The sequence below is a fragment of the Heloderma suspectum genome, chromosome 2 (genome assembly GCF_057233095.1).
Source record: "Heloderma suspectum isolate Gila_16-S chromosome 2, 16-S_ref, whole genome shotgun sequence".
In the NCBI taxonomy this organism is placed as follows: Eukaryota; Metazoa; Chordata; class Lepidosauria; order Squamata; family Helodermatidae; genus Heloderma; species Heloderma suspectum.
The window spans coordinates 150,444,392-150,585,962 of record NC_139459.1 but is presented as its reverse complement, the minus strand read 5'-3'; positions in this window follow the sequence as shown (position 1 = coordinate 150,585,962).

Here is a 141,571-nt window from a genome sequence, read left to right as displayed (position 1 = left end):
CCCTACTCCGTTTTAGTACATCGTGTCCATGGGGGGATGTTTCCGTTGCAGAAGTACATTAGCCTTAAGACCCAAATTAGGGTTAGGGTTATGGAGGCTGGGCTTCCCAGGCAGGAACTACGTCCTCGATGAAGCCGAGCCTGGTGAAACAGACTGAGTGGGCCATCAGGATTGCTTGCCTACTGTCTTTTTGTACGCTGTATGGACGAGGGGATGTTTCAGTCGCACAGGAAAATTAGGATTAATACCCAAGTGAGGGCTGGGTTGGGGAGACTGTGGTTCCCAGGCAGCAACCAGGGCCTCTGTGAATGCTAGCTTGGTGGAACAGATTGAGTTGGCAATTGGGATGGCTTGCCTACTGACTTTTTCTAAACCGTATGGACGGGGGGATGTTTCACTTGCACAAGAAAATTAGGGTTAAGAAGACTCAAGTTAGGGTTAGGGTTGGTGAGACCGGGCTTCCCAGGCAGGAACCAGGGCCTCTGTGAAAGCTAGCTTGGTGGAACAGATTGAGTTGGCAATCGGGATGGCTTGCCTACTGACTTTTTCTAAACCGTATGGACGGGGGGATGTTTCACTTGCACAAGAAAATTAGGGTTAAGACTCAAGTTAGGGTTAGGGTTGGGGAGACTGGGCTTCCCAGGCGGGAATCTGGGCTTCGGTGTAGCCTAGCTTGGTGAAACAGACTGAGTGGGCCATCGGGATAGCTTTCCTTCTGGCTTTCTGTGCACTGTAAGGACAGGGTATCGTTTCAGTTGCACAAGAAAATTTGTGTAAAAACTCAAGTTAGGGTTAGGGTTGGGGAGACTGCGGATCCCAAGCGTGATCCTGGGCTTCGGTGCAGCCCAGCTTGGTGAAAAAGACTGAGTGGGCCATCGGGATAGCTTGCCTACTTTCTTTTTGTACACCGTTTGGACGGGGGAATGTTTCAGTTGCACAAGAAAATTAGGGCCAAGACTCTAGTTAGGGTTAAGGTTGGGGAGGCTAGGCTTCCCTGCAGGGAACCAGACCCTCTGTGAAGCCTAGCTTGGTGAAACAGACTTGAGTGGGCCACCAGGATGGCTTCCCTACTCCGTTTTAGTACATCGTGTCCATGGGGGGATGTTTCCGTTGCAGAAGTACATTAGCCTTAAGACCCAAATTAGGGTTAGGGTTATGGAGGCTGGGCTTCCCAGGCAGGAACTACGGCCTCGATGAAGCCGAGCCTGGTGAAACAAACTGAGTGGGCCATCAGGATTGCTTGCCTACTGTCTTTTTGTATGCTGTATGGACGAGGGGATGTTTCAGTTGCACAGGAAAATTAGGATTAATACCCAAGGTAGGTCTGGGTTGGGGAGACTGTGCTTCCCAGGCAGGAACCAGGGCCTCTGTGAAGGCTAGCTTGGTGGAACAGATTGAGTTGGCAATCGGGATGGCTTGCCTACTGACTTTTTCTAAACCGTATGGACGGGGGGAGGTTTCACTTGCACAAGAAAATTAGGGTTAAGAAGACTCAAGTTAGGGTTAGGGTTGGTGAGACCGGGCTTCCCAGGCAGGAACCAGGGCCTCTGTGAATGCTAGCTTGGTGGAACAGATGGAGTTGGCAATCGGGATGGCTTGCCTACTGACTTTTTCTAAACCGTATGGACGGGGGGATGTTTCACTTGCACAAGAAAATTAGGGTTAAGACTCAAGTTAGGGTTAGGGTTGGGGAGACTGGGCTTCCCAGGCGGGATTCTGGGGTTCGGTGTAGCCTAGCTTGGTGAAACAGACTGAGTGGGCCATCGGGATAGCTTTCCTACTGGCTTTCTGTGCACTGTAAGGACGGGGTATCGTTTCAGTTGCACAAGAAAATTTGTGTAAAAGCTCAAGTTAGGGTTAGGGTTGGGGAGACTGCGGATCCCAAGCGTGATCCTGGGCTTCGGTGCAGCCTAGCTTGGTGAAAAAGACTGAGTGGGCCATCGGGATAGCTTGCCTACTTTCTTTTTGTACACCGTTTGGACGGGGGAATGTTTCAGTTGCACAAGAAAATTAGGGCCAAGACTCTAGTTAGGGTTAAGGTTGTGGAGGCTAGGCTTCCCTGCAGGGAACCAGACCCTCTGTGAAGCCTAGCTTGGTGAAACAGACTTGAGTGGGCCACCAGGATGGCTTCCCTACTCCGTTTTAGTACATCGTGTCCATGGGGGGATGTTTCCGTTGCAGAAGTACATTAGCCTTAAGACCCAAATTAGGGTTAGTGTTATGGAGGCTGGGCTTCCCAGGCAGGAACTACGGCCTCGATGAAGCCGAGCCTGGTGAAACAAACTGAGTGGGCCATCAGGATTGCTTGCCTACTGTCTTTTTGTATGCTGTATGGACGAGGGGATGTTTCAGTTGCACAGGAAAATTAGGATTAATACCCAAGGTAGGTCTGGGTTGGGGAGACTGTGCTTCCCAGGCAGGAACCAGGGCCTCTGTGAAGGCTAGCTTGGTGGAACAGATTGAGTTGGCAATCGGGATGGCTTGCCTACTGACTTTTTCTAAACCGTATGGACGGGGGGAGGTTTCACTTGCACAAGAAAATTAGGGTTAAGAAGACTCAAGTTAGGGTTAGGGTTGGTGAGACCGGGCTTCCCAGGCAGGAACCAGGGCCTCTGTGAAGGCTAGCTTGGTGGAACAGATTGAGTTGGCAATCGGGATGGCTTGCCTACTGACTTTTTCTAAACCGTATGGACGGGGGGATGTTTCACTTGCACAAGAAAAGTAGGGTTAAGACTCAAGTTAGTGTTAGGGTTGGGGAGACTGGGCTTCCCAGGCGGGATCCTGGGCTTCGGTGTAGCCTAGCTTGGTGAAACAGACTGAGTGGGCCATCGGGATAGCTTTCCTTCTGGCTTTCTGTGCACTGTAATACGGACAGGGTATCGTTTCAGTTGCACAAGAAAATTTGTGTAAAAACTCAAGTTAGGGTTAGGGTTGGGGAGACTGCGGATCCCAAGCGTGATCCTGGGCTTCGGTGCAGGCCAGCTTGGTGAAAAAGACTGAGTGGGCCATCGGGATAGCTTGCCTACTTTCTTTTTGTACACCGTTTGGACGAGGGAATGTTTCAGTTGCACAAGAAAATTAGGGCCAAGACTCTAGTTAGGGTTAAGGTTGTGGAGGCTAGGCTTCCCTGCAGGGAACCAGACCCTCTGTGAAGCCTAGCTTGGTGAATCAGACTTGAGTGGGCCACCAGGATGGCTTCCCTACTCCGTTTTAGTACATCGTGTCCATGGGGGGATGTTTCCATTGCAGAAGAACATTAGCATTAAAACCCAAATTAGGGTTAGGGTTATGGAGGCAGGGCTTCCCAGGCAGGAACTACGGCCTCGATGAAGCCGAGCCTGGTGAAACAAACTGAGTGGGCCATCAGGATTGCTTGCCTACTGTCTTTTTGTACGCTGTATGGACGAGGGGATGTTTCAGTTGCACAGGAAAATTAGGATTAATACCCAAGTGAGGGCTGGGTTGGGGAGACTGTGCTTCCCAGGCAGGAACCAGGGCCTCTGTGAAGGCTAGCTTGGTGGAACAGATTGAGTTGGCAATCGGGATGGCTTGCCTACTGACTTTTTCTAAACCGTATGGATGGGGGGAGGTTTCACTTGCACAAGAAAATTAGGGTTAAGAAGACTGAAGTTAGGGTTAGGGTTGGTGAGACCGGGCTTCCCAGGCAGGAATCAGGGCCTCTGTGAAGGATAGCTTGGTGGAACAGATGGAGTTGGCAATCGGGATGGCTTGCCTACTGACTTTTTCTAAACCGTATGGACGGGGGGATGTTTCACTTGCACAAGAAAATTAGGGTTAAGACTCAAGTTAGGGTTAGGGTTGGGGAGACTGGGCTTCCCAGGCGGGAATCTGGGTTTCGGTGTAGCCTAGCTTGGTGAAACAGACTGAGTGGGCCATCGGGATAGCTTTCCTTCTGGCTTTCTGTGCACTGTAAGGACAGGGTATCGTTTCAGTTGCACAAGAAAATTTGTGTAAAAACTCAAGTTACGGTTAGGGTTGGGGAGACTGCGGATCCCAAGCGTGATCCTGGGCTTCGGTGCAGGCCAGCTTGGTGAAAAAGACTGAGTGGGCCATCGGGATAGCTTGCCTACTTTCTTTTTGTACACCGTTTGGACGGGGGAATGTTTCAGTTGCACAAGAAAATTAGGGCCAAGACTCTAGTTAGGGTTAAGGTTGTGGAGGCTAGGCTTCCCTGCAGGGAACCAGACCCTCTGTGAAGCCTAGCTTGGTGAAACAGACTTGAGTGGGCCACCAGGATGGCTTCCCTACTCCGTTTTAGTACATCGTGTCCATGGGGGGATGTTTCCGTTGCAGAAGTACATTAGCCTTAAGACACAAATTAGGGTTAGGGTTATGGAGGCTGGGCTTCCCAGGCAGGAACTACGGCCTCGATGAAGCCGAGCCTGGTGAAACAAACTGAGTGGGCCATCAGGATTGCTTGCCTACTGTCTTTTTGTATGCTGTATGGACGAGGGGATGTTTCAGTTGCACAGGAAAATTAGGATTAATACACAAGGTAGGTCTGGGTTGGGGAGACTGTGCTTCCCAGGCAGGAACCAGGGCCTCTGTGAAGGCTAGCTTGGTGGAACAGATTGAGTTGGCAATCGGGATGGCTTGCCTACTGACTTTTTCTAAACCGTATGGACGGGGGGAGGTTTCACTTGCACAAGAAAATTAGGGTTAAGAAGACTCAAGTTAGGGTTAGGGTTGGTGAGACCGGGCTTCCCAGGCAGGAACCAGGGCCTCTGTGAAGGCTAGCTTGGTGGAACAGATTGAGTTGGCAATCGGGATGGCTTGCCTACTGACTTTTTCTAAACCGTATGGACGGGGGGATGTTTCACTTGCACAAGAAAATTAGGGTTAAGAAGACTGAAGTTAGGGTTAGGGTTGGTGAGACCGGGCTTCCCAGGCAGGAACCAGGGCCTCTGTGAAGGCTAGCTTGGTGGAACAGATTGAGGTGGCTATCGGGATGGCTTGCCTACTGACTTTTTCTAAACCGTATGGACGGGGGGATGTTTCACTTGCACAAGAAAAGTAGGGTTAAGACTCAAGTTAGTGTTAGGGTTGGGGAGACTGGGCTTCCCAGGCGGGATCCTGGGCTTCGGTGTAGCCTAGCTTGGTGAAACAGACTGAGTGGGCCATCGGGATAGCTTTCCTTCTGGCTTTCTGTGCACTGTAAGGACAGGGTATCGTTTCAGTTGCACAAGAAAATTTGTGTAAAAACTCAAGTTAGGGTTAGGGTTGGGGAGACTGCGGATCCCAAGCGTGATCCTGGGCTTCGGTGCAGCCCAACTTGGTGAAAAAGACTGAGTGGGCCATCGGGATAGCTTGCCTACTTTCTTTTTGTACACCGTTTGGACGGGGGAATGTTTCAGTTGCACAAGAAAATTAGGGCCAAGACTCTAGTTAGGGTTAAGGTTGGGGAGGCTAGGCTTCCCTGCAGGGAACCAGACCCTCTGTGAAGCCTAGCTTGGTGAAACAGACTTGAGTGGGCCACCAGGATGGCTTCCCTACTCCGTTTTAGTACATCGTGTCCATGGGGGGATGTTTCCGTTGCAGAAGTACATTAGCCTTAAGACCCAAATTAGGGTTAGGGTTATGGAGGCTGGGCTTCCCAGGCAGGAACTACGGCCTCGATGAATCCGAGCCTGGTGAAACAGACTGAGTGGGCCATCAGGATTGCTTGCCTACTGTCTTTTTGTATGCTGTATGGACGAGGGGATGTTTCAGTTGCACAGGAAAATTAGGATTAATACCCAAGGTAGGTCTGGGTTGGGGAGACTGTGCTTCCCAGGCAGGAACCAGGGCCTCTGTGAAGGCTAGCTTGGTGGAACAGATTGAGTTGGCAATCGGGATGGCTTGCCTACTGACTTTTTCTAAACCGTATGGACGGGGGGAGGTTTCACTTGCACAAGAAAATTAGGGTTAAGAAGACTCAAGTTAGGGTTAGGGTTGGTGAGACCGGGCTTCCCAGGCAGGAACCAGGGCCTCTGTGAAGGCTAGCTTGGTGGAACAGATTGAGTTGGCAATCGGGATGGCTTGCCTACTGACTTTTTCTAAACCGTATGGACGGGGGGATGTTTCACTTGCACAAGAAAATTAGGGTTAAGAAGACTGAAGTTAGGGTTAGGGTTGGTGAGACCGGGCTTCCCAGGCAGGAACCAGGGCCTCTGTGAAGGCTAGCTTGGTGGAACAGATTGAGGTGGCAATCGGGATGGCTTGCCTACTGACTTTTTCTAAACCGTATGGACGGGGGGATGTTTCACTTGCACAAGAAAAGTAGGGTTAAGACTCAAGTTAGTGTTAGGGTTGGGGAGACTGGGCTTCCCAGGCGGGATCCTGGGCTTCGGTGTAGCCTAGCTTGGTGAAACAGACTGAGTGGGCCATCGGGATAGCTTTCCTTCTGGCTTTCTGTGCACTGTAAGGACAGGGTATCTTTTCAGTTGCACAAGAAAATTTGTGTAAAAACTCAAGTTAGGGTTAGGGTTGGGGAGACTGCGGATCCCAAGCGTGATCCTGGGCTTCGGTGCAGGCCAGCTTGGTGAAAAAGACTGAGTGGGCCATCGGGATAGCTTGCCTACTTTCTTTTTGTACACCGTTTGGACGGGGGAATGTTTCAGTTGCACAAGAAAATTAGGGCCAAGACTCTAGTTAGGGTTAAGGTTGGGGAGGCTAGGCTTCCGTGCAGGGAACCAGACCCTCTGTGAAGCCTAGCTTAGTGAAACAGACTTGAGTGGGCCACCAGGATGGCTTTCCTACTCCGTTTTAGTACACCGTATCCATGGGGGGATGTTTCCATTGCAGAAGAACATTAGCATTAAAACCCAAATTAGGGTTAGGGTTATGGAGGCAGGGCTTCCCAGGCAGGAACTACGGCCTCGATGAAGCCGAGCCTGGTGAAACAAACTGAGTGGGCCATCAGGATTGCTTGCCTACTGTCTTTTTGTACGCTGTATGGACGAGGGGATGTTTCAGTTGCACAGGAAAATTAGGATTAATACCCAAGTGAGGGCTGGGTTGGGGAGACTGTGCTTCCCAGGCAGGAACCAGGGCCTTTGTGATGGCTAGCTTGGTGGAACAGATTGAGTTGGCAATCGGGATGGCTTGCCTACTGACTTTTTCTAAACCGTATGGACGGGGGGAGGTTTCACTTGCACAAGAAAATTAGGGTTAAGAAGACTGAAGTTAGGGTTAGGGTTGGTGAGACCGGGCTTCCCAGGCAGGAACCAGGGCCTCTGTGAAGGATAGCTTGGTGGAACAGATGGAGTTGGCAATCGGGATGGCTTGCCTACTGACTTTTTCTAAACCGTATGGACGGGGGGATGTTTCACTTGCACAAGAAAATTAGGGTTAAGACTCAAGTTAGGGTTAGGGTTGGGGAGACTGGGCTTCCCAGGTGGGATCCTGGGCTTCGGTGTAGCCTAGCTTGGTGAAACAGACTGAGTGGGCCATCGGGATAGCTTTCCTTCTGGCTTTCTGTGCACTGTAAGGACAGGGTATCGTTTCAGTTGCACAAGAAAATTTGTGTAAAAACTCAAGTTAGGGTTAGGGTTGGGGAGACTGCGGATCCCAAGCGTGATCCTGGGCTTCGGTGCAGGCCAGCTTGGTGAAAAAGACTGAGTGGGCCATCGGGATAGCTTGCCTACTTTCTTTTTGTACACCGTTTGGACGAGGGAATGTTTCAGTTGCACAAGAAAATTAGGGCCAAGACTCTAGTTAGGGTTAAGGTTGTGGAGGCTAGGCTTCCCTGCAGGGAACCAGACCCTCTGTGAAGCCTAGCTTGGTGAATCAGACTTGAGTGGGCCACCAGGATGGCTTCCCTACTCCGATTTAGTACATCGTGTCCATGGGGGGATGTTTCCGTTGCAGAAGTACATTAGCCTTAAGACCCAAATTAGGGTTAGGGTTATGGAGGCTGGGCTTCCCAGGCAGGAACTACGGCCTCGATGAAGCCGAGCCTGGTGAAACAGACTGAGTGGGCCATCAGGATTGCTTGCCTAACTGTCTTTTTGTATGCTGTATGGACGAGGGGATGTTTCAGTCGCACAGGAAAATTAGGATTAATACCCAAGTTTGGGCTGGGTTGGGGAGACTGTGGTTCCCAGGCAGCAACCAGGGCCTCTGTGAATGCTAGCTTGGTGGAACAGATTGAGTTGGCAATCGGGATGGCTTGCCTACTGACTTTTTCTAAACCGTATGGACGGGGGGAGGTTTCACTTGACCAAGAAAATTAGGGTTAAGAAGACTGAAGTTAGGGTTAGGGTTGGTGAGACCGGGCTTCCCAGGCAGGAACCAGGGCCTCCGTGAATGCTAGCTTGGTGGAACAGATTGAGTTGGCAATCGGGATGGCTTGCCTACTGACTTTTTCTAAACCGTATGGACGGGGGGATGTTTCACTTGCACAAGAAAATTAGGGTTAAGACTCAAGTTAGGGTTAGGGTTGGGGAGACTGGGCTTCCCAGGCGGGATCCTGGGCTTCGGTGTAGCCTAGCTTGGTGAAACAGACTGAGTGGGCCATCGGGATAGCTTTCCTTCTGGCTTTCTGTGCACTGTAAGGACAGGGTATCTTTTCAGTTGCACAAGAAAATTTGTGTAAAAACTCAAGTTAGGGTTAGGGTTGGGGAGACTGCGGATCCCAAGCGTGATCCTGGGCTTCGGTGCAGGCCAGCTTGGTGAAAAAGACTGAGTGGGCCATCGGGATAGCTTGCCTACTTTCTTTTTGTACACCGTTTGGACGGGGGAATGTTTCAGTTGCACAAGAAAATTAGGGCCAAGACTCTAGTTAGGGTTAACGTTGTGGAGGCTAGGCTTCCCTGCAGGGAACCAGACCCTCTGTGAAGCCTAGCTTGGTGAAACAGACTTGAGTGGGCCACCAGGATGGCTTCCCTACTCCGTTTTAGTACATCGTGTCCATGGGGGGATGTTTCCGTTGCAGAAGTACATTAGCCTTAAGACACAAATTAGGGTTAGGGTTATGGAGGCTGGGCTTCCCAGGCAGGAACTACGGCCTCGATGAAGCCGAGCCTGGTGAAACAAACTGAGTGGGCCATCAGGATTGCTTGCCTACTGTCTTTTTGTATGCTGTATGGACGAGGGGATGTTTCAGTTGCACAGGAAAATTAGGATTAATACACAAGGTAGGTCTGGGTTGGGGAGACTGTGCTTCCCAGGCAGGAACCAGGGCCTCTGTGAAGGCTAGCTTGGTGGAACAGATTGAGTTGGCAATAGGGATGGCTTGCCTACTGACTTTTTCTAAACCGTATGGACGGGGGGAGGTTTCACTTGCACAAGAAAATTAGGGTTAAGAAGACTCAAGTTAGGGTTAGGGTTGGTGAGACCGGGCTTCCCAGGCAGGAACCAGGGCCTCTGTGAAGGCTAGCTTGGTGGAACAGATTGAGTTGGCAATCGGGATGGCTTGCCTACTGACTTTTTCTAAACCGTATGGACGGGGGGATGTTTCACTTGCACAAGAAAATTAGGGTTAAGAAGACTGAAGTTAGGGTTAGGGTTGGTGAGACCGGGCTTCCCAGGCAGGAACCAGGGCCTCTGTGAAGGCTAGCTTGGTGGAACAGATTGAGGTGGCAATCGGGATGGCTTGCCTACTGACTTTTTCTAAACCGTATGGACGGGGGGATGTTTCACTTGCACAAGAAAAGTAGGGTTAAGACTCAAGTTAGTGTTAGGGTTGGGGAGACTGGGCTTCCCAGGCGGGATCCTGGGCTTCGGTTTAGCCTAGCTTGGTGAAACAGACTGAGTGGGCCATCGGGATAGCTTTCCTTCTGGCTTTCTGTGCACTGTAAGGACAGGGTATCGTTTCAGTTGCACAAGAAAATTTGTGTAAAAACTCAAGTTAGGGTTAGGGTTGGGGAGACTGCGGATCCCAAGCGTGATCCTGGGCTTCGGTGCAGCCCAACTTGGTGAAAAAGACTGAGTGGGCCATCGGGATAGCTTGCCTACTTTCTTTTTGTACACCGTTTGGACGGGGGAATGTTTCAGTTGCACAAGAAAATTAGGGCCAAGACTCTAGTTAGGGTTAAGGTTGGGGAGGCTAGGCTTCCCTGCAGGGAACCAGACCCTCTGTGAAGCCTAGCTTGGTGAAACAGACTTGAGTGGGCCACCAGGATGGCTTCCCTACTCCGTTTTAGTACATCGTGTCCATGGGGGGATGTTTCCGTTGCAGAAGTACATTAGCCTTAAGACCCAAATTAGGGTTAGGGTTATGGAGGCTGGGCTTCCCAGGCAGGAACTACGGCCTCGATGAAGCCGAGCCTGGTGAAACAGACTGAGTGGGCCATCAGGATTGCTTGCCTACTGTCTTTTTGTATGCTGTATGGACGAGGGGATGTTTCAGTTGCACAGGAAAATTAGGATTAATACCCAAGGTAGGTCTGGGTTGGGGAGACTGTGCTTCCCAGGCAGGAACCAGGGCCTCTGTGAAGGCTAGCTTGGTGGAACAGATTGAGTTGGCAATCGGGATGGCTTGCCTACTGACTTTTTCTAAACCGTATGGACGGGGGGAGGTTTCACTTGCACAAGAAAATTAGGGTGAAGAAGACTCAAGTTAGGGTTAGGGTTGGTGAGACCGGGCTTCCCAGGCAGGAACCAGGGCCTCTGTGAAGGCTAGCTTGGTGGAACAGATTGAGTTGGCAATCGGGATGGCTTGCCTACTGACTTTTTCTAAACCGTATGGACGGGGGGATGTTTCACTTGCACAAGAAAATTAGGGTTAAGAAGACTGAAGTTAGGGTTAGGGTTGGTGAGACCGGGCTTCCCAGGCAGGAACCAGGGCCTCTGTGAAGGCTAGCTTGGTGGAACAGATTGAGGTGGCAATCGGGATGGCTTGCCTACTGACTTTTTCTAAACCGTATGGACGGGGGGATGTTTCACTTGCACAAGAAAAGTAGGGTTAAGACTCAAGTTAGTGTTAGGGTTGGGGAGACTGGGCTTCCCAGGCGGGATCCTGGGCTTCGGTGTAGCCTAGCTTGGTGAAACAGACTGAGTGGGCCATCGGGATAGCTTTCCTTCTGGCTTTCTGTGCACTGTAAGGACAGGGTATCTTTTCAGTTGCACAAGAAAATTTGTGTAAAAACTCAAGTTAGGGTTAGGGTTGGGGAGACTGCGGATCCCAAGCGTGATCCTGGGCTTCGGTGCAGGCCAGCTTGGTGAAAAAGACTGAGTGGGCCATCGGGATAGCTTGCCTACTTTCTTTTTGTACACCGTTTGGACGGGGGAATGTTTCAGTTGCACAAGAAAATTAGGGCCAAGACTCTAGTTAGGGTTAAGGTTGGGGAGGCTAGGCTTCCGTGCAGGGAACCAGACCCTCTGTGAAGCCTAGCTTAGTGAAACAGACTTGAGTGGGCCACCAGGATGGCTTTCCTACTCCGTTTTAGTACACCGTATCCATGGGGGGATGTTTCCATTGCAGAAGAACATTAGCATTAAAACCCAAATTAGGGTTAGGGTTATGGAGGCAGGGCTTCCCAGGCAGGAACTACGGCCTCGATGAAGCCGAGCCTGGTGAAACAAACTGAGTGGGCCATCAGGATTGCTTGCCTACTGTCTTTTTGTACGCTGTATGGACGAGGGGATGTTTCAGTTGCACAGGAAAATTAGGATTAATACCCAAGTGAGGGCTGGGTTGGGGAGACTGTGCTTCCCAGGCAGGAACCAGGGCCTTTGTGATGGCTAGCTTGGCGGAACAGATTGAGTTGGCAATCGGGATGGCTTGCCTACTGACTTTTTCTAAACCGTATGGACGGGGGGAGGTTTCACTTGCACAAGAAAATTAGGGTTAAGAAGACTGAAGTTAGGGTTAGGGTTGGTGAGACCGGGCTTCCCAGGCAGGAACCAGGGCCTCTGTGAAGGATAGCTTGGTGGAACAGATGGAGTTGGCAATCGGGATGGCTTGCCTACTGACTTTTTCTAAACCGTATGGACGGGGGGATGTTTCACTTGCACAAGAAAATTAGGGTTAAGACTCAAGTTAGGGTTAGGGTTGGGGAGACTGGGCTTCCCAGGTGGGATCCTGGGCTTCGGTGTAGCCTAGCTTGGTGAAACAGACTGAGTGGGCCATCGGGATAGCTTTCCTTCTGGCTTTCTGTGCACTGTAAGGACAGGGTATCGTTTCAGTTGCACAAGAAAATTTGTGTAAAAACTCAAGTTAGGGTTAGGGTTGGGGAGACTGCGGATCCCAAGCGTGATCCTGGGCTTCGGTGCAGGCCAGCTTGGTGAAAAAGACTGAGTGGGCCATCGGGATAGCTTGCCTACTTTCTTTTTGTACACCGTTTGGACGAGGGAATGTTTCAGTTGCACAAGAAAATTAGGGCCAAGACTCTAGTTAGGGTTAAGGTTGTGGAGGCTAGGCTTCCCTGCAGGGAACCAGACCCTCTGTGAAGCCTAGCTTGGTGAATCAGACTTGAGTGGGCCACCAGGATGGCTTCCCTACTCCGATTTAGTACATCGTGTCCATGGGGGGATGTTTCCGTTGCAGAAGTACATTAGCCTTAAGACCCAAATTAGGGTTAGGGTTATGGAGGCTGGGCTTCCCAGGCAGGAACTACGGCCTCGATGAAGCCGAGCCTGGTGAAACAGACTGAGTGGGCCATCAGGATTGCTTGCCTAACTGTCTTTTTGTATGCTGTATGGACGAGGGGATGTTTCAGTCGCACAGGAAAATTAGGATTAATACCCAAGTTTGGGCTGGGTTGGGGAGACTGTGGTTCCCAGGCAGCAACCAGGGCCTCTGTGAATGCTAGCTTGGTGGAACAGATTGAGTTGGCAATCGGGATGGCTTGCCTACTGACTTTTTCTAAACCGTATGGACGGGGGGAGGTTTCACTTGACCAAGAAAATTAGGGTTAAGAAGACTGAAGTTAGGGTTAGGGTTGGTGAGACCGGGCTTCCCAGGCAGGAACCAGGGCCTCCGTGAATGCTAGCTTGGTGGAACAGATTGAGTTGGCAATCGGGATGGCTTGCCTACTGACTTTTTCTAAACCGTATGGACGGGGGGATGTTTCACTTGCACAAGAAAATTAGGGTTAAGACTCAAGTTAGGGTTAGGGTTGGGGAGACTGGGCTTCCCAGGCGGGATCCTGGGCTTCGGTGTAGCCTAGCTTGGTGAAACAGACTGAGTGGGCCATCGGGATAGCTTTCCTTCTGGCTTTCTGTGCACTGTAAGGACAGGGTATCTTTTCAGTTGCACAAGAAAATTTGTGTAAAAACTCAAGTTAGGGTTAGGGTTGGGGAGACTGCGGATCCCAAGCGTGATCCTGGGCTTCGGTGCAGGCCAGCTTGGTGAAAAAGACTGAGTGGGCCATCGGGATAGCTTGCCTACTTTCTTTTTGTACACCGTTTGGACGGGGGAATGTTTCAGTTGCACAAGAAAATTAGGGCCAAGACTCTAGTTAGGGTTAACGTTGTGGAGGCTAGGCTTCCCTGCAGGGAACCAGACCCTCTGTGAAGCCTAGCTTGGTGAAACAGACTTGAGTGGGCCACCAGGATGGCTTCCCTACTCCGTTTTAGTACATCGTGTCCATGGGGGGATGTTTCCGTTGCAGAAGTACATTAGCCTTAAGACACAAATTAGGGTTAGGGTTATGGAGGCTGGGCTTCCCAGGCAGGAACTACGGCCTCGATGAAGCCGAGCCTGGTGAAACAAACTGAGTGGGCCATCAGGATTGCTTGCCTACTGTCTTTTTGTATGCTGTATGGACGAGGGGATGTTTCAGTTGCACAGGAAAATTAGGATTAATACACAAGGTAGGTCTGGGTTGGGGAGACTGTGCTTCCCAGGCAGGAACCAGGGCCTCTGTGAAGGCTAGCTTGGTGGAACAGATTGAGTTGGCAATAGGGATGGCTTGCCTACTGACTTTTTCTAAACCGTATGGACGGGGGGAGGTTTCACTTGCACAAGAAAATTAGGGTTAAGAAGACTCAAGTTAGGGTTAGGGTTGGTGAGACCGGGCTTCCCAGGCAGGAACCAGGGCCTCTGTGAAGGCTAGCTTGGTGGAACAGATTGAGGTGGCAATCGGGATGGCTTGCCTACTGACTTTTTCTAAACCGTATGGACGGGGGGATGTTTCACTTGCACAAGAAAAGTAGGGTTAAGACTCAAGTTAGTGTTAGGGTTGGGGAGACTGGGCTTCCCAGGCGGGATCCTGGGCTTCGGTTTAGCCTAGCTTGGTGAAACAGACTGAGTGGGCCATCGGGATAGCTTTCCTTCTGGCTTTCTGTGCACTGTAAGGACAGGGTATCGTTTCAGTTGCACAAGAAAATTTGTGTAAAAACTCAAGTTAGGGTTAGGGTTGGGGAGACTGCGGATCCCAAGCGTGATCCTGGGCTTCGGTGCAGCCCAACTTGGTGAAAAAGACTGAGTGGGCCATCGGGATAGCTTGCCTACTTTCTTTTTGTACACCGTTTGGACGGGGGAATGTTTCAGTTGCACAAGAAAATTAGGGCCAAGACTCTAGTTAGGGTTAAGGTTGGGGAGGCTAGGCTTCCCTGCAGGGAACCAGACCCTCTGTGAAGCCTAGCTTGGTGAAACAGACTTGAGTGGGCCACCAGGATGGCTTCCCTACTCCGTTTTAGTACATCGTGTCCATGGGGGGATGTTTCCGTTGCAGAAGTACATTAGCCTTAAGACCCAAATTAGGGTTAGGGTTATGGAGGCTGGGCTTCCCAGGCAGGAACTACGGCCTCGATGAATCCGAGCCTGGTGAAACAGACTGAGTGGGCCATCAGGATTGCTTGCCTACTGTCTTTTTGTATGCTGTATGGACGAGGGGATGTTTCAGTTGCACAGGAAAATTAGGATTAATACCCAAGGTAGGTCTGGGTTGGGGAGACTGTGCTTCCCAGGCAGGAACCAGGGCCTCTGTGAAGGCTAGCTTGGTGGAACAGATTGAGTTGGCAATCGGGATGGCTTGCCTACTGACTTTTTCTAAACCGTATGGACGGGGGGAGGTTTCACTTGCACAAGAAAATTAGGGTTAAGAAGACTCAAGTTAGGGTTAGGGTTGGTGAGACCGGGCTTCCCAGGCAGGAACCAGGGCCTCTGTGAAGGCTAGCTTGGTGGAACAGATTGAGTTGGCAATCGGGATGGCTTGCCTACTGACTTTTTCTAAACCGTATGGACGGGGGGATGTTTCACTTGCACAAGAAAATTAGGGTTAAGAAGACTGAAGTTAGGGTTAGGGTTGGTGAGACCGGGCTTCCCAGGCAGGAACCAGGGCCTCTGTGAAGGATAGCTTGGTGGAACAGATTGAGGTGGCAATCGGGATGGCTTGCCTACTGACTTTTTCTAAACCGTATGGACGGGGGGATGTTTCACTTGCACAAGAAAAGTAGGGTTAAGACTCAAGTTAGTGTTAGGGTTGGGGAGATTGGGCTTCCCAGGCGGGATCCTGGGCTTCGGTGTAGCCTAGCTTGGTGAAACAGACTGAGTGGGCCATCGGGATAGCTTTCCTTCTGGCTTTCTGTGCACTGTAAGGACAGGGTATCTTTTCAGTTGCACAAGAAAATTTGTGTAAAAACTCAAGTTAGGGTTAGGGTTGGGGAGACTGCGGATCCCAAGCGTGATCCTGGGCTTCGGTGCAGGCCAGCTTGGTGAAAAAGACTGAGTGGGCCATCGGGATAGCTTGCCTACTTTCTTTTTGTACACCGTTTGGACGGGGGAATGTTTCAGTTGCACAAGAAAATTAGGGCCAAGACTCTAGTTAGGGTTAAGGTTGGGGAGGCTAGGCTTCCGTGCAGGGAACCAGACCCTCTGTGAAGCCTAGCTTAGTGAAACAGACTTGAATGGGCCACCAGGATGGCTTTCCTACTCCGTTTTAGTACACCGTATCCATGGGGGGATGTTTCCATTGCAGAAGAACATTAGCATTAAAACCCAAATTAGGGTTAGGGTTATGGAGGCAGGGCTTCCCAGGCAGGAACTACGGCCTCGATGAAGCCGAGCCTGGTGAAACAAACTGAGTGGGCCATCAGGATTGCTTGCCTACTGTCTTTTTGTACGCTGTATGGACGAGGGGATGTTTCAGTTGCACAGGAAAATTAGGATTAATACCCAAGTGAGGGCTGGGTTGGGGAGACTGTGCTTCCCAGGCAGGAACCAGGGCCTTTGTGAAGGCTAGCTTGGTGGAACAGATTGAGTTGGCAATCGGGATGGCTTGCCTACTGACTTTTTCTAAACCGTATGGACGGGGGGAGGTTTCACTTGCACAAGAAAATTAGGGTTAAGAAGACTGAAGTTAGGGTTAGGGTTGGTGAGACCGGGCTTCCCAGGCAGGAACCAGGGCCTCTGTGAAGGATAGCTTGGTGGAACAGATGGAGTTGGCAATCGGGATGGCTTGCCTACTGACTTTTTCTAAACCGTATGGACGGGGGGATGTTTCACTTGCACAAGAAAATTAGGGTTAAGACTCAAGTTAGGGTTAGGGTTGGGGAGACTGGGCTTCCCAGGTGGGATCCTGGGCTTCGGTGTAGCCTAGCTTGGTGAAACAGACTGAGTGGGCCATCGGGATAGCTTTCCTTCTGGCTTTCTGTGCACTGTAAGGACAGGGTATCGTTTCAGTTGCACAAGAAAATTTGTGTAAAAACTCAAGTTAGGGTTAGGGTTGGGGAGACTGCGGATCCCAAGCGTGATCCTGGGCTTCGGTGCAGGCCAGCTTGGTGAAAAAGACTGAGTGGGCCATCGGGATAGCTTGCCTACTTTCTTTTTGTACACCGTTTGGACGAGGGAATGTTTCAGTTGCACAAGAAAATTAGGGCCAAGACTCTAGTTAGGGTTAAGGTTGTGGAGGCTAGGCTTCCCTGCAGGGAACCAGACCCTCTGTGAAGCCTAGCTTGGTGAATCAGACTTGAGTGGGCCACCAGGATGGCTTCCCTACTCCGATTTAGTACATCGTGTCCATGGGGGGATGTTTCCGTTGCAGAAGTACATTAGCCTTAAGACCCAAATTAGGGTTAGGGTTATGGAGGCTGGGCTTCCCAGGCAGGAACTACGGCCTCGATGAAGCCGAGCCTGGTGAAACAGACTGAGTGGGCCATCAGGATTGCTTGCCTAACTGTCTTTTTGTATGCTGTATGGACGAGGGGATGTTTCAGTCGCACAGGAAAATTAGGATTAATACCCAAGTTTGGGCTGGGTTGGGGAGACTGTGGTTCCCAGGCAGCAACCAGGGCCTCTGTGAATGCTAGCTTGGTGGAACAGATTGAGTTGGCAATCGGGATGGCTTGCCTACTGACTTTTTCTAAACCGTATGGACGGGGGGAGGTTTCACTTGACCAAGAAAATTAGGGTTAAGAAGACTGAAGTTAGGGTTAGGGTTGGTGAGACCGGGCTTCCCAGGCAGGAACCAGGGCCTCCGTGAATGCTAGCTTGGTGGAACAGATTGAGTTGGCAATCGGGATGGCTTGCCTACTGACTTTTTCTAAACCGTATGGACGGGGGGATGTTTCACTTGCACAAGAAAATTAGGGTTAAGACTCAAGTTAGGGTTAGGGTTGGGGAGACTGGGCTTCCCAGGCGGGATCCTGGGCTTCGGTGTAGCCTAGCTTGGTGAAACAGACTGAGTGGGCCATCGGGATAGCTTTCCTTCTGGCTTTCTGTGCACTGTAAGGACAGGGTATCTTTTCAGTTGCACAAGAAAATTTGTGTAAAAACTCAAGTTAGGGTTAGGGTTGGGGAGACTGCAGATCCCAAGCGTGATCCTGGGCTTCGGTGCAGGCCAGCTTGGTGAAAAAGACTGAGTGGGCCATCGGGATAGCTTGCCTACTTTCTTTTTGTACACCGTTTGGACGGGGGAATGTTTCAGTTGCACAAGAAAATTAGGGCCAAGACTCTAGTTAGGGTTAAGGTTGTGGAGGCTAGGCTTCCCTGCAGGGAACCAGACCCTCTGTGAAGCCTAGCTTGGTGAAACAGACTTGAGTGGGCCACCAGGATGGCTTCCCTACTTCGTTTTAGTACACCGTATCCATGGGGGGATGTTTCCATTGCAGAAGAACATTAGCATTAAAACCCAAATTAGGGTTAGGGTTATGGAGGCAGGGCTTCCCAGGCAGGAACTACGGCCTCGATGAAGCCGAGCCTGGTGAAACAGACTGAGTGGGCCATCAGGATTGCTTGCCTACTGTCTTTTTGTATGCTGTATGGACGAGGGGATGTTTCAGTCGCACAGGAAAATTAGGATTAATACCCAAGGTAGGGCTGGGTTGGGGAGACTGTGGTTCCCAGGCAGCAACCAGGGCCTCTGTGAATGCTAGCTTGGTGGAACAGATTGAGTTGGCAATCGGGATGGCTTGCCTACTGACTTTTTCTAAACCGTATGGACGGGGGGAGGTTTCACTTGCACAAGAAAATTAGGGTTAAGAAGACTCAAGTTAGGGTTAGGGTTGGTGAGACCGGGCTTCCCAGGCAGGAACCAGGGCCTCTGTGAAGTATAGCTTGGTGGAACAGATTGAGTTGGCAATCGGGATGGCTTGCCTACTGACTTTTTCTAAACCGTATGGACGGGGGGATGTTTCACTTGCACAAGAAAATTAGGGTTAAGACTCAAGTTAGGGTTAGGGTTGGGGAGACTGGGCTTCCCAGGTGGGATCCTGGGCTTCGGTGTAGCCTAGCTTGGTGAAACAGACTGAGTGGGCCATCGGGATAGCTTTCCTTCTGGCTTTCTGTGCACTGTAAGGACAGGGTATCGTTTCAGTTGCACATGAAAATTTGTGTAAAAACTCAAGTTAGGGTTAGGGTTGGGGAGACTGCGGATCCCAAGCGTGATCCTGGGCTTCGGTGCAGGCCAGCTTGGTGAAAAAGACTGAGTGGGCCATCGGGATAGCTTGCCTACTTTCTTTTTGTACACCGTTTGGACGGGGGAATGTTTCAGTTGCACAAGAAAATTAGGGCCAAGACTCTAGTTAGGGTTAAGGTTGGGGAGGCTAGGCTTCCCTGCAAACCAGACCCTCTGTGAAGCCTAGCTTGGTGAAACAGACTTGAGTGGGCCACCAGGATGGCTTCCCTACTCCGTTTTAGTACATCGTGTCCATGGGGGGATGTTTCCGTTGCAGAAGTACATTAGCCTTAAGACCCAAATTAGGGTTAGGGTTATGGAGGCTGGGCTTCCCAGGCAGGAACTACGTCCTCGATGAAGCCGAGCCTGGTGAAACAGACTGAGTGGGCCATCAGGATTGCTTGCCTACTGTCTTTTTGTACGCTGTATGGACGAGGGGATGTTTCAGTTGCACAGGAAAATTAGGATTAATACCCAAGGTAGGTCTGGGTTGGGGAGACTGTGCTTCCCAGGCAGGAACCAGGGCCTCTGTGAAGGCTAGCTTGGTGGAACAGATTGAGGTGGCAATCGGGATGGCTTGCCTACTGACTTTTTCTAAACCGTATGGACGGGGGGATGTTTCACTTGCACAAGAAAAGTAGGGTTAAGACTCAAGTTAGTGTTAGGGTTGGGGAGACTGGGCTTCCCAGGCGGGATCCTGGGCTTCGGTGTAGCCTAGCTTGGTGAAACAGACTGAGTGGGCCATCGGGATAGCTTTCCTTCTGGCTTTCTGTGCACTGTAATACGGACAGGGTATCGTTTCAGTTGCACAAGAAAATTTGTGTAAAAACTCAAGTTAGGGTTAGGGTTGGGGAGACTGCGGATCCCAAGCGTGATCCTGGGCTTCGGTGCAGGCCAGCTTGGTGAAAAAGACTGAGTGGGCCATCGGGATAGCTTGCCTACTTTCTTTTTGTACACCGTTTGGACGGGGGAATGTTTCAGTTGCACAAGAAAATTAGGGCCAAGACTCTAGTTAGGGTTAAGGTTGGGGAGGCTAGGCTTCCCTGCAGGGAACCAGACCCTCTGTGAAGCCTAGCTTGGTGAAACAGACTTGAGTGGGCCACCAGGATGGCTTCCCTACTCCGTTTTAGTACATCGTGTCCATGGGGGGATGTTTCCGTTGCAGAAGTACATTAGCCTTAAGACCCAAATTAGGGTTAGGGTTATGGAGGCTGGGCTTCCCAGGCAGGAACTACGGCCTCGATGAAGCCGAGCCTGGTGAAACAGACTGAGTGGGCCATCAGGATTGCTTGCCTACTGTCTTTTTGTATGCTGTATGGACGAGGGGATGTTTCAGTTGCACAGGAAAATTAGGATTAATACCCAAGGTAGGTCTGGGTTGGGGAGACTGTGCTTCCCAGGCAGGAACCAGGGCCTCTGTGAAGGCTAGCTTGGTGGAACAGATTGAGTTGGCAATCGGGATGGCTTGCCTACTGACTTTTTCTAAACCGTATGGACGGGGGGAGGTTTCACTTGCACAAGAAAATTAGGGTTAAGAAGACTCAAGTTAGGGTTAGGGTTGGTGAGACCGGGCTTCCCAGGCAGGAACCAGGGCCTCTGTGAAGGCTAGCTTGGTGGAACAGATTGAGTTGGCAATCGGGATGGCTTGCCTACTGACTTTTTCTAAACCGTATGGACGGGGGGATGTTTCACTTGCACAAGAAAAGTAGGGTTAAGACTCAAGTTAGTGTTAGGGTTGGGGAGACTGGGCTTCCCAGGCGGGATCCTGGGCTTCGGTGTAGCCTAGCTTGGTGAAACAGACTGAGTGGGCCATCGGGATAGCTTTCCTTCTGGCTTTCTGTGCACTGTAAGGACAGGGTATCTTTTCAGTTGCACAAGAAAATTTGTGTAAAAACTCAAGTTAGGGTTAGGGTTGGGGAGACTGCGGATCCCAAGCGTGATCCTGGGCTTCGGTGCAGGCCAGCTTGGTGAAAAAGACTGAGTGGGCCATCGGGATATCTTGCCTACTTTCTTTTTGTACACCGTTTGGACGGGGGAATGTTTCAGTTGCACAAGAAAATTAGGGCCAAGACTCTAGTTAGGGTTAAGGTTGGGGAGGCTAGGCTTCCGTGCAGGGAACCAGACCCTCTGTGAAGCCTAGCTTAGTGAAACAGACTTGAGTGGGCCACCAGGATGGCTTTCCTACTCCGTTTTAGTACACCGTATCCATGGGGGGATGTTTCCATTGCAGAAGAACATTAGCATTAAAACCCAAATTAGGGTTAGGGTTATGGAGGCAGGGCTTCCCAGGCAGGAACTACGGCCTCGATGAAGCCGAGCCTGGTGAAACAAACTGAGTGGGCCATCAGGATTGCTTGCCTACTGTCTTTTTGTACGCTGTATGGACGAGGGGATGTTTCAGTTGCACAGGAAAATTAGGATTAATACCCAAGTGAGGGCTGGGTTGGGGAGACTGTGCTTCCCAGGCAGGAACCAGGGCCTTTGTGAAGGCTAGCTTGGTGGAACAGATTGAGTTGGCAATCGGGATGGCTTGCCTACTGACTTTTTCTAAACCGTATGGACGGGGGGAGGTTTCACTTGCACAAGAAAATTAGGGTTAAGAAGACTGAAGTTAGGGTTAGGGTTGGTGAGACCGGGCTTCCCAGGCAGGAACCAGGGCCTCTGTGAAGGATAGCTTGGTGGAACAGATGGAGTTGGCAATCGGGATGGCTTGCCTACTGACTTTTTCTAAACCGTATGGACGGGGGGATGTTTCACTTGCACAAGAAAATTAGGGTTAAGACTCAAGTTAGGGTTAGGGTTGGGGAGACTGGGCTTCCCAGGTGGGATCCTGGGCTTCGGTGTAGCCTAGCTTGGTGAAACAGACTGAGTGGGCCATCGGGATAGCTTTCCTTCTGGCTTTCTGTGCACTGTAAGGACAGGGTATCGTTTCAGTTGCACAAGAAAATTTGTGTAAAAACTCAAGTTAGGGTTAGGGTTGGGGAGACTGGGCTTCCCTGCAGGGAACCAGACCCTCTGTGAAGCCTAGCTTGGTGAAACAGACTTGAGTGGGCCACCAGGATGGCTTCCCTACTCCGATTTAGTACATCGTGTCCATGGGGGGATGTTTCCGTTGCAGAAGTACATTAGCCTTAAGACCCAAATTAGGGTTAGGGTTATGGAGGCTGGGCTTCCCAGGCAGGAACTACGGCCTCGATGAAGCCGAGCCTGGTGAAACAGACTGAGTGGGCCATCAGGATTGCTTGCCTAACTGTCTTTTTGTATGCTGTATGGACGAGGGGATGTTTCAGTCGCACAGGAAAATTAGGATTAATACCCAAGTTTGGGCTGGGTTGGGGAGACTGTGGTTCCCAGGCAGCAACCAGGGCCTCTGTGAATGCTAGCTTGGTGGAACAGATTGAGTTGGCAATCGGGATGGCTTGCCTACTGACTTTTTCTAAACCGTATGGACGGGGGGATGTTTCACTTGACCAAGAAAATTAGGGTTAAGAAGACTCAAGTTAGGGTTAGGGTTGGTGAGACCGGGCTTCTCAGGCAGGAACCAGGGCCTCCGTGAATGCTTGCTTGGTGGAACAGATTGAGTTGGCAATCGGGATGGCTTGCCTACTGACTTTTTCTAAACCGTATGGACGGGGGGATGTTTCACTTGCACAAGAAAAGTAGGGTTAAGACTCAAGTTAGGGTTAGGGTTGGGGAGACTGGGCTTCCCAGGCGGGATCCTGGGCTTCGGTGTAGCCTAGCTTGGTGAAACAGACTGAGTGGGCCATCGGGATAGCTTTCCTTCTGGCTTTCTGTGCACTGTAAGGACAGGGTATCTTTTCAGTTGCACAAGAAAATTTGTGTAAAAACTCAAGTTAGGGTTAGGGTTGGGGAGACTGCGGATCCCAAGCGTGATCCTGGGCTTCGGTGCAGGCCAGCTTGGTGAAAAAGACTGAGTGGGCCATCGGGATAGCTTGCCTACTTTCTTTTTGTACACCGTTTGGACGGGGGAATGTTTCAGTTGCACAAGAAAATTAGGGCCAAGACTCTAGTTAGGGTTAAGGTTGGGGAGGCTAGGCTTCCCTGCAGGGAACCAGACCCTCTGTGAAGCCTAGCTTGGTGAAACAGACTTGAGTGGGCCACCAGGATGGCTTCCCTACTTCGTTTTAGTACACCGTATCCATGGGGGGATGTTTCCATTGCAGAAGAACATTAGCATTAAAACCCAAATTAGGGTTAGGGTTATGGAGGCAGGGCTTCCCAGGCAGGAACTACGGCCTCGATGAAGCCGAGCCTGGTGAAACAGACTGAGTGGGCCATCGGGATAGCTTGCCTACTTTCTTTTTGTACACCATTTGGACGGGGGAATGTTTCAGTTGCACAAGAAAATTAGGGCCAAGACTCTAGTTAGGGTTAAGGTTGGGGAGGCTAGGCTTCCGTGCAGGGAACCAGACCCTCTGTGAAGCCTAGCTTGGTGAAACAGACTTGAGTGGGCCACCAGGATGGCTTCCCTACTCCGTTTTAGTACATCGTGTCCATGGGGGGATGTTTCCGTTGCAGAAGTACATTAGCCTTAAGACCCAAATTAGGGTTAGGGTTATGGAGGCTGGGCTTCCCAGGCAGGAACTATGGCCTCGATGAAGCCGAGCCTGGTGAAACAGACTGAGTGGGCCATCAGGATTGCTTGCCTACTGTCTTTTTGTATGCTGTATGGACGAGGGGATGTTTCAGTCGCACAGGAAAATTAGGATTAATACCCAAGTGAGGGCTGGGTTGGGGAGACTGTGGTTCCCAGGCAGCAACCAGGGCCTCTGTGAATGCTAGCTTGGTGGAACAGATTGAGTTGGCAATCGGGATGGCTTGCCTACTGACTTTTTCTAAACCGTATGGACGGGGGGATGTTTCACTTGCACAAGAAAATTAGGGTTAAGAAGACTCAAGTTAGGGTTAGGGTTGGTGAGACCGGGCTTCCCAGGCAGGAACCAGGGCCTCTGTGAATGCTAGCTTGGTGGAACAGATTGAGTTGGCAATCGGGATGGCTTGCCTACTGACTTTTTCTAAACCGTATGGACGGGGGGATGTTTCACTTGCACAAGAAAATTAGGGTTAAGACTCAAGTTAGGGTTAGGGTTGGGGAGACTGGGCTTCCCAGGCGGGATCCTGGGCTTCGGTGTAGCCTAGCTTGGTGAAACAGACTGAGTGGGCCATCGGGATAGCTTTCCTACTGGCTTTCTGTGCACTGTAAGGACGGGGTATCGTTTCAGTTGCACAAGAAAATTTGTGTAAAAACTCAAGTTAGGGTTAGGGTTGGGGAGACTGCGGATCCCAAGCGTGATCCTGGGCTTCGGTGCAGCCTAGCTTGGTGAAAAAGACTGAGTGGGCCATCGGGATAGCTTGCCTACTTTCTTTTTGTACACCGTTTGGACGGGGGAATGTTTCAGTTGCACAAGAAAATTAGGGCCAAGACTCTAGTTAGGGGTAAGGTTGGGGAGGTTAGGCTTCCCTGGAGGGAACCAGACACTCTGTGAAGCCTAGCTTGGTGAAACAGACTTGAGTGGGACACCAGGATGGCTTTCCTACTCCGTTTTAGTACACCGTATCCATGGGGGGATGTTTCCATTGCAGAAGAACATTAGCATTAAAACACAAATTAGGGTTATGGTTATGGAGGCAGGGCTTCCCAGGCAGGAACTACGGCCTCGATGAAGCCGAGCCTGGTGAAACAAACTGAGTGGGCCATCAGGATTGCTTGCCTACTGTCTTTTTGTACGCTGTATGGACGAGGGGATGTTTCAGTTGCACAGGAAAATTAGGATTAATACCCAAGTGAGGGCTGGGTTGGGGAGACTGTGCTTCCCAGGCAGGAACCAGGGCCTCTGTAAAGGCTAGCTTGGTGGAACAGATTGAGTTGGCAATCGGGATGGCTTGCCTACTGACTTTTTCTAAACCGTATGGACGGGGGGAGGTTTCACTTGCACAAGAAAATTAGGGTTAAGAAGACTGAAGTTAGGGTTAGGGTTGGTGAGACCGGGCTTCCCAGGCAGGAACCAGGGCCTCTGTGAAGGCTAGCTTGGTGGAACAGATGGAGTTGGCAATCGGGATGGCTTGCCTACTGCCTTTTTCTAAACCGTATGGACGGGGGGATGTTTCACTTGCACAAGAAAATTAGGGTTAAGAAGACTCAAGTTAGGGTTAGGGTTGGTGAGACCGGGCTTCCCAGGCAGGAACCAGGGCCTCTGTGAATGCTAGCTTGGTGGAACAGATTGAGTTGGCAATCGGGATGGCTTGCCTACTGACTTTTTCTAAACCGTATGGACGGGGGGATGTTTCACTTGCACAAGAAAATTAGGGTTAAGACTCAAGTTAGGGTTAGGGTTGGGGAGACTGGGCTTCCCAGGCGGGATCCTGGGCTTCGGTGTAGCCTAGCTTGGTGAAACAGACTGAGTGGGCCATCGGGATAGCTTTCCTACTGGCTTTCTGTGCACTGTAAGGACGGGGTATCGTTTCAGTTGCACAAGAAAATTTGTGTAAAAACTCAAGTTAGGGTTAGGGTTGGGGAGACTGCGGATCCCAAGCGTGATCCTGGGCTTCGGTGCAGCCTAGCTTGGTGAAAAAGACTGAGTGGGCCATCGGGATAGCTTGCCTACTTTCTTTTTGTACACCGTTTGGACGGGGGAATGTTTCAGTTGCACAAGAAAATTAGGGCCAAGACTCTAGTTAGGGGTAAGGTTGGGGAGGTTAGGCTTCCCTGGAGGGAACCAGACACTCTGTGAAGCCTAGCTTGGTGAAACAGACTTGAGTGGGACACCAGGATGGCTTTCCTACTCCGTTTTAGTACACCGTATCCATGGGGGGATGTTTCCATTGCAGAAGAACATTAGCATTAAAACACAAATTAGGGTTATGGTTATGGAGGCAGGGCTTCCCAGGCAGGAACTACGGCCTCGATGAAGCCGAGCCTGGTGAAACAAACTGAGTGGGCCATCAGGATTGCTTGCCTACTGTCTTTTTGTACGCTGTATGGACGAGGGGATGTTTCAGTTGCACAGGAAAATTAGGATTAATACCCAAGTGAGGGCTGGGTTGGGGAGACTCTGGTTCCCAGGCAGCAACCAGGGCCTCTGTGAATGCTAGCTTGGTGGAACAGATTGAGTTGGCAATCGGGATGGCTTGCCTACTGACTTTTTCTAAACCGTATGGACGGGGGGAGGTTTCACTTGCACAAGAAAATTAGGGTTAAGAAGACTGAAGTTAGGGTTAGGGTTGGTGAGACCGGGCTTCCCAGGCAGGAACCAGGGCCTCTGTGAAGGATAGCTTGGTGGAACAGATGGAGTTGGCAATCGGGATGGCTTGCCTACTGCCTTTTTCTAAACCGTATGGACGGGGGGATGTTTCACTTGCACAAGAAAATTAGGGTTAAGACTCAAGTTAGGGTTAGGGTTGGGGAGACTGGGCTTCCCAGGCGGGAATCTGGGTTTCGGTGTAGCCTAGCTTGGTGAAACAGACTGAGTGGGCCATCGGGATAGCTTTCCTTCTGGCTTTCTGTGCACTGTAAGGACAGGGTATCGTTTCAGTTGCACAAGAAAATTTGTGTAAAAACTCAAGTTAGGGTTAGGGTTGGGGAGACTGCGGATCCCAAGCGTGATCCTGGGCTTCGGTGCAGGCCAGCTTGGTGAAAAAGACTGAGTGGGCCATCGGGATAGCTTGCCTACTTGCTTTTTGTACACCGTTTGGACGGGGGAATGTTTCAGTTGCACAAGAAAATTAGGGCCAAGACTCTAGTTAGGGTTAAGGTTGTGGAGGCTAGGCTTCCCTGCAGGGAACCAGACCCTCTGTGAAGCCTAGCTTGGTGAAACAGACTTGAGTGGGCCACCAGGATGGCTTCCCTACTCCGTTTTAGTACATCGTGTCCATGGGGGGATGTTTCCGTTGCAGAAGTACATTAGCCTTAAGACCCAAATTAGGGTTAGGGTTATGGAGGCTGGGCTTCCCAGGCAGGAACTACGTCCTCGATGAAGCCGAGCCTGGTGAAACAGACTGAGTGGGCCATCAGGATTGCTTGCCTACTGTCTTTTTGTATGCTGTATGGACGAGGGGATGTTTCAGTCGCACAGGAAAATTAGGATTAATACCCAAGTTTGGGCTGGGTTGGGGAGACTATGGTTCCCAGGCAGCAACCAGGGCCTCTGTGAATGCTAGCTTGGTGGAACAGATTGAGTTGGCAATCGGGATGGCTTGCCTACTGACTTTTTCTAAACCGTATGGACGGGGGGATGTTTCACTTGCACAAGAAAATTAGGGTTAAGAAGACTCAAGTTAGGGTTAGGGTTGGTGAGACCGGGCTTCCCAGGCAGGAACCAGGGCCTCTGTGAATGCTAGCTTGGTGGAACAGATTGAGTTGGCAATCGGGATGGCTTGCCTACTGACTTTTTCTAAACCGTATGGACGGGGGGATGTTTCACTTGCACAAGAAAATTAGGGTTAAGACTCAAGTTAGGGTTAGGGTTGGGGAGACTGGGCTTCCCAGGCGGGATCCTGGGCTTCGGTGTAGCCTAGCTTGGTGAAACAGACTGAGTGGGCCATCGGGATAGCTTTCCTTCTGGCTTTCTGTGCACTGTAAGGACAGGGTATCGTTTCAGTTGCACAAGAAAATTTGTGTAAAAACTCAAGTTAGGGTTAGGGTTGGGGAGACTGCGGATCCCAAGCGTGATCCTGGGCTTCGGTGCAGCCCAGCTTGGTGAAAAAGACTGAGTGGGCCATCGGGATAGCTTGCCTACTTTCTTTTTGTACACCGTTTGGACGGGGGAATGTTTCAGTTGCACAAGAAAATTAGGGCCAAGACTCTAGTTAGGGTTAAGGTTGGGGAGGCTAGGCTTCCCTGCAGGGAACCAGACCCTCTGTGAAGCCTAGCTTGGTGAAACAGACTTGAGTGGGCCACCAGGATGGCTTCCCTACTCCGTTTTAGTACATCGTGTCCATGGGGGGATGTTTCCGTTGCAGAAGTACATTAGCCTTAAGACCCAAATTAGGGTTAGGGTTATGGAGGCTGGGCTTCCCAGGCAGGAACTATGGCCTCGATGAAGCCGAGCCTGGTGAAACAGACTGAGTGGGCCATCAGGATTGCTTGCCTACTGTCTTTTTGTATGCTGTATGGACGAGGGGATGTTTCAGTCGCACAGGAAAATTAGGATTAATACCCAAGTGAGGGCTGGGTTGGGGAGACTGTGGTTCCCAGGCAGCAACCAGGGCCTCTGTGAATGCTAGCTTGGTGGAACAGATTGAGTTGGCAATCGGGATGGCTTGCCTACTGACTTTTTCTAAACCGTATGGACGGGGGGATGTTTCACTTGCACAAGAAAATTAGGGTTAAGAAGACTCAAGTTAGGGTTAGGGTTGGTGAGACCGGGCTTCCCAGGCAGGAACCAGGGCCTCTGTGAATGCTAGCTTGGTGGAACAGATTGAGTTGGCAATCGGGATGGCTTGCCTACTGACTTTTTCTAAACCGTATGGACGGGGGGATGTTTCACTTGCACAAGAAAATTAGGGTTAAGACTCAAGTTAGGGTTAGGGTTGGGGAGACTGGGCTTCCCAGGCGGGATCCTGGGCTTCGGTGTAGCCTAGCTTGGTGAAACAGACTGAGTGGGCCATCGGGATAGCTTTCCTACTGGCTTTCTGTGCACTGTAAGGACGGGGTATCGTTTCAGTTGCACAAGAAAATTTGTGTAAAAACTCAAGTTAGGGTTAGGGTTGGGGAGACTGCGGATCCCAAGCGTGATCCTGGGCTTCGGTGCAGCCTAGCTTGGTGAAAAAGACTGAGTGGGCCATCGGGATAGCTTGCCTACTTTCTTTTTGTACACCGTTTGGACGGGGGAATGTTTCAGTTGCACAAGAAAATTAGGGCCAAGACTCTAGTTAGGGGTAAGGTTGGGGAGGTTAGGCTTCCCTGGAGGGAACCAGACACTCTGTGAAGCCTAGCTTGGTGAAACAGACTTGAGTGGGACACCAGGATGGCTTTCCTACTCCGTTTTAGTACACCGTATCCATGGGGGGATGTTTCCATTGCAGAAGAACATTAGCATTAAAACACAAATTAGGGTTATGGTTATGGAGGCAGGGCTTCCCAGGCAGGAACTACGGCCTCGATGAAGCCGAGCCTGGTGAAACAAACTGAGTGGGCCATCAGGATTGCTTGCCTACTGTCTTTTTGTATGCTGTATGGACGAGGGGATGTTTCAGTTGCACAGGAAAATTAGGATTAATACCCAAGTGAGGGCTGGGTTGGGGAGACTGTGGTTCCCAGGCAGCAACCAGGGCCTCTGTGAATGCTAGCTTGGTGGAACAGATTGAGTTGGCAATCGGGATGGCTTGCCTACTGACTTTTTCTAAACCGTATGGACGGGGGGAGGTTTCACTTGCACAAGAAAATTAGGGTTAAGAAGACTGAAGTTAGGGTTAGGGTTGGTGAGACCGGGCTTCCCAGGCAGGAACCAGGGCCTCTGTGAAGGATAGCTTGGTGGAACAGATGGAGTTGGCAATCGGGATGGCTTGCCTACTGCCTTTTTCTAAACCGTATGGACGGGGGGATGTTTCACTTGCACAAGAAAATTAGGGTTAAGACTCAAGTTAGGGTTAGGGTTGGGGAGACTGGGCTTCCCAGGCGGGAATCTGGGTTTCGGTGTAGCCTAGCTTGGTGAAACAGACTGAGTGGGCCATCGGGATAGCTTTCCTTCTGGCTTTCTGTGCACTGTAAGGACAGGGTATCGTTTCAGTTGCACAAGAAAATTTGTGTAAAAACTCAAGTTAGGGTTAGGGTTGGGGAGACTGCGGATCCCAAGCGTGATCCTGGGCTTCGGTGCAGGCCAGCTTGGTGAAAAAGACTGAGTGGGCCATCGGGATAGCTTGCCTACTTTCTTTTTGTACACCGTTTGGACGGGGGAATGTTTCAGTTGCACAAGAAAATTAGGGCCAAGACTCTAGTTAGGGTTAAGGTTGTGGAGGCTAGGCTTCCCTGCAGGGAACCAGACCCTCTGTGAAGCCTAGCTTGGTGAAACAGACTTGAGTGGGCCACCAGGATGGCTTCCCTACTCCGTTTTAGTACATCGTGTCCATGGGGGGATGTTTCCGTTGCAGAAGTACATTAGCCTTAAGACCCAAATTAGGGTTAGGGTTATGGAGGCTGGGCTTCCCAGGCAGGAACTACGTCCTCGATGAAGCCGAGCCTGGTGAAACAGACTGAGTGGGCCATCAGGATTGCTTGCCTACTGTCTTTTTGCATGCTGTATGGACGAGGGGATGTTTCAGTCGCACAGGAAAATTAGGATTAATACCCAAGTGAGGGCTGGGTTGGGGAGACTGTGGTTCCCAGGCAGCAACCAGGGCCTCTGTGAATGCTAGCTTGGTGGAACAGATTGAGTTGGCAATCGGGATGGCTTGCCTACTGACTTTTTCTAAACCGTATGGACGGGGGGATGTTTCACTTGCACAAGAAAATTAGGGTTAAGAAGACTCAAGTTAGGGTTAGGGTTGGTGAGACCGGGCTTCCCAGGCAGGAACCAGGGCCTCTGTGAATGCTAGCTTGGTGGAACAGATTGAGTTGGCAATCGGGATGGCTTGCCTACTGACTTTTTCTAAACCGTATGGACGGGGGGATGTTTCACTTGCACAAGAAAATTAGGGTTAAGACTCAAGTTAGGGTTAGGGTTGGGGAGACTGGGCTTCCCAGGCGGGATCCTGGGCTTCGGTGTAGCCTAGCTTGGTGAAACAGACTGAGTGGGCCATCGGGATAGCTTTCCTTCTGGCTTTCTGTGCACTGTAAGGACAGGGTATCGTTTCAGTTGCACAAGAAAATTTGTGTAAAAACTCAAGTTAGGGTTAGGGTTGGGGAGACTGCGGATCCCAAGCGTGATCCTGGGCTTCGGTGCAGGCCAGCTTGGTGAAAAAGACTGAGTGGGCCATCGGGATAGCTTGCCTACTTTCTTTTTGTACACCGTTTGGACGGGGGAATGTTTCAGTTGCACAAGAAAATTAGGGCCAAGACTCTAGTTAGGGTTAAGGTTGGGGAGGCTAGGCTTCCCTGCAGGGAACCAGACCCTCTGTGAAGCCTAGCTTGGTGAAACAGACTTGAGTGGGCCACCAGGATGGCTTCCCTACTCCGTTTTAGTACATCGTGTCCATGGGGGGATGTTTCCGTTGCAGAAGTACATTAGCCTTAAGACCCAAATTAGGGTTAGGGTTATGGAGGCTGGGCTTCCCAGGCAGGAACTACGGCCTCGATGAAGCCGAGCCTGGTGAAACAAACTGAGTGGGCCATCAGGATTGCTTGCCTACTGTCTTTTTGTACGCTGTATGGACGAGGGGATGTTTCAGTTGCACAGGAAAATTAGGATTAATACCCAAGGTAGGTCTGGGTTGGGGAGACTGTGCTTCCCAGGCAGCAACCAGGGCCTCTGTGAATGCTAGCTTGGTGGAACAGATTGAGTTGGCAATCGGGATGGCTTGCCTACTGACTTTTTCTAAACCGTATGGACGGGGGGATGTTTCACTTGCACAAGAAAATTAGGGTTAAGAAGACTCAAGTTAGGGTTAGGGTTGGTGAGACCGGGCTTCCCAGGCAGGAACCAGGGCCTCTGTGAATGCTAGCTTGGTGGAACAGATTGAGTTGGCAATCGGGATGGCTTGCCTACTGACTTTTTCTAAACCGTATGGACGGGGGGATGTTTCACTTGCACAAGAAAATTAGGGTTAAGACTCAAGTTAGGGTTAGGGTTGGGGAGACTGGGCTTCCCAGGCGGGATCCTGGGCTTCGGTGTAGCCTAGCTTGGTGAAACAGACTGAGTGGGCCATCGGGATAGCTTTCCTACTGGCTTTCTGTGCACTGTAAGGACGGGGTATCGTTTCAGTTGCACAAGAAAATTTGTGTAAAAACTCAAGTTAGGGTTAGGGTTGGGGAGACTGCGGATCCCAAGCGTGATCCTGGGCTTCGGTGCAGCCTAGCTTGGTGAAAAAGACTGAGTGGGCCATCGGGATAGCTTGCCTACTTTCTTTTTGTACACCGTTTGGACGGGGGAATGTTTCAGTTGCACAAGAAAATTAGGGCCAAGACTCTAGTTAGGGGTAAGGTTGGGGAGGTTAGGCTTCCCTGGAGGGAACCAGACACTCTGTGAAGCCTAGCTTGGTGAAACAGACTTGAGTGGGACACCAGGATGGCTTTCCTACTCCGTTTTAGTACACCGTATCCATGGGGGGATGTTTCCATTGCAGAAGAACATTAGCATTAAAACACAAATTAGGGTTATGGTTATGGAGGCAGGGCTTCCCAGGCAGGAACTACGGCCTCGATGAAGCCGAGCCTGGTGAAACAAACTGAGTGGGCCATCAGGATTGCTTGCCTACTGTCTTTTTGTATGCTGTATGGACGAGGGGATGTTTCAGTTGCACAGGAAAATTAGGATTAATACCCAAGTGAGGGCTGGGTTGGGGAGACTGTGGTTCCCAGGCAGCAACCAGGGCCTCTGTGAATGCTAGCTTGGTGGAACAGATTGAGTTGGCAATCGGGATGGCTTGCCTACTGACTTTTTCTAAACCGTATGGACGGGGGGAGGTTTCACTTGCACAAGAAAATTAGGGTTAAGAAGACTGAAGTTAGGGTTAGGGTTGGTGAGACCGGGCTTCCCAGGCAGGAACCAGGGCCTCTGTGAAGGATAGCTTGGTGGAACAGATGGAGTTGGCAATCGGGATGGCTTGCCTACTGCCTTTTTCTAAACCGTATGGACGGGGGGATGTTTCACTTGCACAAGAAAATTAGGGTTAAGACTCAAGTTAGGGTTAGGGTTGGGGAGACTGGGCTTCCCAGGCGGGAATCTCGGTTTCGGTGTAGCCTAGCTTGGTGAAACAGACTGAGTGGGCCATCGGGATAGCTTTCCTTCTGGCTTTCTGTGCACTGTAAGGACAGGGTATCGTTTCAGTTGCACAAGAAAATTTGTGTAAAAACTCAAGTTAGGGTTAGGGTTGGGGAGACTGCGGATCCCAAGCGTGATCCTGGGCTTCGGTGCAGGCCAGCTTGGTGAAAAAGACTGAGTGGGCCATCGGGATAGCTTGCCTACTTTCTTTTTGTACACCGTTTGGACGGGGGAATGTTTCAGTTGCACAAGAAAATTAGGGCCAAGACTCTAGTTAGGGTTAAGGTTGTGGAGGCTAGGCTTCCCTGCAGGGAACCAGACCCTCTGTGAAGCCTAGCTTGGTGAAACAGACTTGAGTGGGCCACCAGGATGGCTTCCCTACTCCGTTTTAGTACATCGTGTCCATGGGGGGATGTTTCCGTTGCAGAAGTACATTAGCCTTAAGACCCAAATTAGGGTTAGGGTTATGGAGGCTGGGCTTCCCAGGCAGGAACTACGTCCTCGATGAAGCCGAGCCTGGTGAAACAGACTGAGTGGGCCATCAGGATTGCTTGCCTACTGTCTTTTTGTATGCTGTATGGACGAGGGGATGTTTCAGTCGCACAGGAAAATTAGGATTAATACCCAAGTGAGGGCTGGGTTGGGGAGACTGTGGTTCCCAGGCAGCAACCAGGGCCTCTGTGAATGCTAGCTTGGTGGAACAGATTGAGTTGGCAATCGGGATGGCTTGCCTACTGACTTTTTCTAAACCGTATGGACGGGGGGATGTTTCACTTGCACAAGAAAATTAGGGTTAAGAAGACTCAAGTTAGGGTTAGGGTTGGTGAGACCGGGCTTCCCAGGCAGGAACCAGGGCCTCTGTGAATGCTAGCTTGGTGGAACAGATTGAGTTGGCAATCGGGATGGCTTGCCTACTGACTTTTTCTAAACCGTATGGACGGGGGGATGTTTCACTTGCACAAGAAAATTAGGGTTAAGACTCAAGTTAGGGTTAGGGTTGGGGAGACTGGGCTTCCCAGGCGGGATCCTGGGCTTCGGTGTAGCCTAGCTTGGTGAAACAGACTGAGTGGGCCATCGGGATAGCTTTCCTTCTGGCTTTCTGTGCACTGTAAGGACAGGGTATCGTTTCAGTTGCACAAGAAAATTTGTGTAAAAACTCAAGTTAGGGTTAGGGTTGGGGAGACTGCGGATCCCAAGCGTGATCCTGGGCTTCGGTGCAGGCCAGCTTGGTGAAAAAGACTGAGTGGGCCATCGGGATAGCTTGCCTACTTTCTTTTTGTACACCGTTTGGACGGGGGAATGTTTCAGTTGCACAAGAAAATTAGGGCCAAGACTCTAGTTAGGGTTAAGGTTGGGGAGGCTAGGCTTCCCTGCAGGGAACCAGACCCTCTGTGAAGCCTAGCTTGGTGAAACAGACTTGAGTGGGCCACCAGGATGGCTTCCCTACTCCGTTTTAGTACATCGTGTCCATGGGGGGATGTTTCCGTTGCAGAAGTACATTAGCCTTAAGACCCAAATTAGGGTTAGGGTTATGGAGGCTGGGCTTCCCAGGCAGGAACTACGGCCTCGATGAAGCCGAGCCTGGTGAAACAAACTGAGTGGGCCATCAGGATTGCTTGCCTACTGTCTTTTTGTACGCTGTATGGACGAGGGGATGTTTCAGTTGCACAGGAAAATTAGGATTAATACCCAAGGTAGGTCTGGGTTGGGGAGACTGTGCTTCCCAGGCAGGAACCAGGGCCTCTGTGAAGGCTAGCTTGGTGGAACAGATTGAGTTGGCAATCGGGATGGCTTGCCTACTGACTTTTTCTAAACCGTATGGACGGGGGGAGGTTTCACTTGCACAAGAAAATTAGGGTTAAGAAGACTCAAGTTAGGGTTAGGGTTGGTGAGACCGGGCTTCCCAGGCAGGAACCAGGGCCTCTGTGAAGGCTAGCTTGGTGGAACAGATTGAGTTGGCAATCGGGATGGCTTGCCTACTGACTTTTTCTAAACCGTATGGACGGGGGGATGTTTCACTTGCACAAGAAAATTAGGGTTAAGAAGACTGAAGTTAGGGTTAGGGTTGGTGAGACCGGGCTTCCCAGGCAGGAACCAGGGCCTCTGTGAAGGCTAGCTTTGTGGAACAGATTGAGTTGGCAATCGGGATGGCTTGCCTACTGACTTTTTCTAAACCGTATGGACGGGGGGATGTTTCACTTGCACAAGAAAAGTAGGGTTAAGACTCAAGTTAGTGTTAGGGTTGGGGAGACTGGGCTTACCAGGCGGGATCCTGGGCTTCGGTGTAGCCTAGCTTGGTGAAACAGACTGAGTGGGCCATCGGGATAGCTTTCCTTCTGGCTTTCTGTGCACTGTAAGGACAGGGTATCGTTTCAGTTGCACAAGAAAATTTGTGTAAAAACTCAAGTTAGGGTTAGGGTTGGGGAGACTGCGGATCCCAAGCATGATCCTGGGCTTCGGTGCAGGCCAGCTTGGTGAAAAAGACTAAGTGGGCCATCGGGATAGCTTGCCTACTTTCTTTTTGTACACCGTTTGGACGGGGGAATGTTTCAGTTGCACAAGAAAATTAGGGCCAAGACTCTAGTTAGGGTTAAGGTTGGGGAGGCTAGGCTTCCGTGCAGGGAACCAGACCCTCTGTGAAGCCTAGCTTGGTGAAACAGACTTGAGTGGGCCACCAGGATGGCTTCCCTACTCCGTTTTAGTACATCGTATCCATGGGGGGATGTTTCCGTTGCAGAAGTACATTAGCCTTAAGACCCAAATTAGGGTTAGGGTTATGGAGGCAGGGCTTCCCAGGCAGGAACTACGGCCTCGATGAAGCCGAGCCTGGTGAAACAAACTGAGTGGGCCATCAGGATTGCTTGCCTACTGTCTTTTTGTACGCTGTATGGACGAGGGGATGTTTCAGTTGCACAGGAAAATTAGGATTAATACCCAAGTGAGGGCTGGGTTGGGGAGACTGTGCTTCCCAGGCAGGAACCAGGGCCTCTGTGAAGGCTAGCTTGGTGGAACAGATTGAGTTGGCAATCGGGATGGCTTGCCTACTGACTTTTTCTAAACCGTATAGATGGGGGGAGGTTTCACTTGCACAAGAAAATTAGGGTTAAGAAGACTGAAGTTAGGGTTAGGGTTGGTGAGACCGGGCTTCCCAGGCAGGAATCAGGGCCTCTGTGAAGGATAGCTTGGTGGAACAGATGGAGTTGGCAATCGGGATGGCTTGCCTACTGACTTTTTCTAAACCGTATGGACGGGGGGATGTTTCACTTGCACAAGAAAAGTAGGGTTAAGACTCAAGTTAGGGTTAGGGTTGGAGAGACTGGGCTTCCCAGGCGGGAATCTGGGTTTCGGTGTAGCCTAGCTTGGTGAAACAGACTGAGTGGGCCATCGGGATAGCTTTCCTTCTGGCTTTCTGTGCACTGTAAGGACAGGGTATCGTTTCAGTTGCACAAGAAAATTTGTGTAAAAACTCAAGTTAGGGTTAGGGTTGGGGAGACTGCGGATCCCAAGCGTGATCCTGGGCTTCGGTGCAGGCCAGCTTGGTGAAAAAGACTGAGTGGGCCATCGGGATAGCTTGCCTACTTTCTTTTTGTACACCGTTTGGACGGGGGAATGTTTCAGTTGCACAAGAAAATTAGGGCCAAGACTCTAGTTAGGGTTAAGGTTGTGGAGGCTAGGCTTCCCTGCAGGGAACCAGACCCTCTGTGAAGCCTAGCTTGGTGAAACAGACTTGAGTGGGCCACCAGGATGGCTTCCCTACTCCGTTTTAGTACATCGTGTCCATGGGCGGATGTTTCCGTTGCAGAAGTACATGAGCCTTAAGACCCAAATTAGGGTTAGGGTTATGGAGGCTGGGCTTCCCAGGCAGGAACTACGGCCTCGATGAAGCCGAGCCTGGTGAAACAAACTGAGTGGGCCATCAGGATTGCTTGCCTACTGTCTTTTTGTATGCTGTATGGACGAGGGGATGTTTCAGTTGCACAGGAAAATTAGGATTAATACCCAAGGTAGGTCTGGGTTGGGGAGACTGTGCTTCCCAGGCAGGAACCAGGGCCTCTGTGAAGGCTAGCTTGGTGGAACAGATTGAGTTGGCAATCGGGATGGCTTGCCTACTGACTTTTTCTAAACCGTATGGACGGGGGGAGGTTTCACTTGCACAAGAAAATTAGGGTTAAGAAGACTCAAGTTAGGGTTAGGGTTGGTGAGACCGGGCTTCCCAGGCAGGAACCAGGGCCTCTGTGAAGGCTAGCTTGGTGGAACAGATTGAGTTGGCAATCGGGATGGCTTGCCTACTGACTTTTTCTAAACCGTATGGACGGGGGGATGTTTCACTTGCACAAGAAAATTAGGGTTAAGAAGACTCAAGTTAGGGTTAGGGTTGGTGAGACCGGGCTTCCCAGGCAGGAACCAGGGCCTCTGTGAAGGCTAGCTTGGTGGAACAGATTGAGGTGGCAATCGGGATGGCTTGCCTACTGACTTTTTCTAAACCGTATGGACGGGGGGATGTTTCACTTGCACAAGAAAAGTAGGGTTAAGACTCAAGTTAGTGTTAGGGTTGGGGAGACTGGGCTTCCCAGGCGGGATCCTGGGCTTCGGTGTAGCCTAGCTTGGTGAAACAGACTGAGTGGGCCATCGGGATAGCTTTCCTTCTGGCTTTCTGTGCACTGTAAGGACAGGGTATCGTTTCAGTTGCACAAGAAAATTTGTGTAAAAACTCAAGTTAGGGTTAGGGTTGGGGAGACTGCGGATCCCAAGCGTGATCCTGGGCTTCGGTGCAGGCCAGCTTGGTGAAAAAGACTGAGTGGGCCATCGGGATAGCTTGCCTACTTTCTTTTTGTACACCGTTTGGACGGGGGAATGTTTCAGTTGCACAAGAAAATTAGGGCCAAGACTCTAGTTAGGGTTAAGGTTGGGGAGGCTAGGCTTCCCTGCAGGGAACCAGACCCTCTGTGAAGCCTAGCTTGGTGAAACAGACTTGAGTGGGCCACCAGGATGGCTTCCCTACTCCGTTTTAGTACATCGTGTCCATGGGGGGATGTTTCCGTTGCAGAAGTACATTAGCCTTAAGACCCAAATTAGGGTTAGGGTTATGGAGGCTGGGCTTCCCAGGCAGGAACTACGTCCTCGATGAAGCCGAGCCTGGTGAAACAGACTGAGTGGGCCATCAGGATTGCTTGCCTACTGTCTTTTTGTATGCTGTATGGACGAGGGGATGTTTCAGTTGCACAGGAAAATTAGGATTAATACCCAAGGTAGGTCTGGGTTGGGGAGACTGTGCTTCCCAGGCAGGAACCAGGGCCTCTGTGAAGGCTAGCTTGGTGGAACAGATTGAGTTGGCAATCGGGATGGCTTGCCTACTGACTTTTTCTAAACCGTATGGACGGGGGGAGGTTTCACTTGCACAAGAAAATTAGGGTTAAGAAGACTCAAGTTAGGGTTAGGGTTGGTGAGACCGGGCTTCCCAGGCAGGAACCAGGGCCTCTGTGAAGGCTAGCTTGGTGGAACAGATTGAGTTGGCAATCGGGATGGCTTGCCTACTGACTTTTTCTAAACCGTATGGACGGGGGGATGTTTCACTTGCACAAGAAAATTAGGGTTAAGAAGACTGAAGTTAGGGTTAGGGTTGGTGAGACCGGGCTTCCCAGGCAGGAACCAGGGCCTCTGTGAAGGCTAGCTTGGTGGAACAGATTGAGGTGGCAATCGGGATGGCTTGCCTACTGACTTTTTCTAAACAGTATGGACGGGGGGATGTTTCACTTGCACAAGAAAAGTAGGGTTAAGACTCAAGTTAGTGTTAGGGTTGGGGAGACTGGGCTTCCCAGGCGGGATCCTGGGCTTCGGTGTAGCCTAGCTTGGTGAAACAGACTGAGTGGGCCATCGGGATAGCTTTCCTACTGGCTTTCTGTGCACTGTAAGGACGGGGCATCGTTTTAGTTGCACAAGAAAATTTGTGTAAAAGCTCAAGTTAGGGTTAGGGTTGGGGAGACTGCGGATCCCAAGCGTGATCCTGGGCTTCGGTGCAGCCTAGCTTGGTGAAAACGACTGAGTGGGCCATCGGGATAGCTTGCCTACTTTCTTTTTGTACACCGTTTGGACGGGGGAATGTTTCAGTTGCACAAGAAAATTAGGGCCAAGACTCTAGTTAGGGGTAAGGTTGGGGAGGTTAGGCTTCCTTGGAGGGAACCAGACACTCTGTGAAGCCTAGCTTGGTGAAACAGACTTGAGTGGGCCACCAGGATGGCTTTCCTACTCCGTTTTAGTACACCGTATCCATGGGGGGATGTTTCCATTGCAGAAGAACATTAGCATTAAAACCCAAATTAGGGTTAGGGTTATGGAGGCAGGGCTTCCCAGGCAGGAACTACGGCCTCGATGAAGCCGAGCCTGGTGAAACAAACTGAGTGGGCCATCAGGATTGCTTGCCTACTGTCTTTTTGTACGCTGTATGGACGAGGGGATGTTTCAGTTGCACAGGAAAATTAGGATTAATACCCAAGTGAGGGCTGGGTTGGGGAGACTGTGCTTCCCAGGCAGGAACCAGGGCCTCTGTGAAGGCTAGCTTGGTGGAACAGATTGAGTTGGCAATCGGGATGGCTTGCCTACTGACTTTTTCTAAACCGTATGGACGGGGGGAGGTTTCACTTGCACAAGAAAATTAGGGTTAAGAAGACTGAAGTTAGGGTTAGGGTTGGTGAGACCGGGCTTCCCAGGCAGGAATCAGGGCCTCTGTGAAGGATAGCTTGGTGGAACAGATGGAGTTGGCAATCGGGATGGCTTGCCTACTGACTTTTTCTAAACCGTATGGACGGGGGGATGTTTCACTTGCACAAGAAAATTAGGGTTAAGACTCAAGTTAGGGTTAGGGTTGGGGAGACTGGGCTTCCCAGGCGGGAATCTGGGTTTCGGTGTAGCCTAGCTTGGTGAAACAGACTGAGTGGGCCATCGGGATAGCTTTCCTTCTGGCTTTCTGTGCACTGTAAGGACAGGGTATCGTTTCAGTTGCACAAGAAAATTTGTGTAAAAACTCAAGTTAGGGTTAGGGTTGGGGAGACTGCGGATCCCAAGCGTGATCCTGGGCTTCGGTGCAGGCCAGCTTGGTGAAAAAGACTGAGTGGGCCATCGGGATAGCTTGCCTACTTTCTTTTTGTACACCGTTTGGACGGGGGAATGTTTCAGTTGCACAAGAAAATTAGGGCCAAGACTCTAGTTAGGGTTAAGGTTGTGGAGGCTAGGCTTCCCTGCAGGGAACCAGACACACTGTGAAGCCTAGCTTGGTGAAACAGACTTGAGTGGGCCACCAGGATGGCTTCCCTACTCCGTTTTAGTACATCGTGTCCATGGGGGGATGTTTCCGTTGCAGAAGTACATTAGCCTTAAGACCCAAATTAGGGTTAGGGTTATGGAGGCTGGGCTTCCCAGGCAGGAACTACGTCCTCGATGAAGCCGAGCCTGGTGAAACAGACTGAGTGGGCCATCAGGATTGCTTGCCTACTGTCTTTTTGTACGCTGTATGGACGAGGGGATGTTTCAGTCGCACAGGAAAATTAGGATTAATACCCAAGTGAGGGCTGGGTTGGGGAGACTGTGGTTCCCAGGCAGCAACCAGGGCCTCTGTGAATGCTAGCTTGGTGGAACAGATTGAGTTGGCAATTGGGATGGCTTGCCTACTGACTTTTTCTAAACCGTATGGACGGGGGGATGTTTCACTTGCACAAGAAAATTAGGGTTAAGAAGACTCAAGTTAGGGTTAGGGTTGGTGAGACCGGGCTTCCCAGGCAGGAACCAGGGCCTCTGTGAAAGCTAGCTTGGTGGAACAGATTGAGTTGGCAATCGGGATGGCTTGCCTACTGACTTTTTCTAAACCGTATGGACGGGGGGATGTTTCACTTGCACAAGAAAATTAGGGTTAAGACTCAAGTTAGGGTTAGGGTTGGGGAGACTGGGCTTCCCAGGCGGGAATCTGGGCTTCGGTGTAGCCTAGCTTGGTGAAACAGACTGAGTGGGCCATCGGGATAGCTTTCCTTCTGGCTTTCTGTGCACTGTAAGGACAGGGTATCGTTTCAGTTGCACAAGAAAATTTGTGTAAAAACTCAAGTTAGGGTTAGGGTTGGGGAGACTGCGGATCCCAAGCGTGATCCTGGGCTTCGGTGCAGGCCAGCTTGGTGAAAAAGACTGAGTGGGCCATCGGGATAGCTTGCCTACTTTCTTTTTGTACACCGTTTGGACGGGGGAATGTTTCAGTTGCACAAGAAAATTAGGGCCAAGACTCTAGTTAGGGTTAAGGTTGGGGAGGCTAGGCTTCCCTGCAGGGAACCAGACCCTCTGTGAAGCCTAGCTTGGTGAAACAGACTTGAGTGGGCCACCAGGATGGCTTCCCTACTCCGTTTTAGTACATCGTGTCCATGGGGGGATGTTTCCGTTGCAGAAGTACATTAGCCTTAAGACCCAAATTAGGGTTAGGGTTATGGAGGCTGGGCTTCCCAGGCAGGAACTACGGCCTCGATGAAGCCGAGCCTGGTGAAACAAACTGAGTGGGCCATCAGGATTGCTTGCCTACTGTCTTTTTGTATGCTGTATGGACGAGGGGATGTTTCAGTTGCACAGGAAAATTAGGATTAATACCCAAGGTAGGTCTGGGTTGGGGAGACTGTGCTTCCCAGGCAGGAACCAGGGCCTCTGTGAAGGCTAGCTTGGTGGAACAGATTGAGTTGGCAATCGGGATGGCTTGCCTACTGACTTTTTCTAAACCGTATGGACGGGGGGAGGTTTCACTTGCACAAGAAAATTAGGGTTAAGAAGACTCAAGTTAGGGTTAGGGTTGGTGAGACCGGGCTTCCCAGGCAGGAACCAGGGCCTCTGTGAATGCTAGCTTGGTGGAACAGATGGAGTTGGCAATCGGGATGGCTTGCCTACTGACTTTTTCTAAACCGTATGGACGGGGGGATGTTTCACTTGCACAAGAAAATTAGGGTTAAGACTCAAGTTAGGGTTAGGGTTGGGGAGACTGGGCTTCCCAGGCGGGATTCTGGGGTTCGGTGTAGCCTAGCTTGGTGAAACAGACTGAGTGGGCCATCGGGATAGCTTTCCTACTGGCTTTCTGTGCACTGTAAGGACGGGGTATCGTTTCAGTTGCACAAGAAAATTTGTGTAAAAGCTCAAGTTAGGGTTAGGGTTGGGGAGACTGCGGATCCCAAGCGTGATCCTGGGCTTCGGTGCAGCCTAGCTTGGTGAAAAAGACTGAGTGGGCCATCGGGATAGCTTGCCTACTTTCTTTTTGTACACCGTTTGGACGGGGGAATGTTTCAGTTGCACAAGAAAATTAGGGCCAAGACTCTAGTTAGGGTTAAGGTTGTGGAGGCTAGGCTTCCCTGCAGGGAACCAGACCCTCTGTGAAGCCTAGCTTGGTGAAACAGACTTGAGTGGGCCACCAGGATGGCTTCCCTACTCCGTTTTAGTACATCGTGTCCATGGGGGGATGTTTCCGTTGCAGAAGTACATTAGCCTTAAGACCCAAATTAGGGTTAGTGTTATGGAGGCTGGGCTTCCCAGGCAGGAACTACGGCCTCGATGAAGCCGAGCCTGGTGAAACAAACTGAGTGGGCCATCAGGATTGCTTGCCTACTGTCTTTTTGTATGCTGTATGGACGAGGGGATGTTTCAGTTGCACAGGAAAATTAGGATTAATACCCAAGGTAGGTCTGGGTTGGGGAGACTGTGCTTCCCAGGCAGGAACCAGGGCCTCTGTGAAGGCTAGCTTGGTGGAACAGATTGAGTTGGCAATCGGGATGGCTTGCCTACTGACTTTTTCTAAACCGTATGGACGGGGGGAGGTTTCACTTGCACAAGAAAATTAGGGTTAAGAAGACTCAAGTTAGGGTTAGGGTTGGTGAGACCGGGCTTCCCAGGCAGGAACCAGGGCCTCTGTGAAGGCTAGCTTGGTGGAACAGATTGAGTTGGCAATCGGGATGGCTTGCCTACTGACTTTTTCTAAACCGTATGGACGGGGGGATGTTTCACTTGCACAAGAAAAGTAGGGTTAAGACTCAAGTTAGTGTTAGGGTTGGGGAGACTGGGCTTCCCAGGCGGGATCCTGGGCTTCGGTGTAGCCTAGCTTGGTGAAACAGACTGAGTGGGCCATCGGGATAGCTTTCCTTCTGGCTTTCTGTGCACTGTAATACGGACAGGGTATCGTTTCAGTTGCACAAGAAAATTTGTGTAAAAACTCAAGTTAGGGTTAGGGTTGGGGAGACTGCGGATCCCAAGCGTGATCCTGGGCTTCGGTGCAGGCCAGCTTGGTGAAAAAGACTGAGTGGGCCATCGGGATAGCTTGCCTACTTTCTTTTTGTACACCGTTTGGACGAGGGAATGTTTCAGTTGCACAAGAAAATTAGGGCCAAGACTCTAGTTAGGGTTAAGGTTGTGGAGGCTAGGCTTCCCTGCAGGGAACCAGACCCTCTGTGAAGCCTAGCTTGGTGAATCAGACTTGAGTGGGCCACCAGGATGGCTTCCCTACTCCGTTTTAGTACATCGTGTCCATGGGGGGATGTTTCCATTGCAGAAGAACATTAGCATTAAAACCCAAATTAGGGTTAGGGTTATGGAGGCAGGGCTTCCCAGGCAGGAACTACGGCCTCGATGAAGCCGAGCCTGGTGAAACAAACTGAGTGGGCCATCAGGATTGCTTGCCTACTGTCTTTTTGTACGCTGTATGGACGAGGGGATGTTTCAGTTGCACAGGAAAATTAGGATTAATACCCAAGTGAGGGCTGGGTTGGGGAGACTGTGCTTCCCAGGCAGGAACCAGGGCCTCTGTGAAGGCTAGCTTGGTGGAACAGATTGAGTTGGCAATCGGGATGGCTTGCCTACTGACTTTTTCTAAACCGTATGGATGGGGGGAGGTTTCACTTGCACAAGAAAATTAGGGTTAAGAAGACTGAAGTTAGGGTTAGGGTTGGTGAGACCGGGCTTCCCAGGCAGGAATCAGGGCCTCTGTGAAGGATAGCTTGGTGGAACAGATGGAGTTGGCAATCGGGATGGCTTGCCTACTGACTTTTTCTAAACCGTATGGACGGGGGGATGTTTCACTTGCACAAGAAAATTAGGGTTAAGACTCAAGTTAGGGTTAGGGTTGGGGAGACTGGGCTTCCCAGGCGGGAATCTGGGTTTCGGTGTAGCCTAGCTTGGTGAAACAGACTGAGTGGGCCATCGGGATAGCTTTCCTTCTGGCTTTCTGTGCACTGTAAGGACAGGGTATCGTTTCAGTTGCACAAGAAAATTTGTGTAAAAACTCAAGTTACGGTTAGGGTTGGGGAGACTGCGGATCCCAAGCGTGATCCTGGGCTTCGGTGCAGGCCAGCTTGGTGAAAAAGACTGAGTGGGCCATCGGGATAGCTTGCCTACTTTCTTTTTGTACACCGTTTGGACGGGGGAATGTTTCAGTTGCACAAGAAAATTAGGGCCAAGACTCTAGTTAGGGTTAAGGTTGTGGAGGCTAGGCTTCCCTGCAGGGAACCAGACCCTCTGTGAAGCCTAGCTTGGTGAAACAGACTTGAGTGGGCCACCAGGATGGCTTCCCTACTCCGTTTTAGTACATCGTGTCCATGGGGGGATGTTTCCGTTGCAGAAGTACATTAGCCTTAAGACACAAATTAGGGTTAGGGTTATGGAGGCTGGGCTTCCCAGGCAGGAACTACGGCCTCGATGAAGCCGAGCCTGGTGAAACAAACTGAGTGGGCCATCAGGATTGCTTGCCTACTGTCTTTTTGTATGCTGTATGGACGAGGGGATGTTTCAGTTGCACAGGAAAATTAGGATTAATACACAAGGTAGGTCTGGGTTGGGGAGACTGTGCTTCCCAGGCAGGAACCAGGGCCTCTGTGAAGGCTAGCTTGGTGGAACAGATTGAGTTGGCAATCGGGATGGCTTGCCTACTGACTTTTTCTAAACCGTATGGACGGGGGGAGGTTTCACTTGCACAAGAAAATTAGGGTTAAGAAGACTCAAGTTAGGGTTAGGGTTGGTGAGACCGGGCTTCCCAGGCAGGAACCAGGGCCTCTGTGAAGGCTAGCTTGGTGGAACAGATTGAGTTGGCAATCGGGATGGCTTGCCTACTGACTTTTTCTAAACCGTATGGACGGGGGGATGTTTCACTTGCACAAGAAAATTAGGGTTAAGAAGACTGAAGTTAGGGTTAGGGTTGGTGAGACCGGGCTTCCCAGGCAGGAACCAGGGCCTCTGTGAAGGCTAGCTTGGTGGAACAGATTGAGGTGGCTATCGGGATGGCTTGCCTACTGACTTTTTCTAAACCGTATGGACGGGGGGATGTTTCACTTGCACAAGAAAAGTAGGGTTAAGACTCAAGTTAGTGTTAGGGTTGGGGAGACTGGGCTTCCCAGGCGGGATCCTGGGCTTCGGTGTAGCCTAGCTTGGTGAAACAGACTGAGTGGGCCATCGGGATAGCTTTCCTTCTGGCTTTCTGTGCACTGTAAGGACAGGGTATCGTTTCAGTTGCACAAGAAAATTTGTGTAAAAACTCAAGTTAGGGTTAGGGTTGGGGAGACTGCGGATCCCAAGCGTGATCCTGGGCTTCGGTGCAGCCCAACTTGGTGAAAAAGACTGAGTGGGCCATCGGGATAGCTTGCCTACTTTCTTTTTGTACACCGTTTGGACGGGGGAATGTTTCAGTTGCACAAGAAAATTAGGGCCAAGACTCTAGTTAGGGTTAAGGTTGGGGAGGCTAGGCTTCCCTGCAGGGAACCAGACCCTCTGTGAAGCCTAGCTTGGTGAAACAGACTTGAGTGGGCCACCAGGATGGCTTCCCTACTCCGTTTTAGTACATCGTGTCCATGGGGGGATGTTTCCGTTGCAGAAGTACATTAGCCTTAAGACCCAAATTAGGGTTAGGGTTATGGAGGCTGGGCTTCCCAGGCAGGAACTACGGCCTCGATGAATCCGAGCCTGGTGAAACAGACTGAGTGGGCCATCAGGATTGCTTGCCTACTGTCTTTTTGTATGCTGTATGGACGAGGGGATGTTTCAGTTGCACAGGAAAATTAGGATTAATACCCAAGGTAGGTCTGGGTTGGGGAGACTGTGCTTCCCAGGCAGGAACCAGGGCCTCTGTGAAGGCTAGCTTGGTGGAACAGATTGAGTTGGCAATCGGGATGGCTTGCCTACTGACTTTTTCTAAACCGTATGGACGGGGGGAGGTTTCACTTGCACAAGAAAATTAGGGTTAAGAAGACTCAAGTTAGGGTTAGGGTTGGTGAGACCGGGCTTCCCAGGCAGGAACCAGGGCCTCTGTGAAGGCTAGCTTGGTGGAACAGATTGAGTTGGCAATCGGGATGGCTTGCCTACTGACTTTTTCTAAACCGTATGGACGGGGGGATGTTTCACTTGCACAAGAAAATTAGGGTTAAGAAGACTGAAGTTAGGGTTAGGGTTGGTGAGACCGGGCTTCCCAGGCAGGAACCAGGGCCTCTGTGAAGGCTAGCTTGGTGGAACAGATTGAGGTGGCAATCGGGATGGCTTGCCTACTGACTTTTTCTAAACCGTATGGACGGGGGGATGTTTCACTTGCACAAGAAAAGTAGGGTTAAGACTCAAGTTAGTGTTAGGGTTGGGGAGACTGGGCTTCCCAGGCGGGATCCTGGGCTTCGGTGTAGCCTAGCTTGGTGAAACAGACTGAGTGGGCCATCGGGATAGCTTTCCTTCTGGCTTTCTGTGCACTGTAAGGACAGGGTATCTTTTCAGTTGCACAAGAAAATTTGTGTAAAAACTCAAGTTAGGGTTAGGGTTGGGGAGACTGCGGATCCCAAGCGTGATCCTGGGCTTCGGTGCAGGCCAGCTTGGTGAAAAAGACTGAGTGGGCCATCGGGATAGCTTGCCTACTTTCTTTTTGTACACCGTTTGGACGGGGGAATGTTTCAGTTGCACAAGAAAATTAGGGCCAAGACTCTAGTTAGGGTTAAGGTTGGGGAGGCTAGGCTTCCGTGCAGGGAACCAGACCCTCTGTGAAGCCTAGCTTAGTGAAACAGACTTGAGTGGGCCACCAGGATGGCTTTCCTACTCCGTTTTAGTACACCGTATCCATGGGGGGATGTTTCCATTGCAGAAGAACATTAGCATTAAAACCCAAATTAGGGTTAGGGTTATGGAGGCAGGGCTTCCCAGGCAGGAACTACGGCCTCGATGAAGCCGAGCCTGGTGAAACAAACTGAGTGGGCCATCAGGATTGCTTGCCTACTGTCTTTTTGTACGCTGTATGGACGAGGGGATGTTTCAGTTGCACAGGAAAATTAGGATTAATACCCAAGTGAGGGCTGGGTTGGGGAGACTGTGCTTCCCAGGCAGGAACCAGGGCCTTTGTGATGGCTAGCTTGGTGGAACAGATTGAGTTGGCAATCGGGATGGCTTGCCTACTGACTTTTTCTAAACCGTATGGACGGGGGGAGGTTTCACTTGCACAAGAAAATTAGGGTTAAGAAGACTGAAGTTAGGGTTAGGGTTGGTGAGACCGGGCTTCCCAGGCAGGAACCAGGGCCTCTGTGAAGGATAGCTTGGTGGAACAGATGGAGTTGGCAATCGGGATGGCTTGCCTACTGACTTTTTCTAAACCGTATGGACGGGGGGATGTTTCACTTGCACAAGAAAATTAGGGTTAAGACTCAAGTTAGGGTTAGGGTTGGGGAGACTGGGCTTCCCAGGTGGGATCCTGGGCTTCGGTGTAGCCTAGCTTGGTGAAACAGACTGAGTGGGCCATCGGGATAGCTTTCCTTCTGGCTTTCTGTGCACTGTAAGGACAGGGTATCGTTTCAGTTGCACAAGAAAATTTGTGTAAAAACTCAAGTTAGGGTTAGGGTTGGGGAGACTGCGGATCCCAAGCGTGATCCTGGGCTTCGGTGCAGGCCAGCTTGGTGAAAAAGACTGAGTGGGCCATCGGGATAGCTTGCCTACTTTCTTTTTGTACACCGTTTGGACGAGGGAATGTTTCAGTTGCACAAGAAAATTAGGGCCAAGACTCTAGTTAGGGTTAAGGTTGTGGAGGCTAGGCTTCCCTGCAGGGAACCAGACCCTCTGTGAAGCCTAGCTTGGTGAATCAGACTTGAGTGGGCCACCAGGATGGCTTCCCTACTCCGATTTAGTACATCGTGTCCATGGGGGGATGTTTCCGTTGCAGAAGTACATTAGCCTTAAGACCCAAATTAGGGTTAGGGTTATGGAGGCTGGGCTTCCCAGGCAGGAACTACGGCCTCGATGAAGCCGAGCCTGGTGAAACAGACTGAGTGGGCCATCAGGATTGCTTGCCTAACTGTCTTTTTGTATGCTGTATGGACGAGGGGATGTTTCAGTCGCACAGGAAAATTAGGATTAATACCCAAGTTTGGGCTGGGTTGGGGAGACTGTGGTTCCCAGGCAGCAACCAGGGCCTCTGTGAATGCTAGCTTGGTGGAACAGATTGAGTTGGCAATCGGGATGGCTTGCCTACTGACTTTTTCTAAACCGTATGGACGGGGGGAGGTTTCACTTGACCAAGAAAATTAGGGTTAAGAAGACTGAAGTTAGGGTTAGGGTTGGTGAGACCGGGCTTCCCAGGCAGGAACCAGGGCCTCCGTGAATGCTAGCTTGGTGGAACAGATTGAGTTGGCAATCGGGATGGCTTGCCTACTGACTTTTTCTAAACCGTATGGACGGGGGGATGTTTCACTTGCACAAGAAAATTAGGGTTAAGACTCAAGTTAGGGTTAGGGTTGGGGAGACTGGGCTTCCCAGGCGGGATCCTGGGCTTCGGTGTAGCCTAGCTTGGTGAAACAGACTGAGTGGGCCATCGGGATAGCTTTCCTTCTGGCTTTCTGTGCACTGTAAGGACAGGGTATCTTTTCAGTTGCACAAGAAAATTTGTGTAAAAACTCAAGTTAGGGTTAGGGTTGGGGAGACTGCGGATCCCAAGCGTGATCCTGGGCTTCGGTGCAGGCCAGCTTGGTGAAAAAGACTGAGTGGGCCATCGGGATAGCTTGCCTACTTTCTTTTTGTACACCGTTTGGACGGGGGAATGTTTCAGTTGCACAAGAAAATTAGGGCCAAGACTCTAGTTAGGGTTAACGTTGTGGAGGCTAGGCTTCCCTGCAGGGAACCAGACCCTCTGTGAAGCCTAGCTTGGTGAAACAGACTTGAGTGGGCCACCAGGATGGCTTCCCTACTCCGTTTTAGTACATCGTGTCCATGGGGGGATGTTTCCGTTGCAGAAGTACATTAGCCTTAAGACACAAATTAGGGTTAGGGTTATGGAGGCTGGGCTTCCCAGGCAGGAACTACGGCCTCGATGAAGCCGAGCCTGGTGAAACAAACTGAGTGGGCCATCAGGATTGCTTGCCTACTGTCTTTTTGTATGCTGTATGGACGAGGGGATGTTTCAGTTGCACAGGAAAATTAGGATTAATACACAAGGTAGGTCTGGGTTGGGGAGACTGTGCTTCCCAGGCAGGAACCAGGGCCTCTGTGAAGGCTAGCTTGGTGGAACAGATTGAGTTGGCAATAGGGATGGCTTGCCTACTGACTTTTTCTAAACCGTATGGACGGGGGGAGGTTTCACTTGCACAAGAAAATTAGGGTTAAGAAGACTCAAGTTAGGGTTAGGGTTGGTGAGACCGGGCTTCCCAGGCAGGAACCAGGGCCTCTGTGAAGGCTAGCTTGGTGGAACAGATTGAGTTGGCAATCGGGATGGCTTGCCTACTGACTTTTTCTAAACCGTATGGACGGGGGGATGTTTCACTTGCACAAGAAAATTAGGGTTAAGAAGACTGAAGTTAGGGTTAGGGTTGGTGAGACCGGGCTTCCCAGGCAGGAACCAGGGCCTCTGTGAAGGCTAGCTTGGTGGAACAGATTGAGGTGGCAATCGGGATGGCTTGCCTACTGACTTTTTCTAAACCGTATGGACGGGGGGATGTTTCACTTGCACAAGAAAAGTAGGGTTAAGACTCAAGTTAGTGTTAGGGTTGGGGAGACTGGGCTTCCCAGGCGGGATCCTGGGCTTCGGTTTAGCCTAGCTTGGTGAAACAGACTGAGTGGGCCATCGGGATAGCTTTCCTTCTGGCTTTCTGTGCACTGTAAGGACAGGGTATCGTTTCAGTTGCACAAGAAAATTTGTGTAAAAACTCAAGTTAGGGTTAGGGTTGGGGAGACTGCGGATCCCAAGCGTGATCCTGGGCTTCGGTGCAGCCCAACTTGGTGAAAAAGACTGAGTGGGCCATCGGGATAGCTTGCCTACTTTCTTTTTGTACACCGTTTGGACGGGGGAATGTTTCAGTTGCACAAGAAAATTAGGGCCAAGACTCTAGTTAGGGTTAAGGTTGGGGAGGCTAGGCTTCCCTGCAGGGAACCAGACCCTCTGTGAAGCCTAGCTTGGTGAAACAGACTTGAGTGGGCCACCAGGATGGCTTCCCTACTCCGTTTTAGTACATCGTGTCCATGGGGGGATGTTTCCGTTGCAGAAGTACATTAGCCTTAAGACCCAAATTAGGGTTAGGGTTATGGAGGCTGGGCTTCCCAGGCAGGAACTACGGCCTCGATGAATCCGAGCCTGGTGAAACAGACTGAGTGGGCCATCAGGATTGCTTGCCTACTGTCTTTTTGTATGCTGTATGGACGAGGGGATGTTTCAGTTGCACAGGAAAATTAGGATTAATACCCAAGGTAGGTCTGGGTTGGGGAGACTGTGCTTCCCAGGCAGGAACCAGGGCCTCTGTGAAGGCTAGCTTGGTGGAACAGATTGAGTTGGCAATCGGGATGGCTTGCCTACTGACTTTTTCTAAACCGTATGGACGGGGGGAGGTTTCACTTGCACAAGAAAATTAGGGTTAAGAAGACTCAAGTTAGGGTTAGGGTTGGTGAGACCGGGCTTCCCAGGCAGGAACCAGGGCCTCTGTGAAGGCTAGCTTGGTGGAACAGATTGAGTTGGCAATCGGGATGGCTTGCCTACTGACTTTTTCTAAACCGTATGGACGGGGGGATGTTTCACTTGCACAAGAAAATTAGGGTTAAGAAGACTGAAGTTAGGGTTAGGGTTGGTGAGACCGGGCTTCCCAGGCAGGAACCAGGGCCTCTGTGAAGGCTAGCTTGGTGGAACAGATTGAGGTGGCAATCGGGATGGCTTGCCTACTGACTTTTTCTAAACCGTATGGACGGGGGGATGTTTCACTTGCACAAGAAAAGTAGGGTTAAGACTCAAGTTAGTGTTAGGGTTGGGGAGACTGGGCTTCCCAGGCGGGATCCTGGGCTTCGGTGTAGCCTAGCTTGGTGAAACAGACTGAGTGGGCCATCGGGATAGCTTTCCTTCTGGCTTTCTGTGCACTGTAAGGACAGGGTATCTTTTCAGTTGCACAAGAAAATTTGTGTAAAAACTCAAGTTAGGGTTAGGGTTGGGGAGACTGCGGATCCCAAGCGTGATCCTGGGCTTCGGTGCAGGCCAGCTTGGTGAAAAAGACTGAGTGGGCCATCGGGATAGCTTGCCTACTTTCTTTTTGTACACCGTTTGGACGGGGGAATGTTTCAGTTGCACAAGAAAATTAGGGCCAAGACTCTAGTTAGGGTTAAGGTTGGGGAGGCTAGGCTTCCGTGCAGGGAACCAGACCCTCTGTGAAGCCTAGCTTAGTGAAACAGACTTGAGTGGGCCACCAGGATGGCTTTCCTACTCCGTTTTAGTACACCGTATCCATGGGGGGATGTTTCCATTGCAGAAGAACATTAGCATTAAAACCCAAATTAGGGTTAGGGTTATGGAGGCAGGGCTTCCCAGGCAGGAACTACGGCCTCGATGAAGCCGAGCCTGGTGAAACAAACTGAGTGGGCCATCAGGATTGCTTGCCTACTGTCTTTTTGTACGCTGTATGGACGAGGGGATGTTTCAGTTGCACAGGAAAATTAGGATTAATACCCAAGTGAGGGCTGGGTTGGGGAGACTGTGCTTCCCAGGCAGGAACCAGGGCCTTTGTGATGGCTAGCTTGGTGGAACAGATTGAGTTGGCAATCGGGATGGCTTGCCTACTGACTTTTTCTAAACCGTATGGACGGGGGGAGGTTTCACTTGCACAAGAAAATTAGGGTTAAGAAGACTGAAGTTAGGGTTAGGGTTGGTGAGACCGGGCTTCCCAGGCAGGAACCAGGGCCTCTGTGAAGGATAGCTTGGTGGAACAGATGGAGTTGGCAATCGGGATGGCTTGCCTACTGACTTTTTCTAAACCGTATGGACGGGGGGATGTTTCACTTGCACAAGAAAATTAGGGTTAAGACTCAAGTTAGGGTTAGGGTTGGGGAGACTGGGCTTCCCAGGTGGGATCCTGGGCTTCGGTGTAGCCTAGCTTGGTGAAACAGACTGAGTGGGCCATCGGGATAGCTTTCCTTCTGGCTTTCTGTGCACTGTAAGGACAGGGTATCGTTTCAGTTGCACAAGAAAATTTGTGTAAAAACTCAAGTTAGGGTTAGGGTTGGGGAGACTGCGGATCCCAAGCGTGATCCTGGGCTTCGGTGCAGGCCAGCTTGGTGAAAAAGACTGAGTGGGCCATCGGGATAGCTTGCCTACTTTCTTTTTGTACACCGTTTGGACGAGGGAATGTTTCAGTTGCACAAGAAAATTAGGGCCAAGACTCTAGTTAGGGTTAAGGTTGTGGAGGCTAGGCTTCCCTGCAGGGAACCAGACCCTCTGTGAAGCCTAGCTTGGTGAATCAGACTTGAGTGGGCCACCAGGATGGCTTCCCTACTCCGATTTAGTACATCGTGTCCATGGGGGGATGTTTCCGTTGCAGAAGTACATTAGCCTTAAGACCCAAATTAGGGTTAGGGTTATGGAGGCTGGGCTTCCCAGGCAGGAACTACGGCCTCGATGAAGCCGAGCCTGGTGAAACAGACTGAGTGGGCCATCAGGATTGCTTGCCTAACTGTCTTTTTGTATGCTGTATGGACGAGGGGATGTTTCAGTCGCACAGGAAAATTAGGATTAATACCCAAGTTTGGGCTGGGTTGGGGAGACTGTGGTTCCCAGGCAGCAACCAGGGCCTCTGTGAATGCTAGCTTGGTGGAACAGATTGAGTTGGCAATCGGGATGGCTTGCCTACTGACTTTTTCTAAACCGTATGGACGGGGGGAGGTTTCACTTGACCAAGAAAATTAGGGTTAAGAAGACTGAAGTTAGGGTTAGGGTTGGTGAGACCGGGCTTCCCAGGCAGGAACCAGGGCCTCCGTGAATGCTAGCTTGGTGGAACAGATTGAGTTGGCAATCGGGATGGCTTGCCTACTGACTTTTTCTAAACCGTATGGACGGGGGGATGTTTCACTTGCACAAGAAAATTAGGGTTAAGACTCAAGTTAGGGTTAGGGTTGGGGAGACTGGGCTTCCCAGGCGGGATCCTGGGCTTCGGTGTAGCCTAGCTTGGTGAAACAGACTGAGTGGGCCATCGGGATAGCTTTCCTTCTGGCTTTCTGTGCACTGTAAGGACAGGGTATCTTTTCAGTTGCACAAGAAAATTTGTGTAAAAACTCAAGTTAGGGTTAGGGTTGGGGAGACTGCGGATCCCAAGCGTGATCCTGGGCTTCGGTGCAGGCCAGCTTGGTGAAAAAGACTGAGTGGGCCATCGGGATAGCTTGCCTACTTTCTTTTTGTACACCGTTTGGACGGGGGAATGTTTCAGTTGCACAAGAAAATTAGGGCCAAGACTCTAGTTAGGGTTAACGTTGTGGAGGCTAGGCTTCCCTGCAGGGAACCAGACCCTCTGTGAAGCCTAGCTTGGTGAAACAGACTTGAGTGGGCCACCAGGATGGCTTCCCTACTCCGTTTTAGTACATCGTGTCCATGGGGGGATGTTTCCGTTGCAGAAGTACATTAGCCTTAAGACACAAATTAGGGTTAGGGTTATGGAGGCTGGGCTTCCCAGGCAGGAACTACGGCCTCGATGAAGCCGAGCCTGGTGAAACAAACTGAGTGGGCCATCAGGATTGCTTGCCTACTGTCTTTTTGTATGCTGTATGGACGAGGGGATGTTTCAGTTGCACAGGAAAATTAGGATTAATACACAAGGTAGGTCTGGGTTGGGGAGACTGTGCTTCCCAGGCAGGAACCAGGGCCTCTGTGAAGGCTAGCTTGGTGGAACAGATTGAGTTGGCAATAGGGATGGCTTGCCTACTGACTTTTTCTAAACCGTATGGACGGGGGGAGGTTTCACTTGCACAAGAAAATTAGGGTTAAGAAGACTCAAGTTAGGGTTAGGGTTGGTGAGACCGGGCTTCCCAGGCAGGAACCAGGGCCTCTGTGAAGGCTAGCTTGGTGGAACAGATTGAGTTGGCAATCGGGATGGCTTGCCTACTGACTTTTTCTAAACCGTATGGACGGGGGGATGTTTCACTTGCACAAGAAAATTAGGGTTAAGAAGACTGAAGTTAGGGTTAGGGTTGGTGAGACCGGGCTTCCCAGGCAGGAACCAGGGCCTCTGTGAAGGCTAGCTTGGTGGAACAGATTGAGGTGGCAATCGGGATGGCTTGCCTACTGACTTTTTCTAAACCGTATGGACGGGGGGATGTTTCACTTGCACAAGAAAAGTAGGGTTAAGACTCAAGTTAGTGTTAGGGTTGGGGAGACTGGGCTTCCCAGGCGGGATCCTGGGCTTCGGTTTAGCCTAGCTTGGTGAAACAGACTGAGTGGGCCATCGGGATAGCTTTCCTTCTGGCTTTCTGTGCACTGTAAGGACAGGGTATCGTTTCAGTTGCACAAGAAAATTTGTGTAAAAACTCAAGTTAGGGTTAGGGTTGGGGAGACTGCGGATCCCAAGCGTGATCCTGGGCTTCGGTGCAGCCCAACTTGGTGAAAAAGACTGAGTGGGCCATCGGGATAGCTTGCCTACTTTCTTTTTGTACACCGTTTGGACGGGGGAATGTTTCAGTTGCACAAGAAAATTAGGGCCAAGACTCTAGTTAGGGTTAAGGTTGGGGAGGCTAGGCTTCCCTGCAGGGAACCAGACCCTCTGTGAAGCCTAGCTTGGTGAAACAGACTTGAGTGGGCCACCAGGATGGCTTCCCTACTCCGTTTTAGTACATCGTGTCCATGGGGGGATGTTTCCGTTGCAGAAGTACATTAGCCTTAAGACCCAAATTAGGGTTAGGGTTATGGAGGCTGGGCTTCCCAGGCAGGAACTACGGCCTCGATGAATCCGAGCCTGGTGAAACAGACTGAGTGGGCCATCAGGATTGCTTGCCTACTGTCTTTTTGTATGCTGTATGGACGAGGGGATGTTTCAGTTGCACAGGAAAATTAGGATTAATACCCAAGGTAGGTCTGGGTTGGGGAGACTGTGCTTCCCAGGCAGGAACCAGGGCCTCTGTGAAGGCTAGCTTGGTGGAACAGATTGAGTTGGCAATCGGGATGGCTTGCCTACTGACTTTTTCTAAACCGTATGGACGGGGGGAGGTTTCACTTGCACAAGAAAATTAGGGTTAAGAAGACTCAAGTTAGGGTTAGGGTTGGTGAGACCGGGCTTCCCAGGCAGGAACCAGGGCCTCTGTGAAGGCTAGCTTGGTGGAACAGATTGAGTTGGCAATCGGGATGGCTTGCCTACTGACTTTTTCTAAACCGTATGGACGGGGGGATGTTTCACTTGCACAAGAAAATTAGGGTTAAGAAGACTGAAGTTAGGGTTAGGGTTGGTGAGACCGGGCTTCCCAGGCAGGAACCAGGGCCTCTGTGAAGGATAGCTTGGTGGAACAGATTGAGGTGGCAATCGGGATGGCTTGCCTACTGACTTTTTCTAAACCGTATGGACGGGGGGATGTTTCACTTGCACAAGAAAAGTAGGGTTAAGACTCAAGTTAGTGTTAGGGTTGGGGAGATTGGGCTTCCCAGGCGGGATCCTGGGCTTCGGTGTAGCCTAGCTTGGTGAAACAGACTGAGTGGGCCATCGGGATAGCTTTCCTTCTGGCTTTCTGTGCACTGTAAGGACAGGGTATCTTTTCAGTTGCACAAGAAAATTTGTGTAAAAACTCAAGTTAGGGTTAGGGTTGGGGAGACTGCGGATCCCAAGCGTGATCCTGGGCTTCGGTGCAGGCCAGCTTGGTGAAAAAGACTGAGTGGGCCATCGGGATAGCTTGCCTACTTTCTTTTTGTACACCGTTTGGACGGGGGAATGTTTCAGTTGCACAAGAAAATTAGGGCCAAGACTCTAGTTAGGGTTAAGGTTGGGGAGGCTAGGCTTCCGTGCAGGGAACCAGACCCTCTGTGAAGCCTAGCTTAGTGAAACAGACTTGAATGGGCCACCAGGATGGCTTTCCTACTCCGTTTTAGTACACCGTATCCATGGGGGGATGTTTCCATTGCAGAAGAACATTAGCATTAAAACCCAAATTAGGGTTAGGGTTATGGAGGCAGGGCTTCCCAGGCAGGAACTACGGCCTCGATGAAGCCGAGCCTGGTGAAACAAACTGAGTGGGCCATCAGGATTGCTTGCCTACTGTCTTTTTGTACGCTGTATGGACGAGGGGATGTTTCAGTTGCACAGGAAAATTAGGATTAATACCCAAGTGAGGGCTGGGTTGGGGAGACTGTGCTTCCCAGGCAGGAACCAGGGCCTTTGTGAAGGCTAGCTTGGTGGAACAGATTGAGTTGGCAATCGGGATGGCTTGCCTACTGACTTTTTCTAAACCGTATGGACGGGGGGAGGTTTCACTTGCACAAGAAAATTAGGGTTAAGAAGACTGAAGTTAGGGTTAGGGTTGGTGAGACCGGGCTTCCCAGGCAGGAACCAGGGCCTCTGTGAAGGATAGCTTGGTGGAACAGATGGAGTTGGCAATCGGGATGGCTTGCCTACTGACTTTTTCTAAACCGTATGGACGGGGGGATGTTTCACTTGCACAAGAAAATTAGGGTTAAGACTCAAGTTAGGGTTAGGGTTGGGGAGACTGGGCTTCCCAGGTGGGATCCTGGGCTTCGGTGTAGCCTAGCTTGGTGAAACAGACTGAGTGGGCCATCGGGATAGCTTTCCTTCTGGCTTTCTGTGCACTGTAAGGACAGGGTATCGTTTCAGTTGCACAAGAAAATTTGTGTAAAAACTCAAGTTAGGGTTAGGGTTGGGGAGACTGCGGATCCCAAGCGTGATCCTGGGCTTCGGTGCAGGCCAGCTTGGTGAAAAAGACTGAGTGGGCCATCGGGATAGCTTGCCTACTTTCTTTTTGTACACCGTTTGGACGAGGGAATGTTTCAGTTGCACAAGAAAATTAGGGCCAAGACTCTAGTTAGGGTTAAGGTTGTGGAGGCTAGGCTTCCCTGCAGGGAACCAGACCCTCTGTGAAGCCTAGCTTGGTGAATCAGACTTGAGTGGGCCACCAGGATGGCTTCCCTACTCCGATTTAGTACATCGTGTCCATGGGGGGATGTTTCCGTTGCAGAAGTACATTAGCCTTAAGACCCAAATTAGGGTTAGGGTTATGGAGGCTGGGCTTCCCAGGCAGGAACTACGGCCTCGATGAAGCCGAGCCTGGTGAAACAGACTGAGTGGGCCATCAGGATTGCTTGCCTAACTGTCTTTTTGTATGCTGTATGGACGAGGGGATGTTTCAGTCGCACAGGAAAATTAGGATTAATACCCAAGTTTGGGCTGGGTTGGGGAGACTGTGGTTCCCAGGCAGCAACCAGGGCCTCTGTGAATGCTAGCTTGGTGGAACAGATTGAGTTGGCAATCGGGATGGCTTGCCTACTGACTTTTTCTAAACCGTATGGACGGGGGGAGGTTTCACTTGACCAAGAAAATTAGGGTTAAGAAGACTGAAGTTAGGGTTAGGGTTGGTGAGACCGGGCTTCCCAGGCAGGAACCAGGGCCTCCGTGAATGCTAGCTTGGTGGAACAGATTGAGTTGGCAATCGGGATGGCTTGCCTACTGACTTTTTCTAAACCGTATGGACGGGGGGATGTTTCACTTGCACAAGAAAATTAGGGTTAAGACTCAAGTTAGGGTTAGGGTTGGGGAGACTGGGCTTCCCAGGCGGGATCCTGGGCTTCGGTGTAGCCTAGCTTGGTGAAACAGACTGAGTGGGCCATCGGGATAGCTTTCCTTCTGGCTTTCTGTGCACTGTAAGGACAGGGTATCTTTTCAGTTGCACAAGAAAATTTGTGTAAAAACTCAAGTTAGGGTTAGGGTTGGGGAGACTGCAGATCCCAAGCGTGATCCTGGGCTTCGGTGCAGGCCAGCTTGGTGAAAAAGACTGAGTGGGCCATCGGGATAGCTTGCCTACTTTCTTTTTGTACACCGTTTGGACGGGGGAATGTTTCAGTTGCACAAGAAAATTAGGGCCAAGACTCTAGTTAGGGTTAAGGTTGTGGAGGCTAGGCTTCCCTGCAGGGAACCAGACCCTCTGTGAAGCCTAGCTTGGTGAAACAGACTTGAGTGGGCCACCAGGATGGCTTCCCTACTTCGTTTTAGTACACCGTATCCATGGGGGGATGTTTCCATTGCAGAAGAACATTAGCATTAAAACCCAAATTAGGGTTAGGGTTATGGAGGCAGGGCTTCCCAGGCAGGAACTACGGCCTCGATGAAGCCGAGCCTGGTGAAACAGACTGAGTGGGCCATCAGGATTGCTTGCCTACTGTCTTTTTGTATGCTGTATGGACGAGGGGATGTTTCAGTCGCACAGGAAAATTAGGATTAATACCCAAGGTAGGGCTGGGTTGGGGAGACTGTGGTTCCCAGGCAGCAACCAGGGCCTCTGTGAATGCTAGCTTGGTGGAACAGATTGAGTTGGCAATCGGGATGGCTTGCCTACTGACTTTTTCTAAACCGTATGGACGGGGGGAGGTTTCACTTGCACAAGAAAATTAGGGTTAAGAAGACTCAAGTTAGGGTTAGGGTTGGTGAGACCGGGCTTCCCAGGCAGGAACCAGGGCCTCTGTGAAGTATAGCTTGGTGGAACAGATTGAGTTGGCAATCGGGATGGCTTGCCTACTGACTTTTTCTAAACCGTATGGACGGGGGGATGTTTCACTTGCACAAGAAAATTAGGGTTAAGACTCAAGTTAGGGTTAGGGTTGGGGAGACTGGGCTTCCCAGGTGGGATCCTGGGCTTCGGTGTAGCCTAGCTTGGTGAAACAGACTGAGTGGGCCATCGGGATAGCTTTCCTTCTGGCTTTCTGTGCACTGTAAGGACAGGGTATCGTTTCAGTTGCACATGAAAATTTGTGTAAAAACTCAAGTTAGGGTTAGGGTTGGGGAGACTGCGGATCCCAAGCGTGATCCTGGGCTTCGGTGCAGGCCAGCTTGGTGAAAAAGACTGAGTGGGCCATCGGGATAGCTTGCCTACTTTCTTTTTGTACACCGTTTGGACGGGGGAATGTTTCAGTTGCACAAGAAAATTAGGGCCAAGACTCTAGTTAGGGTTAAGGTTGGGGAGGCTAGGCTTCCCTGCAAACCAGACCCTCTGTGAAGCCTAGCTTGGTGAAACAGACTTGAGTGGGCCACCAGGATGGCTTCCCTACTCCGTTTTAGTACATCGTGTCCATGGGGGGATGTTTCCGTTGCAGAAGTACATTAGCCTTAAGACCCAAATTAGGGTTAGGGTTATGGAGGCTGGGCTTCCCAGGCAGGAACTACGTCCTCGATGAAGCCGAGCCTGGTGAAACAGACTGAGTGGGCCATCAGGATTGCTTGCCTACTGTCTTTTTGTACGCTGTATGGACGAGGGGATGTTTCAGTTGCACAGGAAAATTAGGATTAATACCCAAGGTAGGTCTGGGTTGGGGAGACTGTGCTTCCCAGGCAGGAACCAGGGCCTCTGTGAAGGCTAGCTTGGTGGAACAGATTGAGGTGGCAATCGGGATGGCTTGCCTACTGACTTTTTCTAAACCGTATGGACGGGGGGATGTTTCACTTGCACAAGAAAAGTAGGGTTAAGACTCAAGTTAGTGTTAGGGTTGGGGAGACTGGGCTTCCCAGGCGGGATCCTGGGCTTCGGTGTAGCCTAGCTTGGTGAAACAGACTGAGTGGGCCATCGGGATAGCTTTCCTTCTGGCTTTCTGTGCACTGTAATACGGACAGGGTATCGTTTCAGTTGCACAAGAAAATTTGTGTAAAAACTCAAGTTAGGGTTAGGGTTGGGGAGACTGCGGATCCCAAGCGTGATCCTGGGCTTCGGTGCAGGCCAGCTTGGTGAAAAAGACTGAGTGGGCCATCGGGATAGCTTGCCTACTTTCTTTTTGTACACCGTTTGGACGGGGGAATGTTTCAGTTGCACAAGAAAATTAGGGCCAAGACTCTAGTTAGGGTTAAGGTTGGGGAGGCTAGGCTTCCCTGCAGGGAACCAGACCCTCTGTGAAGCCTAGCTTGGTGAAACAGACTTGAGTGGGCCACCAGGATGGCTTCCCTACTCCGTTTTAGTACATCGTGTCCATGGGGGGATGTTTCCGTTGCAGAAGTACATTAGCCTTAAGACCCAAATTAGGGTTAGGGTTATGGAGGCTGGGCTTCCCAGGCAGGAACTACGGCCTCGATGAAGCCGAGCCTGGTGAAACAGACTGAGTGGGCCATCAGGATTGCTTGCCTACTGTCTTTTTGTATGCTGTATGGACGAGGGGATGTTTCAGTTGCACAGGAAAATTAGGATTAATACCCAAGGTAGGTCTGGGTTGGGGAGACTGTGCTTCCCAGGCAGGAACCAGGGCCTCTGTGAAGGCTAGCTTGGTGGAACAGATTGAGTTGGCAATCGGGATGGCTTGCCTACTGACTTTTTCTAAACCGTATGGACGGGGGGAGGTTTCACTTGCACAAGAAAATTAGGGTTAAGAAGACTCAAGTTAGGGTTAGGGTTGGTGAGACCGGGCTTCCCAGGCAGGAACCAGGGCCTCTGTGAAGGCTAGCTTGGTGGAACAGATTGAGTTGGCAATCGGGATGGCTTGCCTACTGACTTTTTCTAAACCGTATGGACGGGGGGATGTTTCACTTGCACAAGAAAAGTAGGGTTAAGACTCAAGTTAGTGTTAGGGTTGGGGAGACTGGGCTTCCCAGGCGGGATCCTGGGCTTCGGTGTAGCCTAGCTTGGTGAAACAGACTGAGTGGGCCATCGGGATAGCTTTCCTTCTGGCTTTCTGTGCACTGTAAGGACAGGGTATCTTTTCAGTTGCACAAGAAAATTTGTGTAAAAACTCAAGTTAGGGTTAGGGTTGGGGAGACTGCGGATCCCAAGCGTGATCCTGGGCTTCGGTGCAGGCCAGCTTGGTGAAAAAGACTGAGTGGGCCATCGGGATATCTTGCCTACTTTCTTTTTGTACACCGTTTGGACGGGGGAATGTTTCAGTTGCACAAGAAAATTAGGGCCAAGACTCTAGTTAGGGTTAAGGTTGGGGAGGCTAGGCTTCCGTGCAGGGAACCAGACCCTCTGTGAAGCCTAGCTTAGTGAAACAGACTTGAGTGGGCCACCAGGATGGCTTTCCTACTCCGTTTTAGTACACCGTATCCATGGGGGGATGTTTCCATTGCAGAAGAACATTAGCATTAAAACCCAAATTAGGGTTAGGGTTATGGAGGCAGGGCTTCCCAGGCAGGAACTACGGCCTCGATGAAGCCGAGCCTGGTGAAACAAACTGAGTGGGCCATCAGGATTGCTTGCCTACTGTCTTTTTGTACGCTGTATGGACGAGGGGATGTTTCAGTTGCACAGGAAAATTAGGATTAATACCCAAGTGAGGGCTGGGTTGGGGAGACTGTGCTTCCCAGGCAGGAACCAGGGCCTTTGTGAAGGCTAGCTTGGTGGAACAGATTGAGTTGGCAATCGGGATGGCTTGCCTACTGACTTTTTCTAAACCGTATGGACGGGGGGAGGTTTCACTTGCACAAGAAAATTAGGGTTAAGAAGACTGAAGTTAGGGTTAGGGTTGGTGAGACCGGGCTTCCCAGGCAGGAACCAGGGCCTCTGTGAAGGATAGCTTGGTGGAACAGATGGAGTTGGCAATCGGGATGGCTTGCCTACTGACTTTTTCTAAACCGTATGGACGGGGGGATGTTTCACTTGCACAAGAAAATTAGGGTTAAGACTCAAGTGAGGGTTAGGGTTGGGGAGACTGGGCTTCCCAGGTGGGATCCTGGGCTTCGGTGTAGCCTAGCTTGGTGAAACAGACTGAGTGGGCCATCGGGATAGCTTTCCTTCTGGCTTTCTGTGCACTGTAAGGACAGGGTATCGTTTCAGTTGCACAAGAAAATTTGTGTAAAAACTCAAGTTAGGGTTAGGGTTGGGGAGACTGGGCTTCCCTGCAGGGAACCAGACCCTCTGTGAAGCCTAGCTTGGTGAAACAGACTTGAGTGGGCCACCAGGATGGCTTCCCTACTCCGATTTAGTACATCGTGTCCATGGGGGGATGTTTCCGTTGCAGAAGTACATTAGCCTTAAGACCCAAATTAGGGTTAGGGTTATGGAGGCTGGGCTTCCCAGGCAGGAACTACGGCCTCGATGAAGCCGAGCCTGGTGAAACAGACTGAGTGGGCCATCAGGATTGCTTGCCTAACTGTCTTTTTGTATGCTGTATGGACGAGGGGATGTTTCAGTCGCACAGGAAAATTAGGATTAATACCCAAGTTTGGGCTGGGTTGGGGAGACTGTGGTTCCCAGGCAGCAACCAGGGCCTCTGTGAATGCTAGCTTGGTGGAACAGATTGAGTTGGCAATCGGGATGGCTTGCCTACTGACTTTTTCTAAACCGTATGGACGGGGGGATGTTTCACTTGACCAAGAAAATTAGGGTTAAGAAGACTCAAGTTAGGGTTAGGGTTGGTGAGACCGGGCTTCTCAGGCAGGAACCAGGGCCTCCGTGAATGCTTGCTTGGTGGAACAGATTGAGTTGGCAATCGGGATGGCTTGCCTACTGACTTTTTCTAAACCGTATGGACGGGGGGATGTTTCACTTGCACAAGAAAAGTAGGGTTAAGACTCAAGTTAGGGTTAGGGTTGGGGAGACTGGGCTTCCCAGGCGGGATCCTGGGCTTCGGTGTAGCCTAGCTTGGTGAAACAGACTGAGTGGGCCATCGGGATAGCTTTCCTTCTGGCTTTCTGTGCACTGTAAGGACAGGGTATCTTTTCAGTTGCACAAGAAAATTTGTGTAAAAACTCAAGTTAGGGTTAGGGTTGGGGAGACTGCGGATCCCAAGCGTGATCCTGGGCTTCGGTGCAGGCCAGCTTGGTGAAAAAGACTGAGTGGGCCATCGGGATAGCTTGCCTACTTTCTTTTTGTACACCGTTTGGACGGGGGAATGTTTCAGTTGCACAAGAAAATTAGGGCCAAGACTCTAGTTAGGGTTAAGGTTGGGGAGGCTAGGCTTCCCTGCAGGGAACCAGACCCTCTGTGAAGCCTAGCTTGGTGAAACAGACTTGAGTGGGCCACCAGGATGGCTTCCCTACTTCGTTTTAGTACACCGTATCCATGGGGGGATGTTTCCATTGCAGAAGAACATTAGCATTAAAACCCAAATTAGGGTTAGGGTTATGGAGGCAGGGCTTCCCAGGCAGGAACTACGGCCTCGATGAAGCCGAGCCTGGTGAAACAGACTGAGTGGGCCATCAGGATTGCTTGCCTACTGTCTTTTTGTAAGCTGTATGGACGAGGGGATGTTTCAGTCGCACAGGAAAATTAGGATTAATACCCAAGTTTGGGCTGGGTTGGGGAGACTGTTGTTCCCAGGCAGCAACCAGGGCCTGTGTGAATGCTAGCTTGGTGGAACAGATTGAGTTGGCAATCGGGATGGCTTGCCTACTGACTTTTTCTAAACCGTATGGACGGGGGGAGGTTTCACTTGCACAAGAAAATTAGGGTTAAGAAGACTCAAGTTAGGGTTAGGGTTGGTGAGACCGGGCTTCCCAGGCAGGAACCAGGGCTTCTGTGAAGGATAGCTTGGTGGAACAGATTGAGTTGGCAATCGGGATGGCTTGCCTACTGACTTTTTCTAAACCGTATGGACGGGGGGATGTTTCACTTGCACAAGAAAATTAGGGTTAAGACTCAAGTTAGGGTTAGGGTTGGGGAGACTGGGCTTCCCAGGCGGGATCCTGGGCTTCGGTGTAGCCTAGCTTGGTGAAACAGACTGAGTGGGCCATCGGGATAGCTTTCCTTCTGGCTTTCTGTGCACTGTAAGGACAGGGTATCGTTTCAGTTGCACATGAAAATTTGTGTAAAAACTCAAGTTAGGGTTAGGGTTGGGGAGACTGCGGATCCCAAGCGTGATCCTGGGCTTCGGTGCAGGCCAGCTTGGTGAAAAAGACTGAGTGGGCCATCGGGATAGCTTGCCTACTTTCTTTTTGTACACCGTTTGGACGGGGGAATGTTTCAGTTGCACAAGAAAATTAGGGCCAAGACTCTAGTTAGGGTTAAGGTTGGGGAGGCTAGGCTTCCCTGCAAACCAGACCCTCTGTGAAGCCTAGCTTGGTGAAACAGACTTGAGTGGGCCACCAGGATGGCTTCCCTACTCCGTTTTAGTACATCGTGTCCATGGGGGGATGTTTCCGTTGCAGAAGTACATTAGCCTTAAGACCCAAATTAGGGTTAGGGTTATGGAGGCTGGGCTTCCCAGGCAGGAACTACGTCGTCGATGAAGCCGAGCCTGGTGAAACAGACTGAGTGGGCCATCAGGATTGCTTGCCTAACTGTCTTTTTGTATGCTGTATGGACGAGGGGATGTTTCAGTCGCACAGGAAAATTAGGATTAATACCCAAGTTTGGGCTGGGTTGGGGAGACTGTTGTTCCCAGGCAGCAACCAGGGCCTCTGTGAATGCTAGCTTGGTGGAACAGATTGAGTTGGCAATCGGGATGGCTTGCCTACTGACTTTTTCTAAACCGTATGGACGGGGGGATGTTTCACTTGACCAAGAAAATTAGGGTTAAGACTCAAGTTAGGGTTAGGGTTGGGGAGACTGGGCTTCCCAGGCGGGATCCTGGGCTTCGGTGTAGCCTAGCTTGGTGAAACAGACTGAGTGGGCCATCGGGATAGCTTTCCTTCTGTCTTTCTGTGCACTGTAAGGACAGGGTATCGTTTCAGTTGCACAAGAAAATTTGTGTAAAAACTCAAGTTAGGGTTAGGGTTGGGGAGACTGCGGATCCCAAGCGTGATCCTGGGCTTCGGTGCAGGCCAGCTTGGTGAAAAAGACTGAGTGGGCCATCGGGATAGCTTGCCTACTTTCTTTTTGTACACCGTTTGGACGGGGGAATGTTTCAGTTGCACAAGAAAATTAGGGCCAAGACTCTAGTTAGGGTTAAGGTTGGGGAGGCTAGGCTTCCCTGCAGGGAACCAGACCCTCTGTGAAGCCTAGCTTGGTGAAACAGACTTGAGTGGGCCACCAGGATGGCATCCCTACTCCGTTTTAGTACATCGTGTCCATGGGGGGATGTTTCCGTTGCAGAAGTACATTAGCCTTAAGACCCAAATTAGGGTTAGGGTTATGGAGGCTGGGCTTCCCAGGCAGGAACTACGGCCTCGATGAAGCCGAGCCTGGTGAAACAGACTGAGTGGGCCATCAGGATTGCTTGCCTACTGTCTTTTTGTACGCTGTATGGACGAGGGGATGTTTCAGTCGCACAGGAAAATTAGGATTAATACCCAAGTGAGGGCTGGGTTGGGGAGACTGTGGTTCCCAGGCAGCAACCAGGGCCTCTGTGAATGCTAGCTTGTTGGAACAGATTGAGTTGGCAATCGGGATGGCTTGCCTACTGACTTTTTCTAAACCGTATGGACGGGGGGAGGTTTCACTTGCACAAGAAAATTAGGGTTAAGAAGACTGAAGTTAGGGTTAGGGTTGGTGAGACCGGGCTTCCCAGGCAGGAACCAGGGCCTCTGTGAAGGCTAGCTTGGTGGAACAGATTGAGTTGGCAATCGGGATGGCTTGCCTACTGACTTTTTCTAAACCGTATGGACGGGGGGATGTTTCACTTGCACAAGAAAATTAGGGTTAAGACTCAAGTGAGGGTTAGGGTTGGGGAGACTGGGCTTCCCAGGTGGGATCCTGGGCTTCGGTGTAGCCTAGCTTGGTGAAACAGACTGAGTGGGCCATCGGGATAGCTTTCCTTCTGGCTTTCTGTGCACTGTAAGGACAGTGTATCTTTTCAGTTGCACAAGAAAATTTGTGTAAAAACTCAAGTTAGGGTTAGGGTTGGGGAGACTGCGGATCCCAAGCGTGATCCTGGGCTTCGGTGCAGGCCAGCTTGGTGAAAAAGACTGAGTGGGCCATCGGGATAGCTTGCCTACTTTCTTTTTGTACACCGTTTGGACGGGGGAATGTTTCAGTTGCACAAGAAAATTAGGGCCAAGACTCTAGTTAGGGTTAAGGTTGGGGAGGCTAGGCTTCCCTGCAGGGAACCAGACCCTCTGTGAAGCCTAGCTTGGTGAAACAGACTTGAGTGGGCCACCAGGATGGCTTCCCTACTTCGTTTTAGTACACCGTATCCATGGGGGGATGTTTCGATTGCAGAAGAACATTAGCATTAAAACCCAAATTAGGGTTAGGGTTATGGAGGCAGGGCTTCCCAGGCAGGAACTACGGCCTCGATGAAGCCGAGCCTGGTGAAACAGACTGAGTGGGCCATCAGGATTGCTTGCCTACTGTCTTTTTGTATGCTGTATGGACGAGGGGATGTTTCAGTCGCACAGGAAAATTAGGATTAATACCCAAGGTAGGGCTGGGTTGGAGAGACTGTGGTTCCCAGGCATCAACCAGGGCCTCTGTGAATGCTAGCTTGGTGGAACAGATTGAGTTGGCAATCGGGATGGCTTGCCTACTGACTTTTTCTAAACCGTATGGACGGGGGGAGGTTTCACTTGCACAAGAAAATTAGGGTTAAGAAGACTCAAGTTAGGGTTAGGGTTGGTGAGACCGGGCTTCCCAGGCAGGAACCAGGGCCTCTGTGAAGGCTAGCTTGGTGGAACAGATTGAGTTGGCAATCGGGATGGCTTGCCTACTGACTTTTTCTAAACCGTATGGACGGGGGGATGTTTCACTTGCACAAGAAAATTAGGGTTAAGACTCAAGTTAGGGTTAGGGTTGGGGAGACTGGGCTTCCCAGGCGGGATCCTGGGCTTCGGTGTAGCCTAGCTTCGTGAAACAGACTGAGTGGGCCATCGGGATAGCTTTCCTTCTGGCTTTCTGTGCACTGTAAGGACAGGGTATCGTTTCAGTTGCACATGAAAATTTGTGTAAAAACTCAAGTTAGGGTTAGGGTTGGGGAGACTGCGGATCCCAAGCGTGATCCTGGGCTTCGGTGCAGGCCAGCTTGGTGAAAAAGACTGAGTGGGCCATCGGGATAGCTTGCCTACTTTCTTTTTGTACACCGTTTGGACGGGGGAATGTTTCAGTTGCACAAGAAAATTAGGGCCAAGACTCTAGTTAGGGTTATGGTTGGGGAGGATAGGCTTCCCTGCAAACCAGACCCTCTGTGAAGCCTAGCTTGGTGAAACAGACTTGAGTGGGCCACCAGGATGGCTTCCCTACTCCGTTTTAGTACATCGTGTCCATGGGGGGATGTTTCCGTTGCAGAAGTACATTAGCCTTAAGACCCAAATTAGGGTTAGGGTTATGGAGGCAGGGCTTCCCAGGCAGGAACTACGGCCTCGATGAAGCCGAGCCTGGTGAAACAGACTGAGTGGGCCATCAGGATTGCTTGCCTACTGTCTTTTTGTATGCTGTATGGACGAGGGGATTTTTCAGTCGCACAGGAAAATTAGGATTAATACCCAAGTGAGGGCTGGGTTGGGGAGACTGTGGTTCCCAGGCAGCAACCAGGGCCTCTGTGAATGCTAGCTTGTTGGAACAGATTGAGTTGGCAATCGGGATGGCTTGCCTACTGACTTTTTCTAAACCGTATGGACGGGGGGATGTTTCACTTGCACAAGAAAATTAGGGTTAAGAAGACTCAAGTAAGGGTTAGGGTTGGTGAGACCGGGCTTCCCAGGCAGGAACCAGGGCCTCTGTGAAGGCTAGCTTGGTGGAACAGATTGAGTTGGCAATCGGGATGGCTTGCCTACTGACTTTTTCTAAACCGTATGGACGGGGGGATTTTTCACTTGCACAAGAAAAGTAGGGTTAAGACTCAAGTTAGGGTTAGGGTTGGGGAGACTGGGCTTCCCAGGCGGGATCCTGGGCTTCGGTGTAGCCTAGCTTGGTGAAACAGACTGAGTGGGCCATCGGGATAGCTTTCCTTCTGGCTTTCTGTGCACTGTAAGGACAGGGTATCGTTTCAGTTGCACAAGAAAATTTGTGTAAAAACTCAAGTTAGGGTTGGGTTGGGGAGACTGCGGATCCCAAGCGTGATCCTGGGCTTCGGTGCAGGCCAGCTTGGTGAAAAAGACTGAGTGGGCCATCGGGATAGCTTGCCTACTTTCTTTTTGTACACCGTTTGGACGAGGGAATGTTTCAGTTGCACAAGAAAATTAGGGCCAAGACTCTAGTTAGGGTTAAGGTTGTGGAGGCTAGGCTTCCCTGCAGGGAACCAGACCCTCTGTGAAGCCTAGCTTGGTGAATCAGACTTGAGTGGGCCACCAGGATGGCTTCCCTACTCCGATTTAGTACATCGTGTCCATGGGGGGATGTTTCCGTTGCAGAAGTACATTAGCCTTAAGACCCAAATTAGGGTTAGGGTTATGGAGGCTGGGCTTCCCAGGCAGGAACTACGGCCTCGATGAAGCCGAGCCTGGTGAAACAGACTGAGTGGGCCATCAGGATTGCTTGCCTAACTGTCTTTTTGTATGCTGTATGGACGAGGGGATGTTTCAGTCGCACAGGAAAATTAGGATTAATACCCAAGTTTGGGCTGGGTTGGGGAGACTGTGGTTCCCAGGCAGCAACCAGGGCCTCTGTGAATGCTAGCTTGGTGGAACAGATTGAGTTGGCAATCGGGATGGCTTGCCTACTGACTTTTTCTAAACCGTATGGACGGGGGGAGGTTTCACTTGACCAAGAAAATTAGGGTTAAGAAGACTGAAGTTAGGGTTAGGGTTGGTGAGACCGGGCTTCCCAGGCAGGAACCAGGGCCTCCGTGAATGCTAGCTTGGTGGAACAGATTGAGTTGGCAATCGGGATGGCTTGCCTACTGACTTTTTCTAAACCGTATGGACGGGGGGATGTTTCACTTGCACAAGAAAATTAGGGTTAAGACTCAAGTTAGGGTTAGGGTTGGGGAGACTGGGCTTCCCAGGCGGGATCCTGGGCTTCGGTGTAGCCTAGCTTGGTGAAACAGACTGAGTGGGCCATCGGGATAGCTTTCCTTCTGGCTTTCTGTGCACTGTAAGGACAGGGTATCTTTTCAGTTGCACAAGAAAATTTGTGTAAAAACTCAAGTTAGGGTTAGGGTTGGGGAGACTGCAGATCCCAAGCGTGATCCTGGGCTTCGGTGCAGGCCAGCTTGGTGAAAAAGACTGAGTGGGCCATCGGGATAGCTTGCCTACTTTCTTTTTGTACACCGTTTGGACGGGGGAATGTTTCAGTTGCACAAGAAAATTAGGGCCAAGACTCTAGTTAGGGTTAAGGTTGTGGAGGCTAGGCTTCCCTGCAGGGAACCAGACCCTCTGTGAAGCCTAGCTTGGTGAAACAGACTTGAGTGGGCCACCAGGATGGCTTCCCTACTTCGTTTTAGTACACCGTATCCATGGGGGGATGTTTCCATTGCAGAAGAACATTAGCATTAAAACCCAAATTAGGGTTAGGGTTATGGAGGCAGGGCTTCCCAGGCAGGAACTACGGCCTCGATGAAGCCGAGCCTGGTGAAACAGACTGAGTGGGCCATCAGGATTGCTTGCCTACTGTCTTTTTGTATGCTGTATGGACGAGGGGATTTTTCAGTCGCACAGGAAAATTAGGATTAATACCCAAGTGAGGGCTGGGTTGGGGAGACTGTGGTTCCCAGGCAGCAACCAGGGCCTCTGTGAATGCTAGCTTGTTGGAACAGATTGAGTTGGCAATCGGGATGGCTTGCCTACTGACTTTTTCTAAACCGTATGGACGGGGGGATGTTTCACTTGCACAAGAAAATTAGGGTTAAGAAGACTCAAGTAAGGGTTAGGGTTGGTGAGACCGGGCTTCCCAGGCAGGAACCAGGGCCTCTGTGAAGGCTAGCTTGGTGGAACAGATTGAGTTGGCAATCGGGATGGCTTGCCTACTGACTTTTTCTAAACCGTATGGACGGGGGGATTTTTCACTTGCACAAGAAAAGTAGGGTTAAGACTCAAGTTAGGGTTAGGGTTGGGGAGACTGGGCTTCCCAGGCGGGATCCTGGGCTTCGGTGTAGCCTAGCTTGGTGAAACAGACTGAGTGGGCCATCGGGATAGCTTTCCTTCTGGCTTTCTGTGCACTGTAAGGACAGGGTATCGTTTCAGTTGCACAAGAAAATTTGTGTAAAAACTCAAGTTAGGGTTGGGTTGGGGAGACTGCGGATCCCAAGCGTGATCCTGGGCTTCGGTGCAGGCCAGCTTGGTGAAAAAGACTGAGTGGGCCATCGGGATAGCTTGCCTACTTTCTTTTTGTACACCGTTTGGACGGGGGAATGTTTCAGTTGCACAAGAAAATTAGGGCCAAGACTCTAGTTAGGGTTAAGGTTGTGGAGGCTAGGCTTCCCTGCAGGGAACCAGACCCTCTGTGAAGCCTAGCTTGGTGAAACAGACTTGAGTGGGCCACCAGGATGGCTTCCCTACTCCGTTTTAGTACATCGTGTCCATGGGGGGATGTTTCCGTTGCAGAAGTACATTAGCCTTAAGACCCAAATTAGGGTTAGGGTTATGGAGGCTGGGCTTCCCAGGCAGGAACTACGTCCTCGATGAAGCCGAGCCTGGTGAAACAGACTGAGTGGGCCATCAGGATTGCTTGCCTACTGTCTTTTTGTATGCTGTATGGACGAGGGGATGTTTCAGTCGCACAGGAAAATTAGGATTAATACCCAAGTTTGGGCTGGGTTGGGGAGACTGTTGTTCCCAGGCAGCAACCAGGGCCTCTGTGAATGCTAGCTTGGTGGAACAGATTGAGTTGGCAATCGGGATGGCTTGCCTACTGACTTTTTCTAAACCGTATGGACGGGGGGAGGTTTCACTTGACCAAGAAAATTAGGGTTAAGAAGACTGAAGTTAGGGTTAGGGTTGGTGAGACCGGGCTTCCCAGGCAGGAACCAGGGCCTCTGTGAAGGATAGCTTGGTGGAACAGATTGAGGTGGCAATCGGGATGGCTTGCCTACTGACTTTTTCTAAACCGTATGGACGGGGGGATGTTTCACTTGCACAAGAAAAGTAGGGTTAAGACTCAAGTTAGTGTTAGGGTTGGGGAGACTGGGCTTCCCAGGCGGGATCCTGGGCTTCGGTGTAGCCTAGCTTGGTGAAACAGACTGAGTGGGCCATCGGGATAGCTTTCCTTCTGGCTTTCTGTGCACTGTAAGGACAGGGTATCTTTTCAGTTGCACAAGAAAATTTGTGTAAAAACTCAAGTTAGGGTTAGGGTTGGGGAGACTGCGGATCCCAAGCGTGATCCTGGGCTTCGGTGCAGGCCAGCTTGGTGAAAAAGACTGAGTGGGCCATCGGGATAGCTTGCCTACTTTCTTTTTGTACACCGTTTGGACGGGGGAATGTTTCAGTTGCACAAGAAAATTAGGGCCAAGACTCTAGTTAGGGTTAAGGTTGGGGAGGCTAGGCTTCCGTGCAGGGAACCAGACCCTCTGTGAAGCCTAGCTTAGTGAAACAGACTTGAATGGGCCACCAGGATGGCTTTCCTACTCCGTTTTAGTACACCGTATCCATGGGGGGATGTTTCCATTGCAGAAGAACATTAGCATTAAAACCCAAATTAGGGTTAGGGTTATGGAGGCAGGGCTTCCCAGGCAGGAACTACGGCCTCGATGAAGCCGAGCCTGGTGAAACAAACTGAGTGGGCCATCAGGATTGCTTGCCTACTGTCTTTTTGTACGCTGTATGGACGAGGGGATGTTTCAGTTGCACAGGAAAATTAGGATTAATACCCAAGTGAGGGCTGGGTTGGGGAGACTGTGCTTCCCAGGCAGGAACCAGGGCCTTTGTGAAGGCTAGCTTGGTGGAACAGATTGAGTTGGCAATCGGGATGGCTTGCCTACTGACTTTTTCTAAACCGTATGGACGGGGGGAGGTTTCACTTGCACAAGAAAATTAGGGTTAAGAAGACTGAAGTTAGGGTTAGGGTTGGTGAGACCGGGCTTCCCAGGCAGGAACCAGGGCCTCTGTGAAGGATAGCTTGGTGGAACAGATGGAGTTGGCAATCGGGATGGCTTGCCTACTGACTTTTTCTAAACCGTATGGACGGGGGGATGTTTCACTTGCACAAGAAAATTAGGGTTAAGACTCAAGTTAGGGTTAGGGTTGGGGAGACTGGGCTTCCCAGGTGGGATCCTGGGCTTCGGTGTAGCCTAGCTTGGTGAAACAGACTGAGTGGGCCATCGGGATAGCTTTCCTTCTGGCTTTCTGTGCACTGTAAGGACAGGGTATCGTTTCAGTTGCACAAGAAAATTTGTGTAAAAACTCAAGTTAGGGTTAGGGTTGGGGAGACTGCGGATCCCAAGCGTGATCCTGGGCTTCGGTGCAGGCCAGCTTGGTGAAAAAGACTGAGTGGGCCATCGGGATAGCTTGCCTACTTTCTTTTTGTACACCGTTTGGACGAGGGAATGTTTCAGTTGCACAAGAAAATTAGGGCCAAGACTCTAGTTAGGGTTAAGGTTGTGGAGGCTAGGCTTCCCTGCAGGGAACCAGACCCTCTGTGAAGCCTAGCTTGGTGAATCAGACTTGAGTGGGCCACCAGGATGGCTTCCCTACTCCGATTTAGTACATCGTGTCCATGGGGGGATGTTTCCGTTGCAGAAGTACATTAGCCTTAAGACCCAAATTAGGGTTAGGGTTATGGAGGCTGGGCTTCCCAGGCAGGAACTACGGCCTCGATGAAGCCGAGCCTGGTGAAACAGACTGAGTGGGCCATCAGGATTGCTTGCCTAACTGTCTTTTTGTATGCTGTATGGACGAGGGGATGTTTCAGTCGCACAGGAAAATTAGGATTAATACCCAAGTTTGGGCTGGGTTGGGGAGACTGTGGTTCCCAGGCAGCAACCAGGGCCTCTGTGAATGCTAGCTTGGTGGAACAGATTGAGTTGGCAATCGGGATGGCTTGCCTACTGACTTTTTCTAAACCGTATGGACGGGGGGAGGTTTGACTTGACCAAGAAAATTAGGGTTAAGAAGACTGAAGTTAGGGTTAGGGTTGGTGAGACCGGGCTTCCCAGGCAGGAACCAGGGCCTCCGTGAATGCTAGCTTGGTGGAACAGATTGAGTTGGCAATCGGGATGGCTTGCCTACTGACTTTTTCTAAACCGTATGGACGGGGGGATGTTTCACTTGCACAAGAAAATTAGGGTTAAGACTCAAGTTAGGGTTAGGGTTGGGGAGACTGGGCTTCCCAGGCGGGATCCTGGGCTTCGGTGTAGCCTAGCTTGGTGAAACAGACTGAGTGGGCCATCGGGATAGCTTTCCTTCTGGCTTTCTGTGCACTGTAAGGACAGGGTATCTTTTCAGTTGCACAAGAAAATTTGTGTAAAAACTCAAGTTAGGGTTAGGGTTGGGGAGACTGCAGATCCCAAGCGTGATCCTGGGCTTCGGTGCAGGCCAGCTTGGTGAAAAAGACTGAGTGGGCCATCGGGATAGCTTGCCTACTTTCTTTTTGTACACCGTTTGGACGGGGGAATGTTTCAGTTGCACAAGAAAATTAGGGCCAAGACTCTAGTTAGGGTTAAGGTTGTGGAGGCTAGGCTTCCCTGCAGGGAACCAGACCCTCTGTGAAGCCTAGCTTGGTGAAACAGACTTGAGTGGGCCACCAGGATGGCTTCCCTACTTCGTTTTAGTACACCGTATCCATGGGGGGATGTTTCCATTGCAGAAGAACATTAGCATTAAAACCCAAATTAGGGTTAGGGTTATGGAGGCAGGGCTTCCCAGGCAGGAACTACGGCCTCGATGAAGCCGAGCCTGGTGAAACAGACTGAGTGGGCCATCAGGATTGCTTGCCTACTGTCTTTTTGTATGCTGTATGGACGAGGGGATGTTTCAGTCGCACAGGAAAATTAGGATTAATACCCAAGGTAGGGCTGGGTTGGGGAGACTGTGGTTCCCAGGCAGCAACCAGGGCCTCTGTGAATGCTAGCTTGGTGGAACAGATTGAGTTGGCAATCGGGATGGCTTGCCTACTGACTTTTTCTAAACCGTATGGACGGGGGGAGGTTTCACTTGCACAAGAAAATTAGGGTTAAGAAGACTCAAGTTAGGGTTAGGGTTGGTGAGACCGGGCTTCCCAGGCAGGAACCAGGGCCTCTGTGAAGTATAGCTTGGTGGAACAGATTGAGTTGGCAATCGGGATGGCTTGCCTACTGACTTTTTCTAAACCGTATGGACGGGGGGATGTTTCACTTGCACAAGAAAATTAGGGTTAAGACTCAAGTTAGGGTTAGGGTTGGGGAGACTGGGCTTCCCAGGTGGGATCCTGGGCTTCGGTGTAGCCTAGCTTGGTGAAACAGACTGAGTGGGCCATCGGGATAGCTTTCCTTCTGGCTTTCTGTGCACTGTAAGGACAGGGTATCGTTTCAGTTGCACATGAAAATTTGTGTAAAAACTCAAGTTAGGGTTAGGGTTGGGGAGACTGCGGATCCCAAGCGTGATCCTGGGCTTCGGTGCAGGCCAGCTTGGTGAAAAAGACTGAGTGGGCCATCGGGATAGCTTGCCTACTTTCTTTTTGTACACCGTTTGGACGGGGGAATGTTTCAGTTGCACAAGAAAATTAGGGCCAAGACTCTAGTTAGGGTTAAGGTTGGGGAGGCTAGGCTTCCCTGCAGGGAACCAGACCCTCTGTGAAGCCTAGCTTGGTGAAACAGACTTGAGTGGGCCACCAGGATGGCTTCCCTACTCCGTTTTAGTACATCGTGTCCATGGGGGGATGTTTCCGTTGCAGAAGTACATTAGCCTTAAGACCCAAATTAGGGTTAGGGTTATGGAGGCTGGGCTTCCCAGGCAGGAACTACGTCCTCGATGAAGCCGAGCCTGGTGAAACAGACTGAGTGGGCCATCAGGATTGCTTGCCTACTGTCTTTTTGTACGCTGTATGGACGAGGGGATGTTTCAGTTGCACAGGAAAATTAGGATTAATACCCAAGGTAGGTCTGGGTTGGGGAGACTGTGCTTCCCAGGCAGGAACCAGGGCCTCTGTGAAGGCTAGCTTGGTGGAACAGATTGAGGTGGCAATCGGGATGGCTTGCCTACTGACTTTTTCTAAACCGTATGGACGGGGGGATGTTTCACTTGCACAAGAAAAGTAGGGTTAAGACTCAAGTTAGTGTTAGGGTTGGGGAGACTGGGCTTCCCAGGCGGGATCCTGGGCTTCGGTGTAGCCTAGCTTGGTGAAACAGACTGAGTGGGCCATCGGGATAGCTTTCCTTCTGGCTTTCTGTGCACTGTAATACGGACAGGGTATCGTTTCAGTTGCACAAGAAAATTTGTGTAAAAACTCAAGTTAGGGTTAGGGTTGGGGAGACTGCGGATCCCAAGCGTGATCCTGGGCTTCGGTGCAGGCCAGCTTGGTGAAAAAGACTGAGTGGGCCATCGGGATAGCTTGCCTACTTTCTTTTTGTACACCGTTTGGACGGGGGAATGTTTCAGTTGCACAAGAAAATTAGGGCCAAGACTCTAGTTAGGGTTAAGGTTGGGGAGGCTAGGCTTCCCTGCAGGGAACCAGACCCTCTGTGAAGCCTAGCTTGGTGAAACAGACTTGAGTGGGCCACCAGGATGGCTTCCCTACTCCGTTTTAGTACATCGTGTCCATGGGGGGATGTTTCCGTTGCAGAAGTACATTAGCCTTAAGACCCAAATTAGGGTTAGGGTTATGGAGGCTGGGCTTCCCAGGCAGGAACTACGGCCTCGATGAAGCCGAGCCTGGTGAAACAGACTGAGTGGGCCATCAGGATTGCTTGCCTACTGTCTTTTTGTATGCTGTATGGACGAGGGGATGTTTCAGTTGCACAGGAAAATTAGGATTAATACCCAAGGTAGGTCTGGGTTGGGGAGACTGTGCTTCCCAGGCAGGAACCAGGGCCTCTGTGAAGGCTAGCTTGGTGGAACAGATTGAGTTGGCAATCGGGATGGCTTGCCTACTGACTTTTTCTAAACCGTATGGACGGGGGGAGGTTTCACTTGCACAAGAAAATTAGGGTTAAGAAGACTCAAGTTAGGGTTAGGGTTGGTGAGACCGGGCTTCCCAGGCAGGAACCAGGGCCTCTGTGAAGGCTAGCTTGGTGGAACAGATTGAGTTGGCAATCGGGATGGCTTGCCTACTGACTTTTTCTAAACCGTATGGACGGGGGGATGTTTCACTTGCACAAGAAAAGTAGGGTTAAGACTCAAGTTAGTGTTAGGGTTGGGGAGACTGGGCTTCCCAGGCGGGATCCTGGGCTTCGGTGTAGCCTAGCTTGGTGAAACAGACTGAGTGGGCCATCGGGATAGCTTTCCTTCTGGCTTTCTGTGCACTGTAAGGACAGGGTATCTTTTCAGTTGCACAAGAAAATTTGTGTAAAAACTCAAGTTAGGGTTAGGGTTGGGGAGACTGCGGATCCCAAGCGTGATCCTGGGCTTCGGTGCAGGCCAGCTTGGTGAAAAAGACTGAGTGGGCCATCGGGATATCTTGCCTACTTTCTTTTTGTACACCGTTTGGACGGGGGAATGTTTCAGTTGCACAAGAAAATTAGGGCCAAGACTCTAGTTAGGGTTAAGGTTGGGGAGGCTAGGCTTCCGTGCAGGGAACCAGACCCTCTGTGAAGCCTAGCTTAGTGAAACAGACTTGAGTGGGCCACCAGGATGGCTTTCCTACTCCGTTTTAGTACACCGTATCCATGGGGGGATGTTTCCATTGCAGAAGAACATTAGCATTAAAACCCAAATTAGGGTTAGGGTTATGGAGGCAGGGCTTCCCAGGCAGGAACTACGGCCTCGATGAAGCCGAGCCTGGTGAAACAAACTGAGTGGGCCATCAGGATTGCTTGCCTACTGTCTTTTTGTACGCTGTATGGACGAGGGGATGTTTCAGTTGCACAGGAAAATTAGGATTAATACCCAAGTGAGGGCTGGGTTGGGGAGACTGTGCTTCCCAGGCAGGAACCAGGGCCTTTGTGAAGGCTAGCTTGGTGGAACAGATTGAGTTGGCAATCGGGATGGCTTGCCTACTGACTTTTTCTAAACCGTATGGACGGGGGGAGGTTTCACTTGCACAAGAAAATTAGGGTTAAGAAGACTGAAGTTAGGGTTAGGGTTGGTGAGACCGGGCTTCCCAGGCAGGAACCAGGGCCTCTGTGAAGGATAGCTTGGTGGAACAGATGGAGTTGGCAATCGGGATGGCTTGCCTACTGACTTTTTCTAAACCGTATGGACGGGGGGATGTTTCACTTGCACAAGAAAATTAGGGTTAAGACTCAAGTTAGGGTTAGGGTTGGGGAGACTGGGCTTCCCAGGTGGGATCCTGGGCTTCGGTGTAGCCTAGCTTGGTGAAACAGACTGAGTGGGCCATCGGGATAGCTTTCCTTCTGGCTTTCTGTGCACTGTAAGGACAGGGTATCGTTTCAGTTGCACAAGAAAATTTGTGTAAAAACTCAAGTTAGGGTTAGGGTTGGGGAGACTGGGCTTCCCTGCAGGGAACCAGACCCTCTGTGAAGCCTAGCTTGGTGAAACAGACTTGAGTGGGCCACCAGGATGGCTTCCCTACTCCGATTTAGTACATCGTGTCCATGGGGGGATGTTTCCGTTGCAGAAGTACATTAGCCTTAAGACCCAAATTAGGGTTAGGGTTATGGAGGCTGGGCTTCCCAGGCAGGAACTACGGCCTCGATGAAGCCGAGCCTGGTGAAACAGACTGAGTGGGCCATCAGGATTGCTTGCCTAACTGTCTTTTTGTATGCTGTATGGACGAGGGGATGTTTCAGTCGCACAGGAAAATTAGGATTAATACCCAAGTTTGGGCTGGGTTGGGGAGACTGTGGTTCCCAGGCAGCAACCAGGGCCTCTGTGAATGCTAGCTTGGTGGAACAGATTGAGTTGGCAATCGGGATGGCTTGCCTACTGACTTTTTCTAAACCGTATGGACGGGGGGATGTTTCACTTGACCAAGAAAATTAGGGTTAAGAAGACTCAAGTTAGGGTTAGGGTTGGTGAGACCGGGCTTCTCAGGCAGGAACCAGGGCCTCCGTGAATGCTTGCTTGGTGGAACAGATTGAGTTGGCAATCGGGATGGCTTGCCTACTGACTTTTTCTAAACCGTATGGACGGGGGGATGTTTCACTTGCACAAGAAAATTAGGGTTAAGACTCAAGTTAGGGTTAGGGTTGGGGAGACTGGGCTTCCCAGGCGGGATCCTGGGCTTCGGTGTAGCCTAGCTTGGTGAAACAGACTGAGTGGGCCATCGGGATAGCTTTCCTTCTGGCTTTCTGTGCACTGTAAGGACAGGGTATCTTTTCAGTTGCACAAGAAAATTTGTGTAAAAACTCAAGTTAGGGTTAGGGTTGGGGAGACTGCGGATCCCAAGCGTGATCCTGGGCTTCGGTGCAGGCCAGCTTGGTGAAAAAGACTGAGTGGGCCATCGGGATAGCTTGCCTACTTTCTTTTTGTACACCGTTTGGACGGGGGAATGTTTCAGTTGCACAAGAAAATTAGGGCCAAGACTCTAGTTAGGGTTAAGGTTGGGGAGGCTAGGCTTCCCTGCAGGGAACCAGACCCTCTGTGAAGCCTAGCTTGGTGAAACAGACTTGAGTGGGCCACCAGGATGGCTTCCCTACTTCGTTTTAGTACACCGTATCCATGGGGGGATGTTTCCATTGCAGAAGAACATTAGCATTAAAACCCAAATTAGGGTTAGGGTTATGGAGGCAGGGCTTCCCAGGCAGGAACTACGGCCTCGATGAAGCCGAGCCTGGTGAAACAGACTGAGTGGGCCATCAGGATTGCTTGCCTACTGTCTTTTTGTAAGCTGTATGGACGAGGGGATGTTTCAGTCGCACAGGAAAATTAGGATTAATACCCAAGTTTGGGCTGGGTTGGGGAGACTGTTGTTCCCAGGCAGCAACCAGGGCCTGTGTGAATGCTAGCTTGGTGGAACAGATTGAGTTGGCAATCGGGATGGCTTGCCTACTGACTTTTTCTAAACCGTATGGACGGGGGGAGGTTTCACTTGCACAAGAAAATTAGGGTTAAGAAGACTCAAGTTAGGGTTAGGGTTGGTGAGACCGGGCTTCCCAGGCAGGAACCAGGGCCTCTGTGAAGGATAGCTTGGTGGAACAGATTGAGTTGGCAATCGGGATGGCTTGCCTACTGACTTTTTCTAAACCGTATGGACGGGGGGATGTTTCACTTGCACAAGAAAATTAGGGTTAAGACTCAAGTTAGGGTTAGGGTTGGGGAGACTGGGCTTCCCAGGCGGGATCCTGGGCTTCGGTGTAGCCTAGCTTGGTGAAACAGACTGAGTGGGCCATCGGGATAGCTTTCCTTCTGGCTTTCTGTGCACTGTAAGGACAGGGTATCGTTTCAGTTGCACATGAAAATTTGTGTAAAAACTCAAGTTAGGGTTAGGGTTGGGGAGACTGCGGATCCCAAGCGTGATCCTGGGCTTCGGTGCAGGCCAGCTTGGTGAAAAAGACTGAGTGGGCCATCGGGATAGCTTGCCTACTTTCTTTTTGTACACCGTTTGGACGGGGGAATGTTTCAGTTGCACAAGAAAATTAGGGCCAAGACTCTAGTTAGGGTTAAGGTTGGGGAGGCTAGGCTTCCCTGCAAACCAGACCCTCTGTGAAGCCTAGCTTGGTGAAACAGACTTGAGTGGGCCACCAGGATGGCTTCCCTACTCCGTTTTAGTACATCGTGTCCATGGGGGGATGTTTCCGTTGCAGAAGTACATTAGCCTTAAGACCCAAATTAGGGTTAGGGTTATGGAGGCTGGGCTTCCCAGGCAGGAACTACGTCGTCGATGAAGCCGAGCCTGGTGAAACAGACTGAGTGGGCCATCAGGATTGCTTGCATACTGTCTTTTTGTATGCTGTATGGACGAGGGGATGTTTCAGTCGCACAGGAAAATTAGGATTAATACCCAAGTTTGGGCTGGGTTGGGGAGACTGTTGTTCCCAGGCAGCAACCAGGGCCTCTGTGAATGCTAGCTTGGTGGAACAGATTGAGTTGGCAATCGGGATGGCTTGCCTACTGACTTTTTCTAAACCGTATGGACGGGGGGATGTTTCACTTGACCAAGAAAATTAGGGTTAAGACTCAAGTTAGGGTTAGGGTTGGGGAGACTGGGCTTCCCAGGCGGGATCCTGGGCTTCGGTGTAGCCTAGCTTGGTGAAACAGACTGAGTGGGCCATCGGGATAGCTTTCCTTCTGTCTTTCTGTGCACTGTAAGGACAGGGTATCGTTTCAGTTGCACAAGAAAATTTGTGTAAAAACTCAAGTTAGGGTTAGGGTTGGGGAGACTGCGGATCCCAAGCGTGATCCTGGGCTTCGGTGCAGGCCAGCTTGGTGAAAAAGACTGAGTGGGCCATCGGGATAGCTTGCCTACTTTCTTTTTGTACACCGTTTGGACGGGGGAATGTTTCAGTTGCACAAGAAAATTAGGGCCAAGACTCTAGTTAGGGTTAAGGTTGGGGAGGCTAGGCTTCCCTGCAGGGAACCAGACCCTCTGTGAAGCCTAGCTTGGTGAAACAGACTTGAGTGGGCCACCAGGATGGCATCCCTACTCCGTTTTAGTACATCGTGTCCATGGGGGGATGTTTCCGTTGCAGAAGTACATTAGCCTTAAGACCCAAATTAGGGTTAGGGTTATGGAGGCTGGGCTTCCCAGGCAGGAACTACGGCCTCGATGAAGCCGAGCCTGGTGAAACAGACTGAGTGGGCCATCAGGATTGCTTGCCTACTGTCTTTTTGTACGCTGTATGGACGAGGGGATGTTTCAGTCGCACAGGAAAATTAGGATTAATGCCCAAGTGAGGGCTGGGTTGGGGAGACTGTGGTTCCCAGGCAGCAACCAGGGCCTCTGTGAATGCTAGCTTGTTGGAACAGATTGAGTTGGCAATCGGGATGGCTTGCCTACTGACTTTTTCTAAACCGTATGGACGGGGGGAGGTTTCACTTGCACAAGAAAATTAGGGTTAAGAAGACTGAAGTTAGGGTTAGGGTTGGTGAGACCGGGCTTCCCAGGCAGGAACCAGGGCCTCTGTGAAGGCTAGCTTGGTGGAACAGATTGAGTTGGCAATCGGGATGGCTTGCCTACTGACTTTTTCTAAACCGTATGGACGGGGGGATGTTTCACTTGCACAAGAAAATTAGGGTTAAGACTCAAGTGAGGGTTAGGGTTGGGGAGACTGGGCTTCCCAGGTGGGATCCTGGGCTTCGGTGTAGCCTAGCTTGGTGAAACAGACTGAGTGGGCCATCGGGATAGCTTTCCTTCTGGCTTTCTGTGCACTGTAAGGACAGGGTATCTTTTCAGTTGCACAAGAAAATTTGTGTAAAAACTCAAGTTAGGGTTAGGGTTGGGGAGACTGCGGATCCCAAGCGTGATCCTGGGCTTCGGTGCAGGCCAGCTTGGTGAAAAAGACTGAGTGGGCCATCGGGATAGCTTGCCTACTTTCTTTTTGTACACCGTTTGGACGGGGGAATGTTTCAGTTGCACAAGAAAATTAGGGCCAAGACTCTAGTTAGGGTTAAGGTTGGGGAGGCTAGGCTTCCCTGCAGGGAACCAGACCCTCTGTGAAGCCTAGCTTGGTGAAACAGACTTGAGTGGGCCACCAGGATGGCTTCCCTACTTCGTTTTAGTACACCGTATCCATGGGGGGATGTTTCGATTGCAGAAGAACATTAGCATTAAAACCCAAATTAGGGTTAGGGTTATGGAGGCAGGGCTTCCCAGGCAGGAACTACGGCCTCGATGAAGCCGAGCCTGGTGAAACAGACTGAGTGGGCCATCAGGATTGCTTGCCTACTGTCTTTTTGTATGCTGTATGGACGAGGGGATGTTTCAGTCGCACAGGAAAATTAGGATTAATACCCAAGGTAGGGCTGGGTTGGAGAGACTGTGGTTCCCAGGCAGCAACCAGGGCCTCTGTGAATGCTAGCTTGGTGGAACAGATTGAGTTGGCAATCGGGATGGCTTGCCTACTGACTTTTTCTAAACCGTATGGACGGGGGGAGGTTTCACTTGCACAAGAAAATTAGGGTTAAGAAGACTCAAGTTAGAGTTAGGGTTGGTGAGACCGGGCTTCCCAGGCAGGAACCAGGGCCTCTGTGAAGGCTAGCTTGGTGGAACAGATTGAGTTGGCAATCGGGATGGCTTGCCTACTGACTTTTTCTAAACCGTATGGACGGGGGGATGTTTCACTTGCACAAGAAAATTAGGGTTAAGACTCAAGTTAGGGTTAGGGTTGGGGAGACTGGGCTTCCCAGGCGGGATCCTGGGCTTCGGTGTAGCCTAGCTTCGTGAAACAGACTGAGTGGGCCATCGGGATAGCTTTCCTTCTGGCTTTCTGTGCACTGTAAGGACAGGGTATCGTTTCAGTTGCACATGAAAATTTGTGTAAAAACTCAAGTTAGGGTTAGGGTTGGGGAGACTGCGGATCCCAAGCGTGATCCTGGGCTTCGGTGCAGGCCAGCTTGGTGAAAAAGACTGAGTGGGCCATCGGGATAGCTTGCCTACTTTCTTTTTGTACACCGTTTGGACGGGGGAATGTTTCAGTTGCACAAGAAAATTAGGGCCAAGACTCTAGTTAGGGTTATGGTTGGGGAGGATAGGCTTCCCTGCAAACCAGACCCTCTGTGAAGCCTAGCTTGGTGAAACAGACTTGAGTGGGCCACCAGGATGGCTTCCCTACTCCGTTTTAGTACATCGTGTCCATGGGGGGATGTTTCCGTTGCAGAAGTACATTAGCCTTAAGACCCAAATTAGGGTTAGGGTTATGGAGGCAGGGCTTCCCAGGCAGGAACTACGGCCTCGATGAAGCCGAGCCTGGTGAAACAGACTGAGTGGGCCATCAGGATTGCTTGCCTACTGTCTTTTTGTATGCTGTATGGACGAGGGGATTTTTCAGTCGCACAGGAAAATTAGGATTAATACCCAAGTTTGGGCTGGGTTGGGGAGACTGTTGTTCCCAGGCAGCAACCAGGGCCTCTGTGAATGCTAGCTTGGTGGAACAGATTGAGTTGGCAATCGGGATGGCTTGCCTACTGACTTTTTCTAAACCGTATGGACGGGGGGAGGTTTCACTTGACCAAGAAAATTAGGGTTAAGAAGACTGAAGTTAGGGTTAGGGTTGGTGAGACCGGGCTTCCCAGGCAGGAACCAGGGCCTCTGTGAAGGATAGCTTGGTGGAACAGATTGAGGTGGCAATCGGGATGGCTTGCCTACTGACTTTTTCTAAACCGTATGGACGGGGGGATGTTTCACTTGCACAAGAAAAGTAGGGTTAAGACTCAAGTTAGTGTTAGGGTTGGGGAGACTGGGCTTCCCAGGCGGGATCCTGGGCTTCGGTGTAGCCTAGCTTGGTGAAACAGACTGAGTGGGCCATCGGGATAGCTTTCCTTCTGGCTTTCTGTGCACTGTAAGGACAGGGTATCTTTTCAGTTGCACAAGAAAATTTGTGTAAAAACTCAAGTTAGGGTTAGGGTTGGGGAGACTGCGGATCCCAAGCGTGATCCTGGGCTTCGGTGCAGGCCAGCTTGGTGAAAAAGACTGAGTGGGCCATCGGGATAGCTTGCCTACTTTCTTTTTGTACACCGTTTGGACGGGGGAATGTTTCAGTTGCACAAGAAAATTAGGGCCAAGACTCTAGTTAGGGTTAAGGTTGGGGAGGCTAGGCTTCCGTGCAGGGAACCAGACCCTCTGTGAAGCCTAGCTTAGTGAAACAGACTTGAATGGGCCACCAGGATGGCTTTCCTACTCCGTTTTAGTACACCGTATCCATGGGGGGATGTTTCCATTGCAGAAGAACATTAGCATTAAAACCCAAATTAGGGTTAGGGTTATGGAGGCAGGGCTTCCCAGGCAGGAACTACGGCCTCGATGAAGCCGAGCCTGGTGAAACAAACTGAGTGGGCCATCAGGATTGCTTGCCTACTGTCTTTTTGTACGCTGTATGGACGAGGGGATGTTTCAGTTGCACAGGAAAATTAGGATTAATACCCAAGTGAGGGCTGGGTTGGGGAGACTGTGCTTCCCAGGCAGGAACCAGGGCCTTTGTGAAGGCTAGCTTGGTGGAACAGATTGAGTTGGCAATCGGGATGGCTTGCCTACTGACTTTTTCTAAACCGTATGGACGGGGGGAGGTTTCACTTGCACAAGAAAATTAGGGTTAAGAAGACTGAAGTTAGGGTTAGGGTTGGTGAGACCGGGCTTCCCAGGCAGGAACCAGGGCCTCTGTGAAGGATAGCTTGGTGGAACAGATGGAGTTGGCAATCGGGATGGCTTGCCTACTGACTTTTTCTAAACCGTATGGACGGGGGGATGTTTCACTTGCACAAGAAAATTAGGGTTAAGACTCAAGTTAGGGTTAGGGTTGGGGAGACTGGGCTTCCCAGGTGGGATCCTGGGCTTCGGTGTAGCCTAGCTTGGTGAAACAGACTGAGTGGGCCATCGGGATAGCTTTCCTTCTGGCTTTCTGTGCACTGTAAGGACAAGGTATCGTTTCAGTTGCACAAGAAAATTTGTGTAAAAACTCAAGTTAGGGTTAGGGTTGGGGAGACTGCGGATCCCAAGCGTGATCCTGGGCTTCGGTGCAGGCCAGCTTGGTGAAAAAGACTGAGTGGGCCATCGGGATAGCTTGCCTACTTTCTTTTTGTACACCGTTTGGACGAGGGAATGTTTCAGTTGCACAAGAAAATTAGGGCCAAGACTCTAGTTAGGGTTAAGGTTGTGGAGGCTAGGCTTCCCTGCAGGGAACCAGACCCTCTGTGAAGCCTAGCTTGGTGAATCAGACTTGAGTGGGCCACCAGGATGGCTTCCCTACTCCGATTTAGTACATCGTGTCCATGGGGGGATGTTTCCGTTGCAGAAGTACATTAGCCTTAAGACCCAAATTAGGGTTAGGGTTATGGAGGCTGGGCTTCCCAGGCAGGAACTACGGCCTCGATGAAGCCGAGCCTGGTGAAACAGACTGAGTGGGCCATCAGGATTGCTTGCCTAACTGTCTTTTTGTATGCTGTATGGACGAGGGGATGTTTCAGTCGCACAGGAAAATTAGGATTAATACCCAAGTTTGGGCTGGGTTGGGGAGACTGTGGTTCCCAGGCAGCAACCAGGGCCTCTGTGAATGCTAGCTTGGTGGAACAGATTGAGTTGGCAATCGGGATGGCTTGCCTACTGACTTTTTCTAAACCGTATGGACGGGGGGAGGTTTCACTTGACCAAGAAAATTAGGGTTAAGAAGACTGAAGTTAGGGTTAGGGTTGGTGAGACCGGGCTTCCCAGGCAGGAACCAGGGCCTCCGTGAATGCTAGCTTGGTGGAACAGATTGAGTTGGCAATCGGGATGGCTTGCCTACTGACTTTTTCTAAACCGTATGGACGGGGGGATGTTTCACTTGCACAAGAAAATTAGGGTTAAGACTCAAGTTAGGGTTAGGGTTGGGGAGACTGGGCTTCCCAGGCGGGATCCTGGGCTTCGGTGTAGCCTAGCTTGGTGAAACAGACTGAGTGGGCCATCGGGATAGCTTTCCTTCTGGCTTTCTGTGCACTGTAAGGACAGGGTATCTTTTCAGTTGCACAAGAAAATTTGTGTAAAAACTCAAGTTAGGGTTAGGGTTGGGGAGACTGCAGATCCCAAGCGTGATCCTGGGCTTCGGTGCAGGCCAGCTTGGTGAAAAAGACTGAGTGGGCCATCGGGATAGCTTGCCTACTTTCTTTTTGTACACCGTTTGGACGGGGGAATGTTTCAGTTGCACAAGAAAATTAGGGCCAAGACTCTAGTTAGGGTTAAGGTTGTGGAGGCTAGGCTTCCCTGCAGGGAACCAGACCCTCTGTGAAGCCTAGCTTGGTGAAACAGACTTGAGTGGGCCACCAGGATGGCTTCCCTACTTCGTTTTAGTACACCGTATCCATGGGGGGATGTTTCCATTGCAGAAGAACATTAGCATTAAAACCCAAATTAGGGTTAGGGTTATGGAGGCAGGGCTTCCCAGGCAGGAACTACGGCCTCGATGAAGCCGAGCCTGGTGAAACAGACTGAGTGGGCCATCAGGATTGCTTGCCTACTGTCTTTTTGTATGCTGTATGGATGAGGGGATGTTTCAGTCGCACAGGAAAATTAGGATTAATACCCAAGGTAGGGCTGGGTTGGGGAGACTGTGGTTCCCAGGCAGCAACCAGGGCCTCTGTGAATGCTAGCTTGGTGGAACAGATTGAGTTGGCAATCGGGATGGCTTGCCTACTGACTTTTTCTAAACCGTATGGACGGGGGGAGGTTTCACTTGCACAAGAAAATTAGGGTTAAGAAGACTCAAGTTAGGGTTAGGGTTGGTGAGACCGGGCTTCCCAGGCAGGAACCAGGGCCTCTGTGAAGTATAGCTTGGTGGAACAGATTGAGTTGGCAATCGGGATGGCTTGCCTACTGACTTTTTCTAAACCGTATGGACGGGGGGATGTTTCACTTGCACAAGAAAATTAGGGTTAAGACTCAAGTTAGGGTTAGGGTTGGGGAGACTGGGCTTCCCAGGTGGGATCCTGGGCTTCGGTGTAGCCTAGCTTGGTGAAACAGACTGAGTGGGCCATCGGGATAGCTTTCCTTCTGGCTTTCTGTGCACTGTAAGGACAGGGTATCGTTTCAGTTGCACATGAAAATTTGTGTAAAAACTCAAGTTAGGGTTAGGGTTGGGGAGACTGCGGATCCCAAGCGTGATCCTGGGCTTCGGTGCAGGCCAGCTTGGTGAAAAAGACTGAGTGGGCCATCGGGATAGCTTGCCTACTTTCTTTTTGTACACCGTTTGGACGGGGGAATGTTTCAGTTGCACAAGAAAATTAGGGCCAAGACTCTAGTTAGGGTTAAGGTTGGGGAGGCTAGGCTTCCCTGCAGGGAACCAGACCCTCTGTGAAGCCTAGCTTGGTGAAACAGACTTGAGTGGGCCACCAGGATGGCTTCCCTACTCCGTTTTAGTACATCGTGTCCATGGGGGGATGTTTCCGTTGCAGAAGTACATTAGCCTTAAGACCCAAATTAGGGTTAGGGTTATGGAGGCTGGGCTTCCCAGGCAGGAACTACGTCCTCGATGAAGCCGAGCCTGGTGAAACAGACTGAGTGGGCCATCAGGATTGCTTGCCTACTGTCTTTTTGTACGCTGTATGGACGAGGGGATGTTTCAGTTGCACAGGAAAATTAGGATTAATACCCAAGGTAGGTCTGGGTTGGGGAGACTGTGCTTCCCAGGCAGGAACCAGGGCCTCTGTGAAGGCTAGCTTGGTGGAACAGATTGAGGTGGCAATCGGGATGGCTTGCCTACTGACTTTTTCTAAACCGTATGGACGGGGGGATGTTTCACTTGCACAAGAAAAGTAGGGTTAAGACTCAAGTTAGTGTTAGGGTTGGGGAGACTGGGCTTCCCAGGCGGGATCCTGGGCTTCGGTGTAGCCTAGCTTGGTGAAACAGACTGAGTGGGCCATCGGGATAGCTTTCCTTCTGGCTTTCTGTGCACTGTAATACGGACAGGGTATCGTTTCAGTTGCACAAGAAAATTTGTGTAAAAACTCAAGTTAGGGTTAGGGTTGGGGAGACTGCGGATCCCAAGCGTGATCCTGGGCTTCGGTGCAGGCCAGCTTGGTGAAAAAGACTGAGTGGGCCATCAGGATAGCTTGCCTACTTTCTTTTTGTACACCGTTTGGACGGGGGAATGTTTCAGTTGCACAAGAAAATTAGGGCCAAGACTCTAGTTAGGGTTAAGGTTGGGGAGGCTAGGCTTCCCTGCAGGGAACCAGACCCTCTGTGAAGCCTAGCTTGGTGAAACAGACTTGAGTGGGCCACCAGGATGGCTTCCCTACTCCGTTTTAGTACATCGTGTCCATGGGGGGATGTTTCCGTTGCAGAAGTACATTAGCCTTAAGACCCAAATTAGGGTTAGGGTTATGGAGGCTGGGCTTCCCAGGCAGGAACTACGGCCTCGATGAAGCCGAGCCTGGTGAAACAGACTGAGTGGGCCATCAGGATTGCTTGCCTACTGTCTTTTTGTATGCTGTATGGACGAGGGGATGTTTCAGTTGCACAGGAAAATTAGGATTAATACCCAAGGTAGGTCTGGGTTGGGGAGACTGTGCTTCCCAGGCAGGAACCAGGGCCTCTGTGAAGGCTAGCTTGGTGGAACAGATTGAGTTGGCAATCGGGATGGCTTGCCTACTGACTTTTTCTAAACCGTATGGACGGGGGGAGGTTTCACTTGCACAAGAAAATTAGGGTTAAGAAGACTCAAGTTAGGGTTAGGGTTGGTGAGACCGGGCTTCCCAGGCAGGAACCAGGGCCTCTGTGAAGGCTAGCTTGGTGGAACAGATTGAGTTGGCAATCGGGATGGCTTGCCTACTGACTTTTTCTAAACCGTATGGACGGGGGGATGTTTCACTTGCACAAGAAAAGTAGGGTTAAGACTCAAGTTAGTGTTAGGGTTGGGGAGACTGGGCTTCCCAGGCGGGATCCTGGGCTTCGGTGTAGCCTAGCTTGGTGAAACAGACTGAGTGGGCCATCGGGATAGCTTTCCTTCTGGCTTTCTGTGCACTGTAAGGACAGGGTATCTTTTCAGTTGCACAAGAAAATTTGTGTAAAAACTCAAGTTAGGGTTAGGGTTGGGGAGACTGCGGATCCCAAGCGTGATCCTGGGCTTCGGTGCAGGCCAGCTTGGTGAAAAAGACTGAGTGGGCCATCGGGATATCTTGCCTACTTTCTTTTTGTACACCGTTTGGACGGGGGAATGTTTCAGTTGCACAAGAAAATTAGGGCCAAGACTCTAGTTAGGGTTAAGGTTGGGGAGGCTAGGCTTCCGTGCAGGGAACCAGACCCTCTGTGAAGCCTAGCTTAGTGAAACAGACTTGAGTGGGCCACCAGGATGGCTTTCCTACTCCGTTTTAGTACACCGTATCCATGGGGGGATGTTTCCATTGCAGAAGAACATTAGCATTAAAACCCAAATTAGGGTTAGGGTTATGGAGGCAGGGCTTCCCAGGCAGGAACTACGGCCTCGATGAAGCCGAGCCTGGTGAAACAAACTGAGTGGGCCATCAGGATTGCTTGCCTACTGTCTTTTTGTACGCTGTATGGACGAGGGGATGTTTCAGTTGCACAGGAAAATTAGGATTAATACCCAAGTGAGGGCTGGGTTGGGGAGACTGTGCTTCCCAGGCAGGAACCAGGGCCTTTGTGAAGGCTAGCTTGGTGGAACAGATTGAGTTGGCAATCGGGATGGCTTGCCTACTGACTTTTTCTAAACCGTATGGACGGGGGGAGGTTTCACTTGCACAAGAAAATTAGGGTTAAGAAGACTGAAGTTAGGGTTAGGGTTGGTGAGACCGGGCTTCCCAGGCAGGAACCAGGGCCTCTGTGAAGGATAGCTTGGTGGAACAGATGGAGTTGGCAATCGGGATGGCTTGCCTACTGACTTTTTCTAAACCGTATGGACGGGGGGATGTTTCACTTGCACAAGAAAATTAGGGTTAAGACTCAAGTGAGGGTTAGGGTTGGGGAGACTGGGCTTCCCAGGTGGGATCCTGGGCTTCGGTGTAGCCTAGCTTGGTGAAACAGACTGAGTGGGCCATCGGGATAGCTTTCCTTCTGGCTTTCTGTGCACTGTAAGGACAGGGTATCGTTTCAGTTGCACAAGAAAATTTGTGTAAAAACTCAAGTTAGGGTTAGGGTTGGGGAGACTGGGCTTCCCTGCAGGGAACCAGACCCTCTGTGAAGCCTAGCTTGGTGAAACAGACTTGAGTGGGCCACCAGGATGGCTTCCCTACTCCGATTTAGTACATCGTGTCCATGGGGGGATGTTTCCGTTGCAGAAGTACATTAGCCTTAAGACCCAAATTAGGGTTAGGGTTATGGAGGCTGGGCTTCCCAGGCAGGAACTACGGCCTCGATGAAGCCGAGCCTGGTGAAACAGACTGAGTGGGCCATCAGGATTGCTTGCCTAACTGTCTTTTTGTATGCTGTATGGACGAGGGGATGTTTCAGTCGCACAGGAAAATTAGGATTAATACCCAAGTTTGGGCTGGGTTGGGGAGACTGTGGTTCCCAGGCAGCAACCAGGGCCTCTGTGAATGCTAGCTTGGTGGAACAGATTGAGTTGGCAATCGGGATGGCTTGCCTACTGACTTTTTCTAAACCGTATGGACGGGGGGATGTTTCACTTGACCAAGAAAATTAGGGTTAAGAAGACTCAAGTTAGGGTTAGGGTTGGTGAGACCGGGCTTCTCAGGCAGGAACCAGGGCCTCCGTGAATGCTTGCTTGGTGGAACAGATTGAGTTGGCAATCGGGATGGCTTGCCTACTGACTTTTTCTAAACCGTATGGACGGGGGGATGTTTCACTTGACCAAGAAAATTAGGGTTAAGACTCAAGTTAGGGTTAGGGTTGGGGAGACTGGGCTTCCCAGGTGGGATCCTGGGCTTCGGTGTAGCCTAGCTTGGTGAAACAGACTGAGTGGGCCATCGGGATAGCTTTCCTTCTGTCTTTCTGTGCACTGTAAGGACAGGGTATCGTTTCAGTTGCACAAGAAAATTTGTGTAAAAACTCAAGTTAGGGTTAGGGTTGGGGAGACTGCGGATCCCAAGCGTGATCCTGGGCTTCGGTGCAGGCCAGCTTGGTGAAAAAGACTGAGTGGGCCATCGGGATAGCTTGCCTACTTTCTTTTTGTACACCGTTTGGACGGGGGAATGTTTCAGTTGCACAAGAAAATTAGGGCCAAGACTCTAGTTAGGGTTAAGGTTGGGGAGGCTAGGCTTCCCTGCAGGGAACCAGACCCTCTGTGAAGCCTAGCTTGGTGAAACAGACTTGAGTGGGCCACCAGGATGGCATCCCTACTCCGTTTTAGTACATCGTGTCCATGGGGGGATGTTTCCGTTGCAGAAGTACATTAGCCTTAAGACCCAAATTAGGGTTAGGGTTATGGAGGCTGGGCTTCCCAGGCAGGAACTACGTCCTCGATGAAGCCGAGCCTGGTGAAACAGACTGAGTGGGCCATCAGGATTGCTTGCCTACTGTCTTTTTGTACGCTGTATGGACGAGGGGATGTTTCAGTCGCACAGGAAAATTAGGATTAATACCCAAGTGAGGGCTGGGTTGGGGAGACTGTGGTTCCCAGGCAGCAACCAGGGCCTCTGTGAATGCTAGCTTGTTGGAACAGATTGAGTTGGCAATCGGGATGGCTTGCCTACTGACTTTTTCTAAACCGTATGGACGGGGGGAGGTTTCACTTGCACAAGAAAATTAGGGTTAAGAAGACTGAAGTTAGGGTTAGGGTTGGTGAGACCGGGCTTCCCAGGCAGGAACCAGGGCCTCTGTGAAGGCTAGCTTGGTGGAACAGATTGAGTTGGCAATCGGGATGGCTTGCCTACTGACTTTTTCTAAACCGTATGGACGGGGGGATGTTTCACTTGCACAAGAAAATTAGGGTTAAGACTCAAGTGAGGGTTAGGGTTGGGGAGACTGGGCTTCCCAGGTGGGATCCTGGGCTTCGGTGTAGCCTAGCTTGGTGAAACAGACTGAGTGGGCCATCGGGATAGCTTTCCTTCTGGCTTTCTGTGCACTGTAAGGACAGGGTATCTTTTCAGTTGCACAAGAAAATTTGTGTAAAAACTCAAGTTAGGGTTAGGGTTGGGGAGACTGCGGATCCCAAGCGTGATCCTGGGCTTCGGTGCAGGCCAGCTTGGTGAAAAAGACTGAGTGGGCCATCGGGATAGCTTGCCTACTTTCTTTTTGTACACCGTTTGGACGGGGGAATGTTTCAGTTGCACAAGAAAATTAGGGCCAAGACTCTAGTTAGGGTTAAGGTTGGGGAGGCTAGGCTTCCCTGCAGGGAACCAGACCCTCTGTGAAGCCTAGCTTGGTGAAACAGACTTGAGTGGGCCACCAGGATGGCATCCCTACTCCGTTTTAGTACATCGTGTCCATGGGGGGATGTTTCCGTTGCAGAAGTACATTAGCCTTAAGACCCAAATTAGGGTTAGGGTTATGGAGGCTGGGCTTCCCAGGCAGGAACTACGGCCTCGATGAAGCCGAGCCTGGTGAAACAGACTGAGTGGGCCATCAGGATTGCTTGCCTACTGTCTTTTTGTATGCTGTATGGACGAGGGGATGTTTCAGTTGCACAGGAAAATTAGGATTAATACCCAAGGTAGGTCTGGGTTGGGGAGACTGTGCTTCCCAGGCAGGAACCAGGGCCTCTGTGAAGGCTAGCTTGGTGGAACAGATTGAGTTGGCAATCGGGATGGCTTGCCTACTGACTTTTTCTAAACCGTATGGACGGGGGGAGGTTTCACTTGCACAAGAAAATTAGGGTTAAGAAGACTCAAGTTAGGGTTAGGGTTGGTGAGACCGGGCTTCCCAGGCAGGAACCAGGGCCTCTGTGAAGGCTAGCTTGGTGGAACAGATTGAGTTGGCAATCGGGATGGCTTGCCTACTGACTTTTTCTAAACCGTATGGACGGGGGGATGTTTCACTTGCACAAGAAAAGTAGGGTTAAGACTCAAGTTAGTGTTAGGGTTGGGGAGACTGGGCTTCCCAGGCGGGATCCTGGGCTTCGGTGTAGCCTAGCTTGGTGAAACAGACTGAGTGGGCCATCGGGATAGCTTTCCTTCTGGCTTTCTGTGCACTGTAAGGACAGGGTATCTTTTCAGTTGCACAAGAAAATTTGTGTAAAAACTCAAGTTAGGGTTAGGGTTGGGGAGACTGCGGATCCCAAGCGTGATCCTGGGCTTCGGTGCAGGCCAGCTTGGTGAAAAAGACTGAGTGGGCCATCGGGATATCTTGCCTACTTTCTTTTTGTACACCGTTTGGACGGGGGAATGTTTCAGTTGCACAAGAAAATTAGGGCCAAGACTCTAGTTAGGGTTAAGGTTGGGGAGGCTAGGCTTCCGTGCAGGGAACCAGACCCTCTGTGAAGCCTAGCTTAGTGAAACAGACTTGAGTGGGCCACCAGGATGGCTTTCCTACTCCGTTTTAGTACACCGTATCCATGGGGGGATGTTTCCATTGCAGAAGAACATTAGCATTAAAACCCAAATTAGGGTTAGGGTTATGGAGGCAGGGCTTCCCAGGCAGGAACTACGGCCTCGATGAAGCCGAGCCTGGTGAAACAAACTGAGTGGGCCATCAGGATTGCTTGCCTACTGTCTTTTTGTACGCTGTATGGACGAGGGGATGTTTCAGTTGCACAGGAAAATTAGGATTAATACCCAAGTGAGGGCTGGGTTGGGGAGACTGTGCTTCCCAGGCAGGAACCAGGGCCTTTGTGAAGGCTAGCTTGGTGGAACAGATTGAGTTGGCAATCGGGATGGCTTGCCTACTGACTTTTTCTAAACCGTATGGACGGGGGGAGGTTTCACTTGCACAAGAAAATTAGGGTTAAGAAGACTGAAGTTAGGGTTAGGGTTGGTGAGACCGGGCTTCCCAGGCAGGAACCAGGGCCTCTGTGAAGGATAGCTTGGTGGAACAGATGGAGTTGGCAATCGGGATGGCTTGCCTACTGACTTTTTCTAAACCGTATGGACGGGGGGATGTTTCACTTGCACAAGAAAATTAGGGTTAAGACTCAAGTGAGGGTTAGGGTTGGGGAGACTGGGCTTCCCAGGTGGGATCCTGGGCTTCGGTGTAGCCTAGCTTGGTGAAACAGACTGAGTGGGCCATCGGGATAGCTTTCCTTCTGGCTTTCTGTGCACTGTAAGGACAGGGTATCGTTTCAGTTGCACAAGAAAATTTGTGTAAAAACTCAAGTTAGGGTTAGGGTTGGGGAGACTGGGCTTCCCTGCAGGGAACCAGACCCTCTGTGAAGCCTAGCTTGGTGAAACAGACTTGAGTGGGCCACCAGGATGGCTTCCCTACTCCGATTTAGTACATCGTGTCCATGGGGGGATGTTTCCGTTGCAGAAGTACATTAGCCTTAAGACCCAAATTAGGGTTAGGGTTATGGAGGCTGGGCTTCCCAGGCAGGAACTACGGCCTCGATGAAGCCGAGCCTGGTGAAACAGACTGAGTGGGCCATCAGGATTGCTTGCCTAACTGTCTTTTTGTATGCTGTATGGACGAGGGGATGTTTCAGTCGCACAGGAAAATTAGGATTAATACCCAAGTTTGGGCTGGGTTGGGGAGACTGTGGTTCCCAGGCAGCAACCAGGGCCTCTGTGAATGCTAGCTTGGTGGAACAGATTGAGTTGGCAATCGGGATGGCTTGCCTACTGACTTTTTCTAAACCGTATGGACGGGGGGATGTTTCACTTGACCAAGAAAATTAGGGTTAAGAAGACTCAAGTTAGGGTTAGGGTTGGTGAGACCGGGCTTCTCAGGCAGGAACCAGGGCCTCCGTGAATGCTTGCTTGGTGGAACAGATTGAGTTGGCAATCGGGATGGCTTGCCTACTGACTTTTTCTAAACCGTATGGACGGGGGGATGTTTCACTTGACCAAGAAAATTAGGGTTAAGACTCAAGTTAGGGTTAGGGTTGGGGAGACTGGGCTTCCCAGGTGGGATCCTGGGCTTCGGTGTAGCCTAGCTTGGTGAAACAGACTGAGTGGGCCATCGGGATAGCTTTCCTTCTGTCTTTCTGTGCACTGTAAGGACAGGGTATCGTTTCAGTTGCACAAGAAAATTTGTGTAAAAACTCAAGTTAGGGTTAGGGTTGGGGAGACTGCGGATCCCAAGCGTGATCCTGGGCTTCGGTGCAGGCCAGCTTGGTGAAAAAGACTGAGTGGGCCATCGGGATAGCTTGCCTACTTTCTTTTTGTACACCGTTTGGACGGGGGAATGTTTCAGTTGCACAAGAAAATTAGGGCCAAGACTCTAGTTAGGGTTAAGGTTGGGGAGGCTAGGCTTCCCTGCAGGGAACCAGACCCTCTGTGAAGCCTAGCTTGGTGAAACAGACTTGAGTGGGCCACCAGGATGGCATCCCTACTCCGTTTTAGTACATCGTGTCCATGGGGGGATGTTTCCGTTGCAGAAGTACATTAGCCTTAAGACCCAAATTAGGGTTAGGGTTATGGAGGCTGGGCTTCCCAGGCAGGAACTACGTCCTCGATGAAGCCGAGCCTGGTGAAACAGACTGAGTGGGCCATCAGGATTGCTTGCCTACTGTCTTTTTGTACGCTGTATGGACGAGGGGATGTTTCAGTCGCACAGGAAAATTAGGATTAATACCCAAGTGAGGGCTGGGTTGGGGAGACTGTGGTTCCCAGGCAGCAACCAGGGCCTCTGTGAATGCTAGCTTGGTGGAACAGATTGAGTTGGCAATCGGGATGGCTTGCCTACTGACTTTTTCTAAACCGTATGGACGGGGGGAGGTTTCACTTGCACAAGAAAATTAGGGTTAAGAAGACTGAAGTTAGGGTTAGGGTTGGTGAGACCGGGCTTCCCAGGCAGGAACCAGGGCCTCTGTGAAGGCTAGCTTGGTGGAACAGATTGAGTTGGCAATCGGGATGGCTTGCCTACTGACTTTTTCTAAACCGTATGGACGGGGGGATGTTTCACTTGCACAAGAAAATTAGGGTTAAGACTCAAGTGAGGGTTAGGGTTGGGGAGACTGGGCTTCCCAGGTGGGATCCTGGGCTTCGGTGTAGCCTAGCTTGGTGAAACAGACTGAGTGGGCCATCGGGATAGCTTTCCTTCTGGCTTTCTGTGCACTGTAAGGACAGGGTATCTTTTCAGTTGCACAAGAAAATTTGTGTAAAAACTCAAGTTAGGGTTAGGGTTGGGGAGACTGCGGATCCCAAGCGTGATCCTGGGCTTCGGTGCAGGCCAGCTTGGTGAAAAAGACTGAGTGGGCCATCGGGATAGCTTGCCTACTTTCTTTTTGTACACCGTTTGGACGGGGGAATGTTTCAGTTGCACAAGAAAATTAGGGCCAAGACTCTAGTTAGGGTTAAGGTTGGGGAGGCTAGGCTTCCCTGCAGGGAACCAGACCCTCTGTGAAGCCTAGCTTGGTGAAACAGACTTGAGTGGGCCACCAGGATGGCTTCCCTACTTCGTTTTAGTACACCGTATCCATGGGGGGATGTTTCGATTGCAGAAGAACATTAGCATTAAAACCCAAATTAGGGTTAGGGTTATGGAGGCAGGGCTTCCCAGGCAGGAACTACGGCCTCGATGAAGCCGAGCCTGGTGAAACAGACTGAGTGGGCCATCAGGATTGCTTGCCTACTGTCTTTTTGTATGCTGTATGGACGAGGGGATGTTTCAGTCGCACAGGAAAATTAGGATTAATACCCAAGGTAGGGCTGGGTTGGGGAGACTGTGGTTCCCAGGCAGCAACCAGGGCCTCTGTGAATGCTAGCTTGGTGGAACAGATTGAGTTGGCAATCGGGATGGCTTGCCTACTGACTTTTTCTAAACCGTATGGACGGGGGGAGGTTTCACTTGCACAAGAAAATTAGGGTTAAGAAGACTGAAGTTAGGGTTAGGGTTGGTGAGACCGGGCTTCCCAGGCAGGAACCAGGGCCTCTGTGAAGGCTAGCTTGGTGGAACAGATTGAGTTGGCAATCGGGATGGCTTGCCTACTGACTTTTTCTAAACCGTATGGACGGGGGGATGTTTCACTTGCACAAGAAAATTAGGGTTAAGACTCAAGTTAGGGTTAGGGTTGGGGAGACTGGGCTTCCCAGGCGGGATCCTGGGCTTCGGTGTAGCCTAGCTTCGTGAAACAGACTGAGTGGGCCATCGGGATAGCTTTCCTTCTGGCTTTCTGTGCACTGTAAGGACAGGGTATCGTTTCAGTTGCACATGAAAATTTGTGTAAAAACTCAAGTTAGGGTTAGGGTTGGGGAGACTGCGGATCCCAAGCGTGATCCTGGGCTTCGGTGCAGGCCAGCTTGGTGAAAAAGACTGAGTCGGCCATCGGGATAGCTTGCCTACTTTCTTTTTGTACACCGTTTGGACGGGGGAATGTTTCAGTTGCACAAGAAAATTAGGGCCAAGACTCTAGTTAGGGTTATGGTTGGGGAGGATAGGCTTCCCTGCAAACCAGACCCTCTGTGAAGCCTAGCTTGGTGAAACAGACTTGAGTGGGCCACCAGGATGGCTTCCCTACTCCGTTTTAGTACATCGTGTCCATGGGGGGATGTTTCCGTTGCAGAAGTACATTAGCCTTAAGACCCAAATTAGGGTTAGGGTTATGGAGGCAGGGCTTCCCAGGCAGGAACTACGGCCTCGATGAAGCCGAGCCTGGTGAAACAGACTGAGTGGGCCATCAGGATTGCTTGCCTACTGTCTTTTTGTATGCTGTATGGACGAGGGGATTTTTCAGTCGCACAGGAAAATTAGGATTAATACCCAAGTGAGGGCTGGGTTGGGGAGACTGTGGTTCCCAGGCAGCAACCAGGGCCTCTGTGAATGCTAGCTTGTTGGAACAGATTGAGTTGGCAATCGGGATGGCTTGCCTACTGACTTTTTCTAAACCGTATGGACGGGGGGATGTTTCACTTGCACAAGAAAATTAGGGTTAAGAAGACTCAAGTAAGGGTTAGGGTTGGTGAGACCGGGCTTCCCAGGCAGGAACCAGGGCCTCTGTGAAGGCTAGCTTGGTGGAACAGATTGAGTTGGCAATCGGGATGGCTTGCCTACTGACTTTTTCTAAACCGTATGGACGGGGGGATTTTTCACTTGCACAAGAAAAGTAGGGTTAAGACTCAAGTTAGGGTTAGGGTTGGGGAGACTGGGCTTCCCAGGCGGGATCCTGGGCTTCGGTGTAGCCTAGCTTGGTGAAACAGACTGAGTGGGCCATCGGGATAGCTTTCCTTCTGGCTTTCTGTGCACTGTAAGGACAGGGTATCGTTTCAGTTGCACAAGAAAATTTGTGTAAAAACTCAAGTTAGGGTTGGGTTGGGGAGACTGCGGATCCCAAGCGTGATCCTGGGCTTCGGTGCAGGCCAGCTTGGTGAAAAAGACTGAGTGGGCCATCGGGATAGCTTGCCTACTTTCTTTTTGTACACCGTTTGGACGGGGGAATGTTTCAGTTGCACAAGAAAATTAGGGCCAAGACTCTAGTTAGGGTTAAGGTTGTGGAGGCTAGGCTTCCCTGCAGGGAACCAGACCCTCTGTGAAGCCTAGCTTGGTGAAACAGACTTGAGTGGGCCACCAGGATGGCTTCCCTACTCCGTTTTAGTACATCGTGTCCATGGGGGGATGTTTCCGTTGCAGAAGTACATTAGCCTTAAGACCCAAATTAGGGTTAGGGTTATGGAGGCTGGGCTTCCCAGGCAGGAACTACGTCCTCGATGAAGCCGAGCCTGGTGAAACAGACTGAGTGGGCCATCAGGATTGCTTGCCTACTGTCTTTTTGTATGCTGTATGGACGAGGGGATGTTTCAGTCGCACAGGAAAATTAGGATTAATACCCAAGTTTGGGCTGGGTTGGGGAGACTGTTGTTCCCAGGCAGCAACCAGGGCCTCTGTGAATGCTAGCTTGGTGGAACAGATTGAGTTGGCAATCGGGATGGCTTGCCTACTGACTTTTTCTAAACCGTATGGACGGGGGGAGGTTTCACTTGACCAAGAAAATTAGGGTTAAGAAGACTGAAGTTAGGGTTAGGGTTGGTGAGACCGGGCTTCCCAGGCAGGAACCAGGGCCTCCGTGAATGCTAGCTTGGTGGAACAGATTGAGTTGGCAATCGGGATGGCTTGCCTACTGACTTTTTCTAAACCGTATGGACGGGGGGATTTTTCACTTGCACAAGAAAAGTAGGGTTAAGACTCAAGTTAGGGTTAGGGTTGGGGAGACTGGGCTTCCCAGGCGGGATCCTGGGCTTCGGTGTAGCCTAGCTTGGTGAAACAGACTGAGTGGGCCATCGGGATAGCTTTCCTTCTGGCTTTCTGTGCACTGTAAGGACAGGGTATCGTTTCAGTTGCACAAGAAAATTTGTGTAAAAACTCAAGTTAGGGTTGGGTTGGGGAGACTGCGGATCCCAAGCGTGATCCTGGGCTTCGGTGCAGGCCAGCTTGGTGAAAAAGACTGAGTGGGCCATCGGGATAGCTTGCCTACTTTCTTTTTGTACACCGTTTGGACGGGGGAATGTTTCAGTTGCACAAGAAAATTAGGGCCAAGACTCTAGTTAGGGTTAAGGTTGTGGAGGCTAGGCTTCCCTGCAGGGAACCAGACCCTCTGTGAAGCCTAGCTTGGTGAAACAGACTTGAGTGGGCCACCAGGATGGCTTCCCTACTCCGTTTTAGTACATCGTGTCCATGGGGGGATGTTTCCGTTGCAGAAGTACATTAGCCTTAAGACCCAAATTAGGGTTAGGGTTATGGAGGCTGGGCTTCCCAGGCAGGAACTACGTCCTCGATGAAGCCGAGCCTGGTGAAACAGACTGAGTGGGCCATCAGGATTGCTTGCCTACTGTCTTTTTGTATGCTGTATGGACGAGGGGATGTTTCAGTCGCACAGGAAAATTAGGATTAATACCCAAGTTTGGGCTGGGTTGGGGAGACTGTTGTTCCCAGGCAGCAACCAGGGCCTCTGTGAATGCTAGCTTGGTGGAACAGATTGAGTTGGCAATCGGGATGGCTTGCCTACTGACTTTTTCTAAACCGTATGGACGGGGGGAGGTTTCACTTGACCAAGAAAATTAGGGTTAAGAAGACTGAAGTTAGGGTTAGGGTTGGTGAGACCGGGCTTCCCAGGCAGGAACCAGGGCCTCCGTGAATGCTAGCTTGGTGGAACAGATTGAGTTGGCAATCGGGATGGCTTGCCTACTGACTTTTTCTAAACCGTATGGACGGGGGGATGTTTCACTTGCACAAGAAAAGTAGGGTTAAGACTCAAGTTAGTGTTAGGGTTGGGGAGACTGGGCTTCCCAGGCGGGATCCTGGGCTTCGGTGTAGCCTAGCTTGGTGAAACAGACTGAGTGGGCCATCGGGATAGCTTTCCTTCTGGCTTTCTGTGCACTGTCAGGACAGTGTATCTTTTCAGTTGCACAAGAAAATTTGTGTAAAAACTCAAGTTAGGGTTAGGGTTGGGGAGACTGCGGATCCCAAGCGTGATCCTGGGCTTCGGTGCAGCCCAGCTTGGTGAAAAAGACTGAGTGGGCCATCGGGATAGCTTGCCTACTTTCTTTTTGTACACCGTTTGGACGGGGGAATGTTTCAGTTGCACAAGAAAATTAGGGCCAAGACTCTAGTTAGGGTTAAGGTTGGGGAGGCTAGGCTTCCCTGCAGGGAACCAGACCCTCTGTGAAGCCTAGCTTGGTGAAACAGACTTGAGTGGGCCACCAGGATGGCTTCCCTACTCCGTTTTAGTACATCGTGTCCATGGGGGGATGTTTCCGTTGCAGAAGTACATTAGCCTTAAGACCCAAATTAGGGTTAGGGTTATGGAGGCTGGGCTTCCCAGGCAGGAACTACGGCCTCGATGAAGCCGAGCCTGGTGAAACAAACTGAGTGGGCCATCAGGATTGCTTGCCTACTGTCTTTTTGTATGCTGTATGGACGAGGGGATGTTTCAGTTGCACAGGAAAATTAGGATTAATACACAAGGTAGGTCTGGGTTGGGGAGACTGTGCTTCCCAGGCAGGAACCAGGGCCTCTGTGAAGGCTAGCTTGGTGGAACAGATTGAGTTGGCAATCGGGATGGCTTGCCTACTGACTTTTTCTAAACCGTATGGACGGGGGGAGGTTTCACTTGCACAAGAAAATTAGGGTTAAGAAGACTCAAGTTAGGGTTAGGGTTGGTGAGACCGGGCTTCCCAGGCAGGAACCAGGGCCTCTGTGAAGGCTAGCTTGGTGGAACAGATTGAGTTGGCAATCGGGATGGCTTGCCTACTGACTTTTTCTAAACCGTATGGACGGGGGGATGTTTCACTTGCACAAGAAAATTAGGGTTAAGAAGACTCAAGTTAGGGTTAGGGTTGGTGAGACCGGGCTTCCCAGGCAGGAACCAGGGCCTCTGTGAATGCTAGCTTGGTGGAACAGATTGAGTTGGCAATCGGGATGGCTTGCCTACTGACTTTTTCTAAACCGTATGGACGGGGGGATGTTTCACTTGCACAAGAAAAGTAGGGTTAAGACTCAAGTTAGGGTTAGGGTTGGGGAGACTGGGCTTCCCAGGCGGGATCCTGGGCTTCGGTGTAGCCTAGCTTGGTGAAACAGACTGAGTGGGCCATCGGGATAGCTTTCCTTCTGGCTTTCTGTGCACTGTAAGGACAGGGTATCGTTTCAGTTGCACAAGAAAATTTGTGTAAAAACTCAAGTTAGGGTTAGGGTTGGGGAGACTGCGGATCCCAAGCGTGATCCTGGGCTTCGGTGCAGGCCAGCTTGGTGAAAAAGACTGAGTGGGCCATCGGGATAGCTTGCCTACTTTCTTTTTGTACACCGTTTGGACGGGGGAATGTTTCAGTTGCACAAGAAAATTAGGGCCAAGACTCTAGTTAGGGTTAAGGTTGGGGAGGCTAGGCTTCCCTGCAGGGAACCAGACCCTCTGTGAAGCCTAGCTTGGTGAAACAGACTTGAGTGGGCCACCAGGATGGCTTCCCTACTCCGTTTTAGTACATCGTGTCCATGGGGGGATGTTTCCATTGCAGAAGAACATTAGCATTAAAACCCAAATTAGGGTTAGGGTTATGGAGGCAGGGCTTCCCAGGCAGGAACTACGGCCTCGATGAAGCCGAGCCTGGTGAAACAAACTGAGTGGGCCATCAGGATTGCTTGCCTACTGTCTTTTTGTACGCTGTATGGACGAGGGGATGTTTCAGTTGCACAGGAAAATTAGGATTAATACCCAAGTGAGGGCTGGGTTGGGGAGACTGTGCTTCCCAGGCAGGAACCAGGGCCTCTGTGAAGGCTAGCTTGGTGGAACAGATTGAGTTGGCAATCGGGATGGCTTGCCTACTGACTTTTTCTAAACCGTATGGATGGGGGGAGGTTTCACTTGCACAAGAAAATTAGGGTTAAGAAGACTGAAGTTAGGGTTAGGGTTGGTGAGACCGGGCTTCCCAGGCAGGAATCAGGGCCTCTGTGAAGGATAGCTTGGTGGAACAGATGGAGTTGGCAATCGGGATGGCTTGCCTACTGACTTTTTCTAAACCGTATGGACGGGGGGATGTTTCACTTGCACAAGAAAATTAGGGTTAAGACTCAAGTTAGGGTTAGGGTTGGGGAGACTGGGCTTCCCAGGCGGGAATCTGGGTTTCGGTGTAGCCTAGCTTGGTGAAACAGACTGAGTGGGCCATCGGGATAGCTTTCCTTCTGGCTTTCTGTGCACTGTAAGGACAGGGTATCGTTTCAGTTGCACAAGAAAATTTGTGTAAAAACTCAAGTTAGGGTTAGGGTTGGGGAGACTGCGGATCCCAAGCGTGATCCTGGGCTTCGGTGCAGGCCAGCTTGGTGAAAAAGACTGAGTGGGCCATCGGGATAGCTTGCCTACTTTCTTTTTGTACACCGTTTGGACGGGGGAATGTTTCAGTTGCACAAGAAAATTAGGGCCAAGACTCTAGTTAGGGTTAAGGTTGTGGAGGCTAGGCTTCCCTGCAGGGAACCAGACCCTCTGTGAAGCCTAGCTTGGTGAAACAGACTTGAGTGGGCCACCAGGATGGCTTCCCTACTCCGTTTTAGTACATCGTGTCCATGGGGGGATGTTTCCGTTGCAGAAGTACATTAGACTTAAGACCCAAATTAGGGTTAGGGTTATGGAGGCTGGGCTTCCCAGGCAGGAACTACGTCCTCGATGAAGCCGAGCCTGGTGAAACAGACTGAGTGGGCCATCAGGATTGCTTGCCTACTGTCTTTTTGTACGCTGTATGGACGAGGGGATGTTTCAGTCGCACAGGAAAATTAGGATTAATACCCAAGTGAGGGCTGGGTTGGGGAGACTGTGGTTCCCAGGCAGCAACCAGGGCCTCTGTGAATGCTAGCTTGGTGGAACAGATTGAGTTGGCAATTGGGATGGCTTGCCTACTGACTTTTTCTAAACCGTATGGACGGGGGGATGTTTCACTTGCACAAGAAAATTAGGGTTAAGAAGACTCAAGTTAGGGTTAGGGTTGGTGAGACCGGGCTTCCCAGGCAGGAACCAGGGCCTCTGTGAAAGCTAGCTTGGTGGAACAGATTGAGTTGGCAATCGGGATGGCTTGCCCACTGACTTTTTCTAAACCGTATGGACGGGGGGATGTTTCACTTGCACAAGAAAATTAGGGTTAAGACTCAAGTTAGGGTTAGGGTTGGGGAGACTGGGCTTCCCAGGCGGGAATCTGGGCTTCGGTGTAGCCTAGCTTGGTGAAACAGACTGAGTGGGCCATCGGGATAGCTTTCCTTCTGGCTTTCTGTGCACTGTAAGGACAGGGTATCGTTTCAGTTGCACAAGAAAATTTGTGTAAAAACTCAAGTTAGGGTTAGGGTTGGGGAGACTGCGGATCCCAAGCGTGATCCTGGGCTTCGGTGCAGCCCAGCTTGGTGAAAAAGTCTGAGTGGGCCATCGGGATAGCTTGCCTACTTTCTTTTTGTACACCGTTTGGACGGGGGAATGTTTCAGTTGCACAAGAAAATTAGGGCCAAGACTCTAGTTAGGGTTAAGGTTGGGGAGGCTAGGCTTCCCTGCAGGGAACCAGACCCTCTGTGAAGCCTAGCTTGGTGAAACAGACTTGAGTGGGCCACCAGGATGGCTTCCCTACTCCGTTTTAGTACATCGTGTCCATGGGGGGATGTTTCCGTTGCAGAAGTACATTAGCCTTAAGACCCAAATTAGGGTTAGGGTTATGGAGGCTGGGCTTCCCAGGCAGGAACTACGGCCTCGATGAAGCCGAGCCTGGTGAAACAAACTGAGTGGGCCATCAGGATTGCTTGCCTACTGTCTTTTTGTATGCTGTATGGACGAGGGGATGTTTCAGTTGCACAGGAAAATTAGGATTAATACCCAAGGTAGGTCTGGGTTGGGGAGACTGTGCTTCCCAGGCAGGAACCAGGGCCTCTGTGAAGGCTAGCTTGGTGGAACAGATTGAGTTGGCAATCGGGATGGCTTGCCTACTGACTTTTTCTAAACCGTATGGACGGGGGGAGGTTTCACTTGCACAAGAAAATTAGGGTTAAGAAGACTCAAGTTAGGGTTAGGGTTGGTGAGACCGGGCTTCCCAGGCAGGAACCAGGGCCTCTGTGAATGCTAGCTTGGTGGAACAGATGGAGTTGGCAATCGGGATGGCTTGCCTACTGACTTTTTCTAAACCGTATGGACGGGGGGATGTTTCACTTGCACAAGAAAATTAGGGTTAAGACTCAAGTTAGGGTTAGGGTTGGGGAGACTGGGCTTCCCAGGCGGGATTCTGGGGTTCGGTGTAGCCTAGCTTGGTGAAACAGACTGAGTGGGCCATCGGGATAGCTTTCCTACTGGCTTTCTGTGCACTGTAAGGACGGGGTATCGTTTCAGTTGCACAAGAAAATTTGTGTAAAAGCTCAAGTTAGGGTTAGGGTTGGGGAGACTGCGGATCCCAAGCGTGATCCTGGGCTTCGGTGCAGCCTAGCTTGGTGAAAAAGACTGAGTGGGCCATCGGGATAGCTTGCCTACTTTCTTTTTGTACACCGTTTGGACGGGGGAATGTTTCAGTTGCACAAGAAAATTAGGGCCAAGACTCTAGTTAGGGTTAAGGTTGTGGAGGCTAGGCTTCCCTGCAGGGAACCAGACCCTCTGTGAAGCCTAGCTTGGTGAAACAGACTTGAGTGGGCCACCAGGATGGCTTCCCTACTCCGTTTTAGTACATCGTGTCCATGGGGGGATGTTTCCGTTGCAGAAGTACATTAGCCTTAAGACCCAAATTAGGGTTAGGGTTATGGAGGCTGGGCTTCCCAGGCAGGAACTACGGCCTCGATGAAGCCGAGCCTGGTGAAACAAACTGAGTGGGCCATCAGGATTGCTTGCCTACTGTCTTTTTGTATGCTGTATGGACGAGGGGATGTTTCAGTTGCACAGGAAAATTAGGATTAATACCCAAGGTAGGTCTGGGTTGGGGAGACTGTGCTTCCCAGGCAGGAACCAGGGCCTCTGTGAAGGCTAGCTTGGTGGAACAGATTGAGTTGGCAATCGGGATGGCTTGCCTACTGACTTTTTCTAAACCGTATGGACGGGGGGAGGTTTCACTTGCACAAGAAAATTAGGGTTAAGAAGACTCAAGTTAGGGTTAGGGTTGGTGAGACCGGGCTTCCCAGGCAGGAACCAGGGCCTCTGTGAAGGCTAGCTTGGTGGAACAGATTGAGTTGGCAATCGGGATGGCTTGCCTACTGACTTTTTCTAAACCGTATGGACGGGGGGATGTTTCACTTGCACAAGAAAAGTAGGGTTAAGACTCAAGTTAGTGTTAGGGTTGGGGAGACTGGGCTTCCCAGGCGGGATCCTGGGCTTCGGTGTAGCCTAGCTTGGTGAAACAGACTGAGTGGGCCATCGGGATAGCTTTCCTTCTGGCTTTCTGTGCACTGTAATACGGACAGGGTATCGTTTCAGTTGCACAAGAAAATTTGTGTAAAAACTCAAGTTAGGGTTAGGGTTGGGGAGACTGCGGATCCCAAGCGTGATCCTGGGCTTCGGTGCAGCCTAGCTTGGTGAAAAAGACTGAGTGGGCCATCGGGATAGCTTGCCTACTTTCTTTTTGTACACCGTTTGGACGGGGGAATGTTTCAGTTGCACAAGAAAATTAGGGCCAAGACTCTAGTTAGGGTTAAGGTTGTGGAGGCTAGGCTTCCCTGCAGGGAACCAGACCCTCTGTGAAGCCTAGCTTGGTGAAACAGACTTGAGTGGGCCACCAGGATGGCTTCCCTACTCCGTTTTAGTACATCGTGTCCATGGGGGGATGTTTCCGTTGCAGAAGTACATTAGCCTTAAGACCCAAATTAGGGTTAGGGTTATGGAGGCTGGGCTTCCCAGGCAGGAACTACGGCCTCGATGAAGCCGAGCCTGGTGAAACAAACTGAGTGGGCCATCAGGATTGCTTGCCTACTGTCTTTTTGTATGCTGTATGGACGAGGGGATGTTTCAGTTGCACAGGAAAATTAGGATTAATACCCAAGGTAGGTCTGGGTTGGGGAGACTGTGCTTCCCAGGCAGGAACCAGGGCCTCTGTGAAGGCTAGCTTGGTGGAACAGATTGAGTTGGCAATCGGGATGGCTTGCCTACTGACTTTTTCTAAACCGTATGGACGGGGGGAGGTTTCACTTGCACAAGAAAATTAGGGTTAAGAAGACTCAAGTTAGGGTTAGGGTTGGTGAGACCGGGCTTCCCAGGCAGGAACCAGGGCCTCTGTGAAGGCTAGCTTGGTGGAACAGATTGAGTTGGCAATCGGGATGGCTTGCCTACTGACTTTTTCTAAACCGTATGGACGGGGGGATGTTTCACTTGCACAAGAAAAGTAGGGTTAAGACTCAAGTTAGTGTTAGGGTTGGGGAGACTGGGCTTCCCAGGCGGGATCCTGGGCTTCGGTGTAGCCTAGCTTGGTGAAACAGACTGAGTGGGCCATCGGGATAGCTTTCCTTCTGGCTTTCTGTGCACTGTAATACGGACAGGGTATCGTTTCAGTTGCACAAGAAAATTTGTGTAAAAACTCAAGTTAGGGTTAGGGTTGGGGAGACTGCGGATCCCAAGCGTGATCCTGGGCTTCGGTGCAGGCCAGCTTGGTGAAAAAGACTGAGTGGGCCATCGGGATAGCTTGCCTACTTTCTTTTTGTACACCGTTTGGACGAGGGAATGTTTCAGTTGCACAAGAAAATTAGGGCCAAGACTCTAGTTAGGGTTAAGGTTGTGGAGGCTAGGCTTCCCTGCAGGGAACCAGACCCTCTGTGAAGCCTAGCTTGGTGAATCAGACTGGAGTGGGCCACCAGGATGGCTTCCCTACTCCGTTTTAGTACATCGTGTCCATGGGGGGATGTTTCCATTGCAGAAGAACATTAGCATTAAAACCCAAATTAGGGTTAGGGTTATGGAGGCAGGGCTTCCCAGGCAGGAACTACGGCCTCGATGAAGCCGAGCCTGGTGAAACAAACTGAGTGGGCCATCAGGATTGCTTGCCTACTGTCTTTTTGTACGCTGTATGGACGAGGGGATGTTTCAGTTGCACAGGAAAATTAGGATTAATACCCAAGTGAGGGCTGGGTTGGGGAGACTGTGCTTCCCAGGCAGGAACCAGGGCCTCTGTGAAGGCTAGCTTGGTGGAACAGATTGAGTTGGCAATCGGGATGGCTTGCCTACTGACTTTTTCTAAACCGTATGGATGGGGGGAGGTTTCACTTGCACAAGAAAATTAGGGTTAAGAAGACTGAAGTTAGGGTTAGGGTTGGTGAGACCGGGCTTCCCAGGCAGGAATCAGGGCCTCTGTGAAGGATAGCTTGGTGGAACAGATGGAGTTGGCAATCGGGATGGCTTGCCTACTGACTTTTTCTAAACCGTATGGACGGGGGGATGTTTCACTTGCACAAGAAAATTAGGGTTAAGACTCAAGTTAGGGTTAGGGTTGGGGAGACTGGGCTTCCCAGGCGGGAATCTGGGTTTCGTTGTAGCCTAGCTTGGTGAAACAGACTGAGTGGGCCATCGGGATAGCTTTCCTTCTGGCTTTCTGTGCACTGTAAGGACAGGGTATCGTTTCAGTTGCACAAGAAAATTTGTGTAAAAACTCAAGTTACGGTTAGGGTTGGGGAGACTGCAGATCCCAAGCGTGATCCTGGGCTTCGGTGCAGGCCAGCTTGGTGAAAAAGACTGAGTGGGCCATCGGGATAGCTTGCCTACTTTCTTTTTGTACACCGTTTGGACGGGGGAATGTTTCAGTTGCACAAGAAAATTAGGGCCAAGACTCTAGTTAGGGTTAAGGTTGTGGAGGCTAGGCTTCCCTGCAGGGAACCAGACCCTCTGTGAAGCCTAGCTTGGTGAAACAGACTTGAGTGGGCCACCAGGATGGCTTCCCTACTCCGTTTTAGTACATCGTGTCCATGGGGGGATGTTTCCGTTGCAGAAGTACATTAGCCTTAAGACCCAAATTAGGGTTAGGGTTATGGAGGCTGGGCTTCCCAGGCAGGAACTACGTCCTCGATGAAGCCGAGCCTGGTGAAACAGACTGAGTGGGCCATCAGGATTGCTTGCCTACTGTCTTTTTGTACGCTGTATGGACGAGGGGATGTTTCAGTCGCACAGGAAAATTAGGATTAATACCCAAGTGAGGGCTGGGTTGGGGAGACTGTGGTTCCCAGGCAGCAACCAGGGCCTCTGTGAATGCTAGCTTGGTGGAACAGATTGAGTTGGCAATTGGGATGGCTTGCCTACTGACTTTTTCTAAACCGTATGGACGGGGGGATGTTTCACTTGCACAAGAAAATTAGGGTTAAGAAGACTCAAGTTAGGGTTAGGGTTGGTGAGACCGGGCTTCCCAGGCAGGAACCAGGGCCTCTGTGAAAGCTAGCTTGGTGGAACAGATTGAGTTGGCAATCGGGATGGCTTGCCCACTGACTTTTTCTAAACCGTATGGACGGGGGGATGTTTCACTTGCACAAGAAAATTAGGGTTAAGACTCAAGTTAGGGTTAGGGTTGGGGAGACTGGGCTTCCCAGGCGGGAATCTGGGCTTCGGTGTAGCCTAGCTTGGTGAAACAGACTGAGTGGGCCATCGGGATAGCTTTCCTTCTGGCTTTCTGTGCACTGTAAGGACAGGGTATCGTTTCAGTTGCACAAGAAAATTTGTGTAAAAACTCAAGTTAGGGTTAGGGTTGGGGAGACTGCGGATCCCAAGCGTGATCCTGGGCTTCGGTGCAGCCCAGCTTGGTGAAAAAGTCTGAGTGGGCCATCGGGATAGCTTGCCTACTTTCTTTTTGTACACCGTTTGGACGGGGGAATGTTTCAGTTGCACAAGAAAATTAGGGCCAAGACTCTAGTTAGGGTTAAGGTTGGGGAGGCTAGGCTTCCCTGCAGGGAACCAGACCCTCTGTGAAGCCTAGCTTGGTGAAACAGACTTGAGTGGGCCACCAGGATGGCTTCCCTACTCCGTTTTAGTACATCGTGTCCATGGGGGGATGTTTCCGTTGCAGAAGTACATTAGCCTTAAGACCCAAATTAGGGTTAGGGTTATGGAGGCTGGGCTTCCCAGGCAGGAACTACGGCCTCGATGAAGCCGAGCCTGGTGAAACAAACTGAGTGGGCCATCAGGATTGCTTGCCTACTGTCTTTTTGTATGCTGTATGGACGAGGGGATGTTTCAGTTGCACAGGAAAATTAGGATTAATACCCAAGGTAGGTCTGGGTTGGGGAGACTGTGCTTCCCAGGCAGGAACCAGGGCCTCTGTGAAGGCTAGCTTGGTGGAACAGATTGAGTTGGCAATCGGGATGGCTTGCCTACTGACTTTTTCTAAACCGTATGGACGGGGGGAGGTTTCACTTGCACAAGAAAATTAGGGTTAAGAAGACTCAAGTTAGGGTTAGGGTTGGTGAGACCGGGCTTCCCAGGCAGGAACCAGGGCCTCTGTGAATGCTAGCTTGGTGGAACAGATGGAGTTGGCAATCGGGATGGCTTGCCTACTGACTTTTTCTAAACCGTATGGACGGGGGGATGTTTCACTTGCACAAGAAAATTAGGGTTAAGACTCAAGTTAGGGTTAGGGTTGGGGAGACTGGGCTTCCCAGGCGGGATTCTGGGGTTCGGTGTAGCCTAGCTTGGTGAAACAGACTGAGTGGGCCATCGGGATAGCTTTCCTACTGGCTTTCTGTGCACTGTAAGGACGGGGTATCGTTTCAGTTGCACAAGAAAATTTGTGTAAAAGCTCAAGTTAGGGTTAGGGTTGGGGAGACTGCGGATCCCAAGCGTGATCCTGGGCTTCGGTGCAGCCTAGCTTGGTGAAAAAGACTGAGTGGGCCATCGGGATAGCTTGCCTACTTTCTTTTTGTACACCGTTTGGACGGGGGAATGTTTCAGTTGCACAAGAAAATTAGGGCCAAGACTCTAGTTAGGGTTAAGGTTGGGGAGGCTAGGCTTCCGTGCAGGGAACCAGACCCTCTGTGAAGCCTAGCTTAGTGAAACAGACTTGAGTGGGCCACCAGGATGGCTTTCCTACTCCGTTTTAGTACACCGTATCCATGGGGGGATGTTTCCATTGCAGAAGAACATTAGCATTAAAACCCAAATTAGGGTTAGGGTTATGGAGGCAGGGCTTCCCAGGCAGGAACTACGGCCTCGATGAAGCCGAGCCTGGTGAAACAAACTGAGTGGGCCATCAGGATTGCTTGCCTACTGTCTTTTTGTACGCTGTATGGACGAGGGGATGTTTCAGTTGCACAGGAAAATTAGGATTAATACCCAAGTGAGGGCTGGGTTGGGGAGACTGTGCTTCCCAGGCAGGAACCAGGGCCTTTGTGATGGCTAGCTTGGTGGAACAGATTGAGTTGGCAATCGGGATGGCTTGCCTACTGACTTTTTCTAAACCGTATGGACGGGGGGAGGTTTCACTTGCACAAGAAAATTAGGGTTAAGAAGACTGAAGTTAGGGTTAGGGTTGGTGAGACCGGGCTTCCCAGGCAGGAACCAGGGCCTCTGTGAAGGATAGCTTGGTGGAACAGATGGAGTTGGCAATCGGGATGGCTTGCCTACTGACTTTTTCTAAACCGTATGGACGGGGGGAGGTTTCACTTGCACAAGAAAATTAGGGTTAAGAAGACTCAAGTTAGGGTTAGGGTTGGTGAGACCGGGCTTCCCAGGCAGGAACCAGGGCCTCTGTGAATGCTAGCTTGGTGGAACAGATGGAGTTGGCAATCGGGATGGCTTGCCTACTGACTTTTTCTAAACCGTATGGACGGGGGGATGTTTCACTTGCACAAGAAAATTAGGGTTAAGACTCAAGTTAGGGTTAGGGTTGGGGAGACTGGGCTTCCCAGGCGGGATTCTGGGGTTCGGTGTAGCCTAGCTTGGTGAAACAGACTGAGTGGGCCATCGGGATAGCTTTCCTACTGGCTTTCTGTGCACTGTAAGGACGGGGTATCGTTTCAGTTGCACAAGAAAATTTGTGTAAAAGCTCAAGTTAGGGTTAGGGTTGGGGAGACTGCGGATCCCAAGCGTGATCCTGGGCTTCGGTGCAGCCTAGCTTGGTGAAAAAGACTGAGTGGGCCATCGGGATAGCTTGCCTACTTTCTTTTTGTACACCGTTTGGACGGGGGAATGTTTCAGTTGCACAAGAAAATTAGGGCCAAGACTCTAGTTAGGGTTAAGGTTGGGGAGGCTAGGCTTCCGTGCAGGGAACCAGACCCTCTGTGAAGCCTAGCTTAGTGAAACAGACTTGAGTGGGCCACCAGGATGGCTTTCCTACTCCGTTTTAGTACACCGTATCCATGGGGGGATGTTTCCATTGCAGAAGAACATTAGCATTAAAACCCAAATTAGGGTTAGGGTTATGGAGGCAGGGCTTCCCAGGCAGGAACTACGGCCTCGATGAAGCCGAGCCTGGTGAAACAAACTGAGTGGGCCATCAGGATTGCTTGCCTACTGTCTTTTTGTACGCTGTATGGACGAGGGGATGTTTCAGTTGCACAGGAAAATTAGGATTAATACCCAAGTGAGGGCTGGGTTGGGGAGACTGTGCTTCCCAGGCAGGAACCAGGGCCTTTGTGATGGCTAGCTTGGTGGAACAGATTGAGTTGGCAATCGGGATGGCTTGCCTACTGACTTTTTCTAAACCGTATGGACGGGGGGAGGTTTCACTTGCACAAGAAAATTAGGGTTAAGAAGACTGAAGTTAGGGTTAGGGTTGGTGAGACCGGGCTTCCCAGGCAGGAACCAGGGCCTCTGTGAAGGATAGCTTGGTGGAACAGATGGAGTTGGCAATCGGGATGGCTTGCCTACTGACTTTTTCTAAACCGTATGGACGGGGGGATGTTTCACTTGCACAAGAAAATTAGGGTTAAGACTCAAGTTAGGGTTAGGGTTGGGGAGACTGGGCTTCCCAGGTGGGATCCTGGGCTTCGGTGTAGCCTAGCTTGGTGAAACAGACTGAGTGGGCCATCGGGATAGCTTTCCTTCTGGCTTTCTGTGCACTGTAAGGACAGGGTATCGTTTCAGTTGCACAAGAAAATTTGTGTAAAACTCAAGTTAGGGTTAGGGTTGGGGAGACTGCGGATCCCAAGCGTGATCCTGGGCTTCGGTGCAGGCCAGCTTGGTGAAAAAGACTGAGTGGGCCATCGGGATAGCTTGCCTACTTTCTTTTTGTACACCGTTTGGACGAGGGAATGTTTCAGTTGCACAAGAAAATTAGGGCCAAGACTCTAGTTAGGGTTAAGGTTGTGGAGGCTAGGCTTCCCTGCAGGGAACCAGACCCTCTGTGAAGCCTAGCTTGGTGAATCAGACTTGAGTGGGCCACCAGGATGGCTTCCCTACTCCGATTTAGTACATCGTGTCCATGGGGGGATGTTTCCGTTGCAGAAGTACATTAGCCTTAAGACCCAAATTAGGGTTAGGGTTATGGAGGCTGGGCTTCCCAGGCAGGAACTACGGCCTCGATGAAGCCGAGCCTGGTGAAACAGACTGAGTGGGCCATCAGGATTGCTTGCCTAACTGTCTTTTTGTATGCTGTATGGACGAGGGGATGTTTCAGTCGCACAGGAAAATTAGGATTAATACCCAAGTTTGGGCTGGGTTGGGGAGACTGTGGTTCCCAGGCAGCAACCAGGGCCTCTGTGAAGGCTAGCTTGGTGGAACAGATTGAGTTGGCAATCGGGATGGCTTGCCTACTGACTTTTTCTAAACCGTATGGATGGGGGGAGGTTTCACTTGCACAAGAAAATTAGGGTTAAGAAGACTGAAGTTAGGGTTAGGGTTGGTGAGACCGGGCTTCCCAGGCAGGAATCAGGGCCTCTGTGAAGGATAGCTTGGTGGAACAGATGGAGTTGGCAATCGGGATGGCTTGCCTACTGACTTTTTCTAAACCGTATGGACGGGGGGATGTTTCACTTGCACAAGAAAATTAGGGTTAAGACTCAAGTTAGGGTTAGGGTTGGGGAGACTGGGCTTCCCAGGCGGGAATCTGGGTTTCGGTGTAGCCTAGCTTGGTGAAACAGACTGAGTGGGCCATCGGGATAGCTTTCCTTCTGGCTTTCTGTGCACTGTAAGGACAGGGTATCGTTTCAGTTGCACAAGAAAATTTGTGTAAAAACTCAAGTTACGGTTAGGGTTGGGGAGACTGCGGATCCCAAGCGTGATCCTGGGCTTCGGTGCAGGCCAGCTTGGTGAAAAAGACTGAGTGGGCCATCGGGATAGCTTGCCTACTTTCTTTTTGTACACCGTTTGGACGGGGGAATGTTTCAGTTGCACAAGAAAATTAGGGCCAAGACTCTAGTTAGGGTTAAGGTTGTGGAGGCTAGGCTTCCCTGCAGGGAACCAGACCCTCTGTGAAGCCTAGCTTGGTGAAACAGACTTGAGTGGGCCACCAGGATGGCTTCCCTACTCCGTTTTAGTACATCGTGTCCATGGGGGGATGTTTCCGTTGCAGAAGTACATTAGCCTTAAGACCCAAATTAGGGTTAGGGTTATGGAGGCTGGGCTTCCCAGGCAGGAACTACGGCCTCGATGAAGCCGAGCCTGGTGAAACAAACTGAGTGGGCCATCAGGATTGCTTGCCTACTGTCTTTTTGTATGCTGTATGGACGAGGGGATGTTTCAGTTGCACAGGAAAATTAGGATTAATACACAAGGTAGGTCTGGGTTGGGGAGACTGTGCTTCCCAGGCAGGAACCAGGGCCTCTGTGAAGGCTAGCTTGGTGGAACAGATTGAGTTGGCAATCGGGATGGCTTGCCTACTGACTTTTTCTAAACCGTATGGACGGGGGGAGGTTTCACTTGCACAAGAAAATTAGGGTTAAGAAGACTCAAGTTAGGGTTAGGGTTGGTGAGACCGGGCTTCCCAGGCAGGAACCAGGGCCTCTGTGAAGGCTAGCTTGGTGGAACAGATTGAGTTGGCAATCGGGATGGCTTGCCTACTGACTTTTTCTAAACCGTATGGACGGGGGGATGTTTCACTTGCACAAGAAAATTAGGGTTAAGAAGACTGAAGTTAGGGTTAGGGTTGGTGAGACCGGGCTTCCCAGGCAGGAACCAGGGCCTCTGTGAAGGCTAGCTTGGTGGAACAGATTGAGGTGGCAATCGGGATGGCTTGCCTACTGACTTTTTCTAAACCGTATGGACGGGGGGATGTTTCACTTGCACAAGAAAAGTAGGGTTAAGACTCAAGTTAGTGTTAGGGTTGGGGAGACTGGGCTTCCCAGGCGGGATCCTGGGCTTCGGTGTAGCCTAGCTTGGTGAAACAGACTGAGTGGGCCATCGGGATAGCTTTCCTTCTGGCTTTCTGTGCACTGTAAGGACAGGGTATCTTTTCAGTTGCACAAGAAAATTTGTGTAAAAACTCAAGTTAGGGTTAGGGTTGGGGAGACTGCGGATCCCAAGCGTGATCCTGGGCTTCGGTGCAGGCCAGCTTGGTGAAAAAGACTGAGTGGGCCATCGGGATAGCTTGCCTACTTTCTTTTTGTACACCGTTTGGACGGGGGAATGTTTCAGTTGCACAAGAAAATTAGGGCCAAGACTCTAGTTAGGGTTAAGGTTGGGGAGGCTAGGCTTCCGTGCAGGGAACCAGACCCTCTGTGAAGCCTAGCTTAGTGAAACAGACTTGAGTGGGCCACCAGGATGGCTTTCCTACTCCGTTTTAGTACACCGTATCCATGGGGGGATGTTTCCATTGCAGAAGAACATTAGCATTAAAACCCAAATTAGGGTTAGGGTTATGGAGGCAGGGCTTCCCAGGCAGGAACTACGGCCTCGATGAAGCCGAGCCTGGTGAAACAAACTGAGTGGGCCATCAGGATTGCTTGCCTACTGTCTTTTTGTACACTGTATGGACGAGGGGATGTTTCAGTTGCACAGGAAAATTAGGATTAATACCCAAGTGAGGGCTGGGTTGGGGAGACTGTGCTTCCCAGGCAGGAACCAGGGCCTTTGTGATGGCTAGCTTGGTGGAACAGATTGAGTTGACAATCGGGATGGCTTGCCTACTGACTTTTTCTAAACCGTATGGACGGGGGGAGGTTTCACTTGCACAAGAAAATTAGGGTTAAGAAGACTGAAGTTAGGGTTAGGGTTGGTGAGACCGGGCTTCCCAGGCAGGAACCAGGGCCTCTGTGAAGGATAGCTTGGTGGAACAGATGGAGTTGGCAATCGGGATGGCTTGCCTACTGACTTTTTCTAAACCGTATGGACGGGGGGATGTTTCACTTGCACAAGAAAATTAGGGTTAAGACTCAAGTTAGGGTTAGGGTTGGGGAGACTGGGCTTCCCAGGTGGGATCCTGTGCTTCGGTGTAGCCTAGCTTGGTGAAACAGACTGAGTGGGCCATCGGGATAGCTTTCCTTCTGGCTTTCTGTGCACTGTAAGGACAGGGTATCGTTTCAGTTGCACAAGAAAATTTGTGTAAAAACTCAAGTTAGGGTTAGGGTTGGGGAGACTGCGGATCCCAAGCGTGATCCTGGGCTTCGGTGCAGGCCAGCTTGGTGAAAAAGACTGAGTGGGCCATCGGGATAGCTTGCCTACTTTCTTTTTGTACACCGTTTGGACGAGGGAATGTTTCAGTTGCACAAGAAAATTAGGGCCAAGACTCTAGTTAGGGTTAAGGTTGTGGAGGCTAGGCTTCCCTGCAGGGAACCAGACCCTCTGTGAAGCCTAGCTTGGTGAATCAGACTTGAGTGGGCCACCAGGATGGCTTCCCTACTCCGATTTAGTACATCGTGTCCATGGGGGGATGTTTCCGTTGCAGAAGTACATTAGCCTTAAGACCCAAATTAGGGTTAGGGTTATGGAGGCTGGGCTTCCCAGGCAGGAACTACGGCCTCGATGAAGCCGAGCCTGGTGAAACAGACTGAGTGGGCCATCAGGATTGCTTGCCTAACTGTCTTTTTGTATGCTGTATGGACGAGGGGATGTTTCAGTCGCACAGGAAAATTAGGATTAATACCCAAGTTTGGGCTGGGTTGGGGAGACTGTGGTTCCCAGGCAGCAACCAGGGCCTCTGTGAATGCTAGCTTGGTGGAACAGATTGAGTTGGCAATCGGGATGGCTTGCCTACTGACTTTTTCTAAACCGTATGGACGGGGGGAGGTTTCACTTGACCAAGAAAATTAGGGTTAAGAAGACTGAAGTTAGGGTTAGGGTTGGTGAGACCGGGCTTCCCAGGCAGGAACCAGGGCCTCCGTGAATGCTAGCTTGGTGGAACAGATTGAGTTGGCAATCGGGATGGCTTGCCTACTGACTTTTTCTAAACCGTATGGACGGGGGGATGTTTCACTTGCACAAGAAAATTAGGGTTAAGACTCAAGTTAGGGTTAGGGTTGGGGAGACTGGGCTTCCCAGGCGGGATCCTGGGCTTCGGTGTAGCCTAGCTTGGTGAAACAGACTGAGTGGGCCATCGGGATAGCTTTCCTTCTGGCTTTCTGTGCACTGTAAGGACAGGGTATCTTTTCAGTTGCACAAGAAAATTTGTGTAAAAACTCAAGTTAGGGTTAGGGTTGGGGAGACTGCGGATCCCAAGCGTGATCCTGGGCTTCGGTGCAGGCCAGCTTGGTGAAAAAGACTGAGTGGGCCATCGGGATAGCTTGCCTACTTTCTTTTTGTACACCGTTTGGACGGGGGAATGTTTCAGTTGCACAAGAAAATTAGGGCCAAGACTCTAGTTAGGGTTAACGTTGTGGAGGCTAGGCTTCCCTGCAGGGAACCAGACCCTCTGTGAAGCCTAGCTTGGTGAAACAGACTTGAGTGGGCCACCAGGATGGCTTCCCTACTCCGTTTTAGTACATCGTGTCCATGGGGGGATGTTTCCGTTGCAGAAGTACATTAGCCTTAAGACACAAATTAGGGTTAGGGTTATGGAGGCTGGGCTTCCCAGGCAGGAACTACGGCCTCGATGAAGCTGAGCCTGGTGAAACAAACTGAGTGGGCCATCAGGATTGCTTGCCTACTGTCTTTTTGTATGCTGTATGGACGAGGGGATGTTTCAGTTGCACAGGAAAATTAGGATTAATACACAAGGTAGGTCTGGGTTGGGGAGACTGTGCTTCCCAGGCAGGAACCAGGGCCTCTGTGAAGGCTAGCTTGGTGGAACAGATTGAGTTGGCAATAGGGATGGCTTGCCTACTGACTTTTTCTAAACCGTATGGACGGGGGGAGGTTTCACTTGCACAAGAAAATTAGGGTTAAGAAGACTCAAGTTAGGGTTAGGGTTGGTGAGACCGGGCTTCCCAGGCAGGAACCAGGGCCTCTGTGAAGGCTAGCTTGGTGGAACAGATTGAGTTGGCAATCGGGATGGCTTGCCTACTGACTTTTTCTAAACCGTATGGACGGGGGGATGTTTCACTTGACCAAGAAAATTAGGGTTAAGAAGACTGAAGTTAGGGTTAGGGTTGGTGAGACCGGGCTTCCCAGGCAGGAACCAGGGCCTCTGTGAAGGCTAGCTTGGTGGAACAGATTGAGGTGGCAATCGGGATGGCTTGCCTACTGACTTTTTCTAAACCGTATGGACGGGGGGATGTTTCACTTGCACAAGAAAAGTAGGGTTAAGACTCAAGTTAGTGTTAGGGTTGGGGAGACTGGGCTTCCCAGGCGGGATCCTGGGCTTCGGTGTAGCCTAGCTTGGTGAAACAGACTGAGTGGGCCATCGGGATAGCTTTCCTTCTGGCTTTCTGTGCACTGTAAGGACAGGGTATCGTTTCAGTTGCACAAGAAAATTTGTGTAAAAACTCAAGTTAGGGTTAGGGTTGGGGAGACTGCGGATCCCAAGCGTGATCCTGGGCTTCGGTGCAGCCCAACTTGGTGAAAAAGACTGAGTGGGCCATCGGGATAGCTTGCCTACTTTCTTTTTGTACACCGTTTGGACGGGGGAATGTTTCAGTTGCACAAGAAAATTAGGGCCAAGACTCTAGTTAGGGTTAAGGTTGGGGAGGCTAGGCTTCCCTGCAGGGAACCAGACCCTCTGTGAAGCCTAGCTTGGTGAAACAGACTTGAGTGGGCCACCAGGATGGCTTCCCTACTCCGTTTTAGTACATCGTGTCCATGGGGGGATGTTTCCGTTGCAGAAGTACATTAGCCTTAAGACCCAAATTAGGGTTAGGGTTATGGAGGCTGGGCTTCCCAGGCAGGAACTACGGCCTCGATGAATCCGAGCCTGGTGAAACAGACTGAGTGGGCCATCAGGATTGCTTGCCTACTGTCTTTTTGTATGCTGTATGGACGAGGGGATGTTTCAGTTGCACAGGAAAATTAGGATTAATACCCAAGGTAGGTCTGGGTTGGGGAGACTGTGCTTCCCAGGCAGGAACCAGGGCCTCTGTGAAGGCTAGCTTGGTGGAACAGATTGAGTTGGCAATCGGGATGGCTTGCCTACTGACTTTTTCTAAACCGTATGGACGGGGGGAGGTTTCACTTGCACAAGAAAATTAGGGTTAAGAAGACTCAAGTTAGGGTTAGGGTTGGTGAGACCGGGCTTCCCAGGCAGGAACCAGGGCCTCTGTGAAGGCTAGCTTGGTGGAACAGATTGAGTTGGCAATCGGGATGGCTTGCCTACTGACTTTTTCTAAACCGTATGGACGGGGGGATGTTTCACTTGCACAAGAAAATTAGGGTTAAGAAGACTGAAGTTAGGGTTAGGGTTGGTGAGACCGGGCTTCCCAGGCAGGAACCAGGGCCTCTGTGAAGGATAGCTTGGTGGAACAGATTGAGGTGGCAATCGGGATGGCTTGCCTACTGACTTTTTCTAAACCGTATGGACGGGGGGATGTTTCACTTGCACAAGAAAAGTAGGGTTAAGACTCAAGTTAGTGTTAGGGTTGGGGAGACTGGGCTTCCCAGGCGGGATCCTGGGCTTCGGTGTAGCCTAGCTTGGTGAAACAGACTGAGTGGGCCATCGGGATAGCTTTCCTTCTGGCTTTCTGTGCACTGTAAGGACAGGGTATCTTTTCAGTTGCACAAGAAAATTTGTGTAAAAACTCAAGTTAGGGTTAGGGTTGGGGAGACTGCGGATCCCAAGCGTGATCCTGGGCTTCGGTGCAGGCCAGCTTGGTGAAAAAGACTGAGTGGGCCATCGGGATAGCTTGCCTACTTTCTTTTTGTACACCGTTTGGACGGGGGAATGTTTCAGTTGCACAAGAAAATTAGGGCCAAGACTCTAGTTAGGGTTAAGGTTGGGGAGGCTAGGCTTCCGTGCAGGGAACCAGACCCTCTGTGAAGCCTAGCTTAGTGAAACAGACTTGAATGGGCCACCAGGATGGCTTTCCTACTCCGTTTTAGTACACCGTATCCATGGGGGGATGTTTCCATTGCAGAAGAACATTAGCATTAAAACCCAAATTAGGGTTAGGGTTATGGAGGCAGGGCTTCCCAGGCAGGAACTACGGCCTCGATGAAGCCGAGCCTGGTGAAACAAACTGAGTGGGCCATCAGGATTGCTTGCCTACTGTCTTTTTGTACGCTGTATGGACGAGGGGATGTTTCAGTTGCACAGGAAAATTAGGATTAATACCCAAGTGAGGGCTGGGTTGGGGAGACTGTGCTTCCCAGGCAGGAACCAGGGCCTTTGTGAAGGCTAGCTTGGTGGAACAGATTGAGTTGGCAATCGGGATGGCTTGCCTACTGACTTTTTCTAAACCGTATGGACGGGGGGAGGTTTCACTTGCACAAGAAAATTAGGGTTAAGAAGACTGAAGTTAGGGTTAGGGTTGGTGAGACCGGGCTTCCCAGGCAGGAACCAGGGCCTCTGTGAAGGATAGCTTGGTGGAACAGATGGAGTTGGCAATCGGGATGGCTTGCCTACTGACTTTTTCTAAACCGTATGGACGGGGGGATGTTTCACTTGCACAAGAAAATTAGGGTTAAGACTCAAGTTAGGGTTAGGGTTGGGGAGACTGGGCTTCCCAGGTGGGATCCTGGGCTTCGGTGTAGCCTAGCTTGGTGAAACAGACTGAGTGGGCCATCGGGATAGCTTTCCTTCTGGCTTTCTGTGCACTGTAAGGACAGGGTATCGTTTCAGTTGCACAAGAAAATTTGTGTAAAAACTCAAGTTAGGGTTAGGGTTGGGGAGACTGCGGATCCCAAGCGTGATCCTGGGCTTCGGTGCAGGCCAGCTTGGTGAAAAAGACTGAGTGGGCCATCGGGATAGCTTGCCTACTTTCTTTTTGTACACCGTTTGGACGAGGGAATGTTTCAGTTGCACAAGAAAATTAGGGCCAAGACTCTAGTTAGGGTTAAGGTTGTGGAGGCTAGGCTTCCCTGCAGGGAACCAGACCCTCTGTGAAGCCTAGCTTGGTGAATCAGACTTGAGTGGGCCACCAGGATGGCTTCCCTACTCCGATTTAGTACATCGTGTCCATGGGGGGATGTTTCCGTTGCAGAAGTACATTAGCCTTAAGACCCAAATTAGGGTTAGGGTTATGGAGGCTGGGCTTCCCAGGCAGGAACTACGGCCTCGATGAATCCGAGCCTGGTGAAACAGACTGAGTGGGCCATCAGGATTGCTTGCCTACTGTCTTTTTGTATGCTGTATGGACGAGGGGATGTTTCAGTTGCACAGGAAAATTAGGATTAATACCCAAGGTAGGTCTGGGTTGGGGAGACTGTGCTTCCCAGGCAGGAACCAGGGCCTCTGTGAAGGCTAGCTTGGTGGAACAGATTGAGTTGGCAATCGGGATGGCTTGCCTACTGACTTTTTCTAAACCGTATGGACGGGGGGAGGTTTCACTTGCACAAGAAAATTAGGGTTAAGAAGACTCAAGTTAGGGTTAGGGTTGGTGAGACCGGGCTTCCCAGGCAGGAACCAGGGCCTCTGTGAAGGCTAGCTTGGTGGAACAGATTGAGTTGGCAATCGGGATGGCTTGCCTACTGACTTTTTCTAAACCGTATGGACGGGGGGATGTTTCACTTGCACAAGAAAATTAGGGTTAAGAAGACTGAAGTTAGGGTTAGGGTTGGTGAGACCGGGCTTCCCAGGCAGGAACCAGGGCCTCTGTGAAGGATAGCTTGGTGGAACAGATTGAGGTGGCAATCGGGATGGCTTGCCTACTGACTTTTTCTAAACCGTATGGACGGGGGGATGTTTCACTTGCACAAGAAAAGTAGGGTTAAGACTCAAGTTAGTGTTAGGGTTGGGGAGACTGGGCTTCCCAGGCGGGATCCTGGGCTTCGGTGTAGCCTAGCTTGGTGAAACAGACTGAGTGGGCCATCGGGATAGCTTTCCTTCTGGCTTTCTGTGCACTGTAAGGACAGGGTATCTTTTCAGTTGCACAAGAAAATTTGTGTAAAAACTCAAGTTAGGGTTAGGGTTGGGGAGACTGCGGATCCCAAGCGTGATCCTGGGCTTCGGTGCAGGCCAGCTTGGTGAAAAAGACTGAGTGGGCCATCGGGATAGCTTGCCTACTTTCTTTTTGTACACCGTTTGGACTGGGGAATGTTTCAGTTGCACAAGAAAATTAGGGCCAAGACTCTAGTTAGGGTTAAGGTTGGGGAGGCTAGGCTTCCGTGCAGGGAACCAGACCCTCTGTGAAGCCTAGCTTAGTGAAACAGACTTGAATGGGCCACCAGGATGGCTTTCCTACTCCGTTTTAGTACACCGTATCCATGGGGGGATGTTTCCATTGCAGAAGAACATTAGCATTAAAACCCAAATTAGGGTTAGGGTTATGGAGGCTGGGCTTCCCAGGCAGGAACTACGGCCTCGATGAAGCCGAGCCTGGTGAAACAAACTGAGTGGGCCATCAGGATTGCTTGCCTACTGTCTTTTTGTACGCTGTATGGACGAGGGGATGTTTCAGTTGCACAGGAAAATTAGGATTAATACCCAAGTGAGGGCTGGGTTGGGGAGACTGTGCTTCCCAGGCAGGAACCAGGGCCTTTGTGAAGGCTAGCTTGGTGGAACAGATTGAGTTGGCAATCGGGATGGCTTGCCTACTGACTTTTTCTAAACCGTATGGACGGGGGGAGGTTTCACTTGCACAAGAAAATTAGGGTTAAGAAGACTGAAGTTAGGGTTAGGGTTGGTGAGACCGGGCTTCCCAGGCAGGAACCAGGGCCTCTGTGAAGGATAGCTTGGTGGAACAGATGGAGTTGGCAATCGGGATGGCTTGCCTACTGACTTTTTCTAAACCGTATGGACGGGGGGATGTTTCACTTGCACAAGAAAATTAGGGTTAAGACTCAAGTTAGGGTTAGGGTTGGGGAGACTGGGCTTCCCAGGTGGGATCCTGGGCTTCGGTGTAGCCTAGCTTGGTGAAACAGACTGAGTGGGCCATCGGGATAGCTTTCCTTCTGGCTTTCTGTGCACTGTAAGGACAGGGTATCGTTTCAGTTGCACAAGAAAATTTGTGTAAAAACTCAAGTTAGGGTTAGGGTTGGGGAGACTGCGGATCCCAAGCGTGATCCTGGGCTTCGGTGCAGGCCAGCTTGGTGAAAAAGACTGAGTGGGCCATCGGGATAGCTTGCCTACTTTCTTTTTGTACACCGTTTGGACGAGGGAATGTTTCAGTTGCACAAGAAAATTAGGGCCAAGACTCTAGTTAGGGTTAAGGTTGTGGAGGCTAGGCTTCCCTGCAGGGAACCAGACCCTCTGTGAAGCCTAGCTTGGTGAATCAGACTTGAGTGGGCCACCAGGATGGCTTCCCTACTCCGATTTAGTACATCGTGTCCATGGGGGGATGTTTCCGTTGCAGAAGTACATTAGCCTTAAGACCCAAATTAGGGTTAGGGTTATGGAGGCTGGGCTTCCCAGGCAGGAACTACGGCCTCGATGAAGCCGAGCCTGGTGAAACAGACTGAGTGGGCCATCAGGATTGCTTGCCTAACTGTCTTTTTGTATGCTGTATGGACGAGGGGATGTTTCAGTCGCACAGGAAAATTAGGATTAATACCCAAGTTTGGGCTGGGTTGGGGAGACTGTGGTTCCCAGGCAGCAACCAGGGCCTCTGTGAATGCTAGCTTGGTGGAACAGATTGAGTTGGCAATCGGGATGGCTTGCCTACTGACTTTTTCTAAACCGTATGGACGGGGGGAGGTTTCACTTGACCAAGAAAATTAGGGTTAAGAAGACTGAAGTTAGGGTTAGGGTTGGTGAGACCGGGCTTCCCAGGCAGGAACCAGGGCCTCCGTGAATGCTAGCTTGGTGGAACAGATTGAGTTGGCAATCGGGATGGCTTGCCTACTGACTTTTTCTAAACCGTATGGACGGGGGGATGTTTCACTTGCACAAGAAAATTAGGGTTAAGACTCAAGTTAGGGTTAGGGTTGGGGAGACTGGGCTTCCCAGGCGGGATCCTGGGCTTCGGTGTAGCCTAGCTTGGTGAAACAGACTGAGTGGGCCATCGGGATAGCTTTCCTTCTGGCTTTCTGTGCACTGTAAGGACAGGGTATCTTTTCAGTTGCACAAGAAAATTTGTGTAAAAACTCAAGTTAGGGTTAGGGTTGGGGAGACTGCAGATCCCAAGCGTGATCCTGGGCTTCGGTGCAGGCCAGCTTGGTGAAAAAGACTGAGTGGGCCATCGGGATAGCTTGCCTACTTTCTTTTTGTACACCGTTTGGACGGGGGAATGTTTCAGTTGCACAAGAAAATTAGGGCCAAGACTCTAGTTAGGGTTAAGGTTGTGGAGGCTAGGCTTCCCTGCAGGGAACCAGACCCTCTGTGAAGCCTAGCTTGGTGAAACAGACTTGAGTGGGCCACCAGGATGGCTTCCCTACTTCGTTTTAGTACACCGTATCCATGGGGGGATGTTTCCATTGCAGAAGAACATTAGCATTAAAACCCAAATTAGGGTTAGGGTTATGGAGGCAGGGCTTCCCAGGCAGGAACTACGGCCTCGATGAAGCCGAGCCTGGTGAAACAGACTGAGTGGGCCATCAGGATTGCTTGCCTACTGTCTTTTTGTATGCTGTATGGACGAGGGGATGTTTCAGTCGCACAGGAAAATTAGGATTAATACCCAAGGTAGGGCTGGGTTGGGGAGACTGTGGTTCCCAGGCAGCAACCAGGGCCTCTGTGAATGCTAGCTTGGTGGAACAGATTGAGTTGGCAATCGGGATGGCTTGCCTACTGACTTTTTCTAAACCGTATGGACGGGGGGAGGTTTCACTTGCACAAGAAAATTAGGGTTAAGAAGACTCAAGTTAGGGTTAGGGTTGGTGAGACCGGGCTTCCCAGGCAGGAACCAGGGCCTCTGTGAAGTATAGCTTGGTGGAACAGATTGAGTTGGCAATCGGGATGGCTTGCCTACTGACTTTTTCTAAACCGTATGGACGGGGGGATGTTTCACTTGCACAAGAAAATTAGGGTTAAGACTCAAGTTAGGGTTAGGGTTGGGGAGACTGGGCTTCCCAGGTGGGATCCTGGGCTTCGGTGTAGCCTAGCTTGGTGAAACAGACTGAGTGGGCCATCGGGATAGCTTTCCTTCTGGCTTTCTGTGCACTGTAAGGACAGGGTATCGTTTCAGTTGCACATGAAAATTTGTGTAAAAACTCAAGTTAGGGTTAGGGTTGGGGAGACTGCGGATCCCAAGCGTGATCCTGGGCTTCGGTGCAGGCCAGCTTGGTGAAAAAGACTGAGTGGGCCATCGGGATAGCTTGCCTACTTTCTTTTTGTACACCGTTTGGACGGGGGAATGTTTCAGTTGCACAAGAAAATTAGGGCCAAGACTCTAGTTAGGGTTAAGGTTGGGGAGGCTAGGCTTCCCTGCAAACCAGACCCTCTGTGAAGCCTAGCTTGGTGAAACAGACTTGAGTGGGCCACCAGGATGGCTTCCCTACTCCGTTTTAGTACATCGTGTCCATGGGGGGATGTTTCCGTTGCAGAAGTACATTAGCCTTAAGACCCAAATTAGGGTTAGGGTTATGGAGGCTGGGCTTCCCAGGCAGGAACTACGTCCTCGATGAAGCCGAGCCTGGTGAAACAGACTGAGTGGGCCATCAGGATTGCTTGCCTACTGTCTTTTTGTACGCTGTATGGACGAGGGGATGTTTCAGTTGCACAGGAAAATTAGGATTAATACCCAAGGTAGGTCTGGGTTGGGGAGACTGTGCTTCCCAGGCAGGAACCAGGGCCTCTGTGAAGGCTAGCTTGGTGGAACAGATTGAGGTGGCAATCGGGATGGCTTGCCTACTGACTTTTTCTAAACCGTATGGACGGGGGGATGTTTCACTTGCACAAGAAAAGTAGGGTTAAGACTCAAGTTAGTGTTAGGGTTGGGGAGACTGGGCTTCCCAGGCGGGATCCTGGGCTTCGGTGTAGCCTAGCTTGGTGAAACAGACTGAGTGGGCCATCGGGATAGCTTTCCTTCTGGCTTTCTGTGCACTGTAATACGGACAGGGTATCGTTTCAGTTGCACAAGAAACTTTGTGTAAAAACTCAAGTTAGGGTTAGGGTTGGGGAGACTGCGGATCCCAAGCGTGATCCTGGGCTTCGGTGCAGGCCAGCTTGGTGAAAAAGACTGAGTGGGCCATCGGGATAGCTTGCCTACTTTCTTTTTGTACACCGTTTGGACGGGGGAATGTTTCAGTTGCACAAGAAAATTAGGGCCAAGACTCTAGTTAGGGTTAAGGTTGGGGAGGCTAGGCTTCCCTGCAGGGAACCAGACCCTCTGTGAAGCCTAGCTTGGTGAAACAGACTTGAGTGGGCCACCAGGATGGCTTCCCTACTCCGTTTTAGTACATCGTGTCCATGGGGGGATGTTTCCGTTGCAGAAGTACATTAGCCTTAAGACCCAAATTAGGGTTAGGGTTATGGAGGCTGGGCTTCCCAGGCAGGAACTACGGCCTCGATGAAGCCGAGCCTGGTGAAACAGACTGAGTGGGCCATCAGGATTGCTTGCCTACTGTCTTTTTGTATGCTGTATGGACGAGGGGATGTTTCAGTTGCACAGGAAAATTAGGATTAATACCCAAGGTAGGTCTGGGTTGGGGAGACTGTGCTTCCCAGGCAGGAACCAGGGCCTCTGTGAAGGCTAGCTTGGTGGAACAGATTGAGTTGGCAATCGGGATGGCTTGCCTACTGACTTTTTCTAAACCGTATGGACGGGGGGAGGTTTCACTTGCACAAGAAAATTAGGGTTAAGAAGACTCAAGTTAGGGTTAGGGTTGGTGAGACCGGGCTTCCCAGGCAGGAACCAGGGCCTCTGTGAAGGCTAGCTTGGTGGAACAGATTGAGTTGGCAATCGGGATGGCTTGCCTACTGACTTTTTCTAAACCGTATGGACGGGGGGATGTTTCACTTGCACAAGAAAAGTAGGGTTAAGACTCAAGTTAGTGTTAGGGTTGGGGAGACTGGGCTTCCCAGGCGGGATCCTGGGCTTCGGTGTAGCCTAGCTTGGTGAAACAGACTGAGTGGGCCATCGGGATAGCTTTCCTTCTGGCTTTCTGTGCACTGTAAGGACAGGGTATCTTTTCAGTTGCACAAGAAAATTTGTGTAAAAACTCAAGTTAGGGTTAGGGTTGGGGAGACTGCGGATCCCAAGCGTGATCCTGGGCTTCGGTGCAGGCCAGCTTGGTGAAAAAGACTGAGTGGGCCATCGGGATATCTTGCCTACTTTCTTTTTGTACACCGTTTGGACGGGGGAATGTTTCAGTTGCACAAGAAAATTAGGGCCAAGACTCTAGTTAGGGTTAAGGTTGGGGAGGCTAGGCTTCCGTGCAGGGAACCAGACCCTCTGTGAAGCCTAGCTTAGTGAAACAGACTTGAGTGGGCCACCAGGATGGCTTTCCTACTCCGTTTTAGTACACCGTATCCATGGGGGGATGTTTCCATTGCAGAAGAACATTAGCATTAAAACCCAAATTAGGGTTAGGGTTATGGAGGCAGGGCTTCCCAGGCAGGAACTACGGCCTCGATGAAGCCGAGCCTGGTGAAACAAACTGAGTGGGCCATCAGGATTGCTTGCCTACTGTCTTTTTGTACGCTGTATGGACGAGGGGATGTTTCAGTTGCACAGGAAAATTAGGATTAATACCCAAGTGAGGGCTGGGTTGGGGAGACTGTGCTTCCCAGGCAGGAACCAGGGCCTTTGTGAAGGCTAGCTTGGTGGAACAGATTGAGTTGGCAATCGGGATGGCTTGCCTACTGACTTTTTCTAAACCGTATGGACGGGGGGAGGTTTCACTTGCACAAGAAAATTAGGGTTAAGAAGACTGAAGTTAGGGTTAGGGTTGGTGAGACCGGGCTTCCCAGGCAGGAACCAGGGCCTCTGTGAAGGATAGCTTGGTGGAACAGATGGAGTTGGCAATCGGGATGGCTTGCCTACTGACTTTTTCTAAACCGTATGGACGGGGGGATGTTTCACTTGCACAAGAAAATTAGGGTTAAGACTCAAGTTAGGGTTAGGGTTGGGGAGACTGGGCTTCCCAGGTGGGATCCTGGGCTTCGGTGTAGCCTAGCTTGGTGAAACAGACTGAGTGGGCCATCGGGATAGCTTTCCTTCTGGCTTTCTGTGCACTGTAAGGACAGGGTATCGTTTCAGTTGCACAAGAAAATTTGTGTAAAAACTCAAGTTAGGGTTAGGGTTGGGGAGACTGGGCTTCCCTGCAGGGAACCAGACCCTCTGTGAAGCCTAGCTTGGTGAAACAGACTTGAGTGGGCCACCAGGATGGCTTCCCTACTCCGATTTAGTACATCGTGTCCATGGGGGGATGTTTCCGTTGCAGAAGTACATTAGCCTTAAGACCCAAATTAGGGTTAGGGTTATGGAGGCTGGGCTTCCCAGGCAGGAACTACGGCCTCGATGAAGCCGAGCCTGGTGAAACAGACTGAGTGGGCCATCAGGATTGCTTGCCTAACTGTCTTTTTGTATGCTGTATGGACGAGGGGATGTTTCAGTCGCACAGGAAAATTAGGATTAATACCCAAGTTTGGGCTGGGTTGGGGAGACTGTGGTTCCCAGGCAGCAACCAGGGCCTCTGTGAATGCTAGCTTGGTGGAACAGATTGAGTTGGCAATCGGGATGGCTTGCCTACTGACTTTTTCTAAAGCGTATGGACGGGGGGATGTTTCACTTGACCAAGAAAATTAGGGTTAAGAAGACTCAAGTTAGGGTTAGGGTTGGTGAGACCGGGCTTCTCAGGCAGGAACCAGGGCCTCCGTGAATGCTTGCTTGGTGGAACAGATTGAGTTGGCAATCGGGATGGCTTGCCTACTGACTTTTTCTAAACCGTATGGACGGGGGGATGTTTCACTTGCACAAGAAAATTAGGGTTAAGACTCAAGTGAGGGTTAGGGTTGGGGAGACTGGGCTTCCCAGGCGGGATCCTGGGCTTCGGTGTAGCCTAGCTTGGTGAAACAGACTGAGTGGGCCATCGGGATAGCTTTCCTTCTGGCTTTCTGTGCACTGTAAGGACAGGGTATCTTTTCAGTTGCACAAGAAAATTTGTGTAAAAACTCAAGTTAGGGTTAGGGTTGGGGAGACTGCGGATCCCAAGCGTGATCCTGGGCTTCGGTGCAGGCCAGCTTGGTGAAAAAGACTGAGTGGGCCATCGGGATAGCTTGCCTACTTTCTTTTTGTACACCGTTTGGACGGGGGAATGTTTCAGTTGCACAAGAAAATTAGGGCCAAGACTCTAGTTAGGGTTAAGGTTGGGGAGGCTAGGCTTCCCTGCAGGGAACCAGACCCTCTGTGAAGCCTAGCTTGGTGAAACAGACTTGAGTGGGCCACCAGGATGGCTTCCCTACTTCGTTTTAGTACACCGTATCCATGGGGGGATGTTTCCATTGCAGAAGAACATTAGCATTAAAACCCAAATTAGGGTTAGGGTTATGGAGGCAGGGCTTCCCAGGCAGGAACTACGGCCTCGATGAAGCCGAGCCTGGTGAAACAGACTGAGTGGGCCATCAGGATTGCTTGCCTACTGTCTTTTTGTAAGCTGTATGGACGAGGGGATGTTTCAGTCGCACAGGAAAATTAGGATTAATACCCAAGTTTGGGCTGGGTTGGGGAGACTGTTGTTCCCAGGCAGCAACCAGGGCCTGTGTGAATGCTAGCTTGGTGGAACAGATTGAGTTGGCAATCGGGATGGCTTGCCTACTGACTTTTTCTAAACCGTATGGACGGGGGGAGGTTTCACTTGCACAAGAAAATTAGGGTTAAGAAGACTCAAGTTAGGGTTAGGGTTGGTGAGACCGGGCTTCCCAGGCAGGAACCAGGGCCTCTGTGAAGGATAGCTTGGTGGAACAGATTGAGTTGGCAATCGGGATGGCTTGCCTACTGACTTTTTCTAAACCGTATGGACGGGGGGATGTTTCACTTGCACAAGAAAATTAGGGTTAAGACTCAAGTTAGGGTTAGGGTTGGGGAGACTGGGCTTCCCAGGCGGGATCCTGGGCTTCGGTGTAGCCTAGCTTGGTGAAACAGACTGAGTGGGCCATCGGGATAGCTTTCCTTCTGGCTTTCTGTGCACTGTAAGGACAGGGTATCGTTTCAGTTGCACATGAAAATTTGTGTAAAAACTCAAGTTAGGGTTAGGGTTGGGGAGACTGCGGATCCCAAGCGTGATCCTGGGCTTCGGTGCAGGCCAGCTTGGTGAAAAAGACTGAGTGGGCCATCGGGATAGCTTGCCTACTTTCTTTTTGTACACCGTTTGGACGGGGGAATGTTTCAGTTGCACAAGAAAATTAGGGCCAAGACTCTAGTTAGGGTTAAGGTTGGGGAGGCTAGGCTTCCCTGCAAACCAGACCCTCTGTGAAGCCTAGCTTGGTGAAACAGACTTGAGTGGGCCACCAGGATGGCTTCCCTACTCCGTTTTAGTACATCGTGTCCATGGGGGGATGTTTCCGTTGCAGAAGTACATTAGCCTTAAGACCCAAATTAGGGTTAGGGTTATGGAGGCTGGGCTTCCCAGGCAGGAACTACGTCCTCGATGAAGCCGAGCCTGGTGAAACAGACTGAGTGGGCCATCAGGATTGCTTGCATACTGTCTTTTTGTATGCTGTATGGACGAGGGGATGTTTCAGTCGCACAGGAAAATTAGGATTAATACCCAAGTTTGGGCTGGGTTGGGGAGACTGTTGTTCCCAGGCAGCAACCAGGGCCTCTGTGAATGCTAGCTTGGTGGAACAGATTGAGTTGGCAATCGGGATGGCTTGCCTACTGACTTTTTCTAAACCGTATGGACGGGGGGATGTTTCACTTGACCAAGAAAATTAGGGTTAAGACTCAAGTTAGGGTTAGGGTTGGGGAGACTGGGCTTCCCAGGCGGGATCCTGGGCTTCGGTGTAGCCTAGCTTGGTGAAACAGACTGAGTGGGCCATCGGGATAGCTTTCCTTCTGTCTTTCTGTGCACTGTAAGGACAGGGTATCGTTTCAGTTGCACAAGAAAATTTGTGTAAAAACTCAAGTTAGGGTTAGGGTTGGGGAGACTGCGGATCCCAAGCGTGATCCTGGGCTTCGGTGCAGGCCAGCTTGGTGAAAAAGACTGAGTGGGCCATCGGGATAGCTTGCCTACTTTCTTTTTGTACACCGTTTGGACGGGGGAATGTTTCAGTTGCACAAGAAAATTAGGGCCAAGACTCTAGTTAGGGTTAAGGTTGGGGAGGCTAGGCTTCCCTGCAGGGAACCAGACCCTCTGTGAAGCCTAGCTTGGTGAAACAGACTTGAGTGGGCCACCAGGATGGCATCCCTACTCCGTTTTAGTACATCGTGTCCATGGGGGGATGTTTCCGTTGCAGAAGTACATTAGCCTTAAGACCCAAATTAGGGTTAGGGTTATGGAGGCTGGGCTTCCCAGGCAGGAACTACGTCCTCGATGAAGCCGAGCCTGGTGAAACAGACTGAGTGGGCCATCAGGATTGCTTGCCTACTGTCTTTTTGTACGCTGTATGGACGAGGGGATGTTTCAGTCGCACAGGAAAATTAGGATTAATACCCAAGTGAGGGCTGGGTTGGGGAGACTGTGGTTCCCAGGCAGCAACCAGGGCCTCTGTGAATGCTAGCTTGTTGGAACAGATTGAGTTGGCAATCGGGATGGCTTGCCTACTGACTTTTTCTAAACCGTATGGACGGGGGGAGGTTTCACTTGCACAAGAAAATTAGGGTTAAGAAGACTGAAGTTAGGGTTAGGGTTGGTGAGACCGGGCTTCCCAGGCAGGAACCAGGGCCTCTGTGAAGGCTAGCTTGGTGGAACAGATTGAGTTGGCAATCGGGATGGCTTGCCTACTGACTTTTTCTAAACCGTATGGACGGGGGGATGTTTCACTTGCACAAGAAAATTAGGGTTAAGACTCAAGTGAGGGTTAGGGTTGGGGAGACTGGGCTTCCCAGGTGGGATCCTGGGCTTCGGTGTAGCCTAGCTTGGTGAAACAGACTGAGTGGGCCATCGGGATAGCTTTCCTTCTGGCTTTCTGTGCACTGTAAGGACAGGGTATCTTTTCAGTTGCACAAGAAAATTTGTGTAAAAACTCAAGTTAGGGTTAGGGTTGGGGAGACTGCGGATCCCAAGCGTGATCCTGGGCTTCGGTGCAGGCCAGCTTGGTGAAAAAGACTGAGTGGGCCATCGGGATAGCTTGCCTACTTTCTTTTTGTACACCGTTTGGACGGGGGAATGTTTCAGTTGCACAAGAAAATTAGGGCCAAGACTCTAGTTAGGGTTAAGGTTGGGGAGGCTAGGCTTCCCTGCAGGGAACCAGACCCTCTGTGAAGCCTAGCTTGGTGAAACAGACTTGAGTGGGCCACCAGGATGGCTTCCCTACTTCGTTTTAGTACACCGTATCCATGGGGGGATGTTTCGATTGCAGAAGAACATTAGCATTAAAACCCAAATTAGGGTTAGGGTTATGGAGGCAGGGCTTCCCAGGCAGGAACTACGGCCTCGATGAAGCCGAGCCTGGTGAAACAGACTGAGTGGGCCATCAGGATTGCTTGCCTACTGTCTTTTTGTATGCTGTATGGACGAGGGGATGTTTCAGTCGCACAGGAAAATTAGGATTAATACCCAAGGTAGGGCTGGGTTGGGGAGACTGTGGTTCCCAGGCAGCAACCAGGGCCTCTGTGAATGCTAGCTTGGTGGAACAGATTGAGTTGGCAATCGGGATGGCTTGCCTACTGACTTTTTCTAAACCGTATGGACGGGGGGAGGTTTCACTTGCACAAGAAAATTAGGGTTAAGAAGACTCAAGTTAGGGTTAGGGTTGGTGAGACCGGGCTTCCCAGGCAGGAACCAGGGCCTCTGTGAAGGCTAGCTTGGTGGAACAGATTGAGTTGGCAATCGGGATGGCTTGCCTACTGACTTTTTCTAAACCGTATGGACGGGGGGATGTTTCACTTGCACAAGAAAATTAGGGTTAAGACTCAAGTTAGGGTTAGGGTTGGGGAGACTGGGCTTCCCAGGCGGGATCCTGGGCTTCGGTGTAGCCTAGCTTCGTGAAACAGACTGAGTGGGCCATCGGGATAGCTTTCCTTCTGGCTTTCTGTGCACTGTAAGGACAGGGTATCGTTTCAGTTGCACATGAAAATTTGTGTAAAAACTCAAGTTAGGGTTAGGGTTGGGGAGACTGCGGATCCCAAGCGTGATCCTGGGCTTCGGTGCAGGCCAGCTTGGTGAAAAAGACTGAGTGGGCCATCGGGATAGCTTGCCTACTTTCTTTTTGTACACCGTTTGGACGGGGGAATGTTTCAGTTGCACAAGAAAATTAGGGCCAAGACTCTAGTTAGGGTTATGGTTGGGGAGGATAGGCTTCCCTGCAAACCAGACCCTCTGTGAAGCCTAGCTTGGTGAAACAGACTTGAGTGGGCCACCAGGATGGCTTCCCTACTCCGTTTTAGTACATCGTGTCCATGGGGGGATGTTTCCGTTGCAGAAGTACATTAGCCTTAAGACCCAAATTAGGGTTAGGGTTATGGAGGCAGGGCTTCCCAGGCAGGAACTACGGCCTCGATGAAGCCGAGCCTGGTGAAACAGACTGAGTGGGCCATCAGGATTGCTTGCCTACTGTCTTTTTGTATGCTGTATGGACGAGGGGATTTTTCAGTCGCACAGGAAAATTAGGATTAATACCCAAGTGAGGGCTGGGTTGGGGAGACTGTGGTTCCCAGGCAGCAACCAGGGCCTCTGTGAATGCTAGCTTGTTGGAACAGATTGAGTTGGCAATCGGGATGGCTTGCCTACTGACTTTTTCTAAACCGTATGGACGGGGGGATGTTTCACTTGCACAAGAAAATTAGGGTTAAGAAGACTCAAGTAAGGGTTAGGGTTGGTGAGACCGGGCTTCCCAGGCAGGAACCAGGGCCTCTGTGAAGGCTAGCTTGGTGGAACAGATTGAGTTGGCAATCGGGATGGCTTGCCTACTGACTTTTTCTAAACCGTATGGACGGGGGGATTTTTCACTTGCACAAGAAAAGTAGGGTTAAGACTCAAGTTAGGGTTAGGGTTGGGGAGACTGGGCTTCCCAGGCGGGATCCTGGGCTTCGGTGTAGCCTAGCTTGGTGAAACAGACTGAGTGGGCCATCGGGATAGCTTTCCTTCTGGCTTTCTGTGCACTGTAAGGACAGGGTATCGTTTCAGTTGCACAAGAAAATTTGTGTAAAAACTCAAGTTAGGGTTGGGTTGGGGAGACTGCGGATCCCAAGCGTGATCCTGGGCTTCGGTGCAGGCCAGCTTGGTGAAAAAGACTGAGTGGGCCATCGGGATAGCTTGCCTACTTTCTTTTTGTACACCGTTTGGACGGGGGAATGTTTCAGTTGCACAAGAAAATTAGGGCCAAGACTCTAGTTAGGGTTAAGGTTGTGGAGGCTAGGCTTCCCTGCAGGGAACCAGACCCTCTGTGAAGCCTAGCTTGGTGAAACAGACTTGAGTGGGCCACCAGGATGGCTTCCCTACTCCGTTTTAGTACATCGTGTCCATGGGGGGATGTTTCCGTTGCAGAAGTACATTAGCCTTAAGACCCAAATTAGGGTTAGGGTTATGGAGGCTGGGCTTCCCAGGCAGGAACTACGTCCTCGATGAAGCCGAGCCTGGTGAAACAGACTGAGTGGGCCATCAGGATTGCTTGCCTACTGTCTTTTTGTATGCTGTATGGACGAGGGGATGTTTCAGTCGCACAGGAAAATTAGGATTAATACCCAAGTTTGGGCTGGGTTGGGGAGACTGTTGTTCCCAGGCAGCAACCAGGGCCTCTGTGAATGCTAGCTTGGTGGAACAGATTGAGTTGGCAATCGGGATGGCTTGCCTACTGACTTTTTCTAAACCGTATGGACGGGGGGAGGTTTCACTTGACCAAGAAAATTAGGGTTAAGAAGACTGAAGTTAGGGTTAGGGTTGGTGAGACCGGGCTTCCCAGGCAGGAACCAGGGCCTCCGTGAATGCTAGCTTGGTGGAACAGATTGAGTTGGCAATCGGGATGGCTTGCCTACTGACTTTTTCTAAACCGTATGGACGGGGGGATGTTTCACTTGCACAAGAAAAGTAGGGTTAAGACTCAAGTTAGTGTTAGGGTTGGGGAGACTGGGCTTCCCAGGCGGGATCCTGGGCTTCGGTGTAGCCTAGCTTGGTGAAACAGACTGAGTGGGCCATCGGGATAGCTTTCCTTCTGGCTTTCTGTGCACTGTAAGGACAGGGTATCTTTTCAGTTGCACAAGAAAATTTGTGTAAAAACTCAAGTTAGGGTTAGGGTTGGGGAGACTGCGGATCCCAAGCGTGATCCTGGGCTTCGGTGCAGGCCAGCTTGGTGAAAAAGACTGAGTGGGCCATCGGGATAGCTTGCCTACTTTCTTTTTGTACACCGTTTGGACGGGGGAATGTTTCAGTTGCACAAGAAAATTAGGGCCAAGACTCTAGTTAGGGTTAAGGTTGGGGAGGCTAGGCTTCCCTGCAGGGAACCAGACCCTCTGTGAAGCCTAGCTTGGTGAAACAGACTTGAGTGGGCCACCAGGATGGCTTCCCTACTCCGTTTTAGTACATCGTGTCCATGGGGGGATGTTTCCGTTGCAGAAGTACATTAGCCTTAAGACCCAAATTAGGGTTAGGGTTATGGAGGCTGGGCTTCCCAGGCAGGAACTACGGCCTCGATGAAGCCGAGCCTGGTGAAACAAACTGAGTGGGCCATCAGGATTGCTTGCCTACTGTCTTTTTGTATGCTGTATGGACGAGGGGATGTTTCAGTTGCACAGGAAAATTAGGATTAATACACAAGGTAGGTCTGGGTTGGGGAGACTGTGCTTCCCAGGCAGGAACCAGGGCCTCTGTGAAGGCTAGCTTGGTGGAACAGATTGAGTTGGCAATCGGGATGGCTTGCCTACTGACTTTTTCTAAACCGTATGGACGGGGGGAGGTTTCACTTGCACAAGAAAATTAGGGTTAAGAAGACTCAAGTTAGGGTTAGGGTTGGTGAGACCGGGCTTCCCAGGCAGGAACCAGGGCCTCTGTGAAGGCTAGCTTGGTGGAACAGATTGAGTTGGCAATCGGGATGGCTTGCCTACTGACTTTTTCTAAACCGTATGGACGGGGGGATGTTTCACTTGCACAAGAAAATTAGGGTTAAGAAGACTCAAGTTAGGGTTAGGGTTGGTGAGACCGGGCTTCCCAGGCAGGAACCAGGGCCTCTGTGAATGCTAGCTTGGTGGAACAGATTGAGTTGGCAATCGGGATGGCTTGCCTACTGACTTTTTCTAAACCGTATGGACGGGGGGATGTTTCACTTGCACAAGAAAAGTAGGGTTAAGACTCAAGTTAGGGTTAGGGTTGGGGAGACTGGGCTTCCCAGGCGGGATCCTGGGCTTCGGTGTAGCCTAGCTTGGTGAAACAGACTGAGTGGGCCATCGGGATAGCTTTCCTTCTGGCTTTCTGTGCACTGTAAGGACAGGGTATCGTTTCAGTTGCACAAGAAAATTTGTGTAAAAACTCAAGTTAGGGTTAGGGTTGGGGAGACTGCGGATCCCAAGCGTGATCCTGGGCTTCGGTGCAGGCCAGCTTGGTGAAAAAGACTGAGTGGGCCATCGGGATAGCTTGCCTACTTTCTTTTTGTACACCGTTTGGACGGGGGAATGTTTCAGTTGCACAAGAAAATTAGGGCCAAGACTCTAGTTAGGGTTAAGGTTGGGGAGGCTAGGCTTCCCTGCAGGGAACCAGACCCTCTGTGAAGCCTAGCTTGGTGAAACAGACTTGAGTGGGCCACCAGGATGGCTTCCCTACTCCGTTTTAGTACATCGTGTCCATGGGGGGATGTTTCCGTTGCAGAAGTACATTAGCCTTAAGACCCAAATTAGGGTTAGGGTTATGGAGGCTGGGCTTCCCAGGCAGGAACTATGGCCTCGATGAAGCCGAGCCTGGTGAAACAGACTGAGTGGGCCATCAGGATTGCTTGCCTACTGTCTTTTTGTATGCTGTATGGACGAGGGGATGTTTCAGTCGCACAGGAAAATTAGGATTAATACCCAAGTTTGGGCTGGGTTGGGGAGACTGTTGTTCCCAGGCAGCAACCAGGGCCTCTGTGAATGCTAGCTTGGTGGAACAGATTGAGTTGGCAATCGGGATGGCTTGCCTACTGACTTTTTCTAAACCGTATGGACGGGGGGATGTTTCACTTGACCAAGAAAATTAGGGTTAAGAAGACTGAAGTTAGGGTTAGGGTTGGTGAGACCGGGCTTCCCAGGCAGGAACCAGGGCCTCTGTGAATGCTAGCTTGGTGGAACAGATTGAGTTGGCAATCGGGATGGCTTGCCTACTGACTTTTTCTAAACCGTATGGACGGGGGGATGTTTCACTTGCACAAGAAAAGTAGGGTTAAGACTCAAGTTAGGGTTAGGGTTGGGGAGACTGGGCTTCCCAGGCGGGATCCTGGGCTTCGGTGTAGCCTAGCTTGGTGAAACAGACTGAGTGGGCCATCGGGATAGCTTTCCTTCTGGCTTTCTGTGCACTGTAAGGACAGGGTATCGTTTCAGTTGCACAAGAAAATTTGTGTAAAAACTCAAGTTAGGGTTAGGGTTGGGGAGACTGCGGATCCCAAGCGTGATCCTGGGCTTCGGTGCAGGCCAGCTTGGTGAAAAAGACTGAGTGGGCCATCGGGATAGCTTGCCTACTTTCTTTTTGTACACCGTTTGGACGGGGGAATGTTTCAGTTGCACAAGAAAATTAGGGCCAAGACTCTAGTTAGGGTTAAGGTTGTGGAGGCTAGGCTTCCCTGCAGGGAACCAGACCCTCTGTGAAGCCTAGCTTGGTGAAACAGACTTGAGTGGGCCACCAGGATGGCTTCCCTACTCCGTTTTAGTACATCGTGTCCATGGGGGGATGTTTCCGTTGCAGAAGTACATTAGCCTTAAGACCCAAATTAGGGTTAGGGTTATGGAGGCTGGGCTTCCCAGGCAGGAACTATGGCCTCGATGAAGCCGAGCCTGGTGAAACAGACTGAGTGGGCCATCAGGATTGCTTGCCTACTGTCTTTTTGTATGCTGTATGGACGAGGGGATGTTTCAGTCGCACAGGAAAATTAGGATTAATACCCAAGTTTGGGCTGGGTTGGGGAGACTGTTGTTCCCAGGCAGCAACCAGGGCCTCTGTGAATGCTAGCTTGGTGGAACAGATTGAGTTGGCAATCGGGATGGCTTGCCTACTGACTTTTTCTAAACCGTATGGACGGGGGGAGGTTTCACTTGACCAAGAAAATTAGGGTTAAGAAGACTGAAGTTAGGGTTAGGGTTGGTGAGACCGGGCTTCCCAGGCAGGAACCAGGGCCTCCGTGAATGCTAGCTTGGTGGAACAGATTGAGTTGGCAATCGGGATGGCTTGCCTACTGACTTTTTCTAAACCGTATGGACGGGGGGATGTTTCACTTGCACAAGAAAATTAGGGTTAAGACTCAAGTTAGGGTTAGGGTTGGGGAGACTGGGCTTCCCAGGCGGGATCCTGGGCTTCGGTGTAGCCTAGCTTGGTGAAACAGACTGAGTGGGCCATCGGGATAGCTTTCCTTCTGGCTTTCTGTGCACTGTAAGGACAGGGTATCTTTTCAGTTGCACAAGAAAATTTGTGTAAAAACTCAAGTTAGGGTTAGGGTTGGGGAGACTGCGGATCCCAAGCGTGATCCTGGGCTTCGGTGCAGGCCAGCTTGGTGAAAAAGACTGAGTGGGCCATCGGGATAGCTTGCCTACTTTCTTTTTGTACACCGTTTGGACGGGGGAATGTTTCAGTTGCACAAGAAAATTAGGGCCAAGACTCTAGTTAGGGTTAAGGTTGGGGAGGCTAGGCTTCCCTGCAGGGAACCAGACCCTCTGTGAAGCCTAGCTTGGTGAAACAGACTTGAGTGGGCCACCAGGATGGCATCCCTACTCCGTTTTAGTACATCGTGTCCATGGGGGGATGTTTCCGTTGCAGAAGTACATTAGCCTTAAGACCCAAATTAGGGTTAGGGTTATGGAGGCTGGGCTTCCCAGGCAGGAACTACGTCCTCGATGAAGCCGAGCCTGGTGAAACAGACTGAGTGGGCCATCAGGATTGCTTGCCTACTGTCTTTTTGTACGCTGTATGGACGAGGGGATGTTTCAGTCGCACAGGAAAATTAGGATTAATACCCAAGTGAGGGCTGGGTTGGGGAGACTGTGGTTCCCAGGCAGCAACCAGGGCCTCTGTGAATGCTAGCTTGTTGGAACAGATTGAGTTGGCAATCGGGATGGCTTGCCTACTGACTTTTTCTAAACCGTATGGACGGGGGGAGGTTTCACTTGCACAAGAAAATTAGGGTTAAGAAGACTGAAGTTAGGGTTAGGGTTGGTGAGACCGGGCTTCCCAGGCAGGAACCAGGGCCTCTGTCAAGGCTAGCTTGGTGGAACAGATTGAGTTGGCAATCGGGATGGCTTGCCTACTGACTTTTTCTAAACCGTATGGACGGGGGGATGTTTCACTTGCACAAGAAAATTAGGGTTAAGACTCAAGTGAGGGTTAGGGTTGGGGAGACTGGGCTTCCCAGGTGGGATCCTGGGCTTCGGTGTAGCCTAGCTTGGTGAAACAGACTGAGTGGGCCATCGGGATAGCTTTCCTTCTGGCTTTCTGTGCACTGTAAGGACAGGGTATCTTTTCAGTTGCACAAGAAAATTTGTGTAAAAACTCAAGTTAGGGTTAGGGTTGGGGAGACTGCGGATCCCAAGCGTGATCCTGGGCTTCGGTGCAGGCCAGCTTGGTGAAAAAGACTGAGTGGGCCATCGGGATAGCTTGCCTACTTTCTTTTTGTACACCGTTTGGACGGGGGAATGTTTCAGTTGCACAAGAAAATTAGGGCCAAGACTCTAGTTAGGGTTAAGGTTGGGGAGGCTAGGCTTCCCTGCAGGGAACCAGACCCTCTGTGAAGCCTAGCTTGGTGAAACAGACTTGAGTGGGCCACCAGGATGGCTTCCCTACTTCGTTTTAGTACACCGTATCCATGGGGGGATGTTTCCATTGCAGAAGAACATTAGCATTAAAACACAAATTAGGGTTAGGGTTATGGAGGCAGGGCTTCCCAGGCAGGAACTACGGCCTCGATGAAGCCGAGCCTGGTGAAACAGACTGAGTGGGCCATCAGGATTGCTTGCCTACTGTCTTTTTGTATGCTGTATGGACGAGGGGATGTTTCAGTCGCACAGGAAAATTAGGATTAATACCCAAGGTAGGGCTGGGTTGGGGAGACTGTGGTTCCCAGGCAGCAACCAGGGCCTCTGTGAATGCTAGCTTGGTGGAACAGATTGAGTTGGCAATCGGGATGGCTTGCCTACTGACTTTTTCTAAACCGTATGGACGGGGGGAGGTTTCACTTGCACAAGAAAATTAGGGTTAAGAAGACTCAAGTTAGGGTTAGGGTTGGTGAGACCGGGCTTCCCAGGCAGGAACCAGGGCCTCTGTGAAGGCTAGCTTGGTGGAACAGATTGAGTTGGCAATCGGGATGGCTTGCCTACTGACTTTTTCTAAACCGTATGGACGGGGGGATGTTTCACTTGCACAAGAAAATTAGGGTTAAGACTCAAGTTAGGGTTAGGGTTGGGGAGACTGGGCTTCCCAGGCGGGATCCTGGGCTTCGGTGTAGCCTAGCTTCGTGAAACAGACTGAGTGGGCCATCGGGATAGCTTTCCTTCTGGCTTTCTGTGCACTGTAAGGACAGGGTATCGTTTCAGTTGCACATGAAAATTTGTGTAAAAACTCAAGTTAGGGTTAGGGTTGGGGAGACTGCGGATCCCAAGCGTGATCCTGGGCTTCGGTGCAGGCCAGCTTGGTGAAAAAGACTGAGTGGGCCATCGGGATAGCTTGCCTACTTTCTTTTTGTACACCGTTTGGACGGGGGAATGTTTCAGTTGCACAAGAAAATTAGGGCCAAGACTCTAGTTAGGGTTAAGGTTGGGGAGGCTAGGCTTCCCTGCAGGGAACCAGACCCTCTGTGAAGCCTAGCTTGGTGAAACAGACTTGAGTGGGCCACCAGGATGGCTTCCCTACTCCGTTTTAGTACATCGTGTCCATGGGGGGATGTTTCCGTTGCAGAAGTACATTAGCCTTAAGACCCAAATTAGGGTTAGGGTTATGGAGGCAGGGCTTCCCAGGCAGGAACTACGGCCTCGATGAAGCCGAGCCTGGTGAAACAGACTGAGTGGGCCATCAGGATTGCTTGCCTACTGTCTTTTTGTAAGCTGTATGGACGAGGGGATGTTTCAGTCGCACAGGAAAATTAGGATTAATACCCAAGTTTGGGCTGGGTTGGGGAGACTGTTGTTCCCAGGCAGCAACCAGGGCCTGTGTGAATGCTAGCTTGGTGGAACAGATTGAGTTGGCAATCGGGATGGCTTGCCTACTGACTTTTTCTAAACCGTATGGACGGGGGGAGGTTTCACTTGCACAAGAAAATTAGGGTTAAGAAGACTCAAGTTAGGGTTAGGGTTGGTGAGACCGGGCTTCCCAGGCAGGAACCAGGGCCTCTGTGAAGGATAGCTTGGTGGAACAGATTGAGTTGGCAATCGGGATGGCTTGCCTACTGACTTTTTCTAAACCGTATGGACGGGGGGATGTTTCACTTGCACAAGAAAATTAGGGTTAAGACTCAAGTTAGGGTTAGGGTTGGGGAGACTGGGCTTCCCAGGCGGGATCCTGGGCTTCGGTGTAGCCTAGCTTGGTGAAACAGACTGAGTGGGCCATCGGGATAGCTTTCCTTCTGGCTTTCTGTGCACTGTAAGGACAGGGTATCGTTTCAGTTGCACATGAAAATTTGTGTAAAAACTCAAGTTAGGGTTAGGGTTGGGGAGACTGCGGATCCCAAGCGTGATCCTGGGCTTCGGTGCAGGCCAGCTTGGTGAAAAAGACTGAGTGGGCCATCGGGATAGCTTGCCTACTTTCTTTTTGTACACCGTTTGGACGGGGGAATGTTTCAGTTGCACAAGAAAATTAGGGCCAAGACTCTAGTTAGGGTTAAGGTTGGGGAGGCTAGGCTTCCCTGCAAACCAGACCCTCTGTGAAGCCTAGCTTGGTGAAACAGACTTGAGTGGGCCACCAGGATGGCTTCCCTACTCCGTTTTAGTACATCGTGTCCATGGGGGGATGTTTCCGTTGCAGAAGTACATTAGCCTTAAGACCCAAATTAGGGTTAGGGTTATGGAGGCTGGGCTTCCCAGGCAGGAACTACGTCCTCGATGAAGCCGAGCCTGGTGAAACAGACTGAGTGGGCCATCAGGATTGCTTGCATACTGTCTTTTTGTATGCTGTATGGACGAGGGGATGTTTCAGTCGCACAGGAAAAT